This window comes from Loxodonta africana, unplaced genomic scaffold (assembly GCF_030014295.1).
Source record: "Loxodonta africana isolate mLoxAfr1 unplaced genomic scaffold, mLoxAfr1.hap2 scaffold_428, whole genome shotgun sequence".
NCBI lineage: Eukaryota > Metazoa > Chordata > Mammalia > Proboscidea > Elephantidae > Loxodonta > Loxodonta africana.
This window is the reverse complement of record NW_026975142.1, coordinates 50,323-161,521: the sequence shown is the minus strand read 5'-3', so window position 1 is coordinate 161,521 and position 111,199 is coordinate 50,323. Positions and strand designations below refer to the sequence as shown.

Below are 111,199 nucleotides of genomic sequence, written 5' to 3'. Positions count from 1 at the left end.
AAGAAACTAACAAAAGAAGCCCTTGACTAGTCAAAAGGCTTTCTACGAATTGACTAGGCATCCAAAGGACTATCTTCTAAACCCCTCAACTTAGGGAAAAGAAATAAGAGGCATCCTAGAGAAAAGCTTTCTTTGATTAGTTAAGTTAGCATTGTGACAAAGCTTTTAGTTGATACTTGGCATCATAATTTGTTTCCTTTATTTTAGGACAAAATTCCAGATGAATAGCCCTAGTTACAGAATGGGCAACTATAGTAGATGCTTTAGGAAACAGAGAGGTCACATAGACCTTTGGAATCTTATTTCTCAGAAATTCAGAAAAGCATAATTAAGTATGGAAACCCATGTTGTTGTTTTTTTTTGCATGTCATTGAGTCAGTTCCAACTCCTAGCAGTGGTGTATGGCAGAGTAGAACTGTTCCATGAGGCTTCTTCAACAGTAATCTTTACAGAAGGAGATTTCCAGGTCTTTTCTCTCAGGGGGTGGCTGGTGGATTTGAACTGCAGACCTTTCAGTTAGCAGTCAAGTGCTTAACCATTGAGCCACCAGGGCTTCTTATGTAGAAACTCATAGACCCACTAAAAACAAGAAAGAATATAATTACATAGTATATTTTAGAATGAATCCACTTGTTGACAAATGTTAAAACATTGATATATTAATCTAATCTGATATTCCAAGGGGAAAACTCCTTAATTTACTACATTAAATTTGTTTATATGAGCAGCCAAGCTCTGTTCATTGGGCGTGATCTTTATTGCATGATTGTTCATGCCATTATGCACTATAAATCTTGTGTGTGAGGAGATATGAGAGCTAGGAAACTGGTATAGCAGGGCAGCTGTAGTCATAAATTGCATATAGACACTTACAGTGGTTGTTACAAATCTGAACGAGAAGCCCGTGAACTTACATTAAACAAAGTTACAGGTGAAATATATGCAAGATTCACTGTATGAAGTTTCTGAAGTCCTAAAAGACGGTGGTGTTGGCTTTCTGTGCCTTCCTACAGAAAGTCTTCTATCACTATTATATCTTTATTTAATTGCTTAACCTGCTACTATATTTTAAGAAACAAGAATTGCTAAATCAAATATAATTTCTAGAATACTTAAATTTAAATTCTTTGGTTCTTAATTGCACATAGGGTCAAACGGCCAGTTCAGGAACAGTACCCATGCCCCTAAGTTGGCTTTCTTGCTTGTTTTTTTTCCCTCTCTTAAGTATCCTACTGGAGTTATTGATTTAGTATATCAGTTCTAGACTACAAGTCATGGCATTTTACAACACAGCATAAGTAGAGAGAGGGCATTTGACCAAATGGACCAAATGCATTTGCCAGTCCAAAAAAAAAAAAAAGTCACTGTATATGCATAGAATAATTATATAATATCAGAAACTTATAGTTCACATATATGTAATTCCCATCCTGATTACCATTCACAAAATAGAACCAGCCTGTGACCTCTAGGCATTGGCTACTTTTTCCTGTTTCAGTGAAAGTGTCACATTTATACACCAAGAAAGCAGAAATGTAAGATTCTGTATTCCTCAGAATTATATTCCAGGTTAGTGTTATGGTTAGAAATTATTTAACAGAAATATAAAGGGGAGATTTTAAATTCATAGCCAGTATATAAAAAAGTTAAGTGCACCTCTGTTTCTCCACACACTCAATCGACAATCTATTCCACAAGATAGTTCCTACCTGCCTTTCAAAGCCAAATTCAAAACCTAACACTGATATTCAACAACAACAAATGTATTTTTGAAGCAAACTAATAATAACATCTGAAGAGTTAGGGGAACCTTAGGGCAATAGTATCATACTAAAGGTAGAAAAAAAATAAAATTTGGATAAAACTGTCCATCAGAAGTTCTTCAAAAACAGAATCACGTCATCAAATCTACAGCCTTCCTTGGAATCCCAGTGGAGTTTGACTGTAATTTTTCTGATAATTTTACTTGCGTCATGCTCTCAGGATAAACCTTTTGGGACTGAAACACTGACAAAACCATGCAGTCTGTTGCCACCCAGACCCATTCTAAGGAGAAATAGAAGCGTTCTCTACCCAGGTAGGTTAAAAGGCTATATTTCAAAATGGCAGACTTTGAGTCATTGGTGGGTTGAAAAAGAAAAAAAAAAAAAAAAAGCTATATAAAAATGAAGTAGTGCAATATCATAGAGTGAAATTAAAACGTTAGAGTATATTTTCTTAAGTAAAGATAAGCAATGATATTTCCTCTAATTTCAGTTTTGTGTATATTTATGTGTTATGGTATAGAAATAGTTCTTATTAGATTGAAGGAAATAAAAATCCCAGTTTATAATCTATGAGGAGGTTTGGAAAAATTAGGCTCTTGATTGACCAGATTACTATCTAGGTCAAAACTCTCCATTCTACCTTTACAATTGCTAGAGATTTTACCCAGTACTAGTTTTTTAGTAGAGGGTGTATTATTACACTGTGGTCACAAATATATTACTAGTGATATTTCTCAAACAAAGGATATGTTTTAAGAATAAGGGGAATAAATATTAAAGCATTATTACAAAAATTCATCTTTAATTCCCCATTAACTACCATCTGAAGAGAATACATTAAGAAATGAATTTAAAAAAGCATGGCTCTGAACCATAAAATGTCCGCAGTCTACTAGCAGAAGAGGTATGGAAACGTATATCGCTATAAATGTGAGAAGAAGTATAGACTAAGTATGTCTAAAGTGGTTCTAGAACACAAACATGAAAGATGTCTCTACATGGGAAAAAACAAACAGTTCTTTATAGAAGAGGTGATTTTTCAATAGGGTAAATTGGAGTTTTCTCTTCAATTGTCCAATTTTGTTGAGGAGAACACAACTAGGACTGACATAGGCAAAAACTGATAAACATCAAAGGAAGTATTGCAATTAATGGATGGAGTCCAATCATATTGACTGAACCAGTAGATGTCCATTGAGGTTTGGAGAGACTGGACTGGAATTGAGATTATAAAATATATTCAGGGACTAGATTGTGAAAAGTCACATATGCTTTTAAATGTAATTCATACTTTCAATATACCATAAAGTAGTTTGTGTGTACAAAATTTTAAAGACATTTGTGTTTTAGAAGTGGAGAAAAATAATTAAAAGGAAGAGACAAGAAAAATAGATAAAGTTGGACAAACTTTCTTCCATTCCAGTCTGGTCTATTGTTTGTTCTTTCACTGCTCTATCTTCAGCTTCTGAGTAGTGCTTGGAAATTACTAGGTCTCGAAATACACTATTAACTGAATAAACTACAAGAACAGCCTAAGGAGGTAGCAGTTAAGTATACCAAGAGAAATTGTAAGGGTAGAACATGCACAGTCCTGGTCATAAATCAGAGTGGGTGATGATCCTAGAAGCTATTTATAGGTAAGTGTCTTATGCATTTATGCTAGTAAAAATGGTGATGTCTTATGGCGGTCTAGGCTGGAGTTTTTAAACTGTTCTGTAACTATGAGTAGATCATAAATTCAATGTATATGATCCTGACCAGCATTATTTGGATTAAATAGGATAAAACAGATTACAGTAGAACACTACAGAACATGCAAGATGAGTACATGCCAGGTATTGACAGTATTGTTTTAGATATGTTTATTAGTTTCATATCATAACAAGTAGTATTTTTTTTTTTCCTGTGGTTTTTGGCCAAATAATTTTGAGTCTGAAAGCAAGTAGTCTAAAGAAGAGTGTTGGTCTGAGTAGCCCTATAAACAATTTTTTTTTTAATCTTCATTTTTCTATTTCCTTATTCTTCTCTTTTTCCTGAAAGTTGATTTTCATTTGTTTCACATGCAAATTAGGTGGTTGCGAGTCATGGGCTTCTCTGTCCTTATTTTCCTCAATTTGCATGTTGTTATCGTTACACATTGGATACCCATCTGTATCAGGGTTTCAGGAGGGAATATAACAATGTATTTAGGATACAATTAAGGTGAATTAGTATTATTTGAAAGTTATAATTTACCACATAGTAGTTGAATGAAAAAAAAAAAAAATCCCTGGCAGGTAATTTCCTTGTTAAATTGAACAAGAATTGTAAGTACATAAGAGCTAATAGTAAATACTGACTAAAACCAAAAACCAAACCCTTTGCTATCAAGTCAATTCTGACTCATAACGACACTACAGGACAGAGTTGAACTGCCCCATAGGGCTTCTAAGGCCGTAATCTTTATATAAGCAGACCGCCACATCTTTCTCCCACAGAGTAGCTGCAGGGTTCGAACTGCTGACCTTTTGGTTAGCAGCTAAGTGCTTAACTATTGTGCGACCAAACCAAAAACTCGTCGCCATCGAGTCACCACTCATAGCGACCCTATAGACAGAGTAGAACTGCTCCATAGGGTTTCCAAGGAGCGGCTTGTGGATTCGGACTTCCCACCTTTTGGTTAGGAACCAAGTTCTTAACCACTGTTCCACCAGGGTTCCACTGTGTCTCCAGGGCTCCTTAAAATCTGAATAAATGTGAGGAAATACATAATCTTATTTCATTTGCAGAATAGGTATCGTTAGTGTAATTTCCAAATTATATAAAGAAATTTATTGAAGTTTTACTAACCAATATTTGTTCTCATTTTTCATGTGTAATGTTGAGAGAGATGTAGAGAGAAAGAAGACAAAAACAGAACCAGAGAAGGAGGAAGGAGAGGTAAAGATACAGCATTTGACATTTGTGTGTTAATAGCAAAAACTTTAGTTCTATATTAGTTACACTTTCCTAAAATAAATTTTACCTGGATAATCAATAATTAAATTATAAAAATCAATTAAAAAGAATTAGAAAACAAAGAAAGAGATCCAATTTAAAATACAGTAAGAAAATGAAAATCAGTACACCAAATATAATTCAAATATATGTTTCTTTAGTAAATGGAAAAAAGTTAAAAGTGACAGGTTGATTCAAAGCTCTGAGAAAGCAGATACAAATTTTATGTTAAATTGTAATATACTTAAAAATTATTTTAGGATTTATTTTCCGCATCGTATCAAGCAAAACCTGGAAATAATCTGTGTGTCCAACAACAAAATAAATAGGGTATACTGAGAGCATAATGGTGGTATATTTGGACCCTTAGTCAGAAAGACATATATTTGAAACCCGCCTGTATTTTAGACCAGACTCCTAATATGATATTCCGTACATAAGCAGCAAACTCTGTAAAAAATATTAAGGTACAAAAACACCATTTATAGAAATGGTAAAATAGATTTTTTTTTTCTCTTATTCCTCATCTAGATGCCCTGAAGAAACACATGGCTCAGATAAATTGCACCCAGGTGACAGAGTTTATTCTTGTGGGCCTCACAGATCACCAGGAGTTGAAGATGCCCCTCTTTATGGTATTCTTATCCATCTACCTTTTCACAGTAGTAGGCAACCTGGGATTGATCCTAGTCATTAGAGCAGATGCAAGACTCAACACACCAATGTACTTCTTTCTTAGCCATCTGGCTTTTGTCGATTTCTGTTACTCTTCTGTCATCACACCCAAAATGCTTGCAAATTTCTTGTACCAACAAAATGTCATCTCCTTCAATGCATGTGCTGCTCAATTAGGCTGCTTCCTTACACTCATGGTATCAGAATGCTTGCTACTGGCCTCCATGGCCTATGATCGATACGTGGCTATTTGTAACCCTCTCCTGTATATGATCACAATGTCCCCAGGAACCTGCCTTCAGCTTGTAGCTGTCCCCTATAGCTATAGCTTCCTGTTGGCCCTGTGTCATACCATCCTCACCTTTCGTCTCTCCTATTGCCATTCCAATATCATCAATCATTTCTACTGTGATGACATGCCTCTCCTCAGGCTGACTTGCTCAGACACTCACACCAAACAACTATGGATTTTGGTCTGTGCTGGTATCACATTAATTTTCTCTGTATTGATCATTTGTGTCTCCTACATGTTCATCATTTCTGCCATCCTGAAGATGCACTCAGCTGAGGGCAGGCACAAAGCCTTCTCCACATGCAGTTCCCACATGTTGGCAGTAACCATATTCTATGGGACTCTGATCTTTATGTACCTACAACCAAGCTCAAAACATTCTCTTGATACAGACAAGATGGCCTCTGTCTTCTATACAGTAATCATTCCAATGTTGAACCCCTTGATCTATAGCCTCCGAAACAAGGGTGTGAAAGATGCCCTAAAGAATGTCATCATTAATAGAAACCAGGCACTTGTATTCACGAGATTAAGAAAATAACTTAATAAAAGTGGGCTTTCCTTCATTACTTGCTTTTTTTTTTTTTTCCACCATTAAGAAAACTAGTAGATTGCTTTGGTCTTGTTGATCAATAAAGATCTGTTCACTGCATAATGATATCATTCTCTACTTTCCTTGTGAGTTTGACTTAGAGTTATATTTCCTATGTAGAAGGTATAAGAATTAACATCAAATCTATCATTTCTCAAAAGTAAAAATATGTAAAAAAAATAATTTACTGGTCTTCTCTGATGGCCACACAAGGAGGTGCTGGCCCAGATAAACATGCAGACAACTTCAACATCCAGTTCAGGATTCTAAGAGTGCTGCAATAATATATTCAACATTAAAATCCAAGACACAAGTATAAACCAATGATTTCAATTCAGAGTGACATTTCCCCCAGGGAATATTTGGCAATGTCTTGAAACAAGCTTGATTGTACAATAGTTTGATGCTATTGTTATCTAGAGGGTTGAGGCATGGGATGTTACTACATATCCTACAATGTACAGGAAAGCCCTCACACAAATAATGACCTAGTCCAAAACGACAATAGAGCAAAGGTTGGGAACTTCTGCCCTAAATAATTATTTCCTTAACAATTGCTGTTGGGGGGAGAGTTCTATATATTTTTTTAGGGTGAACCCAGTGATAGTGTCATTCAAGCAAGTCTTCTATATCCTCACTGATTTTGTTTACTAGTTCTATCTCTTATTAAGAGTGCTATATTAAAATACCCAGTTAACAATGTTGAATTACATCTTTCACTGTTCTTATATGTCACTTTTTATTTCATATATTTCGAGATGTTTTTGTCAGTTGTGCATGAATTCATAATCACTATATCTTACTTGGAAACCCTGATTTATATTTTGTCCTTAACATGTTGTCCATCCTCAGTTAAATACTTGTCTTCCTAAATTATTGGAAAAACAAGAACAAACACCACAGTTGGAAGCAGAAGAATTGCCGTCCTGATTGCTCTCCCCTCCCCCCCGCAAAGCTTTTTGCAGTATAGAGGATTATTTCCAGTTTCCTCTGAGACATTACTATTTCTTATTAAGGATTGAAGCCTTGTTCTTCCTGTATACACTTGCTATGGCCAAAGGTAAGAAAACACCCGGGAGGGGTGCTCTTCCAATGAGTTCATCAAGGAACTTAAATAATAACAGACAGTAACAACCTAAATGAGGAAACCAATGCTTCATGACCCTTTCAAAGGGTAAGCCAAAGATGGAGTGTTATGCCTTACAATATCAGGAATAGATCCTTGGGGATATGGATATTCAGTCCTTTGAAAAGTAAGGGGTAAATATTTTTCGGAAGGTAATTCTTCTTATCATTCTTTCAAAGACACATTCAAACCCCATCATTAAACAACAACAGCAACAATAATATGATAAATTAAAACAATAAAGAAATAATTAGCATTTCAAAAATGAGGGATCATTAAGGCAATAATGTCATACTAAAGGCAGAGCTACAGATCTATGCTTCTTCAAAACCAGAGGAAGACATGAATTAATCTCCAACCTACCTTGGGCTCCCAGTGGAGTGTGGGATGTAATTTTTCTGATGATCTTACTTGCATCATGTTCTTAAAACCCTTTGGGACAAAGCTGCTGACAAAACTGAGGTGTGTTGCCATGCAAACTCACTCGGAGAAGAAATAGGAGCACCCTCCAGCTAGGCATGTCAGAAGACTATGCCAAAATTGGGGTGAAGATAAGCATTTGTAATAATGAGGTAAGATACAATCAGTGTTTTTAATAAGGTAAAAACATAAAACGTCAGTGTACCCTACTAATAATTCTGGGTATGTATATGATGGTGTCACTCTGAATATGTATATGTGTTTTATGTCATCTTATAAGATACATTTCTTACAGTGGGTCGTGGCCAAGAAATTCTGAAAACCACTAATCTAGAGAAGGTTGCTGTTTTGAGGGGTCCTACCGAGAAGTGCTTAATTTTCTCTCTCTCTTTTTTTTCTTCTTATTCTCTTTTTTCCTTAAAAGGACATTCATTTCTTCAAATGCAAATTAAAGCGCATGAGAGTTAAGATTTCCTAGATCTATATTTTCCTCCATGCCAAATGTAGCAATCATTAGACATTAAAAATCCATCAGTGTATCGGAATTCCAGGATGAAGTTTAACACATGTATTTAGGATAAATTTAAAGTGAGTAGCAAGCTTTGAAAGTAACTGCTTACCACAAAGTAGCTTCTCAAGAAACATGTTAAATTCAAGCAAAGCAAATAATCCATAACCTGAGACCTTTCTGAGATTACTTGAGCCAGAGTTGTAATATGCAAAAGCCATAAAAAAAACCCAGTGCTGTCGAGTCGATTCTGACTCATAGTGACCTATAGGACAGAGTAGAACTGCCCGATAGAGTTTCCAAGGAGCGCCTGGTGGATTCCAACTGCCAACCTCAAAAGCCATTAGTTAATTTTAAAAAGAAAGTCAGAAAATATGAGTTCACATTTTATTTTTATAAAATGTATTCCAAGTTTAATTTCCAGAATGTACAAAATAATATATATGTTTTTCTCAAAATTGTTTTTCATTTTTCGTATGTAAAATAAAAGATAGAGAGAGAAGTATGACATTTTGTGTTTCAGCAGCAAAAATCTCTATTTTTGTATGTTATCTTGTCCTAAACCAACCTTTATATTGACATTCATATTTCAATTATGAACAACAGTTTAAAAGAGTAGGTAAAATATATGAAGATACACCACTTAAAATAATACAGTAGGAAAACAAAAAATAATTTAAAATAATTCAAATTTCTATGCTTTTAAACAAATAATGAAAAAGTTGCTGGAGCCATACAAATTGATATAAATCTGTCAGAAAGCACATACCACTTTTATTTTAGTTAAGCAAAATATTTGAAAAACCTGCTTGTATTTATTTCATTTGATCATGTCAATCCATGCTTTAGATACAAAGATGGCTGAGAAGCACTGTATCAAGAATCACTTGGAAACACTTGAACCATACTACTACAATAGAATTAATTGGATATATTGCGAATGTATCAGTGAACACGAACTTCTGGGTCAGAAAACACATGGGTTTGAATTCCAGGTGTACTACATACTAGCTGTCTGACGTTGTTTTAGGTACTTAAACTGTCTGAGGCTTCTTATCTTATCTGTAAAATGGACATAATGAGACTATATTTATCATAAGGGGAAAAATGAAGAAAATAAACACCTATGAGCATGATACTGTGTAGTATTTGCATTATTAGGATAACTATGAAGATCGTGTGGCAAGCTATGGTGAGTTTTCTGTGGTAAATGAGGGAACTAGAATAGAAGAACAGGATTCTATCACTGTCTGTATTGTGTGTGGAGTTTGTATTTGCACAGGGCTGAAGACAGGTCTGTCAGGGCAAGGCCACCACAGAGACTGATCATCCTTTATGTTATTAATATTAACATTTCTACAACAAAAACAGTAGTTTAAATTTTAGAAAAATTAAGTTTCAATTTTAAATAATATAACGTACAAGATCATTGAATAGAGACGGAGCCAGTATGGACTGACTCCTCTTCCATAGTTTTGTGTATTTTTTTAATTGTTGTAAAAATACAAATAACACACGTTTGCCACTTCAACATTTTTCGTGTGTGCAATCCAGCGGTGCCAAGTACATTAATCACATTGTGCAGCCCTCATCAACATCTGTTAGCAGAGATCCCATCGTCATAAACCGAAACTCAATGCTTCCCAAATAATGATTTCCCCTCTGCCCGTCCCTTCAGTCCTTGGTAACCACAATTAAGCTCTGTTCTCCACACATTTACCTATCCTGGGTATTTCATATAAGTGGGATCATGCTGAACTTGTCCTTTTGTGATTGTCTCACTTCACTCGGCATAGCGTTTTCAAGGTTGATCCATGTTTTAGCATGCATCAGGGCTTCATTTTCCTTTATGGCTGAGTAGTGTTCTGTCGGATGTATATGACACATTTTGTTTACATTCATGAGCCAAGTTCATGTTACAGAGTTTTTAACTTTGCATATACAATGAATTTGTGTGGAGAGAAATATACCTTTCCTACGAATATCTCTTTTTACTTTCTGTGTCATCCCAGACTATTGCTAATATTTTTAATATTGCCACTTTCATATTGACAATAAAAACTCCATTCAAGATATTACATGAAAAGATCATTTATACAAATGGCAACTTGGACTAATCTCTCCTCTCTTCTTCCTCATCCAGATGCCCTGAAGAGACACATGGCTCAGATAAATTGCACCCAGGTGACAGAGTTTATTCTTGCAGGCCTCACAGATCACCAGGAGTTGAAGATGCTCCTCTTTGTGGTATTTTTATCCATCTACCTTTTCACAGTAGTAGGCAACCTGGGTTTAATTCTTGTCATTAGAACAGATGCAAGATTCAACACACCAACGTACTTCTTTCTTAGCCACCTGGCTTTTGTTGATTTCTGTTACTCTTCTGTCATCACACCCAAAATGCTTGCAAATTTCTTGTACCAACAAAATGTCATCTCCTTCAATGCATGTGCTGCTCAATTAGGTTGCTTTCTGGCTTTCATGACAGCTGAGTGCTTGCTACTGGCCTCCATGGCCTATGATCGATACGTGGCCATTTGTAGCCCACTACTGTATATGGTTGTAATGTCCCCAAGAATCTGCCTTCAGCTTGTAGCTGCCCCCTATAGCTATAGCTTCTTGGTTGCACTGTTTCATACCATCCTCACCTTCCGTCTCTCCTATTGCCATTCTAACATTATCAATCATTTCTATTGTGATGACATGCCTCTCCTCAGGCTGACTTGCTCAGACACTCACTCCAAACAGCTGTGGATCTTTGCCTGTGCGGGTATCATGTTCATTTCCTCTCTTCTGACTGTCTTTGTCTCCTACATGTACATCATTACTGCCATTCTGAAGATGCGTTCCTCCGAAGGAAGGCACAAGGCCTTCTCTACATGTGGCTCCCATATGCTGGCCGTCACTATTTTCTACGGAACCCTGATCTTTATGTATTTACAGCCCAGCTCAAACCATTCTCTTGACATAGACAAGATGGCCTCCGTCTTCTACACAGTGATCATTCCCATGTTGAACCCCTTGATCTATAGCCTCCGGAACAAAGAGGTGAAGGATGCTCTGAAGAAAGTTGTCATCAATAAAAACCAGGCCTTTCTGTTCATGAAATTAAAAAAGTGACTTGAATAAATAAAAATAGACTTTTCTTCATGACCTGATTTTTTTTTTCTTTCCTATTAGAAAACTAGTAGAATGCTTGTTTTTTAGTAAGTGATCAATACATATTAATTACCTCCACATGAAATTATTTTCTAGAGACTTCCACTTAGAATGAGATTTTAAATGTACAAGTAACCATAAGAATTTACAGCCATTCTTCCATTCCTCAAATGGAAAATATATTGAAAGGTAATTAATTATCTGGTTCACAAGAATTAACAATTTTATCATTTCTGAAATGCACAATGTATAAAAAATCATCAATTATCCAGGTGCACAACTAAGCACAGACAGAGCATGGATAATAGTTCAGGTCCCTTAAAGCCCAGTTAAGGATTGTAAGGCTGATCTGAAAATATACTCCAAGTGAGAAGCAAAGACATAGAGCCCAAGTAATGTTTTCCTGTTTTACAAAGTTCTTGGAAAACATACAACCATATCATACTGGCTCATATTTATACTTTTAACAAATTGCCTTTATTAAAGAGTTATTATTCAGTTAACCGTACTACATTTTGATTCTATCTCTGACACAGATTTAACTTCTACTGATGTAGAAGTCTTGTTTGGTCTCTACCAACTAACTTCTTAAGTGAACTACTTTTCTTATGCCTATGGTATCTCATTATATATATATATTTCCAAATTATCTAAAAACAAAATATAAATCAGGGAAAGGAACCCAGGGGCACAATAAATTCCAAGTAAATACACACAGTAATTAAAACGTCATAGGCCATTTTCTCAATGGCAAGGATTGTATGCAGTTATTTTGGACAAAGCTTGGTTAAGTCAATCACTATTTATTAAAGGATAGTATATGATACAATGAACCCAGTAGGCAATGTAGGCTAGTGAGAAGGGCATATATATATCTTGTTGCCACAAGAATATAGTTTAATTCCAGACTTTTCAGTTTACTACGAGTGTGCTCTCACTGAATACCAATTTATGAGTTAAATGGGCTAACATTACTAGGTTTAAAGTCTTATTTGAGGACTGAAAAAACATAAAAATATGTAACTGTTCATGGTAAATCCCTCCCCAAAAATCCAAAACCATTGCCCTAGAGTCGATTCAGACTCATGGTGACCCTAAAGGACAGAGAAGAACTGCCCCATAGGGTTTCCAAGGAGTTTTCCAAGTAGCAGCTGGTGGATTTGAATGGCTGGCCTTTCAGTTAGCAGCCAAGCTCTTTAACCGTTGCTCCAACAGGTCCATATACATATATAAACACAGGTATGTATATGTATATGCATACATATGTATATGAATGTGTGTGTGTGCCCTGAGAGAGAGAATGGAATGATAATTTTATGATTTTTAATTAGACAGAAAGAGGTTTTGAGTTTGTGACTCGTGCATGTCTTTATATAATTTGTTTTCCTTCCCTGTTATATCTAGTGGCCATTGGAGGCGATTATGTACAAATAAAAATATTTTTAAAAATCCTCTCTTGTGTTATTCTTCAGGTGTCTTATGCACAGTGTCCATTTTTTATGATTATACTAATACCTTTTGTGGTATTTTAGGGGTATGGGGCTTGTATGATCCAAAATTCTCAAAAATGTTAATTCCTGTTGGTTCAGGTACAATATTATATACTTATAATGATTCTGTGACTTCTTTCATTGCATTGGCTAACACACTGAGAGAAATGTTTAGTCAGAGTCGTGATTGCCTTGACTCTGAGTTGAGTCGAGATGTCTTTATTTTGCCATGACTTATTTTACCGTAACATATTGCCCTGAAGTATGTCAATTCTTTTCCCTCTAATCCTATATGTCAATTCTTTTTTCATTGCAGTACTTATCCCGATAACCCTTTTTAATTCAGCTATCACCTGTCTCCTTTAACAATAGACTACTAAGCATCTGGAATTTCTACCTGGAGCAAATCCCTTCAGGCCAAAAGCAGGTAGAACTGAAAGCTGAGAATAACCCTAGGATCAGTAAGGAAAATCTCTCCAGTTCGGTCATCACAACATAAGGCTGAGTCAGCTCCATAATCCAAGAAGCTAAGATTACTTAATAAGGATGTGCTGGAGAAAATGTTATACTTTAACGCATTCCATGGCCAAAGGCAATCATTCAGCGGTGACTGAGCTCACCCTCTTGGGACTCCCAGGCCATCCAGAGCTTTGGGCCTTTCTTTTCTGGATCTTTCCAGTGATCTACTTAATCAGTATCATGGGTATTCTTGGGGTCGTTACGCTAATTCAGATCATTCCTAAGCTTCACACACCTATGGGTTCATTCCTCAGCCATCTAGCTTTTGTTGATATTTGCTATATCGCCTCTGTTACCCCAAACACTCTGGTGAAATTCTTCTAAGAAATTAAAAGAATATCCTTAGCTGCTTGTGCCACTCAGTTGTGTTGTTTTATCATGTTTGGATTTGTGAGATGTATATGCTCTCAGTCATGGCAAGTGAATGGTATATAGCTGTTGTAGGGTAAAAACATCATGAAGTTTAGTAAAGCAAAAATAAAGTTTTATTCAGCATATATTCAAAAAGACAAAGTGGGAAGGAGACAAGAATGCTGCCAAAGCCATGTCTGCCTGAGTCCAAAGACTATTACAGAATAAGCAAAAGTGAGAAAATGGACGAGCATGCTGCTAGAGCCATGCCTGCCAGAGTCCGTAGAACCTTACAGAATTATCAGTATATATTAACATCACAAATAGGCAAAGCCATTGAAAACTTCACCTTTTCACAGGTTGGTTAGAAACCACTATACCTCTGTGAGTCTACATTTTGAATTGTCTTTCTTAATAAGCATTGGTACAGTTTTCACTAAAGACAGGAAGATCCTCAAATGGTCCAGCAAATCTTATTATTCACTAAATGCTAATAAAAAAGATAAGAGTGAAAAGTGTGTGAGTCTTTTGACAGTTTTATGATTTGTTTATATGAACATCTTCCCTAAAAGATGTTTTCCAAGATTGTCCTAGCTATTGTCTTTATACCTCAGGGCCCATGTGTCCTTGTGAGGCCAGCTTCAGGTAGGTCACATTCTAGGAAAGGAATAATGGCTCCAATATTACCTCCTAAATCATAAAACCAAATAACCAAACCCAGTGCCTTCGAGTCGATTCCAACTCATAGTGACCTTACAGGACAGAGTAGAACTGCCCCAAAGGGTTTCCATGGAGCGCCTGGAGGATTTGAACTGCTGACCCTTTGGTTAGCAGCCATAGCACTTAACCACTACGCCACCAGGGTCTCCAAAAACAATCCCACTGCCACCGAGTTGATTGCAGCTCATAGCGATCCTATAGGCCAGAGTAAAACTTCCCCATAGGGTCCTAAATCATAGCTATTTGCAACCCTTTATACCATTGTCAAGAATAAAAGCATCTGTATCCCAATGGTGGTTAGTACATATTTGTATGGCTTTTCTGTGGGACTCCTACAGGCAATTCTTTCATTCCATTTGTCTCTTTGTGAGTCAAATATAATAAATCACTTTTATTTTGATGACATTCTCCTGATTGTTCTGGACTGTCACTTAACTCGTCATAAATTTCTCAAAGAAATGCTATTGTTCACACTTGCTGGTTTCCATACTCTTTTCTCTCCCGTCATTGTCCTCAGCTCCTATAGATTCATTCTATTTGTGATTCTGAGGATTAATTCCGCTGAAGGCAAATGAAAAACATTTTCTGCTTGCGTCTCCCACTTGACTTCCACCACCATATTTTACTGGACAATTGTCTTCATATGCATTGCTGTTGTCATTATGTGCTGTAGAGTCGATTCCAACTTATAGTGACTCTATAGGACTGAGTAGAACTGCCCCACATGGTTTCCCAGGAGTGGCTGATGGATTTGAACTGCTGACCTTTTGGTTAGCAGCCAAGCTCTTAACCACTATGCCACCAGGTCTCCACCTCTTTCTCTGCGTACTGACAAAATAGCTTCTGTTTCTATATTGGGTAATTTCCATGCTAAATCCTTTAATCTACAGCTTAAGAAAACAGGAAGTCAAAAATGCTCTGAACAGAATTATGGAAAAGCTGTGTTCTGTGATAAAATCAATAACCTATGGGCTAACTGGAAGCTCTGGTGGTGTAGTGGATAAGTACTATGGGTGCTAACCAAAAGGTTGGCAGTTCAAGTCTAACCGAAAGCCCTCTGAGTGAGGAAGCAAAAACAAATTTTCCACACTAAAAAAATGGCTGTAGTAGAATCAATTTTGTATCATAATGATGCATTAGGATACCATTAATAACTTTTTTTAATTTTATAATATTAAAAACATTAATGTGGACACAGAGAATACTTTAATTTTCTGATTTTATTTTCTGTGATTGTGAAAAGTATTACTACTAATGATACTGAAAAACATGAGAATGAAATAAATTCAGCTGCAAAGAGTAGGTTAAATTTTGTTTCATAGACCATTCAAAATCCATAATTTTCTAATTTTTATGGAGGACTATTGACATGAGTACTTTTACTTCCTTGACCTTACACTGGTAGAAGGAATGTTCATCTTGATTACTAAAGCAGCTGTAGCTTTAAGTCTTGGAAGGTATTTACAGAATATCCACCATCTTCCCATCAGATGAACCTGAATATAATTGTAGGTGCTGAGGAGCCAAGAGGGACAGTGGCATCAACCCTGGTGGACAACCAAACTCAAACAAACTAAATAGGCGACTCAAATTTTGACAAATGATACAAATATGTCCTTTGGATTAGAATAAGGTCTGTATGTTATATAACAACACCATTATCATAAAAACAAAACTAAACCTGTTGCCATCAAGTCACGCCCAACTCATAGAGACCCTACAGGACAGAAGAGAACTGCCCCACAGGATTTCCCAGGAGTGACTGGTTGATTCAAACTGCTGACCTTTTGGTTAGCAGCCGAGCTCTTAACCACTGTGTCACCAGGGATTTAATAATACCAAATCAATGTTAATTTGCTGAATTTGATAAAACGTCTCTGCTCAGCTGCTAACCAAAAAGTTGGTGGTTCAAACCCACCTAGCAACTCCCCGGGAGAAAGATCTGGCAATCTGTTTCCATAAAGATTGCAGGCAAGGTATTGAAATACATCTGTGGTTCTTAATTCATTTCTTCAATTAAATATCAGTCACGAGAGAATGAATCTGGCTCTTTCAGATTCAATTTAGTTGGTTCACATTTGGAAGTCAAGTACTTTACAGGCATATGAGAGAAAATGAGCCTCTGTATCTGTTGTAGTCATTTTTCACCAAGGCTAAGGTCAGCAGGGAACTCTGGTGGCATAGTGGTTAAGAGCTCAGCTGCTGACCAAAAAGTCAGCAGTTCACATTCACCAACTGCTCTTTGGAAACCCTATTGGGTAGTTCTACTCTGTTCTACAGGATCACTATGAGTCGGAATCCACTTGAAGGTACCAAAAGACAAGGTGAGCTCTGCCCTTATCAGAGATGCTTTGAATCACAGCACTACCAGTTTCTAAAGAGCACCTGGTAGATTTGAACTGCCAACCTTTTGGTTAGCAGCTGTAGCTCTTAACCACTATGCCACCAGGGTTTCCTTAAAGTCTATACATGCTTCATAATCTTCTGTTTGCATAAGTTTAGATGTCGAAAAATTCAGGCATATGTGAAAAAGGAAAGGGGAATAGCATATAGCTGAAAACCTCTTTGAGCTTAAAATTAAAACACTAAGAGATACCATTTCTCTCTTATGCAGATTTTAAAACATAAAACTTTGAGTTGTCTGATGGAAAATAGGCACCCATATACACTGTTGATATAAATGTAAAATAATGTCAAGCCTACAGAGTTCTTCAAGAGATTGAAAAGGAAAATTAAGATTCTTTTAAATTAATCATTGCTATGGAGTAGAAATTTCAATCATGACAACACTGTGAGACATTAATTTCAGAGGAAAGCTTCAATATTATTTCATTACAGCTTTTTTTAAAAAACTGAATTTCATTTCTAGAGCCAGTATGTTTCTAGCCCAACATTCTCACTTTAAGTATTGGGAAATTCATTTTTATCAAATGGTTTCCACAAACTGCTGCAAAAATAAAAGACCTGAAACCAAACATTTATTTTACATAAATTCATAATTATAATATGACATAAATATGGAAGCACAAAAACAAAAGCAATTATCAATGGAAATACAGCAATTTTGCAAATTGCATCCCCAGAAGTATCATTAAAAACGTTCTTCTACTCGTGATTCTTTCATTGACTAATAGCCATAAAAGTGATCTACCATTTCAAATGCTTTTCCCTCATCTATGGGTATAAGGCAAGAGCAATGAATTTGGTCCCTAGACACTAAAAGTTAAATAATTACCTGTTCTTGAATATATCATTATATTGTTTTTCAAGTTTTTTTTTTTTCCAGATGTTCCAGAGGGACTGAGAAATACATACAAAATGGTATTGGTTTCACAAAGATTGCTTTCAGATGTGTTGGGATATTTCGGGGTTTGCTGTTGAACTAAAGACAGCATATTGAATATTGAAAGACTTTGGGTCGCTGAAAAGAATACGCTCAAGGTACCTTGGTGAGAAAGTCTTCAGAGATACACAAATATAACTTTTATGCACTCAGCATTTAATATGTAAGTATTGATCACCCCTTTTGTACTGGATATACCAGAGGTAGGTGATAAAACTGAATATAAGATAGAAACACTACTGCTTAAAAAAAAGATGTTCAAGTTTAAGATGTGTTAGTGACCTATTTACAGTTGGTTGCAAATATACTACCGCAAGTGTTATGATAAGGGGATTAAACCCAGTGCCATCGAGTCGATTCTGACTCATAGCGACCCCATAGGACAGAGTAGAACTGCCCCATAGAGTTTCCAAGGAGTGCTGGCAGATTTGAACTGCCAACCCTTTGGTTAGCAGCCGTAGCACTTAGCCAGTGGATGCAAAAAAGCACATATGAGAAACATCTCATTTTTATCTAGAAGGTCATAAAAAACCTAAAAGAGAAAGTGATTCAACAGAGTATAGAAAAATAAGTAGAGGAAAGTGAGGCAAAGGAAGTGATGATAGAGGAAAACTATTCTGGGGAGAGGGTGAAGTATACATAAAATTCTGGTTTACATCAGAATGACTGTCCTGGATTGAATTGTGTCCAAAAATACCTGTCAACTTGGCTAGGTCATGATTCCCTTATATGATTGTATGCTTGTCTACCATTTTATCTTCTGGTGTGATTTCCCACTATATTGTAAATCCTATCACTATGATGTAATGAGATGGATTATCGGCAGTTATATTGATGAGGTCTACAAGACTAGGTAGTGCCTTAAGCCAATGTCTTTTGAGACATAAAAGAGAGAAGCAAGCAGAGACACTTGGGAACATCATACCACAAAGCAAGCAGTGCTGGGAGCAGAGCAAATCCTTTGAACCTGAGGTTCCTGCACTGAGATGCTCCCAGATCAAGGGAAGACTGATGACAAGCCCTTCCTCCAGAGCTGACAGAGAAAGAAAGCTTTCCCCTGGAGCTGACACCCTGAATTTGGACTTGTCACCTACTAGACAGTAGTGAATAAATTTCTCTTTGTTGAAGCCATCCACTTGTGGGATTTCTGTCAAAGCATCACTAGATGACTAAAGATAATGACCATGGTAGTTCAGAACATCTGGAACATGAAGGCTATATAAAGAATTTTGCAAGAGATGAGGTACAGGAAGCAGATTTCTAAGAGGTGTATGCCAGTCACATTAAAGAACTTGTTTATCCTAAGGGCACAGATAAGGCATTGAAGGACTTTGTCAGGAGAATAACAGAATGGAGTTTGCGTCTATAAAATTAAGATACGCTATAGTGTTTTTTTTTTTATATAGTGTTTTTTTTATAGTGTAGGGAATAGAGAAAAGTAGGAAAGACTGAAAGCAAGAATACAAGTTAGGTGTCAGTCCCAATAAACCGGAAAAAAATGTCCTTGTGCTTGGATCAAGCAAATGATATAAGTGACTAGATTTGAATATTACATAAAATATAAAATTGTAAGGAACTGGGGATAAATTGGGTATGGCACAAAAAACAGGAATACATCAAAAGATAACTAGACTCTGATTTGAAAAACAAAATGGATAATGGTATCATTCACTGAAATAAAAAAATCCACGCTCCAGGTCTTGAATATTAGGGCTAATGTACAGAGATGTAAAGTCCTTTGTTTATGTGACACTTTTAATGAACATCTAGAACATCTAAGTGGTAATTTTCAGGAAGGGGGCCCTGGTGGCAAAATGGTTAAGGGATTGGTTGCTAACCAAAGTTTGGTGGTTTGAACCCACATAGTCACCCCATAAGAGAAAGACCTGGTGATCTACTTCCTTAAAGATTACAGCCTAGAAAACCCCTTGAGGCAGTTCTACTCTGTCACATGGGGTTGCTATGAGTCAAAATCAACTTGTTGTCACCTAAAAACAATTTTCAGGAGGAATTTTTATGTATGAGGCTGGAGAAGAGAAAACAAATTTTTCAGTAGTAATAGAAATTATGCCCCTGTGTGGCACAATCAATTTACAATCAGTTACTAACCTCAACTTTAGAGGTTCAAACCCAACCAATTGTGCCATGGAGGAAAGGTATGGTGATCAGCTTCTATAAAGATGAGAGCTAAGAAAAGCCTATGGAGCAGTTCTACTCTGTAACACATGGGGTAGCCATGAATAAAAATCAACTCAAAGGAAAACAGGTTTGGTTTGGTTTAACAGATGCATGATAGATAGATAGGCAGACAGAGAGACAGAGAGATAAATAAACAGGCATACATCTTCAGCATATAGGTGCCTATTGAGGACAGTGGGTTGAATAAAATCAAGAAAGTATGAAAAGGTAAGGGCAGAGGAGATTTGGATAAAAACTGAAAAGCTTATCCTCAAAAGCACAGGCAATAGAAATACAACTTCTAAGTTACAGAAACAAGGAAATGGTAAATAAACTCAGAGACTGCTTTGCTCTGAAAACAAAAGATATACTCAACAGAGGCTAATAATGCTACCGAGCTGCCAAAGCGAGGGGGGAAAAAAAAACCTTCATTGAATTTGGGAATAGGGAAGTTGATAGTGAACTTGTTGAGAAAATTTCAGTGGAATGATGGAAAAGGAAGGTGAATTACACTGGATTGAGTTATAAGTGTAATTCACATGCTCCAAGACTTTTAATTGAGAAGTGGTAAACGGGCGACAAAAGATAAAAGAGTAACTTAGATAAAGGTTCTGGGTAGATGGTAGTCAAAGGGTAAGGGGAGAGGGTGTTTTTGTTTTTCTTTTATCTGTCTTACAGATCTGGAGCCCTGGTGTCACAGTGGTTAAGAGCTCGGCTTCAAACCAAAAGAACAGTGGTTCGAATTCACCAACTGCTCCTTGGAAACCCTATGGAGCAGTTCTAATCTGTTCTATAGGGCCACTGTGAATTGGAATTGACTCAGCCCCAAAGGTTTGCGAAGTAACTGAGACAATGTGGTAACAAAGAAAAGCCAAGTGAACTTATCCTCTGCTCTCAATGGGAGTGATTTCAATTCTGCAAGTTTTCAAAATTCAGAACCCAGTTTAGGTTTGTGGACATGGTCTGTGGAATTTAGTTTTTTAAACTCTTTCCAAATGCTGTACACTTTGGATCATATACATGCTTAAAGATACCAAAACCAAACCCACTGCAGTCGAGTCAATTCCAATGCATTGCAACCCTATAGGAGAGAGTAGAACTGCCCCATAGAGTTTCCAAGTAGTGCCCGAAAGACTCAAACTGACTACCTTTTGGTTGGCAGCTGGAGCTTTTAACCAGCACATCACCAGTGTTTCCTGCTTAAATTTACAGGGTAAAATAATTTGTCTTCATGGTCTAAAGCTGTTTATAATCTGGAAAATAGTTTACTACTGTGTATTTTGTAAAAGAGAAAAATACAGAAAATTAACAATCCTATTTTTCCTTAATATTAGTATCATAAGTTTATTAAAGGAAAAAGAAATGGAAGTAAGCAAAAAAAAAAAAAGTTTAAAAATTATACCAAACTGGATACCTAAAGATAAATAGTTTTAATATTTTGGTTTTGACTTGTCAAATTACATTTTCCACACTCATTCCTGATAATTCATAATTTATTTATTAATTGATGTATTCAATCCATAACTTTATGAAATCAACTCAAAATATAAGAAATCATTTTGATATGTTCTGATAACCACTAACATTTTTAATGCTGCAACTTTTATTTTCCCTATATTTAAAGAAAATACAACATAGATTTTGCTATTTTATTGATCGTAAATTTTAATTGAAATTATCTTTCCTATTTTGCAATTTCCCAGTGGATTGGAATTTCTGCCTGGACCAATCTATTCACACTGACAGCAGGAGTAATAGCCAAATATAACAGAATTCTCCTTCAACCGAATTTAACGTAATGTCCTGGTGAGCCATGACCATCTTCCCATATGTAGATTGATCACTTCCTACAGAACCAAGTTTATTCAGACCCTGTGCTCTGAGGGGTTTCCTTTAGAAGAAATTGTATATCTATTTCATGGCCAAAGGCAATTATTCAGCAGTAACTGAGTTCATCCTCTTGGGACTCACAGACAATCCAGAGCTTCAAGTCATTCTCTTTAGTGTCTTCCTAGGGATTTACTTAGTTACTGCTGTGGGTAATCTTGGTTTGATTGTGATAATTCAAATCAGTCCTCAGCTTCAGACACCCATGTATTTTTTTCTCTGTCATCTGGCTTTTGTTGATTTTTATGGTACCTCCTCTATCACCCCAAACACCCTGGTGAACTTTGTGCGTGAAATTAAAAGTATGTCATTTTATGCATGTGCAACTCAGGTGTGTTGTTTTATCACGTTCTCAGTTTGGGAATTATTACTGCTGTCTATCATGGCATATGATCGGTATGTGGCCATCTGCAACCCTTTACTCTATGTAGTTCTCATGCCAAGGAAACTCTGCATTCAAATGGCCACTAGCACATATATTTATGGATTCACTGTGGGAGTTGTACAGGCAGTGGCTACATTCCACATGTCTTTCTGTGACTCTAATGTGATCAACCAGTTCTACTGTGATGATGTTCCATTGATTGCTCTAGCTTGTTCTGATACACGTGTCAAAGAGCTGATGCTGTTAATTATTGCTGGATTCAATGTGTTTTGCTCCCTTATCATTGTTCTCATCTCGTATGTCTTCATTCTCTTTGCCATCCTGAGGATCCACTCTGCTGAAGGAAGACAGAAAGCCTTCTCTACCTGTGCTTCTCATCTATTTTCTATTACTATGTACTATGGAACCTTAATGTTCATGTACCTACAGCCCAAGTCAAGCCATTCACTGGATAAAGACAAATTTGCCTCAGTGTTCTATGTAGTGGTGATTCCCATGTTAAACCCACTGATCTATAGTTTGAGGAATCAGGAGGTAAAAAATGCCCTGAAGAGAATTATTGAAAAAATGTATTTTAATGATCAATAGTGAGATAAAAGTTGTCACTAAAAAAAAAAAAAAAATGGCAGATACAGAATTAGGAGATTCTTGAGTCAAGGCTTGCACAATGGTATAGCGCTAATAAGTACAGGGACCCTTGTCCTCTGGGACTCAGCTTCCTAAAGTCTAGTTCCTTGCAAATAAGTATTTTTCTCGTCCTTTATTTTACCTTTTTTGGTTTACACATAGTAGGCATTTCATAAATGTTTGTTTAGTTGTTGGAGTCTAAAATGGAGAAAAAAATGTCAGCGCTCTTTGACCATCAGATGTTTCAACAATACAGATAAGCATTGAGTGTCTTGAAATAATGAATTTATCTTATTTCACTACGATTAGCCAACCACTTTACATTAAGATCAATTTATGTGTGGTCATCTTAAACTTTTATTACTGTAAAATGTATTTCTTTTGAAGCAATATTGTGTGGATTACTATAACAATGAATGTGGCAGTCTTTAGGCCAATGGAAGGTTTTATTCTCTCGAACACTGTAGTTAGGGAAGGCAAATCCATATACAAATATGTATTGATTTGGTACACTGGTGGCTTCCTAGTGATTTACAGACAGTGGAAATTAGCCCTGGAGAATTGGTTAAAGTACTAGGAGTAACAGAACATGGCATTCTAGGAAAAAGAAGAGAAGGTGATTTCAATCTAAAAGGTAGATCCTCTAATCTTCCTCGCTGTTGCAAAACTCTCTACTGTAGCTACTCTTTAGTAGTTAAAAATTTAAATCAGCTTGCCTTGTGCCCATTTCTCTTTCCCAAATTCCATCTCTTGCAGTCTTGTTACTCCAAGAACCCTAACCAACTGTCCAGGCCTATTTACCATTGTTTTGAGTCAGTGTGTATCCATGCCTCAGGCCACAAGTTCTCCAGCTGAAGTGGGCAGTTAAATGCTCAACCACTGGGACTTTACATCTAAGTGGAGATGGGATGAGACATCAGTTTATGTCTAACTAGTTCTTACATAATGTAACAACCAACTGTGGATTAGATCCAAATATTAACCCCATCAGTTGGTTGTAGGGAATCTCTAACCCATGCAACCATGGAGTAGATCGACAGAAAGAACTTTATACAACAAACAACACTTGAGAGATAGATGATATAAAAATATCTTTCTAAAACAATTAATGAGCAGATTCTCAGGTCCATAGAGCTGTGTATATGCTGACAAGCACCTTTCAGTCTTCCTTGGAATTCTCACATCTCTGTGGAAAATTACAATTAGTGCAACCATTACACACTAATTAGAAATAAAAGACTTCTGTAGAATTTCTGTGCAAGGTATTCTTGTTGTGGCTGTTAAACCCATGATATCAAAAAAGAAAAACCAAACCTGTTGCCATTGAGTCAATTCCAACTCATAGTGACCCTTGCAGGACAGAGCAGAGCTGTCCCACAGGGTTTCCAAGGCTGTCATCCTTGAAGAAGCAAAGTGCCACACCTTTCTCCCATGGAGAGGATGGTGGGTTTGAATCAAAGACCTTAAGGTAGCAGCAGCGCACTAAGCAGCTGTGTCACACAGAATGATATTATTAAGAAACAGAAGAATAATGTTTCTTGGACAAAATATTCACATTAAATAAGATTGATTGATTGTGTGTGTGTTTGTATAAAAATAACGGGCTGATTATGATTTTTCAATCAATTCATCTTCCTGTTTATTCTACACAGACAGGTATGTGTGAAATGGGAATGAACAGACTTCACTAGAGGGTTTGATGTGTATATTTTTAAATGTTTTCCAGCACAGTGCTAGACATAAAATGAGTTATTTCTCAGTTATTATCCTTTGTGAAAGAATTTTCAGGCATAATTCTCTGTGACTGAACTATATACACCAGTAGGCCAATAAGAAATTCATGCCAATTGATAATTGTCAACATAATTGAGTTTCTCACCTAGAGTTGAATCTTTGGTACAATTCAAATCATTACTTAGCAGTAGATTAATCTCCTTTGATCTAATGAATATTATGGCCACTTATTGAAATTCAAAAGTTTAAGAAGACCAATATTAAAGCATAAAAATATAAATCAAGTATAATTAAACATCTTCCATGTTGTTTTCCAAAACATTAGAATGATCTTTGTTAAGTAATTATTCTTCATTAGCAAGGTGATCTATTTCAAGTTGTTGTTCCTTGTCTGTGAGGCAAAATGGATCCCAAAAGACCAGCCATAACATAATTTGTTATGCTCGTGATTCATCATTACACTGTTTCATAAATTTTAAAGAATGATGTAATACAAGGAAAAGGCTCTAGAGGGACTACAAATGATCAAAATGTACTGACAATACTTAAGTAATCACAAGTGTTGTTGGCATCCCCAGAGCTGGCTTCAAGATTGATTGAATTCTTTTTGGTTTTGTCATAGATTACTCAAAGACGGCCATGAAGTAGAGAAAAATATTCAAGGTAATTAAGGTAATAAAAAAGGGTTTGGAGTAACCCAAACTTTGGATTTGTTTGTTCTGTTGCTCTACAGATACATTTGGAGTATCTACCAGTTGCTAAGTCCTGCTGGGAACTGGAGATAAAACTGAGTGAAATACAGAACTGTTTTGGCTTGCCAAGAATATGAAATTTTAAATAGGTTCCAGACAAATTAACAGGTGGGTGACTAGTTCAGAGCAGCACTTGAGAGATAATAAAAAGGTTACAGAAGAAAGTGAAATTTCATCTGGAATTGGAAGGAGAAGTTGAAAGAAAATAGCCAGCCAGAGAGGTGAAGGTAAAGAAAGGAGTATTCCGGCAAAACTATGTACAAAATGTGTGGTCACATCTGAGAAACTGAGGCAACATGGCTGAGGCATGGAGATTACATGAGGGATGCCACAAGAGATAAGACTAGTCTGCAAAGCAAGGGTTTGTTTATCAAAGGTTGATTTAGCCACCTTAACGGCTTTGAACTTTATCTAAGGTCAGCTGGAGAACAAGCTAAGATTTGCAAGTTAGGAAGAACTCTTGGGCTACTATATGCACAGAGAGGGTTGGAAACTAGACGCCTGGATAAGTTAGAGAGTAATATTTAGGCTTTTCCTGCAGGAAAGGTATGATAGAAGTCTAAATAAAGAAAAGAATATATAATATAGAGAATACGAGAGAGATTGGATTTGAAAAAAATGGATTAAACAGAAGTGTTCAATAATTATTTGTTGGGTGGGAAAGAGTTATATGGAATGCTTTCTTGGTTTCTCACAGATTGAATGGCTGGAAGATACACCATTAATGGAGTTAGAAAATATATGCTCTAAAGCATATAGTGGGGTGGGGTGATTTTTGAATCTCTGGTTTTACTTTTGAACATGTTTAATTTAGGCACCTCAGATATATCTAAACAGCATTATCTGGAAAGCTGTTGGATACATGTACCTGGAGCTTAGAGAAAAATATGTCCTAGATATTTAGATTTGTGCATCATCAGTACATAAATGACAATTATCTTCATATCGTTAAATGAGATCTCTCAACAAGAATGCTCAAAAAGGAAATGAGTTGGCCTAAGGTAAAATTGTAAGAGGGTCATTTAAAGGATAGACAAAGGATACATAGTCATCGGGGGAGAGTAAAAATGGACAAAAAGATGGAAAAATCCAGAGATTCTGGTGACTTAGAAGTCAAAAAAGAATGTTTTTCAGGATAAAAGGAAATGCCAATGGTGTTCAATGCTACAGAGAAGTCAAATATGAAGGTTTCGCTGGATTGGGAATGAGGAGAGTGTTGGTGTACTTGATGAAAGTAGTTTCAATGCAATGCTGAGAAAAGACATGACAATAATACAATAGGTCGAGATACGAATGTGAGAAAGGATGTAAGCGTTGGTGACTTTTCTATGGTGTTTGGTAATGAAGGAATAGAGAGAGTCGAAGACTTGGAGGGGTTTCTTAGGTAAAGGGAGAAGAATAGTGATAAAGGATCCCCGGTGGGGTTTTAACTATATACTTCATTTATAGTTCAATGTGAATGACTGAATAAATTAACAGAAGGAGAAGATATGGAATGCAAAGAAATATGTGATCAAAATATAAGTTTAGGTATTAGAAATAGTGGTGTGCCTGACCCCAAACCATGGTATTTTCAGTTGCCTCATATGCACGTGAAAGTTGGGCAATAACTGAGGAAGACAGAAGAAGAATTGATGCTTTTCAATTATGGTGTTGGCTAAGAATATTGAATATGTCATGGACTGCCAGAAGCATGAACACACCTGTTTTGAATGAAGTACAGCCAGGATGCTCCTTAGAAGCAAGGTTAGAGAGACTTTGTCTTATACATTTTCAACATGTTATTATGAAGGACCTGTCACTCAAGAAAGGCATCATGTTTGGTAAAGTAGAGGGTCAGTGAAAAAGAGGAAGACTCTCAACAGGATGAACTGACACAGTGGCTGCAACACTGGGTCCAAATACAGCAATGATTGTGAAGATGGCACAGGGTCAGGCAGTGTTTCTTTCGGTTGTTTTTAGAGTCACTGTGACTGACTGGACAGAATCTAACAACAACATTAGAAATAGAACTAACCCCTCTAAAAAAAAAAAAAAGAAAAGTGCAGAAAGGATAGATTGGAAGCAGGTAGGTTTGTGCAACTCTTCAAAAGAAATTGAAATTAGTTTTATTTTATTAGTTTAAATTCCTTTCTTTGTTGTCATGGATTGAATTGTGTCCCCCCAAAATATGTGTCATATAGGTTAGGGCACGATTCTCACTATTGTGTGGTAATCTTTTATTTTGTGGTTTTCCTATGTGTTATAAATCATAATCTCTGCCTGTGGTTAAAGAAGATTATGGTGGGGAAACACACCCTTGCTCAGGTCACGATGTAAAGGGAGTTTCCCTGGGGTGGGCCTGCACCACCTTTTATCTTACAAGAGATAAAAGGCAATGGAAATAAGCAGGGGAACGACTTCCTACCATCAAGAAAGCAGTGCCTGGAGCAGAGCGCATCATTTGGACCTAGGGTCCCTGCTCAGAGAAGCTCCTACCTAGTCTTGGGGAAGGTTGATAAGAAGGCTGATAGAGAGAGAGAAAGCCTTCCCCTGGAGCTGAAGCCCTAATTTGGACTTTTAGCCTACTTTATTGTGAGGAAATAAACTTTTCTTTGTTACATCCATCCATTTGTGGTATTTCTGTTACTGCAGCACTAGAGGACTAAGACTTCTGTTAGAATTGTTGGTATGTACTGAGAGTAAGGGGGGTGGTATAGAAAAGTATGAAGAAATTCAAAGGGTATGAGATAATAGGTACGTGTAGACTAATACACAGAAAGTCAATTTAAGAAAAAATCCAATCTCCTGGACAAAAGTAAGTGGCTGTTTTCAATATGATAAGTTTGTAATTGCTTACTTTTGCCTGGTTGCTGTTCTTGTCACCTCAGACACAATTGTGAAGAGAACATTTCAAAATACCCAGATTTTGATGTATCTGGAGAGAAATAAGACCAGGATGTTTGGGATGTTGACAAGAATAATTGTAGTAATAATCATGAAGTCTAAGGTGGGCAGGGGAAGAATTAAATAAAGGAGGTAACAAAATAAAAGAAAAATAATTAGTGGAAAATAGTGATGTCAGTGGCATCTTGGTATGAGAAGTTGTTTTGTCATTTCTGAGATGTTAAAGGGAAGGGCAAATGTTTGTGATCTTAAGGTAATGTTTTAATTTTGGATTTGTAGCAGTCAATCAATTTCCAGATAAAACAAGATCCAAGATGGAGCCATGAAAGTTGGAAGTTCAAGCGTATTGGTGTTGGAGCCATTGACATCAAGATTTTGAGAACTGTAGAAGCATTGTATTAAATGTGTGGTCTGTGCAGGCACTGATGTCAGCTTTATGGAAAAGAGACAGAATGATCTTGGTGCCAAAATCTTCAATAAATAAGGAGTGACCTGGGCATAAGTAAGTGACAACAATGAAGACAGGTATAAACTTCAAAGCATCAGAAGAGTTTACTCAATGCAAGATGATGAATCATATCTTATCTCAAGCAAATGTGAAATCTGTGGAGAGTTACAAATTGAGCAGCCTGCAGAGAGGTGGCCTGAAGAGAAGCAGGTCTTCAAGTGGGAGCCAAGTTTTAGTTTAAGCAAGGGTGGGTAAAATGATTAAAGATGTTGGAGAGAACAAAATAAAAATGATATTAAATTTATGGTCCAGAGATCAAGAGTATTCAAAATTTTCATATTGACTCTTTGGGAATCAATTTTTGGATTTTATTTCCCTTTAATTACATTTTTTCAATTTATTACACTTTTATTTAAGGTATTCTCATAACTTTAAAACATATTTTGACATCTGTGTTCAAAAAACTCTATTTCCTTCTATTAAAATTAGATTACTTTAACAATTCTTCACATAATTTAATATTTTGAAATTTCTGCCTAGAATACATGCCTTTATTCTGAATGCAGAACTAGCCTGAAGTTTCTCCTGGTGGGTCAGAGCCATCTTCTAACATCTGTTTGATGATTGCCTGCAGACCCAAATTATTTGCAACTGTGATCTGGAGGGATTTATTGTGATTTTTCCATGGCCAAAGGCAACCATTCAGAGGTGACTCAATTCATCCTCTTGGGACTCACAGATAACCCAGACCTTCAGGCCATTCTCTTTAGTGTCTTCCTAGTGATCTACTTAATTAGTGTCCTGGGTAATCTTGGTTTGATTGTGCTAATCCAAATCAGTCCTCAGCTTCACACACCCATGTATTTTTTTCTCATACACCTAGCTTTTGTTGATTTTTCTTTTACTTCATCTGTCACCCCAAACATCTTAGTGAACTTTTTGTGTGAAGTTAAAAGTATAACATTTTATGCATGTGCCACTCAGGTGTGTTGCTTTATCACGTTTGTAGTTTGTGAAGTCTACTTGCTCTCAATCATGGCATATGATTGGTATGTTGCCACCTGCAACCCTTTACTCTATGTCGTTCTCATGCCTAGGAAACTTTGTATTCAGCTGGTTCCTAGCACATATGTTTATGGTTTTACTGTGGGTCTTGTACAGACAGTGATGACATTCTGTTTGTCTTTTTGTGACTCCAATATGGTCAACCACTTCTACTGTGACGATGTCCCTTTGGTTGCTTTGGCCTGCTCTGACACTCAAGTCAAAGAGCTGATGTTATTAATCCTTGCTGGGTTCAATACACTTTTCTCTCTACTGATTGTGTTAATTTCCTATGGCTTCATTGTCTTAGCCATCCTTAGGATCCACTCTGTTGAAGGAAGACAGAAAGCCTTTTCCACCTGTGTGTCCCACCTGACCTCCATGACAATATTTTATGGTACCCTTATTTTTATGTACCTCCAGCCCAAGTCAAGCCATTCTCTGAACACGGATAAATTTGCTTCCATGTTTTATGTAGTGGTGATTCCCATGCTAAACCCACTGATCTATAGCTTGAGAAACCAGGAGGTAAAAAATGAGCTGAAGAGAAATATGGAAAAGTTGTGTTTGGCTATCAGATAAATGAAGAACCACAGGGCAGGGCTCAGGAAACTTTGAGTTATGGCTTTTCTAGTGTCACAGTGTTGGTAAATGACAAAGCCAAACCCATCACTTCAAATGTTCAGACTCACATTTCTGAGGTATACCTCTGAAGACTCTAGGGGAGTGAGACCCACTGTTTATTCCCAGTGACTTTTCACATGAAATACATTTTATAAATTTTATTTGGATTGTTGAAAGAAGAGAGAAAGAGAGGGAGGGAAGGGGGCAAAGAGAGAGAAATCCGTCTTGGCCGTGAAATCCTTCATCAATAGAGAATTGGGAAATATTTATTTTACCTGAAATCCATGTGAAATTGAGAAATTCAAGTTACAGTAAAGTAGGTGAATATCTGGTATCTTATATTGAAAATCTGCTGCGTAGATCATCTAGAAAACATGCCAAAGTTTAATAGCAGGAATTTCGAGTTTGAGCGCTCCGCATAGTTTTCCTAACCCTGCACTGTCTGGGCACCCGGCTGGGAAGGGCAGCACCAGCAGAGCTAACCTGTCATTGAGCATTTCGTTGCATTGACCCTGTACCCGTCTAGATCGCTGAGCAACTTCAAACCGCTGTAACTCAGCCGCCTGTTATATGTGAGTGTGTGGTTAGGCTTATTGTACACAAGCGTGTGGTTAGAACTTGGATTCTTCATTCAAACATTTTGGCTAACAATTTTCGCTTTACCAATTAATGTGATGAGAGAGTTAGTTCACATTTCTGTGTCTCAACTGCCTCATCTGCAAAAGGTAGTAAGAGCTCCTTTCTCTTAGGCTGATTGTGAGTAGAACTGCACCACAGAGTTTCGAAGAAGCCCTTCCAGGATTCGAATTGCTGGCCTTTTGGTTAGCAGCTGAGCTCTTAACTACTGTGCCACTAGTTCTCTGATTGTGAGAAGTAGATCAGGCTATAAATTTGAAGGACATTGCACAGTTCCTAACACATAGAAGCAATTCATAAATGTTGAGTATTTCATTTAATTATTAACATTATAATTGCATAGATGTTTCCTTTGATTTGGTCTTAGAAAATGCAGTAGACATTTTGAAAATGGTTGTCCACATGATAAATTTCATTTTGTTGTTGTTGTTGTTGTTAGGTGCTGTCAAATCGATTTCGACTCACAGCAATCCCATGCACAACAGAAGGAAACACTGCACCGGTTTTGCTCCATCCTCACAATTGTTTCTATATTTGAGTCCATTGCTGCAGCCACTGTGTCAATCCATCTCCTCAGGATCTTCCTCTTTTTCATTGACCCTCTAATTTACCATGCATGATTTCCTTCTGGAGAGACTGATCCCCTCCTGGTAACATGTCCAAAGTATGTGAGACGTTATCTTGCCATTCTTGCTTCTAAGGAGCATTCTGTCTGTACTTCTTCCAAGACAGATTTGTTTGCTCTTTGGAAGTCCGTGGTATGTTACATATCCTTCGCCAGCACTAACGTTCAAAGGCATCAGTTTTTCTTTGGTCTTCCTTCCTCGTGCATATGAGGCAATCGAAAACGCCATGGCTTGGGTCAGATGCACCTTAGTCCTCATGGCTACGTCTTTGCTTTTCAACACTTCAAAGAGGTCTTTTGCAGTTGATTTTCCCAATGTTGAGCGTCTTTTGATTTCTTGATTGCTGCTTCCTTGGGTGTTGATTGTAGATACAAGTTAAATGAAATATTTGACACGGTCAATCTTTTCTACATTTTTCATGATGTTGCTTATTGGTCCAGTTGTGAGGATTTATGTTTTCTTTATGTTGAGGTGTAATCCATATTGAAGGCTGTGGTCTTTGATCTTCAACGGTAAGTGCTTCAAGTCCTCTTCCCTTTCAGCAAGCAAGGTTGTGTCATCTGCATAGAGCAGGTCGTTAATGAGTCTTCCTCCAGTCCTGATGCTGTGTTCTTCTTCATATAGTCCAGCTTCTTGGATTATTTGCTCAGCATACAGATTGAACAGGTATGGTGAAAGGATACAACCCTGATGCATACCTTTCCTGACTTTAAACCACTCAGTATCCCCTTGTTCTGTTTGAATGAATGTCTCTTAATTTCATATAGATTCCTCACTCCACATTAAGTGTTCCAGAATTCTCGTTCTTTTGAAATATTATCCATAATTTGTTATGATCCATACAATTGAATGCTTCATCATAGTCAATAAAACACAGGTAAAATCTTTCTGGTATTCTCTGCTTTACTAACATACACATTTACTAACATACACGTAGCTGATATCTAGATGAATCAGGTATTACTAATCCAGTTTTCTCAAACCACAAAGTTCAATTTTTAGATATTTTCTATACTTCCAAGTAAGTTGTACAATGTTGGATATATATTTTAAATTGAACAATGATTCACAAAAAGTCACTCAGAAAATATATGTGAATTAAAAATTTTACGTAAGTTCAAAAATACTCAGAAAGATAGATAAGCCTGAGTCTGGCACAGAATCTGGACCCTCCCCAGGTGTTGGTCATATACTCAGAAAAATAAAGTAAAGGGGAAGGTTATCACGCATACGGGGCCAGCTCTTCTGCCTTCATCATCCTGTCATCTGCTAGCGAAATTAACTTCAAGTATGTCTGGGAACCTCCCGATTGCCCCCATAGCAAGATTCTTAGCTCTTCCTATAAAATATAACTGAAATTCCACTTTGAAACTTTCATGTCACTGGGCCCCATCTACTCAATTGTCTTGGTTTAGAACATGAGAAAAGGACACTGAAAAACTCTGATGCACAATTTTCTTATCTGTATGTATGGCCTGTAGGAGAAATGATCTGTAATGGATCTGAAGCTGTGTGATTACTAAGCTAGTAAAATGCCAACATCCTATGCTTGGCTACAGACCAAATTATGTTCCAAGAGGAAGGCATGAAAAAAAGTAAATATGTAGTATATAAATATAAACTAGTAGTTTGAAACCACCCACCAGCTCCGCAGGAGAAAGACCTGGAAATCTGCTCCCTTAAAGATTACAGTCAAGAAAACCCTGTGTTTTTGTTGTTGTTGCTCCATGCCATTGAGTCAGTTCAGACTCATAGTGACCCTACGTACAACAGAATGAAGCACTGCCTGGTCCTGCACCATCCTCACAATACTTCCTATCCTTTAGCCCATTGTTGTAGCCACTGTGTCAATCCATCTTATCAAGGGTCTTCCTCTTTTTTGCTGACCCTCTACTTTACTAAGCATGATGTCCTTCTCCAAGGACTGATTTCTCCTGATAACATGTCCAAAGTATGTGAGACATAGTCTCACCATCCTTGCTTCTAAGGAACATTCTGGTTGCACTTCTTCCCAGACAGATTTGTTCATTCTCTTGGCAATCCATGGTATTTTTAATATTCTTTGCTAAAACCACAATTCAGTTTGTCAATTCTTCTTCGGTCTTCTTGATTTATTGTCCAGCTTTTGCATGCATATGAGGTGATTGAAAACACCATGGCTTGGGTTAGGTGCACTTTAGTCCTCAAGGGGACATCTTTGCTTTTTAACATCTTGAAGAGGTCTTTTGCTGCAGATTTGCTCAGTGCAACGTGTTGTTTGATTTCTTGACTGCTGCTTCCATGGGTGTTGATAGTGAATCCGAGTAAAATGATACCCTTAACCATTTCAAGCTTTTCTCTGTTTATCATGATTTTGCTAACTGGTTCAACTGTGGGGATTTTGTTTTCTTTACATTGATGTGTAATCCATACTGAAGGTTGTGGACTTTGATATTCTTTAGTAAGTACTTTCAAGTCCTCTTCACCTTCAGCAAGCAAGGTTGTGTCATGTGCATATGGCAGATTGTTAAAATCTTCCTCTGATCCTGATCCCAGGTTTTTCTTCATATAGTCCAGCTTCTTGGTTTATTTACTCAGCATGTAAATTGAATAACATGGTGAAAGAGTACAACTCTGAGGCATACCTTTCCTGATTTTAAACCATGAAGTATCCCCTTCTTCTGTTCAAAGGATTGCCTCATGATCTATGTATACATTCCTTATGAGCACAGTTAAGTGTTCTGGAATTCCCATTCTTCACAATGTTATCTGTGATTTGTTATATTCCACATAGTCAAATCTCTGCATAGTAAATAAAATTCAGGTAAACATCTTTCTCAAATTCTCTGCTTTCAGCCAGAATCCATCTGACATCAGCAATGATATCCCTGGTTCCACGTCCTGTTCTGAATCTGGTTTAAATTTCTTGCAGCTCCCTGTATATGTGCTGCTGCAGTCACTTTTGAATGGTCTTCAGCAAAATTTTAGTTGTGTGTGATATTAATGATATTCTATGGTTTTCACATCCGGTAGGATCACCCTTTCTTGGGAATATGCATAAATATGGATCTCTTAGAGTAGGTTTGCTACGTAGCTGTCTTCCAAATTTCTTGGCATAGGCGAGTGAGCACTTCCAGGGCTGCATCCATTTCTTGAAACATCTCATTTGGTATTCCATCAACTCCTGGAGCCTTCTTTTTTTGCCAATGCCTTCAGTGCAGTGTGGACTTCTTCCTTCAGCACTATTGTTTCCTGATCACATGCTACCACCTGAAATGGTTGAATGTCGACCAATTCTTTTTGGTATACTGACTCTGTATATTCCTTCCTTCCTCTTTTGAAGATTTCTGCTTCTTTTAATATTTTCCTCATAGAATCCTTAAACATTGCAACTTGAAGCTTGAATTTTTTCTTCAGTTCTTTCAGCTTAAGAAATGCTGAGTAGGTTCTTCCTTTTTGATTTTCTACCTCCAGGTCTTTGCACATATCATTGTAATACTTTGTCTTCTCAAGGTGCCCTTTGAAATTTTCTGTTCAGCTCTTTTACTTCATCATTTCTTCATATGACCCACAGAGTTGCTGTGAGTTGGAATGGACTTGAAGTTATCTAACAACAACAACAACAATTCATTGTCTATACCTCAATATTACCTTGAGGGGATTAAAAATATATAAAAGGATTATGGGCTTCTTTAAACTAATTCTTAAATAATAAATAGATTTCAGGGCATATGAAGGACTTAGAATTTAGTCTACAAAAAAGGTGTAAATTAAACTCCATGAGGATAATTACTTTCTAAATGTATTCCAGAATAATTATGATAAAAAATAATCCTGTCATCATATTAAGCTATATTTTCAAGGAATTTTAACTTCATTCATTTTTAAATTGTATGTTTTTTGATAAAAGGATTAAAGACCACTTAATTTATTTACTCTGTAAATCTCATTTTTCACATACTGAACTTACATGCTTGGCTATGACTTATCACCTGTGTAATTTGGATAAGTCATTTACATTCTTTATGTTTCACTTTTCACATTTTTAAAACTGTAAATAATAATCACATGCACTTCTTGGTACTAATAAGAGGATTAAACGAATGGATAAATGCTACACACGTAGAATAGAGGCAACTAATGGCAAACAATAAATGCTAGCCATTCTATTGCTATTATCATTATTATAATAAATACTATAGAGATTTTAGAACTCTGTGATGCTCTTTTGTTCAAATATAGTGTTTAAAAATCTTATATTCTACAGAGGGGTCTCTGTTCTGTTTATAACAAGGCAGTCTTTACTCAACCAGCTGAAAATTGTTGAAAAGTAGCTGAGGCTGAGAAAATCTAATACAAAGTCTAAAAGCTTTAATACCAGTATTCAAAAACAATCACTTTGTTTTTTATTCAAATTATACTACTAATCCATTGTGGACACAAAATAATAATAATAATACCCTTGTTTACAAGAAAAGTCATTGTGATATGGTTAATGTCTCAGGCAGTATTGATAATAAACTATTTATTAAGCCTCCCTTGGTTTTCAGCCATTGTGCAACAGTATTTACATAGATTTCTATCTAAATTTTCATACTGAGACAGGAGTTGGAATCTACTCCAGACTCAACAGCAAAAAATGCAGCCTCACCAACCTCTTAAGTTTGTTTGACTGGAATAATTCGGGCTACTTGATTAAGTGCCTGGCCAAACAATTAATCCTTAGCAGAACCCAGTAAGTTGAGTTCTAATATTTCTAAAATTGGATACAAATGGACGCACAGTTTAAGTCAGTTGTCCAAGAATACACAGCTAATAAGGAAAGGAAATTGTATTCAAACTCAGGCAGTCTTATTCCTGAGCCCTAAGAGTTAACAAAAATTTGCTCCTGCCTTTGCTTGGAAAACACAAGTGGTTTTTTGTGTGCATGTCTGTGTTTGTTTTTGAGCAAATTTTCGTAGTCTCTAAAGACATTGGTGGCCTGAACAGGAATCTAAAGTGTACAGACTTTCCAAGTGTGCCCCTGATACTTACAGAAAATGACAATATCTATTGAAATAACAGCCACTTTTTCAGTCAGTTGGGAAAGAATTATAAGAAATATAAGCAAGATATTTAGTTGCATGTTTTTAGTTAACAAAGCACTTATATTATTATTTTCATAACTGCAACATCTTTACAGTTTCACAATCTTTATCCAAGGCTTTCTTGGAGGCTTTTTTTCCCTCCTTGTTCCTTAGACTATAGAAGAGAGGGATCAACATGGGGATCACTACAGTGTAAAAGATAGGAGCCATTTTGTCTGTGTCCAGTGAGTGGATTGCTGTAGGCTCTAGATACATGAAGATTAGTGTGCCATAGAAAATAGTGACAGCCACCATATGAGAGCCACAGGTGGAGATGGTCTTGAGTCACCCCTGGGTAGAGGAAGTCTTTAAAATGGCAACAATGATAAAGATGTAGGAGACGAGTACAATTGAAGAGGAACAGATCATATCAAAGCCAGCAAAAGAAAAGATCAGCATTCCCTTTGTGTGTGTCTGAACAGGACAGATCTAAGAGGTGAAGGTCATTGTAATAAAAATGGATAATTACATTGGGTCCACAGTAAGATAGACAGAAAGTGATACTATATATATACATATATATATGGAACAGCCACTAATTGAATGCAGACTCTTTTTAAAGTTAATAGTGAGTAACGCAAGGGACTACCGATGGCTATATAACGACCATACATCATGGAGGCTAAAAGGACACACTCAGTGATCATGAAGGTAAGAGAGTGGCCCAGTTGTGTTGCACAAGCATGAAAAGGAATAGTCTTGCATTCCACAACAAAATTTACCATCATCTTCAGGGTAAAGGCAGATGAGTAACAAAAGTCTGCAAAGGCCAGGTGGCTGAGGAAATAGTACACACTTTTAAAATAATCTCTTAATCTGAATCCAGTTTAGGTCTGTGGAAATGTTCTTTGGAATTTATTTATTTAGACTGTCTCCAAATGTTGTACACTGTACATCATTTAGGTGCTTAATGATAGAGGGTGAAAAAATGTGTCTTAATCATGTAAAGCTGTTTATAATATGGAAAATAATCCTATTTTTTCCTTAATATTAGTACTATAAGTCTACTGAAAAAAAAATATAGAGGAAGAAGAAAAAAAAAGAAAGAAGTGGAAATGAAAGACAACAACAACAAAAAAGTGTTTAAAAATAGTACCAATCTGGATACCTAAAGATAAATAGTATTAATATTTTGGTTTTCATTTGTCATACTCAAATTTGCTAATTCATAATTTACTTATTAATTGATGTATTCAATCCATTATTTTTATGAGATGAGTTTATACCATAAAAAACCATTTTAATATGTTGTGAAAACCACTCACAGCCTTAATGCTACAATGTTTATTTTCCATATTTTTAAAGACAATACAACATAGATTTTGCTATTTCACTGATTGTTAATTTTAATTGAAACATCTTTCTTCTTTTACAATTCTGCATTGGATAGGAATTTCTGCCGGAAACAAATCTCTTCACCCTGACAGCAGAAGACATATTCAGACATAACAGGGTTCTCCTTCAACTGAATTTAATAGAACGCCCCAGTGAACTAGGGCCGTCTTCTCATATATAAACTGCTCACTTCATACACAATCAAGATTATTCAGACCTTGTCCTCTGGAGAGGTTTCCCTTAGAAGAACTGTATATCTATTTCATGGCCAAAGGCATTATTCAGCAGTAACTGAGTTCATCCTCTTGGGACTCACAGACAATCCAGAGCTTCAAGCCATGCTCTTTGGAGTCTTCCTAGTGATTTTCTTAGTTACTGCTGTGGGTAATCTTGGTTTGATTGTGCTAATTCAAATCAGTCCTCAGCTTCACACACACACGTGTTTTTTCCTCTGTCATCTGGCTTTTGTTGATTTTTATGGTACCTCCTCTATTACCCTCCGACATGTCTGTCAGTTCATCGTACTGTGGAGGCTTCTGTGTTGCTGTGTTGCTGGAAGCTATGCCACTGGTATTCAGATACCAGCAGGGTCACCCATGCAGGACAGGTTTCAGCTGACCTTTTAGACTAAGACAGAATAGGAAGGAGGACCCGGCAGTCTACTTCTAAAAAGCATTAGCCAGTGAAAACCTTATGAATAGCAGCAGAACATTGTCTGATATAGTACTGGAAGATGAGCCCCCCACGTTGGAAGGCACTCAAAAGATGACTGGGGAAGAGCTGCCTCCTCAAAGTGAGTGGACCTTAATGACATGGACGGAGTAAAGCTTTCGGGACCTTAATTTGCTGATGTGACATGACTCCAAATGAGAAGAAACAGCTGCAAATATCCATTAATAATCGGAACCTGGAATGTATGAAGTATGAATCTAGAAAAATTGGAAATCGTCAAAAATGAAATGGAATGCATAAACATCGATATCCTAGGCATTAGTGAGCTGAAATGGACCGGTATTGGCCATTTTGAATCAGACAATCATATAATCTACTATGCTAGGAATGACAACTCGAAAAGGAATGGTGTTGCATTCATTGTCAAAAAGAATGTTTCAAGATCTATCCTGAAGTGTAACGCTGTCACTGATATGATAACATCCATACGCCTACAAGGAAGATGAGTTAATACGACTATTATTCAAATTTATGCACCAACCACTAGGGCCAAAGATGAAGAAATAGAATATTTTTATCAGCTGCTGCAGTCTGAAATTGATCCAACATGCAATCAAGATGCATTAAAAATCACTGGCGATTGCAATGCAAAAGTTGGAAAAGAAGAAGGATCAGTAGTTGGAAAATATGGCCTTGGTGATAGAAACAATGCCAGAGAACGAATGCTGGAATTTTGAAAGACCAACAACTTCTTCATTGCAAATACCTTCTTTCACCAACATAAACGGCGACTGTACACAAGGACCTCTCCAGATGGAACACACAGAAATCAAGTTGACTACATCTGTGGAAAGAGACAATGGAAAAGCTCAATATCATCAGTCAGAACAAGGCCAGGGGCCGACTATGGAGCAGACCATTAATTGCTCATATGCAAGTTCAAGCTGAAACTGAAGAAAATCAGAGCAAGTCCACAAGAGCCAAAATATGACCTTGAGCATATCCCACCTGAATTCAGAGACCATCTGAAGAATAGATTTGATGCATTGAACACTAGTGACCGAAGACCAGATGAGTTGTGGAATGACATAAGGACATCATCCATGAAGAAAGCAAGAGGTCACAGAAAAGACAGAAAAGACCAAGGTGGATGTCAGAGGAGACTCTGAAACTTGCTCTTGAGCATCAAGTAGCTAAAGCAAAAGGAAGAATTGATGAAGTAAAAGAACTGAACAGAAGATTTCAAAGGGCCTCTCGAGAAGACGAAGTAAAGTATTATAATGACATGTTCCTTGCTGGAGATGGAAAATGAAAAGGGAAGAACATGCTCAGCATTTCTCAAGCTGAAAGAACTGAAGAAAAAATTCAAGTCTCACGTTACAATAGTGAAGGCTTCCATGGGGAAAATATTAAATGATGCAGAACGCATCAAAAGAAGATGGAACGAATACACAGAGTCATTATACCAAAAAGAATTAGTCGATATTCAACCATTTCAAGAGGTGGCATATGATCAGGAACCGATGGTACTGAAGGAAGAAGTCCAAGCTGCTCTGAAGGCATTGGCGAAAAACAAGGCTCCAGGAATTGATGGAATATCAACTGAGATGTTTCAACAAACAGATGCAGCGCTGGAGGTGCTCACTCGTCTATGCCAAGAAATATGGAAGACAGCTTTCTAGCCAACTGATTGGAAAAGATCCATATTTATGCCTGCTCCCAAGAAAGGTCTGATCCAACTGAATCTGGAAATAATAGAACAATATCATTAATATCACACCAAGCAAAATTCTGCTGAAGATGATTCAAAAACAGTTGCAGCAGTATATCGACAAGGAACTGCCAGAAATTCAGGCCGGTTTCAGAAGAGGACGTGGAACCAGGGATATCATTGCTGATGTCAGATGGATCCTGGCTGAAAGCAGAGAATACCAGAAGGATGTTTACCTGTGTTTTATTGATTATGCAAAGGCATTTGACTGTGTAGATCATAACAAACTATGGATAACACTGCGAAGAATGGGAACTCCAGAACACTTAATTGTGCTCATGAGGAACCTTTACATAGATCAAGAGGCAGTTGTTTGGGCAGAACCAGGGGATACTGATTGGTTTAAAGTCAGGAAAGGTGTGTGTCAGGGTTGTATTCTTTCACCAAACCTATTTAATCTGTATGCTGAACAAATAATATGAGAAGCTGGACTATACAAAGAAGAACGGGACATCAGAATTGGAAGATGACTCATTAACAACCTGCGTTCTGCAGATGACACAACCCTGCTTGCTGAAAGTGAAGAGGACTTGAAGCACATACTAATGAAGATGAAAGACCACAGCCTTCAGTATGGATTACACCTGGACATAAAGAAAACAGAAATCCTCACAACTGGTCCAATGAGCAACATCATGATAAACGGAGAAACGATTGAAGTTGTCAAGGATTTCATTTTACTTGGATCAAGAATCAACAGCCATGGAAGCAGCAGTCAAGAAATCAAAAGATGCATTGCATTGGGCAAATCTGCTGCAAAGGACCTCTTCAAAGCGTTGAAGAGGAAAGATGTCACCCTGAAGACTAAGGTGCACCTGACCCAAGCCATGGTATTTTCAATTGCATCATACGCATGTGAAAGCTGAATAATGAATAAGGAAGACTGAAGAAGAGTTGACGCCTTTGAATTGCGGTGTTGGCGAAGAATATTGAATATACCATGGACTACCAAAAGAACAAACAAATCTGTCTTAGAAGAAGTACAGCCAGAATGCTCCTTAGAGGCAAGGATGGCGAGACTGCATCTTACATACTTTAAACATGTTGTCAGCAGGGATGAGTCCCTGGAGAAGGACATCATGCTTGGCAGAGTACAGGATCAGCAGAAAAGAGGAAGACCCTCAACGAGGTGGATTGACACACTGGCTGTAACAATGAGCTCAAGCATAACAATGATTGTAAGGATGGTGCAGGACTGGGCAATGTTTCACTCTGCTGTGCATAGGGTCACTATGAGTCGGAACCAACTCGACGGCACCTTATCAACAACAACAATCTCTATTACCCAAACACCCTGGTGAACATTTTGTGTGATATTAAATGTATGTCACTTTTTGTATATGTAATGTAGGTGTGTTGTTTTATCATATTTTCAGTTTGGGAATTATTACTGCTCTCTGTCATGGTTAATGACTGGCATGTGGCCGTCTGCAACCCTTTACTCTGTGTACTTCTCATGCCTAGGAAAATCTTCATTCAAATGGTCACTAGCACATATATTTTTGGATTGACAGTGGGAATTGTACAGGCAGTGCCTACATTCCACATGTCTTTCTGTGACTCTAATGTGGTCAACCAGTTCTACCGGGATGATGTTCTCTTGATTGCTCTACCTTGTTCTGATACACATGCCAAAGAGCTAATGCTGTTAATTATTGCTGGAGTCAATGTGTTTCTCTCACTTATAGTTGTTCTCATCTCCTATGTCTTCATTCTCTTTGCCATCCTGAGGATCCACTCTGCTGAAAGAAGACAGAAAGCCTTCTCTACCTGGGCTTCTCATCTATGTTCTCTTACTATTTACAAAGGGACCTTGATGTTCATGTACCTACAGCCCAAGTCAAGCTACTCAATGGATAAAGACAAATTTTCCTCAGTGTTCTAGGCAGTGGTGATACCCGTGCTAAACCCATTGATCTATAGTTCAAGGAATCAGGAGGTAAAAAAGGCCCTGAAAAGAATTATTGAAAAAAAATATATTCTAACGATCAATGGTGAGATTCATTTTCATGAAAAAAATGCCAGAAACAGAGTTTGGAGTTTTTTGAGTCAAGTTTGTACAATGGTACAGTGCTAATAAGTGTAGGAATCCTTGCCCTCTGGGGCTCAGTTTATGGAAAATAGTTATTTGCTTGTCCTTTGTTTTATCCTTTTTGGTGGTGTTTCATAAATTTTTGTTTCATTGTTAAATTTTAAAATAAAGAAAAGAATTAACAGCCCTTTTTGACCATTAAATATCTCATCAATAGAGATAGAGCATACAGTTTCTTGAAATGATGAATTCTAAGTGGAGATGGGGTGAGACACCAGTATATTTCTAACTAGTACATAATATAACAACGACCTATGGACTAGGCCCAAATATTAACCCTGCCTTTTTGTCATTGTAGGGAATCCCTAACCCAGGCAACCATGGCATAGATCAATAGAAAGAGCTATGTACAATGAACAACACTTAAGAGATAGGTAATATAAACATCTAGACTACCTTTCCATATAACGTGTTCATACAATCCTGGAAATAGACTTTGTGGTTTCGACAGAGGGAAAGCAGTTTAAAATATCTCCGTAAACCAATGCGTGAACGTGTTCTCAGGCCCAAGTGTCTTTCAAGCTACCTTGCAATTCTCTCACATCTCAGTAGAAAAACTAAAATTAAGTTAATAATTACAGATTAATTAGAAATAAAACAATGCAAAAATATATAGTGACTTCTGTAAAATTTCTGTTCAAGATACTTTTATTGTGGTTGTTAAATTCACAAAACTAAAACACAAAAACCAACCCTGTTACCGTCAAGTCAATTCTGACCTCATACTGATCCTCGTAGGACAGAGCAGAGCTGCCCCATAGGGTTTCCAAGGCTGTAATCTTTACAGAAGCAGACAGTGACATCTTTCTCACACGGAGGAGCTGGTGGGTTTGAAGAGTGGACCTTGAGATTAGCAGTAGGGCACTTAAACCCTGGGCCACCCAAAATGGTATTATTAAGAACTAGAAAAATAATGTTAATTGGACAAAATATTCACAATAATTAAGGTTGATCTTGTGTGTGTGTTTGTATAAAAAGAAGGGGTTGATTGTGATTTTTCTATCTATTCATCTTTCTGTTTATTATTCTACACACATACATGGATGAAATGGTAATGAATAGAGTTCATTGCAGGGTTTGATCTATGTACCTTTAAATGCTTTCCAGCACAGTGCAGGATAAAATAAGTTCTTTTTCAGTTATTATCCCTTGTGAACAGAACTTTCAAGCATAATTCTCTGAGATCAAACTAAGTACACCAGTAGCAAATAAGAAATCCATGCTAGTTGTTAATTGCAACAGATTGAATTTCTCATCTAGAGTTGGATATTTGGTACAATCCAAATTATTAGTTAGTGGTGGGTTAATATACTTTGATCTAATGCATATCATGACCACTTGTTGAAATTTATAAATTTAGTAAGACCGATATTAAAGTATAAAAAAGTAAACCAAGTACAATTAAATGTTTTCCATGTTGTTTTCTAAAACGTTAGAATGATCTTTGTTAAGCAATTATTCTTTATTATACTTTGGCTCAGCAAAGTTATCTGTCATTTCAAATAATTGTTCCTTGCTTGTGAGGCAAATTGAATCCCAAAAGATCAACTATAACATAATTTGCTATGCTCATGAGACATCATTACATTGTTTCTCATAAATTTTAAAGAATGATGTAATACAAGGAAAAGCCTCTAGAGGGACTACAAACCATACAAAATGCACTGACAGTACTTAAGTACTGGTAAGTATTGTTGGCATTCCCAGAATTGGCTTCAAGACTAATTGAATTCTTTTTGGTTTTGTCATAGATTACTCAAAAACAGCAATGCAGTACTGAAAAATATTCAAGGCATTTGAGGTAGTAAAAAAGGGTTTGGAGTAACACAAACTTTGGATTCATATGTTCAATTATTTTACAAGTGTTTTTGGAGTATCTACTAATTGCTGTTGGGTATTGGAGGTAAAACTGGGGAAAATATAGAACCATTTTGGCTTACCAAAAATTTCAAATTTAGAGTAGGTTACAGACAAATTAACAGGTAGGTGAATAGTTCAGAGTAGCACATGAGAGATAATAAAAGCCCTACAGAAAGAAGTGAGATTTCACCTGGGATTGGAAGGAGAAGATGAAAGAAAGTAGCCAACCAGAGGGGTGAAGGTAAAGAAAGGAGTATTCTGACGAAACTATGCACAAACTATGTTGTCACACCTGAGAAACTGAAGCAACATGGCTGAGGCATGGAGATTACATGAGGGATGTCAGAAGAGATGAGACTAGTCTACAAAGCAGGAGTTTGTTTTCAAGGGTCGATTTAGTCACTTTAAGGACTTTGAACTTTATCCTAAGTTCAGTTGAAGAAAAAGTTAAGACTTGCCAGTTAGGAAGAGCTCTTGGGCTGCCATATGCACAAAGAGGGTTATAAAACTAGAGCCTAGGATAAAAGAGAGCAATATTTAGGCTTTTCCTCCAGGAAAGGTGTGATAGAAGTCTAGATAAAGAAAAGAATTCATGATATAGAGAACATTAGAAGAGGACGTATTTGAAAAAAATGGATTAAAAAATTAGAAGTGTTCAATAATTAATTATTTGTTGGTAAAAGAAGGAAGGTACATGAAATGTTTTCTTGGTTTCTCACCTGGATAAATGTCTGGAAGATGGTACCATTCACTGAGATAGAAAATACACGCTTTAAGGCATATGAATGGGGTGGGGTGGTTTTGAAACTCTGATTTTTCTTTCGAACATGTTAAATTTAGGTACCTCTGAAATATTTAAATTAATGTTATCTGGAAATCTGTTGGATATATGTACCTGGAACTTAGAGAAAAACCTATCTTAGATATTTAAGTTGATGCATCATCAGTACATAAATGACAATTGTCCTCATATCATTAAATGAGAGCTCTCAACAAGAATGTTCAAAAAGGAAATGAGTTGGCTAAGCGTTGAAGTCTAAAGTAAGATAGTCATTTAAAATATAGACAAAGAAAACATAGCTATCAAGGGAGAGTAAAAGTGGACAGAAGGATGGAAAAACCCAGAAATTCTGGCTACTTGAAAGCCAAAAAACAATGTTTTTTAGGATAAAAGTAAATGGTGTCCAATGCTACAGAGAAGTCAAGGGTGAAGTCTTCACTGGATTTGGGAAAAAGGAGAGTGTTGCTGTACTTCAAGAATGTAATTTCAATGCAATGCTGAGAAAAAAACATAACAATAGTACAATAGGTCAAGACATGAATGTGAAAGAGGGGGTAAGTGTTGGCAACTTTTCTCGGGTGTTTGGTAATGAAGGGTGGAAGACAAGAGCAGAGGTAGAGGGTTATCTTAGGTAAAGGGGCAGGAGTAGAAATGAAAGAACACTGGTGAGGTCTGACCATATACTTTGTTTATAGAACAATGCAAATGGTTGAATAAATTAGCAGAGGAGAAGATACGGAATGCAAAACAGCATGTGATCAAAATATAAGTTTAGGCATTAGAAATAGAGGTGTGCTTGATCCAAGCCATAGTCTGTTTGATGGCCTCATATATATGTGAAAGCTGGGCAATTAAAAAAGTACTACTGAAGAAGGATTGATGCATTTGAATTATGGTGTTGGTGAAAAATATTGAATATACCATGGACTGCCAGAAGAATGAACACATCTGTCTTGGAAAAAATACAGTCAGAATGCTTCCCAGAAGTGAGGATGGTGAGATTTTGTCTTATGAACTTTTCACATGTTATTAGGAGGAACCAGACCCTGGAGAAGGACATCATCTTTGGTAAACCAGAGAGTCAGTGAAAAAAGAGGAAGACCACCAAAAAGACGGATTGACACAGTGCCTGAGACAATGGGCTGAAACGTAGTAATGATTGTGAGGATGGCTCAGGACCAGTGTTTCATTTTGTTGTAAATAGGGTTGCTCTGAGTTGGAACCTACTCAATGCCACCTAACAACAGCATTAGAAAAAAAATATCCTCCAAAAAAAAAAAAATGGAAGCTGGTAGTTTTGCACAACTCTTCAAAAGAAGTTGAATTTTTTGTTTTGTTTTGTTTTGTTTTGTTATTTAAAATCTTATGATGGAATTATTGGTAGAGAATAAAGGGGTGGTATTTTTTTTTTTTATTGAAGAGTGTGAAGAAATTCAAAGGGCCTGAAATAATAGTTACATATAGACTGAGAGAAAGTTGATTCAGGAAAAAGCCAATCTTCTGGGGAAAAGTAAGTGACTACTTTTGAATATAAGTTTCTAATTGTTCACTTTTGCCTGCTTGATGTTCTTGGGAGTTCAGGTACAATTGTGAAGGAAGAATATTTAAAAATACCTAGATGTTAGTTGATCTGGAAAGAAATAAGACCAGGATGTTTAGGATGTTGACAAGAATAATTGTAGTAATAAATCATGGAATCTAAGCTATGTAGGGGAAGAACTAAAAAAAGGAGGTGACAAAATGGAAGAGAAATAATTAGTGGGAAATAGCGATATGAGTGGAAACCTGGTATGCAAAGTTGTATTGTCTGACTAAGATGTTAAAGGGAAGGGTTGTGATCTAAAGAAAATGTTCTAATTTTGAATATTTAGCATTTAATCAATTTCCAGATAAATAAGACCCAAGATGAAGCCATAAGAGCAGGAAGTTCAAGGCTGTTGCTGTTGGGGTCACTGATACCAAGATTTCAAGGATTCAAGGAACAATGCATTAAATGTGTGGTTTTTGTGGGCACTGATGCCAAATTTATGGAAAAGTAACAGAATGGTCTTGGTGCCAAAATCTTCAATAAATAAGGAGTGACATACGAATATCTAAGTGGCAACAATGAAGATGGTTTTAAGCTTCAAAGCATTAGAAGAGTTTACTCAAATGGATGATATAATAATAAGTAAAAAAACAATGCTCTGCGTACGAATAAGGCCTTGTCTTAGCTCCCAAATTTGAAATATGTGTAGAGTTACAAATTGAGCCACCTAGAAGAAGTAGGTCTTCAAGGGGAGCCAAGATTTAGTTTAACCAAACAAAAAAAAACATTGCCTTCAAGTCCATTCCAACAAATAGTGAACCTATAGGACAGAATTGTCCCATAGAGTTTCCGAGGAGTGGCTAGTTGATTTGAACTACTGACTATTTGGTTAGCAGCCTACTCTTTAACTACTGTGGCACCAGGGCCCCATTAGTTTAAGCAAGGGAGAATAAAATGAAGATGTTGGAGAGTTTGGCAATATCAGAGCAAGAGCTGCCCATATTTCAAAACAACACAACTATGTAAGTACTAGAGAGAATAAGAGCCAAGACGGGCAGGGATCAAAGTTAAATTTAGTGAGGCAATGGGAGAACGCTTTTCAAAATATTGCAAAACAAATAAACTCCTTGATAAATAACTGTGATGGGATTGCACACAGAGTAAGTCTCAATGTAAATAATATTAACACTACTAAGAGCTAAATTTTATTTAGCACATAGTATGAGATAATGGACAATGAATAAGGAAACCGAAGAAGAGTTGATGCCTTTGAACTGTGATGTTGGCGAAGAAGATTGAATATACCACGGACTGCCAAAAGAATGAACAAATTTGTCTTGGAAGAAGCCCAACTAGAATGCTCCTTAGAGGCAAGGATGGCGAGACTGCGTCTTACATACTTTGGACATGTTGTCAGGAGGGATCAGTTCCTGGAGAAGGACATCATGCTTGGCAGGGTACAGGGTCAGCAGAAAAGAGGAAGACCCTCAACAAAATGGATTGACACAGCGGCTGCAACAATGAGCTCAAGCATAACAACGATTGTAAGGATGGCTCAGGACAGGGCAGTGTTTCGTTCTGTTGTACATAGGGTCACTATGAATCGGAACCAACTCGACAGCACCTAACAACACAACATGAGATAGGCACTGCTCTAAGCGTTTGACATGGACGTGGGTTGCCTTTCCAATGCTGTTTTGTTTCTGGTAAGTGGGGGAAATCATTCCTCTGAAAAGAGATCATTGAATAAACTATGAATTGAGGTTAGGGATTCAAGGCTGAGACTAGTTAGTGTGTTACTCTTCTTCATCCCATGCTGATCAAGAAATGTAAAGGAAACCTAAACTCTCTGCCTCCGTTTGTATATCTCAAAATAAAGGTGACACCTATATTATCAACCTATAAGCTTGATAAAATCTGAGACAAAATAGTTAGAAAGGCAAATCACTTTGTGGTAATGTAAAGTTCATTAAAAGGGCCCTCCTTTTGTTTAGCTAGAAACCAGCTTGCATTTCTACAAATTCGTTTTAGGATGTTTTCCTGCTTTGCATTTGGAACTTGGAAGATACGTGATAAATGTGCTTTGTGAATCATTTAATGCATCTTTAACTTGTTCTGCAATTTTCAAATAGAAAGAGTGTGTTTATACTTCCACGGTATTTTTCTCCTTTAATTCACAAAAACTACACAACAATTGAAGAAAAAAAACAGGAATTACAGGTAAGAGAAAAAGATTTAAACGATCCTGAGTTTATGGTAGAGAGCTCAACAGTATTCAAAATTTTAACTCTGAACTTTTATATTAACTATTCTGGGATGAATTTTTGGAATTTATTTCATTTTTATTATGATTTTTTAAAGGATTTAGTATACTTTTTTTTTGTTTTTTAAAGGATGTAGTATACTGGGGCAGTACTACTCTGCCCTATAGGGTAGCTGTGAGTCGGAATCGACTCGAAGGCACTGGGTTTTAGTATACTTTTATTTAAAGTATTAAAATAACTTTAAAAACATTTTGGCATCTGTGTTCAAAAATCTGCCAATCTTTATTTCCTCTTGCTAAAAGTAGATATGCCATAGATTTTTCAGTTATATAAAATTTTAAATAAAATGCCATCTTTCTACTTTTACTATTCCCTACATAATCTCATGTTTTGGAATTTCTGCCTAGATCAGATGCCTTCATTCCAAATGCAGAGCTAGCACGAAGATTGTCCTGGGGGGTCAGAATCATCTTCTAACATCTGCTTGATGATTACCAGCAGACTGAAGATTACTTGGAACTGTGATCTGGAGGAGTTTATTGCAATCTTTTCACGGCCAAAGGCAGCCATTCAGCTGTGACTGAGTTCGTCCTCTTGGGACTCACAGATAACCCAGACCTTCAAGCCATTCTCTTTAGTGTCTTCCTAGTGATCTACTTAGTGTCCTGGGTAATCTTGGTTTGATTGTGCTAATCCAAATCAGTCCTCAGCTTCACACACCCATGTATTTTTTTCTCAACCATCTGGCTTTTGTTGATTTTTCTTTTACTTCATCTGTCACCCCAAACAGCTTAGTGAACTTCCGGTGTGAAGTTAAAAGTATAACATTTTATGCGTGTGTCACCCAGGTATGTTGCTTTATCACATTTGTAGTTTGTGAATTGTACTTGCTTTCCATCATGGCATATGATCGGTATGTTGCCATCTGCAACCCTTTACTCTATGTCGTTCTCATGCCTAGAAAACTCTGTATTCAACTGGTTGCTAGCACATATGTGTATGCTTTTACTGTGGGTCTTGTACAGACAGTGATGACATTCCATTTGTCTTTTTGTGACTCCAATATGGTCAACCACTTCTACTGTGACGATGTTCCTTTGGTTGCTTTGGTCTGCTCTGACACCCAAGTCAAAGAGCTGATGTTATTAATCATTGCTGAGTTCAATACACTTTTCTCTCTACTGATTGTGTTAATTTCCTATGACTTCATTGTCTTAACCATCCTTAGGATCAATTCTGCTGAGGGAAGAAAGAAAGCCTTTTCCACCTGTGTGTCCCACCTGACCTCCATCACAATATTTTATGGGACCCTTATTTTTATGTACCTCCAGCCCAAGTCAACCCATTCCCTGATCAGAGATAAATTTGCTTCAGTGTTTTATGTGGTGGTGACTCCCATGCTAAACCCACTGATCTACAGTTTGAGAAACCAGGAGGTAAAAAATGTACTGAAGAGAATTATGGAAAAGTTGTGTTTGGCTATCAGATAAATGAAGAGCCATAGGGCAGGGATCACAAAACTTAGAGTTATATCTTGTCTAGAGTCACAGTCCTGGTAAATGACAAAGCCAAATCCCTTATTTCAAGTGTTCGAGCACACTATTCTGAGGTATAGTTCTGTAGACTCAAGGTGAGTTTCATCCACTGTTTATTTCCAATAATCTCTACATGAAAATCATTTTGTAAATTTTATTTGGGTTGTTGAAAGAAGAGTGTGGGAAGGAGAGAGGGAGGGAGGCGAAGAGAAAAATAGAGAGAAATCCTTTTTGGATATGTTATCCTTCAGCAGTAGAGTTTTAGGAAATACTTATTTTACCTGAAATCCATATGATATTGAGAATAGATCAACATCTGATATCTTACTTTGAAAATCTGCTGCCGGGATAATCTGGAAACCATGTCAAAGTTTAATAGCAGGTGTTTTGGGTTGGAACACTCTGAATAATTTTCCTAGTAGTCCACTTTCTCTGCACCCAGCTGGGAAAGATAACTCAAGCAGAGTTACCCTGACATTGAGCATTTAGTGGCATTGATTCTGTATCAATTTAGATCATTTGGGCTACTTCATACCATTATGATTCACTGCCCATATATATGAATGTGTGGGTAGGCCTATTCTACATAAATGTGTGGTTAGAACTTGGATTCTTCATTCAAACAGTTTGGCTAACCATTTTAGCTTTTCCAATTAATGTGATAAGAGAACTAGCTCACATTTCTGTATCTCAACTGCCTCATCTGCAATAGGCAAGAAGAGTTCCTTTCTCTTAGACTGATTGTGAGTAGAACTGCACCATAGAGTTTCCAAGACGCAGCTGGTGGATTTGACCTGTGGACCTTCTGGTTATCAGCGGAGCTCTTAAGCACTGCACCACCAGGGCTCTGATTGTGAGAATTAGATCAGGTTATGAATATGAAGAGTATTGCCCAGTTCCTAGCACATAACAAGCAATTTATAAATGTTGCCTATTACATTTAATTATTAATATTATAACTACACTAATGGTTCCTTTGATTCAGTCTTAGAAAATAGAGGAGCATTTTTGGAAATAGTTGCCAACATGATATACTTTATTTTAAAATCAACAAAATGAAGCTATAAAAGCTAAAAAGTTATATTCTTGTGATCTTTTAAAACAATACAATGCTTTTAAATTTCTTTTGTGTGTGTTGATGAGCACATTTTTAATCGATTTTTTAAGAGGGAGCAATTCTCTCATACCAGCACTTCGATGATACTGATAATATGCATTGCTTTCTTGATAAAATGAATCAATTCATTCTTGTTATATTTAGTAAAGATTAGGTTAATAAATTATTAATTTATTTAGTTACAAACTTTTAAAATAAAATTGGAGTTAACATCAATTGTGTCTTTTTGGTGTGTCGGGTGGTTAGTGCAGTGTTTTTAAATAAACTGTTTCAGTTAATTTTCATAATACCCAGCTGAGATAGATATAATTCTCCATTCTATCAAGAGAATAGTCAAAGTAGGTTATGTTATTTACTAGCACATGCATAGCTGATATCTGAAAGAATAAAGGTTTGAATCTAGTTTTGTAAAACCATAAAGCTCATTTTGTAATTATTTCTTATACTTCCAAGGACAATTGTACAATGATATGGTATTTTAAAAAATTGGAACTAATTGAATGCAGACTCTTTAACATCAGTATTGAATAATTCAGGAGACTACAGATGGCTACATAGCAACGATAGACCATAGAGACTGTCTTTGTTATCTAGTGCTGCTATAACAGACATGCCACAAATGGATGGCTTCAATGAACAGAAGTTTATTCTCTCATAATCTAATAGGCTAGAAGTCCAAATTCAGGTCATCAGCTCTAGGAGAAGGCTTTCTCTGTCTGTCAATTCTCCAGGATGTCCTTGCCATCAGGCTTCCCCTCATCTAGGAGCTTCTCCTACACAGGGACCCTGGGTTCAAAGGACATGCTACGCTCTAGGTGCTGCTTTCTTGGAGGTGTGAGACCCCCCATCTCCCTGCTCCATACTGTTTTTTATATCTCAAAAGAGATTGGCTTAAGACACAATTTAATCTTATAGATCTCATCAACACACCTACCAATAACCCATCTCCTTAACATCATAGTGATCAGGTTTACAACACATAGGACAATCACATCAGATGGCAAAATGGTAGACAATAACACAATACCAGGAATCACGGCCCCACCAAATTAACACACATAATTCTGGGGAACACAATTCAATCCATGACAGAGGCCAAAAGGAAACACTCAATGATCATGAAGGTAAGAAAGCAGCCCAGTTGTGTTGCACAAGCATGGAAAGAAATAGTGTTGCATTCCCCAACAAAGTTCACCATCATCTTTGGGATAATGGCAGAGGGGTAAAAAAGATCCATGAAGGCCAGGTGGCTAAGGAAATAGTACATAAATGTGTGGAGTCGAGTGTCAATCCTGATTAATATAATCAATCCAATGTTCCCCAGAACTGTGACCAGATAGATGAATAAAAATACCACAAATCATGGAGTCTGGAGCTCTGGCCTGTCTGTAATGCCTTTGAGAATGAATTCAGCGACTTAAGTGATATTAACAGCAGCCACTTATATTCGGTGAATGTTGTTGCATTTGGAGAATAAAAATGGCAACTCTCGTGGCCTCTGTCAGTGTAGAGGAAAGATGATCATTGATGTCTTGTCAGCCTTGAATTACATCATCAGATGGGTAAAAAGTGCACCTTAGCTTTTATCTGCCATTCAGAATAATCTTCTTAAAAGTTATTTTTCTTTCTAATTTTAGAAAGTAAGAAATCATCTTGGCTGAAACAAAATATTATCTAATTTAAACCCGTTGCAGCAACCACCACTAATATTTCACTGTTCTTGCTGCCGTTATCTTTTCTATGCACATATAAGCACAATGGGAGTCCCTGGGTGATGCAGATGGTTAATGTACTAAGCTGGTAAGCATAAGGTTGGAGGTTTGAGTCCACCCAGAGGTGTCTCAGAAGAAAGGCAGAATGACCTACTGTTCAAAAATCAGCCACTGAAGACCCTCTGGAGATCTACTCTGACACACACAGGGTCACCATGATTTAGAATTTACTCAATGGCAACTGACGTTTTTACTTGCATATGGTATTTAAAAATACTCAATTTTTTATCACAAAGTCTTTTCTTTCAGTTCCAACCATGAAGTTATGATTTGAACCCTAATTGAAGATAATTATAAGATTACCATATAAGGTAATAATAAAGTAGGCCATCTTCACTGAAAGATGATCTCAGGGGAAGAGGTTTATTTATAATTTTTTTTCTTTTTTGCTTAAAATAGAAACACAAGTTTTTTTTCTTTTATTGCTTTTATAAAACCTCAGGATTTATTGTTGTCCCAAGTTGCTTGTCAAACCAAAATCAGAGGAAACTGTATGGGGACATAAATGTATCAATGAGAACCTGAACTATGGTAGATATTTACTACTAAGTCCTGGTGGTGCAGCGATTAAGAGATCAGCTACTAACTAAGAAGGCAGTTCAAAATCCACCAGCCACTCTTTGGAGACCATATGGGGCAGTTCTACTCTGTTCTATATGTTCACTATGAGCTGGAATCAACTCAATGGCAACAGGTTTGGTCTGGGGGTACAAGCAATTTGCAATCAGTTACTACCTTAAACTTTGGAGGTTCAAATCCACCCAAGAGTACAATGGAAGAAAGGCCTGCTCATAAGCTTCTATAAATATTACGGCCAAGAAAACCTTATGAGGCAGTTTTACTCTGTAACATATGAGGTTGTCATGAGTCAGAATCCATCTGAGGGAAACAGGTTTGGTTTGGTTTAATAGACAGAGAGAGATAGATAGAGAGACAGACAGACATAATCAGCAATGCCTATTGAGGACATTGGATCGGACAAAATCAAGAGAGTATAAAAAGGTAAGGGCATAATAACCTTCATGAACCCCAAAAAACAGATCATCTAAAGCACAGATAATAGAAACAGAACTTCCAAGTTAGAGATTCAATGAAATAGTAAATAAACTCAGAGACTGCTTTGTTCTAGAAACCAAAAGTATATTCAACAGAGTCTAATGCTATAGAGCTGCCAAAGGCAAAAACCAAACAGATAAACAAAAAACCGTCATTAGATTTGGGAATAGGGAGATTCATAGAGAACTTGGTGAAAAAATATCAGTGGAATGATGGAAAACGAAGGTAAATTACTCTAGGTTGAGCTATAAGAGTAACTGAGAAAGTGGAGATAGATGCTCCAAGATATTTAATTGCGAAGTGGTAAAAGAGAGACAAAAGATAAAAGAGTAACTTACATAAAGGTTCTGAGTAGATGGAAGTCAAAGGTTAAGGGAGGGGGGTTATATTTTATTTTATTTTATCTGTCTTACAGATCTGTAAGGTTGATGTTGAAATAACTTGAGAAAATGTGGTGATAAAGGCAAGTCAAGTTAACTTATCCTTTGCTCTGGATGGGAAAAATTTCAATTATGCCAGCTTTCAAAATTCAGAACCCAGTTTACATTTGTGGAAATATTCTGTGGAAGTTAGTTTTTTAAAACTCTTTCCAAAATCTTTATATCATTTAGATGCTTAAAGGTAGAGGGTAAAGCAATGTGTCTTAGTCATCTAAAGCTGTTTATTACCTGGAAAACGGTTTACTAATGTACACGTTGTAAAAGACACAAAGACAGAAAATTAGCAATCTTAGTTTTTCCTTAATATTAGTATTTAAGTCTATTGAAGAAACAAAGAAAAGAATTAGTAGCAAAAAAAAAAAAAAAAAAAGAATGTTTAAAGTTATACCAAACTTGATACCTAAAGATAAATAATATTAATATTTTGGTTTTGAAATTGTCATATTACATATTCCACACTTAATTCTGGTAATTCATAATTTACTTGTGAATTGATATATTCAATCCATAATATTTTGAGATAAACTTACAGTACAAGAAATCATTTTAACATGTTGTAAAAACCACTCACATTCTTAATGCTGCAATGTTTTTTTCCTATTTTAAAGAAAATACAACAGAGATTTTGCAATTTTATTGATTGCAAGTTTTAATCTAAACACTCTTTCTTCTTTTGCAATTCCCCAGTGGATTGGAATTTCTGCCTAAAAAAAATCTCTTCATACTGACAGCCGAAGAAATATCCAAACATAACAGATTTCTCCTTCACCTGAATTTAACATAACATCCTGGGGATCCAGGATCATCTTCTGATATTGATCACCATCTTCTCTAAATTGATCATTTCCTACAGAATCAATATTATTAAGACCATGTGGTCTGGAGAGGTTTCTTGTAGAAGAATTGTATATCTATTTCATGGGCAAAGGAATTATTCAACATGACTGTGTTCATCCTCTTGGGACTCACAGATAACCCAGAGCTCCAAACTACTCTCTTTGGTGCCTTCATAGTGATCTACTTAGTTACTGTCATGGGTAATCTTGGTTTGATTGTATAAGCTCAAATCAGTCCTCAGCTTCACACACCCATGTACTTTTTCCTCTGTCGTCTGACTTTTATTGATTTTTATGGTACCTCCTCTATTACCTCAAAAACCCTGGTGAACTTTTAGCATGAAATTAAGAGTATGTCATTTTTTGCATGTGTTACTCAGATGTGTTGTTTTATCATTTTTTTAGTTTTGGGATTATTACTGCTTTCTCTTACGGCCTATGACTGGAATGTGGCCATTTGCAACTCTTTACTCTATGTAGCTTTCATGCCTAGGAAACTCTGCATTCAGAAGATCACTCAAAAAAAACCTGTTGCCATCATGTTGATTCTGACTCATATCGACACTATAGGGCAGAGTAGAACTGCCCCATAGGGTTTCCAAGGAGTGGCTGGTAGATTCAAACTGCCCACACTTTGTTTAGCAGCAGAACTCTCAGCCTCTGGGATACCAGAGATCCAAACGGTCATTAGCACATATATGGATTCACCCTGGGAGCTGCCCAGGCTGTGTGACTACATTCCACATGTCGTTCTGCGACCCTAATGTGGTCAACCAGTTCTACTGTCGTGATGTTCCCTTGGTTGCTCTAACTTGTTCAGACACATTGTCAAAGAGCTGATGCTGTTAATTATTGCTGGATTCAATGTGTTTTGCTCTCTTATCATTGTTCTCATCTCCTTTGTCTTCATTCTCTTTGCCATCCCGAGGATCCACTCAGCTTAAGGAAAACAGAAAGCCTTTTCTACCTGTGCTTCTCATCTATTTTCTATTACTGTACACTATATACTATGTGATCTTTTTTTTTTTTTTTTAATGTGATCTTAGTGTTTATGTACCTACAGCCGAAATCAAACCATTCACTGGATAAAGACAAATTTGCCTCAATGTTATATGCAGTGGTGATCCCCATGCTAAACCCATTGAACTACAGTTTGAGGAAACAGGAGGTTAAAAATGACCTGAAAAGAATTATTGAAAAAAAAAAAATGTTCTAGTGATCAATAGTGAGATATGTTGTCCTAAAAAAATGCCAGACACAGAGTTAGGAGATTTGGGAGTCAAGGCTTGTACAATGGTACAGTGTTGATAGGTGTAGGAATCTTTGTCCTTTGGGGTCAGTTTCCTAACATCTAAAAAAAGCTCCTTAAAAACAGGTATTTCATTGTCTTTTATTTTATCCTTTTTGTTTTACACATAGTAGGCATTTCATAAGTGTTTGTTTAGTTATTGAATTCTAAAATAGAGAAAAGAATTATCAGTCCTCTTTGACCATCAGATGTTTCAATAATACAAGTGAAGCATACAGTCTCTTTAAATAATGAATTTATCTTATTTCACTATGATTGGCCACCCACTTCATGTTAAGATCAATATGTGTGTAGTCATGTTAAACTTTTGTTGTTGTAAAATACATTTTTTTCTGAAGCAATGTTGTGTGGATTACCATACCAATGAATGTGGCAGTCTTTAAGCCATTAGAAGATTTCATTCCCTCGTACACTGCACTTACGGAAGGCAAATTCATATACAAAATATGTATTGATTCAGTGCAATAGAGTCTTTCTAGTGACTTACAGACCATTGTAAATAGCCCTGGAAAGTTGGTTAAAGTACTAGGGATAGTAACAGAACATGGCATTCTGGGAAAGAAAAGGGAAGGTGATTTCCATTTATAAGGCAGATGCTCTAATCCTCCTGGCTATTGCAAACATACTCTGCTGTAGCTACTTACTAGTAGTTAAAAACTAAAATCAACATGTTTTGTGCCTGTTTCTCCTTCCTAAAATTCCATTTTTTGTAGACTTGTTACTCCAGATACCCTAACCAACTGTCCAGGTCTGTTTACCACTGCCTATGAGTCAGTGTGTATACAAATCTAAGGCCACAAGCTCACCAGATAAAGTGGACAGTTAAGTGTTCTACCCGCTGGGACTATTATATCTAAGTGGAAATAGGATGAGGAAATGTTGCTGGGTGGAAACCCCAGGATCTGTTCAGGGTGACTTGTCATAGCCAATAAACAAGAAGCTCAGGTGGGAGAAGAAAGTCACCTCTATTTTGTTGTACAAGGAAAGGAGCGATTGGGGGTGCTGCCTCCAAGACTGCTGGCAGACAGCTTGGGGAGGTGGGCTTTTACAGAAAGCAGACAAGGAAATGCAAATTCATCATGAGCATTCAGGATTGACCTTCACTCAAGTGCTCAGGGCTTGGGGATGGCTATGCATTTTCTCTAAACAAGGATTTGATTCTCTGGCAGGATATTTATGTGTATTTTGCACTTAATGAGCTAATAGGTTACCTGAAGTGTTGACATGGCATAGAAAATCTGCTAAGACCAGTTGAGGCCCACCATGACTTCAAGGACAAATTCTGGCCCATTTTATACTATCTCGTCAAGGACAGTTTCAGAAAAATGTGCAGGCTATTCTGCTTAGTGTAGGAGGAAAGCCAGAGCAGGTGTCTCTTAGAAGTGCTGAGCCCTGAGGCTACCTTTGTCTCCTTGAAGTGTTGAGCTCTGAGGCTGCCTGTCTCATTTCCTCTTTTTATTTGAACCGTGACCACTACTGGTCAGGGTTCATTCTAGACCACTGTGCAGCTGCATATTTTGCCTGGTGGGAAGACTCTGGTGAGGTGACAAGCTGGATGTAAAGTTCTGGGATTTTGTGGAGGTTAACTCTTCATTGTACCATCATTATTAAAGAAGTTTTGGGTCAGAAGGTATTAAAACATGTGGGAAAAAACTTGGATGCAACAGCATAGTAAAATCCATAAATCCAAAAACTCCAACCCCCCTGCCGTTGAGTCGATTTAGATTCATAGCGACCCTATAGGACAGAGCGTTCCCAAAGAGCACCTGGTGGATTCTTCAAAAAGCCGACCTTTTGGTTAGCAGCCATAGTTCTTAACCACTGTATCACCAGGGTTTCCGAAATGCATAAGCAGATAAAAAGAAATGAAAACACTTCTTGTATCCAGGAGGTACTGGGTAACCAGGAAGTGAGCCAGCTAAGAAGGGCAGTGGTCCCTAACACTCTGGAGCCAGATAACTTGCTCCCAAACATGTCTGACAATTTGTTCTACAATTCCTGAGTTATTCATCCACATGCAGCAAGAGGTATTGGCTATAGCCCAGACCCCTCCTTGATTAGCTAAGAAGAAGTTCATCACAACGTGGTTATCTAAAACCACTCTAGCTAAAGCATCTAAGGATGTTTGTTGGGTCCTAACAGCTTGAGTTGTTGAATAGGCAATGACTTGTGAGGAGTGGGACAGTTTGTGGAGGAGTAGTTCGTGGGAGGCTATGTCTATACAAGGGATAAAGAAACTAGCTCTAAATAACCCCCATTGGACAATGTCCTGTAGGCTGCGTTTAGTTCGGTGAGCTGTGGACACAGAACAGTTAGTTACATTAAACACTTGAAATGGGGTAGTGAGCCCAAAGAGCACTGCCCAGTCATTTTGGTGTTGAGGTGTCAAATAACCCATCTGTACAGGGGTCAGCTGGGCCAGACAAAGACATATCCTGAGTGGAGGGCACATGCTGCTAAGCAAGATGTGTTATTTAAGAAACTGGTGATATTTAAATATCAGGGGTCCTGGTGACAAGACCTATTACCAAAAGAGAAAATGTGGGGAGTTTTGGTCTTCTTGGCAAAGGCAGAAGGTTAGTGAAAAACATGAAAAGTAACATTGGTATCACAGGTAGGTCTATCGGGATGGTCTACTAGCACACAACTTTCTTTCCAAATGGAAATAACTTGGTTACAAGATGGGGAAAACACTTCACTGGTTGATTCTCTTGGCTTTAAGGATACCGTCGATGCTCCCATTAGGCATTGGGAGTAAAAACTGTAATTGACATGGACAGTTTTACTGGGGGTTAGATTGAAGCATGTATCTGGAGCATGAGACAGGTGAATACTTTTATGGCCATGGACTCAGGGTTTCCTGGTGTCCAAAGGGAAATGCCTGTTAGGCTTTGGACAAATTGGGTCAGTAATAAACTGTCAGGATCTTCTGAACTCCAAATTGGGAGAGGGTGACAGACCCAGCAGTTTTTTAAATGTCCTCCTGTAGCAACGGCTTGACTAAGTTTGATGATAGCCTTGTCTTTCTAGTCTTCTTGGACTGTGGTTTCAAGGCTGTGTGTAAGTTCCAATTAGTGGCCAGGGAAGTTGCCACTGATTGCACCACCAAGGCACAAAATGGGGCCCATTGTCACTGCCAATAGAGATGGGAAGCCAAAATCAAGGGATAATTTCGTTTAGGAGGTGTTTCACAACCTCAGTGGCCTGCAAGGAAAAGCTTCAACCCAGTTAGTAAAGGTGTCGATAAAAACTAGTAGATATTTGTAATTCCTGGGAGCTTGAGACAGTCAGTGAAATTCACTTGTCAGTAGTCTGCAGACATTGTCTCAGTTTGCTGGACCCCTGGGGATGATTCAGCAGTGTTCTTTGGATTATTTTTCACACAGGTGGGGCAGCTCTTTATCATTGCTGAAATAGTGGACCTTTGGTCCAATTAATTGTCTCTTAACTCAATCATATAGTCCATCTTGTCCATAATGGGTGGATAGGTGGCCTCTCTGTAGAATAGAGTGTATGAGTTTTTATGGAATGAAAATCTACCCATGAAGGGTGTACAGCCATCCATCCTTGTTTAAAGTGCCCTCCCCCCCCCATCTTGGCAATGTTTTTATCTTGTTAGGGACAGTCCAGGGGGAGGTCAGGTGGTAATAACTCTAAACGGGGAATTAGCAGGGCTACTACAACAGGTTTCTGTTGGATCGTAGCTTTATTTTCTCTCGCATCTGCTTTGTAATTACCTTTGGCCACCACGATGTCCACTTTCTAATGCTTTTTGTAGTGTACTACTGTTCCTTGGGTGGGTAGGAGAACAGCTCATAAACGCTGTAAGATCTCTTGAGAATATTTAATGTCCTTACCTCCTGCTTTCCGGAGGCTTTCCTTCCAGATTGCCACTGTGCATGCAATACCCCAGGCATGTACTTGGAATCAGTACAAATAGTTGTTCTCTTACCTTTGGCGATTTTAAGGGCCTGCAACATGGCAATGAGCTTGGACTTCTGGCAAAGATACCTGGGGGAGGTGCTCTAGAACCTTTTCTAAAGTGACCACCACATATCCAGCTTCTCTTTATCCTTGTTCAATGTAACTGCTTCCATCAGTGAACAGCTCAAGGTCTGCGACTGGCGACAAGTAGATCATCCACATATTGAGGAAGACACCATTGGTTAGGGTCAGTTGTCACAATTCTCGGACTAAAGCTGATCTAAAAAGAGTGTGACTGTTTTTAAAGAGCTGTGGGAGGACTTACCAGCCAATGCAACTTCTGTGTTTGTCCTGTTCCTGGGTCCTCCCACTCAAAGGTGAAGGTTTCTTGAATTTTTCCTCCATTTAGATGCAAAAGAAGGCATCTTTCAGGCTTAGAACAGTGAACCTAGAAAAGGTGGGCAATAAGGTCAACAGCAGGATATATGGTTTGGGGACTACAGGGTGGACCATAACAGTTACCTTGTTGACAGCTCAAAGGTCCTGAAAGAACGGGTAGTCTCCATTTTTCTTCTTCATTGGCCGCACGGGGGGTGTTGAACATGGTCTGAGCAGTCCATGTTTCTGGTATCTGGTGATGATTTTGCCCGGTACCTGTCAGGCTTCAGCTCTGATGGGATACTGGTTAAGCCTTGGGAGAACTATACCAGGTAACAATTCAGTGACAATGGGAGGGACATTTTTGCTCTCTCCTGTACTCTGTTGGCCCACACCTATGACACTACTGCATCTCTGATAACTGGATCAACTAAATTTGGTATGTTCTTCTTTCCTGTAATTAGTTGGTGGCCCAATAGTGTGGGCCATTTGTAACTGCCACCTGTTTTTTGTAAAGGAAGGAGTATATTAAAGATTTTCCTTGTATAGAAAAAGTTAGAGGTTGTAGGAAGGTAGGGCGTTCTTTTCTTGATACTCCCACAATGGACAGCGTCTGTCTCATTGGGGTAGTTTCTTTTATCATTAATTTTTTTTGAGGAGAGGAGTCAGAAGTGAATGGACTGCTCCAGTATCTACCAGAAACTTTACAGGTTCTCTCTTCCACCTTCATTATAACCAGAAGATCAGGTGAAGGACTTGCCTCAGTTTGACTCATCTTCTAGTGGCATGATTGGGCACTGCGTCACCTCTCTGTTTTTTAGTTCCTTTGGTTGGCATTTTGTACACTCTTATTCAATGTCTTTTCTCTTTACATCAGCTGCACCTGTTTCTTTTCAAAGGAATGTGGGGCCTTCTCATGTCCTGAGGCCTTCATCTCCCTCTTCTTATTTATTTCTTTAGGGGATGGCCTCCAGCCTGCAAGCCAGCAGCTAGGAAGGTTGCTTGGTGTTTTAGATTGTGACTTTCTTGCTTGCTCCTTATCTCAGTTAGAGTAAACTTGGCAGGCCAGTCCCACTAGCTGAGAGATTTTTAACCCTATACCTCCTTGTACTTTCTGAAGCTTTCCTTTAATATTGGGGGCACTTTGCCTAAAAGATTATATTAACCATGAGAGTATTTTCAGGGCTTTTGGAATTCAGAGCAGTGAACTCATGAGCATGGTTCTAAGATACCATGACTCCCTCAAGAACTGGTGTCGACCGGGGCATTTTCATTTTCCCTAACAGACAAATGAGGGTGCCCAAAGTCGTTCCGTTCTGTGTGTGAGGGCAGCGAGCCCACTGGCAGGACAGAAGGACCAGGGAGGGGTGGATATGAAAGTTGAGGGGGCTTAACAGTGGGGGCTATACCGGTTGGTACGCATGCTGAAGCAGTGGGAGCTGTAAGATCCTCTTGGGAGTCAAGAGAGAGGACTGGCAATTGTGATTTAACAGTCTCTTTCTGAACTAAGATTTTATGTTTTTCTGTAACTCTTTGTTCTAGTACAGAGTCATGAAAACTTTTACCTAATACTTTTTATCTCATTTACCCTTGCAAGGATAGAAAAGATCAAGATGGAGGACAGTATCGTTAAGAGACCAATTTGCTGGCTACTTTTACTCATCTGCCAATTCATACTGAGGCTATGTGGCATTACAAAAGAAAATCATCTTTTTCTTTTTCATTGGGTCTAACCTGAAATAGCCCCAGTTTTTAAAGATGCATCTTATTTGGCTGCATTTCAGGATCTCATGAACGTTCCTCATTTCCCAGACTCACACACACTTATACTTTCACACAACCTAATTCAGTGCACCAACAGGCACCCAAAGTCTTCTACACTCTCAACCATCAATATTCCTGCTTCCTGGGACTCTTGTAAGAACTTATGTTGGAATTACCCTGTTACTTACCAAACCTAGAGCCTTTTACCCCCTCAATGGTAAATACTCCCTCTTCTTTGGACTCTTCTAAGGTCTTATCTGGGTGCTTACCAAATAATCTCAGATACCTAGAGCTTTTTATGCCATCAATGGTCAATATTCTTGCTTCTTCAGCCTCTTTTAAGGCTTTTACCTAGGTACTTACCAAATAACCGCAGGCACATTTCATGTCGCTCACATAGACACCATTGGGTCTGAGGCAGATAGGCCCTTAGGACTTCTTTGAGGTCTCCTGGAGAACTCTCCAGGTGGGCCAGATATCAGGCGGGGTCCCTGGCACAACCCATCTCAGGAACCGAGCAATGACTCCTGACTGGCTGGCCAGAAATGCTGCCTGGTGGAAACCAAACTCAGGTTCTGCTCAGTGTAACTTGTTACAGCCAGTAAACAAAAGGCTGAGGTCGGAAAAGAAAGGCACCTTTATTTCATTGCACAAGGAAAGGAGCAATCAGGGCTGCTGCCTCCAAGACTGCTTGCAGGAAGCTTGAGGAGGGGAACTTTTACAGAAAGCAGACAAGGAAATGCAAGTTCTTCATGAATATTCAGGATTGAACCTAACTCATACACTCAGGGCTTGGATGACTATGCATTTTCTCTAGACAAGGGTTCCATTCTCTGGTGGGGTATTTAGGTAAATATTTTATACTTAATGAGCTAATAGGTCACTTGAAGTGTAGAGATGGCATAAAAAACCTGCTAAGACTGGTTGAGACCCACTATGGGTGCTTTGTGGTTATATTGTCAAGGACAATTTCTGGTCCATTCTATAGCTATCTTGTCAAGGACAGTTTCAGAAAAATGTGCACCCTATTCTGCTTGGTGTAGGTGGATATATCAGAAGTGTCTCTTAGAAAGGCTGAGCCCTGAGGCTACCTTTGTCTCTTTGAAGTGCTGAACTTTGCGGCTTCATGTCTCAACACCAGTTTATTTCTAACTAATCCTTACATAATGTAACAACCATTTGTAAATTAGGCCCAAATATTAACCCCAGCTGTTGGTTGTAGGGAATCCCTAGCCCATGCAACCATGGCATGGATTGACAGAAAGAACTTCCTGCAACAAACACCTAGGAGATAGGTGATATAAACATCTGGACTACCTGTCCATATAATGTGTTCCTATAATCCTGCACATAGAATTTGTGGTTTTGAAAGAGGGGAAGAAGTTTAAAATACCTTCCTTAAACGATCAGTGGACAGATTCTCAGGCCCATAAAACTGTGTATATGCTGGCAAGTGTCTTTCAAGCTTCCTGGAAACACTCTCATGTCTCTATGGAAAAAATACCATTAGCATAATCATTATAGATTAATTAGAAATAAAAAATGCAAAAAGATATACTGACTTCTATAAGGCTTCTTATACTGGCTTCTTATAGAAGTCAGCATAAGATTTCTGTTCAAGATATTTTTGTTGTGGTTGTTAAATCCATGATGCCAAACAAGAAAAACCAAACCTGATGCCATTGAGTCAATTCCAACTCATAGTGACCCATATAGGACAGAACAGAACTCTTCCTTAGGGTTCCCAAGACTGTAATCTTTACAGAAGTAGACTGCCACATCTTTCTCCCATGGAGTGGCTGGCGGGTTTGAACGGGGGACTTCAGGTTAGCAGCCAAGAACTTAACCACTGCACCACTCAGAACTGTATTATTAAGAACCAGAAGAATGATGTTTTTGGACATATTGTTCATATTAAATAAGATTGTGTGTGTGTATGTATAAAAAGAAGGGTTGATTATGATTTTTCTATCTGTTCATCTTTCTACTTATTACTCTATACACACTTATGTGCGAAATAGGAATGAACAGAGTTCATCGGAGGGTTTGATTTTTATACCTTTAAATTCTTTCTAGCACAGTGCAGGAAATAAAATGAGTTCTTTTTAAGTTATTATCCTTTGTGACCAGAACTTTCAAGCGTGATTCTCTGAGATGCAACTAAATACAGCAGTAGACCGAAAAGAAATTCATGCCAACTTTTAATTGCAACAGATTCAGTTTCTCATCTAGTATTGGATCTTTGGCACAATCCAAATCATTACTTAGTGATGGGTCAATATATTTTGATCTAATGGTAAACCAAGTACAATTAAAGATTTTCCATGTGGTTTTCCAAAACATTAGAATGATCTTTGTTAAATAATTCTTCCTTATTAGATGTGGGCTCAGCAAGGTGATCTGCCATTTCAAGCGATTGTTCCTTGCTTGTGAGGCAAATTGCATCCCAAAAGATCAATCATAACATAACTTGTTATGCTTCTGAGACATCATTACACAGTTTTTCATAAATTTTAAAGAATGATGTAATACAAGGAAAGGCTCTAGAGGGACTAACAAACCATACAAAATGTACTAATAGTACTTAAGTAATGGTAAGTATTGTTGGCATTCCCAGAATTGGCTTCAAGGTTGATTGAATTATTTTTGGATTTGTTGTAGATTACTCAAAGACAGCTAAAGAGTAGGAAAAAAATATTAAAGATAATTAAGATAGTAAAAAAGGGTTTGGAGTAACACAAAATTTGAATTTGTTTGTTCAATTATTCCACAAGTACATGTGGAGTGTCTATTAATTGCTGAGTCATACTATGTATTGGAGATAAAACTAGGGAAAACACAGAAGCATCTTGGCTTACCAAGAATTTGAAATTTAGAGTAGGTTGTAGACAAATACCAGGTGGATGAATAGTTCAGAGTAACACTTGATATTGAAAGGTCTACAGAAGGAAGTGAAATTTCACCTGGGATTGGAAGGAAAAGCTGAAAGAAAGTAGCCAACCAGAGTGGTGAGGTAAAGAAAGGAGTATTCTGACAAAACTATGTACAAAATGTGTGGTCACATCTGAGAAACTGAAGCCACATGTCTGAGGCATGGAGATCACATGAGGGATGCCACAAGAGATAAGACTAGTCTGCAAAGCAAGGGTTTGTTTATCAGGGGTTGATTTAGCCATCTCAAGGACTTTGAACTTTATCCTAAGGTCAGCTGGAGAACAAGCTAAGACTTGCAAGTTAGGAAGAACTCTCAGGCTTCCATAAGCACAGAGAAGTTTCTAAAAAAAAAAAAAAAAAAAAAAACTAGAGACCAGGATAAAATTTAGAGAGTAGTGTTTAGGCTTTTCCTCCAGGAAAGGTGTGATAGAAGCCTAAAAAAAAAAAAATATATATGTAATGTAGAGGACATTAGAAGAGGATGCATTTGAGAAAAATGGATTAAACACTTAGAAGTTTTCAATAATGAATTATTTGTTAGAGGGGGAAAGAAGGTATATGAAATGTTTTCTTGGTTTCTCACCTGGATGATAGCTGGGAGATAGAGCATTCACTGAGAAAACATGTGCTCTAAGGCCTATGAGTGCGGTGAGGTGGTTTTGAATGTCTGATTTTTCTTTTGAATATGTTAGATTTAGGTATCTCTGAAATATCTAACTAATGTTACCTGGAAAGCTGTTGGATGTATGTACCTGGAGCTTAGAGGAAAATCTAGCCTAAATATTTAGATTAGTGCATCATTGTTATATAAATGACAATTGTTTTCCTATTGTTAAATGAGAGCTCTCAACAAGAATGCTCAAAAAGGAAATGAGTTGGCTTAGGGTAGAATTCTAAAGCAAAAAGGTCATTTAAAGTATGGATAAAGAAAGCATACCTATCAAGCAAGAGTAAAAGTGGACAAAAAAATGGAAAAATCCAGATATTCTGGTGACTTGGAAGCCAAAAAAGAATGGTTTTCAGCATAAAAGGAAACGTCTGCTGTGTCCAGTGCTACAGAGAAGTCAAATATGAAGCTTTCATTGGATTTGGGAATAAGGAGAGTGTTGGTGTACTTGATGAAAGCAATTTCAATGCAATGCTAAGAAAAGACGTAACAATAATATAATAGGTCAACATATGAATGTGAAAGAGAGGATATTAGTGACTTTTCTAGAATATTTGGTAATAAAGGGATGAAGAGAAGAGGAGAGGGGGAGGAATAGCTTAAGTAAAGGGAGAGGAATAGAAATGAAAGAACACTGGTGAGGTTTGACCATATACTTTGCTTATAGATTATTGTGAAAGGTTGATTAAATTAGAATAGGGAGAAGATATCGAATGCAAAAGAGTATGTGATCAAAATATAAGTCTAGGTAGTAGATATAAAGTTGGGCCTGACCCCAAGCTGTGGTATTTTCAATTGCCTCCTATGTATGAGAAAGTAGGACAGTAAATAAAGAATACTAAAGAAGAATTGTTGCATTTGAATTATAGTGGAGATGAAATGACACAGCAGTTGTAACGATGGGTTCAAACATAGTAATGATGGTGAGGATGGTGCAGAGCCAGGCAGTGTTTCGTAGTGTTGTAAACAGGGTCGCTATGAGTCATAACTGACTTCATGACACTTCACAGCATTAGAAATAGAACATCCACCCACCACAAAAAAAAAAAAAAAATTTGGAAAGGATAAATGTGGAAGCAGGTAGGTTTGTGGAAATTTTCAAATGAAGTTGAAATATTTTGTTGTCATTGTTACTTTAAATTTCTCTCTTATGTTGGAATTTTGGCATCTTTTTTTTTTTTTTACTGGGAGTAAGGTGGGTGGTATAGAAATGTATGAAGAAATTCAGAGTCTGAAATAATAGCTACATACACACTAAGAGATGGTTGATTCAAGAAAAAGCCAACCTTCTGGACACAAGTAAGTGGCTACTTTTGAGTACAATAACCTTGTAATTGTTCAGTTTTGCCTGCTTGATTTCTTGGTAGTTCAGGTACAATTGTGAAGAGCAGAACATTCCAAAATGCTCAGATTTTGATGTATCTGGAGAAAAATAAGACAAGGATGTTTAGGATGTTGACAAGAATAATTGTAGTAATAAAACATGGAATCTAAGCTATGTAGCGGAAGAATTAAAGGAGGTGGCAAAATAAAAGAGAAATAATCAATGGGAAATAGTGATATGAGTGAAGCCTTAGTATGAAAAGTTGTATTGTCATAACTGAGATGTTATAAGGAAGGGCAAATGGTTGTGATCTTAAGATAATGTTTTAATTTTGGAAACTTAGCATTTAACCAATTTCCAGATAAAACAAGATCCAAGATGGAGCCATGAGAGTGGGAAGTTCAAGGGTATTGGTTTTGGGGTCACTGTTTTGATCTCAAGATTTCAAGAATTCAAGAAGCAATGCATTAAAGGTGTGGTCTGTGTGGGCACTGATGCCAACTTTATGGAAAAGGGACAGAATGATCCTGGTGTTAAAATCTTCAACACATACGAAGGAGTGGCCTAGGCATATATAAGTGACAACAATGATGATGGGTATTAGCTTCAAAGCATCAGGAGTGTTTACTCAAATGAAAGGTGTAATAATAAATAAAAAACAAAGCTCTGAGCATAAATCATGCCTTACCTTACCTCCCAAATTAGAAATATGTGGAGAGTTACAAATTAAGCAGCCTGCAGAGAGGTGGCCTGGAGAGATGTAGGTGTTCAAGGCGAAACCAAGTTTTAGTTTAAGCAAGGGAGGATAAAATGTTTGAAGATGTTGGAGAGTTTGGTCATATCAAAGCGAGATCTAAAATATCACAGAGATGTTAGTACTAGAGAGAATAAGATCCATGTGGGACAGGGATTCAAGATCAGAACTTAGTGAGGCAACAGGAGAACATTTTTCAAAACATTGCAAAACAAACTCATACATCCATTACTATGATGGAATTACACACGTTTCTGCAGAGTAAGGCTCAACATAAACAATATTAATACTACTAAGAGATAAATTTTAATTAGCATATAGTATGAGATAGGCACTATTTTAAGCATTTGACATGGACATGGGACGCCTTTCAAAAGCTGCTTTGTTTCTAGTCAATGGGGCAATTCTTTCCGCTCTGAAAATTAACCATTTGAATAAACTGTGAGTTAAGGTTAGGGATTCAAGGCTGGGACTAGTTAGTGAGTTATTCTTTTTCATCTCATGCTGATCAAAGACCACAAATAAAAACTAAATTATCTGCCTGAGTTCATGTATCTTCAAAATAAGGAAGAAAGCTATATTATCAATCTATAACCTTCATATAAATATAATCTGAGACAAAAGAGTTAGAAAGGCAAATCACTGTGCTCAGGTAAAGTTCATTAAAATTGACCACATTTTAATTATCTAGAAGCCAACTTGCATTTCTACAGACTCAGCTTAGGATGTTTTTCATTTCCTGTTTTGCATTTGGACACTGCATCATACACCATAAATGAGCTTTCTGAATTATTTAATGCGTGTTTAACTTTGTTATACAATTTTCAAGTAGGAAGAGGCTATTCATATTTCTATGCCATTTTTCTCCTTTAATTCAAAAATACTGCACAATAATTGAATAAAAAATGAAGAATTACAGGTAAGAGAAAAAAAGAAATTATTGTGAATTTATGGTCCAGAGATCAACAGCAGTCAAAATTTTAAATCTTTAAAAAAAAATTTAAATCTTAAAAAAAAAATTAAATATTAACCATTTTGGAATGAATTTTTGAATTAATTTCCTTTTAACTAAAATTTATTTTCATTTATTACACTTTTATTAAAGATATTTCAATAACTTAAAAAAAATATTCTGACATCATGCTCAAAAAAACTCTTTCTTTCTTCCTATTAAAAATAGATTAAAAAATGGTTCAATTATATTATTATATTATAATTTACATTTAAAATTTTAAATAAAACACTACCTTTCTACTTATACAATTTAAAATAATTTCAAGTTTTGGAATTTCTGCCTAGATCAGATGCTTTCATTCCGAATGCAGAACTAGCCTGAAGATTCTCCTGGGGGGTCAGAATCATCTTCTAAAGTCTGCTTGATGATTACCAACAGACTCAAGATTGCTTGGAACTGTGATCTGGAGGGGTTTATTGTAATCTTTTCATGGCCAAAGGCAACCATTCGGCTGTGACTGAGTTCATCCTCTTGGGACTCACAGATAACCCAGACCTTCAAGCCATTCTCTTTAGTGTCTTCCTAGTGATCTACTTAATTAGCGTCCTGGGTAATCTTGGTTTGATTGTGCTAATCCAAATCAGTCCTCAGCTTCACACACCCATGTATTTTTTCTCAACCATCTGGCTTTTGTTGATTTTTCTTTTACTTCATCTGCCACCCCAAACACCTTAGTGAACTTTTTGTATGAAGTTAAAGGTATAACATTTTAAGCATGTGCCACACAGGTATGTTGTTTTATCACATTTGTAGTTTGTGAACTCTACTTGCTTTCCATCATGGCATATGATCGGTACATTGCCATCTGCAACCCTTTACTCTATGTCGTTCTCATGCCTAGGAAACTCTGTATTCAACCGGTTGCTAGCACATATGTGTATGCTTTTACTGTGGGTCTTGTACAGACAGTGATGACATTCCGTTTGTCTTTTTGTGACTCCAATATGGTCAACCACTTCTACTGTGACGATGTCCCTTTGGTTGCTTTGGCCTGCTCTGACACTCAAGTCAAAGAGCTGATGTTGTTAATCGTTGCTGGGTTCAATACACTTTTCTCTCTACTGATTGTGTTAATTTCCTATGGCTTCATTGTTTTAGCCATCCTTAGGATCCACTCTGTTGAAGGAAGACAGAAAGCCTTTTCCACCTGTGTGTCCCACCTGACCTCCATCACAATATTTTATGGGACCCTTATTTTTATGTACCTCCAGCCCAAGGCAACCCATTCCCTGATCAGAGATAAATTTGCTTCAGTGTTTTATGTAGTGGTGATTCCCATGCTAAACCCACTGATCTATAGCTTGAGAAACCAGGAGGTAAAAAATGCACTGAAGGGAATTACGGAAAAGTTGTGTTTGGCTATCAGATAAATGAAGAACCACAGGGCAGGGATCATGAAACTTAAAGTTATGTCTTGTCTAGTGTCACAGTGTTGAGAAATGACAAAGCCAAATATATTACTTCAAGTGTTCATGTTCACTTTTCTGAGGTATAGTTCTGTAGACTCAAGGTGAGTCTCATCCACTGTTTATTCCCAGTATTTTCCCCAGGAAATATATTTTGTAAATTTTACTTGGTTGTTGAAAGAGGAGAGAGAGAGGGAAGGAGAAAGACACAGAGAAGAAGGGAGAGAGTTAGAGAAAGAAAGAGAAATCCTTTTTGGCCATGATATCCTTCCTCAATAGAGTGTTGGGAAATACTTATTTTATATGAAATCCATGTAATATTGAGATCAACGTCTGGTATCTTATATTTCAAACCTTTTTGCATAGATAATCTGGAAAACCAGCCAAAGTTTAATGGCAGGATTTTTGGGTTGGAACAATCTGGATAACCAGCCAAAGTTTAATAGCAGGATTTTTGGGTTGGAACACTCTGGATAATTTTCCTAACAGTCCACTTTCTCTGCATCCAGCTGGGAAGGACAGTGCTAGTAGAGGTACCATGGCACCAAACATTTAGTGGTATACTGATTCTATATCAGTTTAGATTGCTGAGCCAGTTTACACTACTATAATTCACTGCCTGTTATATATGAATATGTGGTCAGGTCTATTCTATATAAGTGTGTGGTTAGAACTTGGACTCTTCATTCAAATAGTTTGACTAACAATTTTAACTTTTCCAATTAATGCGATAGAGAATTAGTTCACATTTCTGTATCTCAACTGCCTCATGTGCAATAGGTGGTAAGAGCTCCTTTTTAGACTGACTCTGAGTAGCACTGTACCATAGAGTTTCCAAGAAGCAGCTAGGTAGATTTGAACTGTGGACCTTTTGGTTAGCAGCCAAGCTCTTAATCACTGCACCACCAAGGCTCTGATTGTGAGAATTAGATCAGGTTATAAATGTGAAGAACATTGAGCATTTCCAAACACATAAAAAATAATTCATAAATTTTGGCTATTACATTTAATTATTAATATTATGATTGCACTAATGTTTCCTTTGATTTTGTCTTAGAAAATGGAGTAGCCTTTTTGGAAATACTTGTCAACATAATATACTTTATTTTAAAATCTACAAAACAAAAGTGTAAAAGCTAAAAAGTTATTTTCTTGTGATCTTTTAAAGCAATGCAATTCTTTTAAATTTCTTTTTATGTGTGTTGATTAACATATTTTGAATTGACTTTTTATTGAGGGGGCAGTTCTCTCATACCTGCTACACAATGTTACTGATAATATATATCATTTTCTTGAAAAAAAAATCATTTCACTTTTGTTATATTTAGTAAAGCATAGAATAATAAATTATTAATTTACTCAGTTACATATTTTTAAAATCAAATTAGAGCTAACACAATTCAGTGTTTTTGTTGTGTCAGGTGCTTAGTGCAATGCTTTAAGTCGACTTTCTCAGTTCATTTTCATAATACCCAACAAAGAGATATAGTTCTTTATTCTACCAAAAGAATTGTCAAAGTAGCGTTTGTAATTTACTTACACACACATAGCTAACATCTGGAAGAACAAAGATATGAATCTAGTTTTATCAAACCAGAAAGCTCAATTTTTAATAACTTTCCATATTTCCAAGTACAGTTGTACAATGTTGGGACTTTTTTTTTTAATTAGAACTAATTAAATGTAGACTTTTTTTTTTTTACATCAGCATTGAATAATGCAGGGGACTTCAGATGACTAGCTATCATGCACCATGGAGGCTAAAAAGTAACACTAGGTGACCATGAAGGCAAGAAAGTAGCCCAGAAGTGTTACAAAAGCATGAAAAGGAACAGTGTTGCCTTTCACAACAAAGTTCGCCATCATCTTTGCGGTAATGGCAGAGGAGTAGCAGAGGCCTACTATGGCCTGGTGACTGAGAAAATAGTTCATAGGTATGTGGAGTAGAGTGTCCGTCCTGATTAAGATAATCAATCCAATGTTCCCCAGGACTGTGACCAGATAAAAAAATAACTAAAAATACCACAATGCCTTTGAGAATGAATTCAGTGATTTAAGTGATATTAACAGTAGCCACTTATGCCAGTGGACGTTGCAGATTTGAAGAATAAAAATGACAACTCTCGTGGTCCCTGCCAGTGTTGAGGGAAGATGATCACTGATGGCTTATCAGCCTTGAATTATGTCATCCAATGGGCAAAAAGTGCACCTTAGCCTTTACCTTCTATTCTTGCCCATGGAACATTGTGTTTTTTTAATTTCATAATAGCCTTCTTAAAAGTTATTTTTTGAAGAGGCAGGGCCAAGATGGCAGAATAGCCAGATACTTCCAGTGATCCCTCTTACAACAACAACAGCAAAAAAAGAGTGAAAGGATTATGACAAGCTAGGAGCCCTGAACATCAAAGGCAAAGTTAGAAAACAGACTGAGCTGAAGGGGGAGGGAGAGACGGTTCAGAAGTGGAGAGGAGTTACTGGACCTGAATCTCCAGGAAACCTCAGGCACTATGCCCAGGAACGGCTGGGGAGGCTGATGGTAGTGTTCGGCCGCAGTTTCCTCAGGGAGAAAGAGCCAGATGCACAGCCTACTCACAACTCCAGAACCACTGAGAAGAACAGCGCTCTCAGCAAAAGCTAAGTACTTGTGTGTATTTTATCATGTACCTGCCCCCAAGCCTCAATCAGTGGCTGTTAAGTTTCCTGAGCCTGATATAGGTGCTGTTGAGCTCCCTGAGCCATCCTCCCAGCCATGGAGAAGGAATAAATTCACAATTAGGGGAAAAGATAATACGCCAGCTCCACTAACCTGGGGAGCTCAGGACAGAAGAGGCTCCTGTCCGGGCATAAAGAGTCTGTGGGCTTTGAATACCTTTCCCCCACGCGTGGACATGTGTGGGCTGATTTCAGGAGAATAGCCCTTTTTAGCAGACTCCACCCGTTTTAGCTGTGTGTGAAGAGTTGGGTGTTAGATGTTCGACACCACTTTGCCTGTTAAACAGGGTCCTCACCTACTCACATTAGGGGCCTAAGGGCTGGTGGCTCCACTCAGGTTACCCAGCCACCCATGACAGAGGTCCAAGGATAACTGGTACCTCCCAGTTCTTACAAACAAAAGCATTGGGTGCCCATGGCCCATCTGCAAAACCCACCCACCTGTATGCACTAGGGAACAGGGATGCACTTTCCTCACAGATACTCGGGGGATGGTTCTCAGCCCCCTGCCTTGTTCAGAGCACGACCTCCTGCTGCAACCAGATACTGGTACCTACACCGATCACCCCTGCCCTCTAAGACTGTGGGACAGAGGTGTACCACACACTTGATGACCAACTACCTGGACAAATGAGCTGAATCCATACAAGAAAAGTGAATGGACTCCTAGACTGATACACCTGATAACAACTCTAGTCATCTGGTGACAGGACTTCAGAGCTTCAAAGGAGAAAATAGTCAAGCTAGCTTACTCAAGCAAACCACTTTGGCATATCAAAACAAAACAAAACAAAAAGCTAGGATGTTGTTGTTGTTGTTAGGTGCCATCGAGTCAGTTCTGACTCATAGTGACACTATGCACAACAGAATGAAACGCTGCCCTGTCCTGAGAAATCCTTACAATCGTTGTTATGCTTGAGCTCATTCTTGCGGCCATTGTGTCAATCTACCTTATTGACGGTCTTCCTCTCTTCCGCTGACCCTGTACTCTGCCAAGCATGATGACTTTCTCCAGGGACGGATCCCTCCTGACAACATGTCGAAAGTATGTAAGACACAGCTTCGCCATCCTTGCCTGTAAGGAGCATTCTGGTTGTAGTCTTTCTAATACAGATTTGTTCCTTCTTTTTGCAGTCCATGGTATATTCAATATTCTTCACCAACACCACAATTCAAAAGCGTCAACTCTTCTTCAGTCTTCCTATTCCTTGTTCGTTGTCCAGCTTTCACATGCCTATGATGTGATTGAAAATACCACGGCTTGAATCAGGCACACCTTAGTCTTCAGGGAGACATCTTTGCTCTTCAACACTTTGAAGAGGTCCTTTGCAGCAGATTTACCCAATGCAATGCATCTTTTGATTTCTTGACTGCTGCTTCCATGGCTCTTGATTGTGGATCCAAGTAAAATGAAATCCTTCACAACTTCAATCTTCTCCATTTATCATGATGTTGCTTATTGGTCCAGTCGTGAGGGTTTTTGTTGTCTTTATGTGGAGGTGCAATCCATACTGAAGACTGTGGTCTTTGATCTTCATTAGTAAGTGTTTCAAGTCCTCTTCACTTTCAGCAAGCAAGGCTGTGTCATCTGCATAAAGAAGGTTGTTAATGAGTCTTCCTCCAATCCTGATGCCCTGTTCTTCTTCTCATATGGTAAAAGAATACAACCCCTATGCACACCTTTCCTGACTTTAAAACAATCAGTATCCCCTTGTTCTGTCCAAACAACTGCCTCTTGATCTACGTAAAGGTTCCTCATGAGCACAATTAAGTGTTCTGGAATTCTCATTCTTTGCAATGTTATCCATAGTTTGTTAGGATCCACACAGTCGAATGCCTTTGCATAGTCCATAAAACACAGGTAAACATCCTTCTGGTATTCTCTGCTTTCAGCCAGGATCCATCTGATATCAGCAGTGATATCCCTGGTTCCATGTCCTCTTCTGAAACCAGCCTGAATTTCTGGCAGTTCCCTGTCGATATACTGGGGCAGCCATTTCTGAATGATCTTCAGCAGAATTTTGCTTGCATGTGATATTAATGATATTTTTCTATAATTTCCACATTCGGTTGGATCACCTTTCTTGGGAATAGGCATAAATATGGATCTCTTCCACTCAGTTGGCCAGGAAGCTGTCTTCCACATTTCTTGGCATAGACAAGTGACCACCTCCAGTGCTGCATTTGTTTGTTGAAACATCTCAGTTGATATTCCATCAATTCCTGGAGCCTTGTTTTTCACCAGTGCCTTCAGAGCAGTTTGGACTTTTTCCTTCAGTACCATCGGTTCCTGATCATATGCCACCTCTTGAAATGGTTGAACATTGACTAAATCTTTTTAGTATAATGACCCTGTGTATTCCTTCCATCTTCCTTTGATGTTTCCTGCATCATTTAGTGTTTTCCCCATGGAATCCTTCACTACTGCAACTCAAGGCTTGAATTTTTTCTTCAGTTCTTTTATCTTGAAAAATGCCGAGCGTGTTCTTCCCTTTTGGATTTCCATCTCCAGCTCTTTGCACATGTCATTATAATACTTTGTCTTCTGGTGAGGCCCTTTGAAATCTTCTGTTCAGTTCTTTCACTTCACCAATTCTTCCTTTTGTTTTATCTGCTCAACACTCAAGAGCACGTTTCAGAGTCTCCTCTGACATCCATCTTGGTCTTTCTTTCTTCCTGTCTTTTCAATGACTTCTTGCTTTCTTCATGGGTGATGTTCTTGATGTCATTCCACAACTCGTCTGGTCTTTGGTCACTAGTGTTCAATGCATCAAATCTATTCTTCAGATGGTCTCTAAATTCAGGTGGGATGTATTCAAGGTCATATTTTGGCTCTCGTGGACTTGCTCTGATTTTCTTCAGTTTCAGCTTGAACTTGCATATGAGCAATTGATGGTCTGTTCCACAGTTGGCCCCTGGCCTTGTTCTGACTGATGATATTGAGCTTTTCCATCGTCTCTTTCCACAGATGTAGTCAATTTGATTTCTGTGTACTCCGTCTGGTGAGGCCCATGTGTATAGTCACCGTTTATGTTGGTGAAAGAAGGTATTTGCAATGAAGAAGTCATTGCTAGTGCACAAAAACTCAACTACAGAAAGACAAATAACCCAATTAAAAAATGGGGAAAGGATATGAACATGTCCTTCGCTTAAGACATTCAGATAGCTAACAGATAGATACTTGAGGAAATGCTCATGATCATTTGCCATCAGAGAAATGCAAATCAAAAGTATAGTGAGATTCCATCTCACTCCAACAAGGGTGGCATTAATCCAAAAAACACAAAATAATAAATGTTGGAGAGGTTGTGGAGAGACTGGAATACTTATACACTGCTGGTGGGAATGTAAAATGGTACTACCACTTTGGAAATCAATTTGGCACTAAAAAGCTAGAAATAGAACTGCCATACAATTCAGCAATCCCACTCCTTGGAATACATCTTAGAAAAATAAGAGCCTTTACATGAACAGATATATGCACACCCATGTTCACTGAAGCAGTTTACAACAGCAAAAAGATGGAAGCAACCAAGGTGCCCATCAACCAATGCCTGGATAAATACATTATGGTATATTCATACAATGGAATATTATGCATTGATAAAGAACAATGATGAATCCGTGAAACATTTTATAACATGGAGGAATCTGGAAGGCATTATGCTGAGTGAAATTAGTTAGTTTCAAAAGGACTAATATTGTATAAGACCACTATTACAAGAACTCAAGAAATGGTTTAAAAAGAGAAGAAAATAGTATTTGATGGTTGAGATGGGGGAAGGAGAGGGCTTTTCACTAGATAGTAGATAAAAACTATTGTAGGTGAAAGGAAAGACAACACACAATACAGGAGAGGTCAGCACAACTGGACTAAACCAAAAGCAAAGCAGTTTCTTGAATAAACTGAACCCTTTGAAGGCCAGCATAACAGGGGAGGGGGTTTGGGGACCATGGTTTCAGGGTACATCTAAGTCAATTGACATAATAAAATCTATTTAGAAAACATTCTGTATCCCACTTTGGAGAGTGGTATCTGAGATCTTAAATGCCACCAAGCAGCCATCTAAGTTGCATCAATTGGTCTCAACCCACGTGAAGCAAAGAAGAATGAAGAACACCAAAGACACAAGGTAATTATGAGGCCAAGAGATAGAAAGGGCCACATAAACCAGAGACTGCCTTAGCCTGAGGCCAGAAGAGCTAGATGGTGCCCAGCTACAACCAGTGACTGCCCTGACAGGGAACACAATAGAGAACCCCTGAGGGAGCAGGACAGCAGTGGGCTGCAGACACCAAATTCTCATAAAAAGACCAGACTTAATGGCCTGACTGAGACTAGAAGACCCCAGAGGTCATGGTCCCCAGATCTTCTGTTAGCCTAAGACAGCAACCATTCCCAAAGCCAAGTCTTCAGACAGGAATTCTACTGGACTGTGGGATAGAAAATGATACTGGTGAAGAACGAGCTTCTTGGATCAAGTAGACATATGAGACTATGTTGGCATCTCCAGTCTGGAGGGGAGATGAGAGGCCAGAGGGTGTCAGAAGCTGGCTGAATGGACATGAAAAGAGAGAGTGGAGGGAAGGAGTGTGCTATCTCATTAGGGGGAGTGCAATTAGGAGTATATAGCAAGGTGTATGTAAATTTTTGTATGAGAGACTGTCTTGATTTGTAAACGTCCACTTAAAGCAAAATAAAAAAATTTTTAGTTATTTTTCTTTCTAATTTTAGAAAATAAGGGATGATCTTGATTAAAACAAATTATGTATTACCTAATTTAAACCACTTGAGTCAACCACAGCTGGTATGTCAGTATTTTTGCCACCATTATCTTTTCTAGGCTCATAAAAATTTAATGGGAGTTCCTTGGTGGTGCCAATGGTTAATGTACTTGGCTGATAATCGTAAGATTGAAGGTTCGAACCCATCAAGACATGCCTCAGAAGAAAAGTCAAATGAGCCATTGCTCAACCTGCTATTGAAGACCCTATGGAGATATACTCTGACACGCTCATGGTCACGGTGTTTCAGAATCTACTGAATGTTGACTGGCTTTTTTAATGCAAATATGATATTTAAATACATTCAATTTTTTATCACAAAGTCTTTTCTTTCAATTCCAATAATGAAGTTATGATTTGAACCCTAGTTGAGGATAATTATAAGGCTACCATAAAAAAAAAAAAAAACCCACTGCTGTCGAGTCGATTCCAACTCATAGAGACCCTACAGGACAGGGTAGAAGTGCCCCATAGAGTTTCCAAGGAGCTCCTGGTGGATCGAACTTTTAGGCTACCACGTAATATAATAATTAACTAGACAATCTTCATTGAAAGATGGTGGCAGGGAAGAGGTATATTTATAATTTATCTCTTTTTTTGTTTGTTTTTGCTTAAAAGAGAATACATAAGTTTTTCTTTTGTTGCTCTTATAAAACTTCAAGATTTATTGTGGTTCCTGTCAAACCAATATCGGAGGAAACCATATGGGGGGATAAAGGTATCAATGAGAATTTTAACTATGGTAGATATTTACTACTAAGTCCTGGTGGCGTGGTGGTTAAGAAATCAGCTGTTAACCAAAAAAGTCAACAGTTCAAATTCACCAGTTGCTCACTGAAAACCCTATGGAGCAGTTCTATGCTGTCCTATATGGTCACTATGAGTCAGAAATGACACAATGGCAACAGATTTGTTTTGGTGGCACAAGCAGTTTGCAATCATTTACTAGCCTAAACTTTGGAGGTTCGAATCCACCCAAGAGTACAATGGAAGAAAGTCCTGGGCATCAGCTTCTATAAAGATTACAGTCAAGAAAAATGCATGGAGCAGTTTTACTCTGTGACATATGGAGTTGTCACGAGCTGGAATCGATTTCAGGGAAACAGGTTTGGTTTGATTTAATAGAGAGAAATGGAGAGAAAGACAGAGGGTTAGACAGACAGACAGACAAAATCAGCATATAGATGCCTACTGAGGACATTGGAATGAATAAAATCAAGAAAGTATAAAACAGTAAGGGCAGAAGAGCTTTGGGGGGAACCAAAAAAACAGATCATCTAAAGCACAGATAATAGAAAAGGAACTTCTAAGTTAGAGAATCAAAGAAATAGTAAACAAAATCAGCTACCACTTTGCTGTAGAAACCAAACGTATATTCAACAGAGTCTAATGCTACAGAGCTGCCAAAGGGAAAAAAACAAACAGATAAACTAAAAGCCTTCATTGGACTTGGGAACAGGAAGGTTGATAGTGAACTTGGTGAAGGAATTTCAGTGGAATGATGGAAAAGGAAGGTAAATTACACTAGGTTGAGTTCTAAGTATAACTGAGAAAGTGGAGGTAGATATTACAAGATATTTAGTTGAAAAGTGGTAAAGGGGAGACAAAAAATGAAAAAGTTACTGTGATAAAGGTTCTGAGTAGATGGCAGTCAAAGGTTAAGGGAGTAGGGATTATATTTGATTATATTTTCCCTGTCTTACAGATCTATGGAAACCCTGGTGATGTAATGGTTAAGTGCTACAGCTGCTAACCAGAAGGTCCGCAGTTTAAATCCACGAGGCACTCCTTGGAAACTCTATGGAGCAGTTCTACTCTGTCCTATAGGGTCACTATGAGTCGAATCCACTCAACAGCAATGGGTTTTTATGGATCTATAAGGTTGAAGTAACCTGAGACAATGTGATAAAAAAGAAAAGTCAAGTTAACTTATATTCTGCTCTGAATGGGAGTGATTTCAATTCTGTCTGCTTTCAAAATTCAGAACCCAGTTTAAAGAAAAGGAAAAACATCCTCTGCCATTGAGTCAATTCTGACTCACAGCAACCCTGTAGGACAGAATAGATTGCCCCATAGGGTTTCCAAGGAACACCCGGTGGATTCGAACTGCCGACAGTTTGATTAGCAGCTGCAGCACTTAACCACTACACCACCAGTGTTTCCTTAGGTTTGTGGAAATGTTCTGTGGAATTTAGCTTTTTTAAAACACTGCCCAAATGCTTTACACTTTATATCATATAGATGCTTAAAGATAGAGGGTAAAAATAATGTGCCTTCGACATCTGAAACTGTTTATAATCTGGAAAATTATTTATTAATGTTTATGTTGTAAAAGAGCTAAAGACAGAAAATTAACAATCATTTTTTCCTAATATTAGTCTTATAAGTCTATTGAACAAAAAAAAGGGAAAAAATTGAAGTAAGCAAAAAAAAATTTCTTTTTGAATGTTTAAAAGCTATACCTAAAAAATAGTATTTTGCTTTTGAATTCTCATACTACATTTTCCACACTTAATTCTGGTAATTCATAATTTACTTGCAAATTAGTGTATTCAATCCATAAAATTTGGAGATAAACTTACAGCACAAAAAATCATTTTAATATGTTTTGAACACCATTCACATTCTTAATGCTTCAATGTTTTTTTTTTTTTACTATTTTTTGAAGAAAATACAATATAAATTTTGCTATATTATTGATTGTAAATGTTAATTGAAACAGTCTATATCTTCTTTTACAACTCCCCAGTGGACTGGAATTTCTGCCTGAACCAAATCCCTTCACACTGACAGCAGAAGTAATGTTTAAACATAACAGGATTCTCCTTCACCAGAATTTAATATAACATCCTGGAGAGCCAGGGCCACCTTCCCCTACCCGAATTGATCATTTTCTATAGAATCAAAATTATTCAGACCATATGGCCTGGTGGGTTTTCCTGTAAAGTATCTATTTCATGGCCAAAGACAATTACTCAGCAGTGACTGACTTCATCTTTCTGGAACTTACAGGCAATCCAGAGAGTCAGTTCATCCACTTGGATGCCTTCCTAGTGATCTCCTTAGTTTTTAGTCATGCATAATCTTGGTTTGACTGTACTAGTTCCAATTAGCCCTCAGCTTCACACACCCATGTATTTTTTCCCCTGTCATCTGGCTTTTGTTGATTTTTATGGCACCTCCTCTATTACCCCAAACATTCTGGTGAACTTTTTCGGTGAATTTAAAAGTACCTTTTTAAATGTGCAACTCAGGTGTGTTGTTTTATCACATTTTCAGTTTGGGAATTATTACCACTGTCATGGTATATGATCAGTATATGGCCATCTGTAACACTTTATTCTATGTAGTTCTCATGCCTGCGAAAGTCTGCATTCGAATGGTCACTCCAAAAAAAAAAAAAAAAAACCATTGCCATCGAGTTGATTCCAATCCCTAGCAACCCTATAGGATAGATTAGAACTGGCCCGTAGGGTTTCCAAGCAGCAGCTGGTGGATTAGAATTGCTGACCTTTTGGTTAGCACTGGAGCTCTTTACCTCTGCACCGCCAGGAATCCAAATGTTCACTGGCACATATATTTATGGATTTATAGTGGGAGTTATACAGGTGGTGGTTACGTTCCATATGTCTTTCTGTGACTTTAATGTAGTCAACCAGTTCCACTGTGATGATGTTCCCTTGATTGCTTTAGCTTATTCTGATTCACATGCCAAAGAGCTAATGCTGTTAATTATTGATGGATTCAATGTGTTTTACTCTCTTATTATTGTTCTCATCACCTTTGTCTTTATTCTCTTTGCCATCCTGAGGATCCACTCAGCTGAAGGAAGACAGAAAGCCTTTTCCAACTGTGTTCCTCATCTATGTTCTATTACTATGTACAATGGGACCTTAATGTTTATGTACCTACAGCCCAAGTCAAGCCGTTCACTGGATAAAGACAAATGTGCCTCAGTGTTCTATGGGGTGATGATCCCCACTTTAAGCCTGTTAATCTACAGTTTGAGGAATCAGGAGGTAAAAAAGGCCTTAAATAGAATTATTGAAAAAATGTATTCTAATAATCAGTAGTGAGATTCATTGTCACTAAAAAAAAATGCAAGATACAGAGTTAGGAGATTTTTGAGTCAAGGCTTGTACAATGTGGGAACACTTGTCCACTGGAGCTCAGTTTCCTAATATCTAGTTCCTTGAAAGCAGTTACTTTTCTTGCACTTTGTTTTATCCTTTCGGGTTTACAGATAGTAGGCATTTCACAAATGTCTGTCTAGTTGTTGAATACTAAAATAGAAAAAAGGTGTCAACCCTCTTTGACCATCAGATGTTTCAACAATAGAGATGAAAAATACAGTATCTTAAAATAATGAATTTTCTTACTTCACTGTGATTGACCATCCACTTCATGTTTAACATCAATTTATGTGTGGTCGTGTTAAACTTTTAATGTTGTAAAATGTATTTCTTCTGAAGCAATATTGTGTAGATTACCTTACCAATGAATATGGCTGTTTTTAAGTGATTGGAGCCCTGGTTGCCAAGTGGTTAAGTGCTACATCTATTAACCTAAAGGTCAACAATACAAATCCAAAGTTAACCAAAAGGTCAGCTGCTCCAAGGAAACTTACGAGGCAGTTCTACTCTTTTCATAGGGGTCTCTTTGAGTCAGAATTGACTCCACGGCAATGGGTTTAAGCCATTGGAAGATTCTACTCCCTGGGACACTGCAGTTAGGGAAGGCAGATTTGTATACAAAATATGTATTGATTCTGTACACCAGTGGATTCCTAGTGATTCATAAATAGTGAGAAATACCCCTGGAGAGTTGGATAAAACACTGGGAGTAACAGAACATGACATTCTGTGAAAGAGAAGAGAAGGTGATTTCCATCCATAAAGCAGATCCTCTAATCCTGCTCAAGGTTGCAAATCCCCCCTGCTACACGTACTCTTTAGTAGTTAAAAATTTATATCGACATGGTTTGTGCCAAGTTCTCTTCCTCAAAGTTCCATGTTTTGCAGACTTGTTACTCCAAGTACCCTAACCAACTGTCCAGGCCTGTTTACCACTGTTTTATGAATCAGTAAGTCTCCATGCCTTAGGCCATAAGTTCTCCAGCTCAAGTGGGCAGCTAAATGTTTTACCCACTGGGACTATCACATCTAAGTGGATATGGGATGAGACACCAGCTTATTTCTAACTAGTTCTTACATAATGTAACAACCATCTGTGGACTACGCCCAAATACTAACCTCATCAGTTGGTTGTAGGGAATCCCTAACCCATGCCTGGATTGACAGAAAGAACTTTGCACAACACACAACACTTGAGAGATAGGTGATATAAACATCTGGACTGCCTGTCCATATAATCCTGGAAATAGACTTAGTAGTTTTGATAGATGGAAAGAAATTTAAAATATCTTCCGAAAACAATCAACAGATTCTCAGACCCAAATGTCTTTAAAGCTTCCTTGAAATTCTCTCACATTTCTGTGGAAAAACTACAATTAGTGTAATCATTACAGGTTAATTAGAAATTTAAAATTTCTGTTCAAGATAACTTTGTTCTAGTTGATAAATTCATGATACCGAGAAAGAAAAACCAAAACCAAACCTGTTCCCATCAGTTCCAACTTATAGCAACCCTTATAAGACAGAGTGGAATTGTCCCACAGAGTTTTCCAAGGCTATAACTTTTACAGAAGCAGACTGCCACATCTTTCTCCCATGTAGCAGCTGCTGGGTTTGAGCAGTGGATCTTAAGTTTAGCAGCCGAGCACTTAACCACAGTGCCACCCAGAATACTATTATTAAGAACCAGGAGAATAATGTTTCTTGCACAAAATACTCACAGTAAATAAGTTTCATTGTGTGTGTGTGCAAAAAAAAAAAAACTGTATAAAAAGAAGGGGTTGATTATGATTTTTCTATCTTCTATTCATTTTTCTATTTATTATTCTATATATACATATATGCGTGAAGTGGAATGAATGGAGTTCATTAGTGGGTTTGATTTGTATACCATTAAATGTTTTCCAGCACAGTGCAGGAAAAAAAAGAGTTCTTTTGAAGTTATTACTGTTTGTGACCAGAACTTTCAAGAGTGATTCTCTGAAATTGAGCTAAATACACCAGTAGGCCAATAAGAAATTCATGCTAACTGTTAATTGCAACAGGTTCAGTTTCTCATCCAGTGTTGGATCTTTGGTACAATCCAAATCATTACTTAGGAGTGGGTTAATATACTTTGATCTAATGCATAACATGACCATTTATTGAATTCATAAATTTAAAAAGACCAATATTAAAGTCTAAAAAGGTAAACCAAGTACAATTAAACATTTTTCATGTTGTTTTCCAAAACATTAAAGTGATCTTTGTTAATTAATTATTCATTATTAGACTTGGGCTCAGCAAGATGATCTGCCATTTCAAGTAGGTGTTCCTTGACTGTGGGGCAAATTGGATTCCAACAGATCTATCATAAGGTAATTTGTTATGCTCTTGAGACATCATTACATTGTTTTTCATAAAGTTTAAAGAATGATGTAATACAATGAAAAGGCCCTAGAGGGACTAACAAACCGTACAAAATGTACTAACAGTGCTTAAGTAACAGTAAGTATTGTTGGCATTCCCGGAATTGGCTTCAACTTTGACTGAATTATTTTTGGATTTGTTGTAGATTACTCAAAGACAGCAAAACAGTAGGAAAAAAATATTAAAGGTAATTAAGATAGTAAAAAAGGGTTTGGAGTAACACAAAATTTGAATTTGTTTGTTCAATTATTCTATAAGTACATTTGCAGTATCTACTAATTGCTGAGTCATACTGCGTATTGGAGATAAAACTGAGGAAAATCTAGAAGCATCTTGGCTTACCAAGAATTTGAAATTTATTGTAGGTTACAGACAAATTAACTGGTGGTCAATTGTTCAGACGAACACTTGAGAGATAATAAAAGGCTTATAGAAAGAAGTGAAATTTCACATGGGATTGGAAGGAGAAGTTGAAAGAAAGTAGCCAACCAGAGGAATGAAGGTAAAGAATGGAGTATTCTGACAAAACTAAGTACAAAATATGTGGTCATATCTGAGAAACTAAAGCCACATGGCTGAGGCATGGAGATTACATGAGAGATGTTACAAGAAATGAGATTAGTCTGCAAAGCAGGGGCTTGTTTTTCAAGGGTTGCTTTAGCCACCTTAAGGACTTTGAACTTTATCCTAAGGTCAGTTGCAGAACAAACTAAGATTTGAAATTTGGGAAGAACTTTCAGGCTGCCGTATGTACAGAGGATTCTAAAACTAGACACTAGTGTAAAAGTTACGGAGTAATATTTAGGCCTTTCCTCCAGGAAAGACATGATAGAAGTCTAAATAAAGAAAAGAATACATGATACAGAGGACATTAGAGAAAAATCTGGCCTAAATATTTAGATTTGTGCATCATCAGTACATAAATGACAATCATCTTTGTATCATTAAAGGAGAGCTCTGAACAAGAATGCTCAAAAGGAAACGGGTAGGCTTAGGGTAGAACTCTAAAGCAAGAGAGTCATTTAAAATATGGACAAAGAAAGCGTAGCCATCAAAGAGAGTAAAAGTGGACAAAAGAGTGGAAAAACCCAGAGATTCTGGTGACGTGAAAGCCAAAAGGATAAAAGGAAATGTCGGTGGTGTCCAATGCTACAGAGAAGTCAATATGAAGTCTTCATTGAATTTGGAAATAAGGAGAGTGTTGGTGTACTTGATGAAAGCAATTTCAAAGCAACACTGAGAAAAAACATGACAATAATACAGTAGGTCAAGATATGAATGTGAAAGACAGGGTAAATGTTGGTGACTTTTCTAGGGTGTTTGGCAAAGAAGAAGTGAAGGCAAGAGCAAGGTAGAGGGGTAACTTAGGTAAGGGAGAGGAACAGAAATGAAAGAACGCTGGTGAGGTTTGACCGTATACTTTATTTATAGATCAATGTGAAAGGTTGAATAAATTTGCAAATGGAGAAGATATGGAATGCAAAAGAGTATGTGATCAAAATATAAGTTTTGGTATTAGAAACAGAGGTGGGTCTGACCCCAAGCAATGGTATTTTCAGTTGCCTTATATGTATGTGAAAGTTGGACAATAAATAAGAAAGACTGAAGGAGAATTTATGCATTTGAATTATGGCAGAGATAGATTGACACAGTGGCTGCAACAATGGGCTCAAACATAGCAATTATTGTGAGGATGGTGCAAGACCAAGCAGTCTTTGTTCTGTTGTAAATAGGGCCACAATGAGCAGGACCTGACTTAATGGCTCCTAACAACAACATTAGCAATAGAACATTCCCTCCCCTAAAAAAAAAAAAAAAAAAAAGGAAATGAAAAATGGGGAAGCAGGTAGGTTTGTGGAAATTTTCAAAAGAAGTTGATTTTTTTTGTTGTTGTTGTTCTGTTGTTGTTACTTTAAATTTCTCTCTTATGTTGGAATTTTGGCATCTACTGGGAGTAAGGGGCATGGCATAGAAGTGTATGAAGAAATTCAAAGAGTCTAAAATAATAGCTACTTACAAAGTAAGAGATAGTTGATTTAGGGAAAAACCAATCTTTTGGACACAAGTAAGTAGCTACTTTTGAGTGTGATAAGCTTGTAACTGTTCCCTTTTGTCTGACTGGTTTCTTGGTACTTCAGGCACAATTGTGAAGAGAACATTTCAAAACATTTAGATTTTGGAGTATCTTGAGAAAAATAAGACAAGGATATTTAGGATGTTGATAAGAATAATTGTAGTAATAAATCATGGAATCTAAGCTATGTAGGGGAAGAATTAAATATAGGAGGTGACAAAATAAAAGACAAATAACTAGTGGGAAATAGCGATATGAGTGCAGCTTTGGTATGAAAAGTTGTATTGTCATACTGAGATGTTTATAGGGAAGAGTAAATGCTTGTGATCTTAAGATAATGTCTTAATTTTGGATATTTAGCATTTAATCAATTTCCAGCTAAGACAAGATCCAAGATGGAGCCATGAGAGTGGGAAGTTCAAGGGTATTGGTTTTCGGGTCACTGATATCAAGATTTCAAGAATTCAAGAAGCAATGCATTAAAAGTGTGGTCTGTGTGGGCACTGATGCCAACTTTATGGAAAAGGGACAGAATGATCCTGGTGTTAAAATCTTCAGTACATAAGGAGTGACCTGGGAATATATAAGTGATAACAATGATGATGGGTATTAGCCTCAAAATTCAGGAGAGTTTACTCAAATGCAAGATGTAACAATAAATAAAAAACACAAAGCTCTGAGTATGAATACGCCTTATCTCACCTCCAAATTAGAAATATGTGGATGGTTACAAATTGAGCAGCCTGTGGACAGGTGGCCTGGAGAGAAGTAGGTCTTCAAGGGGGAGCCAACTTTTAGTTTAAGCAACCCCCAACTCACCCACTGCCGTCGAGTCGATTCTGACCCATAGCGACCCTACAGGATAGAGTAGAACTGCCCCATAGATTTTCCAAGGAGCGCCTGGTGGATTCAAACTGCCGACCTCTTGGATTGCAGCTGTAGCACAAGCAAGGGAGGATAAAATGATTGAAGATGTTGGAGAATTTGGTCACATCAAAGCAAGATCTACACATATTTGAAAACATCACAGAGATGTTAGTATTAGAGAGAATAAGAACCAGGAGGGGCAGTGATTCAAGATCAAAAGTTAGCAAGGCAAAGGGAGAACAGTTATCAAAATATTGCAAAACAAACTCATACATCCATAACTATGATGAGATTGCACACGTTTCTGCAGAGTAAACCTCAATGTAAATAATATTAATACTCTTAAGAGCTAAATTTTATTTAGCACATAGTATGAGATAGGCACTGTTCTAAGCATTTGACATGGATGTGGGATGCCTTTCAAAGCTGCTTTGTTTCTGGTCAAAGGGGCAATTCTTTCCTCTCTGAAAGGAAATCATTTGAATAAACTATGAGTTGAGGTTAGGGATTCAAGGCTGGGACTAGTTAGTGAGTTATTCTTTTTCATGTCCTGCTGGTCAAGAGCCATAAATAAAACCTAAACTATCTGCCTGAGTTTGTATATCTCAAGATAAAGATAGCTATATTATCAATCTATAATCTTGATATAAATAAATATAGGGTCGCTATGAGTTGGAATGGACTCAGTGGCAATGAGTTCAGTTCAGTTGAAATATAATCGGAGGCAAAAGTTAGAAAGGCAAATCACTTTGTGCTCATGTAAAGTTCATTAAAAGTGATTGCATTTTAATTAGCTAGAAGGCGACTTGCATTTCTACAAACTCGTTTTAGGATGTTTTTCTTTCCTTGTTTTGCATTTGGACATTGGAAGATCCACCATAAATGAGCTTTCTGAATCATTTAATGCCTGTCTAACTTGGTTATATGGTTATACAATTTTCAAATTGAAAGATGCTATCCATATTTCTATGCCATTTTTCTCCTTTAATCCAAAAAGAGAAAAAATACACAACTGAACAAAAAACTAAGAATTACAGGGAAGAGGAAAAAAAAAGTATCCTGAATTTATGGTCCAGAGAACAACAGTAGTCAAAATTTTAAATCTGACCTTTTATATGAACTATTTTGGGATGATTTTTTAAATTAATTTCCTTTTAACTGAAATTTATTTTTATTTATTATACTTTTATTAAAGGTATTTCAATAACTTAAAAAAAAATTCTGACATCTGTGTTCAAAAAACTCTCCTCCTATTAAAAACAGATAAAAAATAGATTTTTCAGTTATATAAAATTTTAAATAAAATACTACTTTTCTACTTTTATAATTTACAATAATTTCATGTTTTGGAATTCCTGCCTAGAACAGATGCTTTATTTTGAATGCAGAACTAGCGTGAAGATTCTGCTGGGGGGTCAGAACCAACTTCTAACATCTGCTTGATCTTTGCCAACAGACTCAAGATTACTCGTAACCCTGTTCTGTAGGGATTTATTGTGATATTTCCATGGCCAAAGGCAACCATTCAGCTGTGACTGAGTTCCTCCTCTTGGGACTCACAGATAACCCAGACCTTCAAGCCATTCTCTTTAGTGTCTTCCTAGTGATCTACTTAATTAGTGTCCTGGGTAATCTTGGTTTGATTGTGCTAATCCAAATCAGTCCTCAGCTTCACACACGCATGTATTTTTTTCTCAAACACCTGGCTTTTATTGATTTTTCTTTTACTTCATCTGTCACCCCAAACACCTTAGTGAACTTTTTGTGTGAAGTTAAAAGTATAACATTTTATGCGTGTGCCACCCAGGTGTGTTGCTTTATCACATTTGTAGTTTGCGAATTCTACTTGCTTTCCATCATGGCATATGATCGGTATATTGCCATCTGCAACCCTTTACTCTATGTCATTCTCATCCCTAGAAAACTCTGTTTTCAACTGGTTGTTATTACATATGTGTATGCTTTTACTGTGGCTCTTGTACAGACAGTGGAGACGTTCCATTTATCTTTTTGTGACTGTAATGTGGTCAACCACTTCTACTGTGACGATGTTCCTTTGGTTGCTTTGGCCTGCTCTGACACCCAAGTCAAAGAGCTGATGTTGTTAATTGTTGCTGGGTTCAATACACTTTTCTCTCTACTGATTGTGTTAATTTCCTATGGCTTCATTATCTCAGCCATCCTTAGGATCCACTCTGCTGAAGGAAGACAGAAAGCCTTTTCCACCTGCGTGTCTCACCTGACCTCCATCACAATATTTTATGGGACCATCATTTTTATGTACCTACGACCCAAGTCAAGCCATTCTCTGATCTCAGATAAATTTGCTTCGGTGTTTTATGTGGTGGTGATTCCCATGCTAAACCTACTGATCTATAGCTTGAGAAACCAGGAGGTAAAAAATGCACTGAAGGGAATTAAGGAAAAGTTGTGTTTGGCTATCAGATAAATGAAGAATCATAGGGCAGGGATCAGGAAACTTAGAGTTATGTCTTGTCTAGTGTCACAGTGCTGGCAAATGACAAATGACAAAACCCCCTTACTTCGAGTGTTCAAACACAGTTTTTAAGGAATAGCTCTGTAGACTCATGGTGAGTCTCACCCACTGTTTATTCCCAATGATTTGCACACGAAATGAGATTTATAAATTTTATTAGAGTTTTTGAAAGGAGAGGAAAGGAGAGGGAGAGAGAGAGGAAAAGAGGAGAGAGTGAAATCCTTTTCGACCATGATATTCTTCATCAATAAAGTATTGAGAAATACTTATTTTATCTGAAATTGAGAAACTTGAATATTGAGAAACTTGAATTAGAGTAAAATAGATCAACATCTGCTATTTTAATTTGCAAACCTACTGCATAGATTATCTGGAAAACATGCCAACATTTAAAAGCAGGAATTTTGGGTTCGAATACTCTGGGTAATTTTCCCAACACTCTCCTTTCTCTGCATCCCACTGGGAACAGTAACACTAGGAGAGTTACCATGACACTGAACATTTAGTGAGTGGCACCAATTCAGTATCAGTTTAGCTCATTGGAGCCACTTCCTGTCATTATAATTCACTGCCTGTTATATGTGCACATGTGGTTAGGCCTAGTCTATCTAAGAGTGTGGTTAGCACTTGGATTCTTCATTCAAACAGTTTGGCTAAGAATTTTAGCGTTTCCAGTTAATGTGATGAATGAATTAGTTCACATTTGTGTATCTCAACTGCCTCATCTGCAGAAGGCAGTAATAGTTCCTTTCTCTTAGACTGATTGTGAAGATTAGACCAGGCTATAAATATGAAAGACATTGCACAGTTCATAAATGTTGGCTACTACATTTAATCCTTAACATTATAATTGCATTAATGAGTCTTTTGATTTGGTCTTAGAAAATGGAGTAGCCTTTTTGGAAATAGTTGCCAACTTGAAGTACTTCATTTTCAAATCCACAAAATGAAACTATGAAAACCAAAAAGTTATTTTCTTTTGATCTTTTAAAGCAATTCAGCACTTTTAAATTTATGTTTATGTGAGTTAATGAACATCTTTTGAACTGATTTTTTATAGGGGGGGCAGTTCCCTCATACCTACTACTCAATATTATTGATAATATTCATCATTTTCTAAAAAAAAAATCGATTCATTCTTGTTATATTTAGTAAAGGTTAGATTAATAAATTATTAATTTACTCAGTTATGAGTATTTAAAATAAAATTAGAGCAAACATCAGTTGGATTTTTTGTTGTGTCAGGTGTTTAGCGCAGTGCTTTAAACCAATGGTCTCAATTTTCATAATACCCGGCTGAGATAAAATTCTCCATTCTATCAAGAGAATATGGTAGTTTATGCAATATACTAACATGCACGTAGCTAATATCTGGAAGAACCAAGGTTTGAATCTAGTTTTGTCAAATCAGAAAGCTCAATTTTTAATTACTTTTCTATACTTCCAAGTACTGTTGTACACTGTTGGAATATTTTTTAAAAAGTGAATGTCGATTCACAAAATCACTCAGAAAGTATATTTCAGTAAAAATTTTTTGTAAGCTCAAAAAGATATGTGAGCCTGAGTCTGGCACAGAACCTGGACCTTCCCCCCATATTACTCATATAAATTGAAAAATAAAGTGAAGGAAAAGGTCACCATACATAGTGGCAGAGACCTTCTGTCTTCTTTATCACCCTTTTGTCTATCAGTGACGTTAACTTCAAATGTGTCTGGTAATCTCCCACTTGCCCCCATAGCCAGATTCGGTATATATTATGAAAACTGAATTCCACTTTGACACTTTGATGTCACTGGGTCCCATTTGCTCAACTGTCTTGGTTTAGAATATAAGGAAGAGACACTGAACAACTCTGAGGCATGGTTTTCTTATCTATAAGTTGGGTCTTTAGGAGAAATGATGTCTAATGGATCTCAAGCTGTGTGATTGCCAATCTAGTAAAATGTCAACTTCCTATGCTTAGTAACAGACCAAATAAAGTGCCAAGAGGAAGGCATCCAAATATGGGTATCTCTAAACTAATTCTTAAATAAGAAATACATTTGAGAAAATATGAAGGAATTACAAACTAGTCTACAAAAAAAGTGTAAATGAAGCTCCATGAGAATAGTTAAATTCTAAAAGTATTCCCAAAAACTTATGTTAAAATAATTTTATAATTATATTAGAGCATATTTTTAAGGAATTTTACCTTCATGCATTTTTGGATTATTTATTTTTTGATTAAAGATTAAAAGCCCAACCAAACCCACTGCCATTGAGTCAATTCTAACTCATAGTGACCCTAGCGGACAGAGTAGAACTGCCCCATAGAGTTTCCAAGGAGCGCCTGGCGGATTTGAACTGCTGACCTCTTGGTTAGCAGCCCTAGCACTTAACCACTACGCCACCAGGGTTCCCAAAGGATTAAAGACCACTTAATTTATCTATTCTGTAAATTCTCATTTTTCACATATTGAGCTTGAATATGTAACTATTTCTTATTAGCTGTGTAACATTGGATAACTTATTTACCTTCTCTGTATTTCTCTTTTCATGCTTATAAAATTGTAAATAATAATTGTATGTACTTCTTAGTATTAATAAGAGGACTAAATGAATTGATAAATGCTACTCACTTAGAAAAAAGTCAAGTAATGCTAGCAATTTTATTGTTATTATTACGAATAGTGTAGAAATTTTAGACCTTGCTGATGCTCTTTTATGCAAATGTGAGGTTTAAAAATCTTATGTTGTATGGAGAGGACTCTGTTCTGTTTAAAACAAGGCAGTTCTCATGCAACCTGCTGAAAAGTGTTGAAAAGTAGCTAAGGCTAAGAAAGTCTTATACAAAGTCTAAAATTTTAATATCAATATCCAAAAACAATCAATTTGATTTTTATTGAAATTATACTGCTAGTCCATTGTAGATACAAAATAGTAATAATTCCTTTGTTTACAAGAAAATGTCATTGTGATATGGCTAATGTAGTAGGCAATATTTGTAATAAAGCTATTTACTTAAGCTTCTCTTAGTTATCAGCCATTTTGCCAAGGTATTTGCAGAGATTTCTATCTGAAATTTCATGTGTAGACATGAGTTGGAATTGACTCCAGATGATATCTCACCAACCTTTTAGGTTTGTTTGATTGGAATTAGTAGGGCTATTGATTAAGTGCCTGGCAAGTAGTAGAATCCCACCAGGTTGTATTCCTCTTAGTTAAAGACTGATAAGCCTTTGAGAGCTCAATGAGCTCATCTTTAACTACATATAACAAACACATATATCTAACAGTCACAAAAAGAACACTTACATAGAACTTTTTACTGTAGATTTTGTTCAAAGAAATTCATAGATTAACCTGTCTAATCCTCAAAGACATCATACATGAAGAAAGCAAGAGGTCGTTAAAAGGACAAGAAAAAAAAGACCAAAATGGATGTAAGAAGAGACTCTGAAACTTTCTCTTGAATGTCAAGCAGCTAAAGCAAAAGGAAGAAATGATGAAGTAAAAGAACTGAAGAGAAGATTTCAAAGGGCAGCTTGAGAAGAAAGAGTGTTATAATGACATGTGCAAAGGCCTGGAGATAGAAAACCAAAAGGGAAGAACACTCTCAGCGTTTCTCAAGCTGAAAGAACTGAGGAAAAATTCAACCCTCAAATTGCGATAGTGAAGGATTATATGGGGAAAATATTAAAACACGCAGGAAGCATCAAAAGAAGGTGGAAGGAATACAGAGTCCTTATACCAAAAAGAATTGATCAGCAATCAAACATTTCAAGAGGTAGCATATGGTCAGGAACCGATGGTACTGAAGAAGGCCAAGCTGCACTGAAGGCATTGGCAAAAAACAAATCTCCAGGGAATTGGCAGAATATCAACTAAGATGTTTCAACAAATGGATACAGTGACGGAAGTGCTCACTCGTCTATGCCAAGAATCGTGGAAGACAGGTACCTGGCTAACCAACTGGAAAAGGTCCATATTTATGCCTATTCCCCAGAAATGTGATCCAACTGAAAGTGGAAATTATTGAACAGTAACATTAATATTACATGTAAGCAAAATTTTGCTAAAGATCATTCAAATGGGGGTGCAGCAGTAGATCGACAGGGAACTGACAGAAATTCAAGCTGGATTCAGAAGAAGACATGGAACCAGGGATATCATTGTTGATATCACATGGATCCTGGCTGAAAGGAGAGAATAGCAGAAAGATATATACTTTTGTTTTATTGACCATTGAAAGGCATTTGATTGTGTGGATCATAACAAATTATGGATAACATCGCAAAGAATGGGAATTCCAGAACACTTAAGTGTGATCATGAGGAACCTGTACACAGATCGAGAGGCAGTTGTTCTGCTAGAACAAGGGGATATTGCATGGTTTAATGTCAGGAAAAGTGTGGTTCAGGGTTATATCCTTTCCCCATACCTATTCAATCTGTATGCTGAGCAAATAATCTGAGAAGCTGGAATATGTGAAGAAGAATGGGGCATCAGGATTGGAGGAAGACTCTTTAACAACCTGCATTATGCAAATGACACAACCTTGCTTGCTGAAAGTGAAGAGGACTTGAAGTACTTACTGATGAAGATCAAAGACTACAGTCTTCCGTATGGATTACACCTCAACATAAAGAAAATAAAAATCCTCACTACTGGACCAATAAGCAACATCATGCTAAACAGAGAAAAGATTGAAGCTGTCAAGGATTTCATTTTACTTGGATCCATAATCAATACGCATGGAAGTAGCAGTCAAGAAATCAAAAGACTCACTGCATTGGGCAAATCTGCCGCAAAGGACCTCTTTAAAGTGTTGAAGAGCAAAGATGTCACCCTGAAGACTAAGGTGCACCTGACCCAAGCCATGGTAATTTTGATTGTATCATATACGTGCAGAAGCTGGGCAATGAGTAAGGAAGACAGAAGAATAATTGACACCTTTGAATTGCAGGGTTGGCAAAGAATATTGAATGTACCAAGGACTACCAAAGAAACAAACAAATCTGTCTTGGAAGAAGTACGATCAGTATGCTCCTTAGAAGCAAGGATGGCGAGGCTCTGCCTTACATAATTTGGACATGTTGTCAGAAGTGTTCACTCCCTGGAGAAGGACTTTGTGCTTGGTAAAGAACGTGGTCAGCAGAAAAGAGGAAGACACTTAATGAGATGGATTGACACAGTGGCTGCAACAATGGGCTCAAGCATAACAATGATTGTGAGCGTGGTGCAGGACCGGGCAGTGTTTCTTTCTGAAGTACCTAGGGTCGCTATGAGTCAGAACCAACTCAACGGCACCATAAAACAACAACAACAACAATTCTCAAAAGAAACCAAGGAGTTGAGTTCTATTATTTTCCAGAAGTGGATACAGAGGAACACACAGTTTAAATCAGTTGTCCAAGAATACACAGCTAATAAAGGAAGGAAATGGCATTCAAACTTAGGCAGTCTTATTCCTGAGCTAAGAGTGCTAATAAAAACATGCTGCTGCCTTTGCTTGGGATACTCCTGTGTGTTTTTGTGTATGTGTCTGTGTTTGTATTTTAACACAATTTTAGTAGTCTGTAAAGCTGTTGATGGCCTGAAAGGAATCTAAAACATACTGACTTTTCAAGTGTGCCCCCAAAAGTTACAGAAAATGACAGTGTCTGTTGAAATAACAGTCACATTTTCATTAAGTTGGGAAAGAATTTTAAGAAATACAAGCAAGAGATTTCTTTGCGTGCTTTTAGTTAAAGCATTTTTATTATCATTTTCTTAATTGCAACATCTTTAAAGTTTCACAACCTTTATCCAAGGCTTTCTTCAAGGCTTCTTTTACCTCCTTGTTCCTTAGACTATAGATGAGAGGGTTCAACATGGGGATCATTACAGTGTAAAAAACAGAAGCCATTTTGTCTGTGTCCAGAGAGTGGTTTGATGTAGGCTGTAGGTACATAAAGATCAGTGTGCCATAGAAAATAGTGACAGCCACCATATGAGAGCCACAGGTGGAGATGACCTTGCATCGCCCCTGGGTGGAGTGAATCTTTAAGATGGCGGCAATGATGAAGACGTAGGAGATGAGTACAATTGAAGAGGAACAGATCATATCAAAGCCAGCAAAAGCGAAGATCAAAATTTCCTTCATATGTGTGTCTGAACAGGACAGAGCTAAGAGAGGAAGGTCATCACAATAGAAATGGTTAATTACATTGGGTCCGCAGTAAGTTAGACGGAAGGTAATAATGGTATGGAAGAGGGCAACCAGAAAGCTATATATATATGGAATAGCCACTAATTGAAGGCAGACTCTTTTTGACATCAGTATTGAATAATGCAGGGGACTACAGATGGCTACGTAGCGATCATATGCCATAGAGGCTAAAAGGAAACACTCAGTAATCATGAAGGTAAGAAAGCAGCCCAGCTGTGTTGCACAAGCATGGAAAGGAATAGTGTTGCGTTCCGCAACAAAGTTCACCATCATCTTTGGGGTAATGGCAGAGGAGTAACAAAGGTCTACAAAGGCAAGGTGGCTGAGGAAATAGTACATAGGTGTGTGGAGTCGAGTGTCAATCCTGATTAAGATAATCAGTCCAAAGTTCCCCAGAACTGTGACCAGATAGATGACTAAAAATACCACAAAACATGGGGCCTGGAGCTCTGGCCGGTCTGTAATGCCTTTGAGAATGAACTCAGTGACATAAGTGATGTTAACAGAAGCCATTTATTCCAGTGGATGTTGCCGGAGTTGAAGATTAAAAATTGCAACTCTCATGGTTCTTGCCAATGTTTAGGGAAGATGATCATTGATGTCTTGTCAGCCTTGAATTACATCATCAGAAGGGCAAAAATGCAGCTTAGCTTTTGCCTGACATTCTCGCCCCAGGATAGGGTTTCTTTTACTTTCAGACTAATCTTCTTAAAAGTTATTTTTCTTTCTAATTTTAGAAAATAAGGAGTGATCTTGGTTAAGACAAGTTAAATATTGTCTAAATTAAACCACTTGAGACAACCACAGCTGATATTTCAGTGTTTTTGCTGTCATTATCTTTTCTATGCTATATAAGTATGACAGGAGTCCCTGGGTTGTGCAAATGGTGAACGTGTTCAGCTGATAAGCAAAACATTGAAGGTTTAAATCCATTCAGAAGTGCCTCAGAAGAAAGGCCAGGTGATTTACTGCTGAAAAATCAACCATGGAAATCTGCTGTGACACACAGGGTCACCATGGTTCGGAATCTTCTTGATGGCAATTGGCTTTTTTACTCCCATATGGTACTTGAACATGTTCACAGTTTTATCACAAAGTTTTTACTTAAATTTTAACCGTAAAGTTATGATTTGAACCCTAATTGAGGGTAATTATAAGACTACGATATAAAATAACACAGTTACGTAGACCACCTTCACTGAAAGATGGTGGCAGGGGAAGAGGTTTATTTATAATTTATCATTCATATATATATTTTCTGCTAAAAATTGAAACTCATTTTTCTTCTATTGCACTTATAAAACCTCAAGATTTATAGTGGTTCCAAGGTGCCTTTCAAATCAAAATCAGAGAAAACTATATGGGGAGATTAATGTATCAATGAGAATATTAACTACGGTAGATATTTACTGCTAAGTAAGCTGAATATTTAAGTACCCCATCATTGGTAAAGAAAAAGAGGTACAGTGGAGTTGTATAAGAATAAAAAAAATTAATTCCTAAGATCAATAAAGTGAAAAATGACGTAGAAACAAAATTCCCTGTAAGATTCTGCTAAATTTTGTCTGTAAATTTTGAAAACCCTATGGAGCAGTTCTACTCTGTGTATATAATTTTACATTAATGGGTTCGCCATGAGTCAGAATCAACTCAAAGGCAACTAACGACAGCATATATTTCTAGATTATATTATCAATTCCTATAATTATTTAAAAGTATTTTTTCTATGACCTTCAATTAGTTTCTCCACCAAACAAGTCTCACCATCTATTGAATCATTTCCCCATCTCTCAATTTTGAGGAGAAATGCTTAAAATTATTTATACGTTTTACCCTCAGGGTGCCCCAGTAGCCATTGTTTTCTTTGCTTGATAGTAAGTTGCTCAAAATAGTGATTCTCAAACTTGGCTGCTCATTGTAATCATCTAGGGAATTTTTAACATCTCAGTGCCTAGGCACCTCATACCAATTCAGTCGGAAACTGAGGGAGTGGTATCCAGGCATCAGTGTTTTTAAAGCCCTCCAGATGATTACAGTGCACTAGGCTTAAGCTCAAGTAGCCTAAATAATGAATTCATTTAAAATGGCGATGGCAACCTGAGCTCAGCTACATCCTCAAAATCATTGATTTCTTTTTTTGGTTTTATTTGAGTTACCTGTAGCTAAATTGGAAAACCTGGTGGCATAGTGGTTAAGTGCTACTGCTGCTAACCAAAAGGCCACCACTTCGAATCCACCAGGTGCTCCTTGGGAACTCTATGGGGCAGTTCTACTCTGTGCTATAGGGTCCCCATGAGTCAGAATCGACTGGACGGCAACAGGTTTGTTTTTTGCTTTTTTGGTATGGCTAAATTAGTTTGAATACGTGACTCCACTTAGCTAATGGAATTCAAATTGGAGTATGCTTATTCCTGCTTACATGAAAAGACTCACCAAGGGCTATGTGGACAAGGATAATTTTAAGGAAATCAGTTTCTCAGTTGTCCATGTCCATACCTGTTCCTTTCTGAAACTGGTTTGACTAAGGCACCTGTTATCTTAGCTCTTCTTGGCCCCCCTGCTCACAATCTGCCCTTTATTTTGTGAAGGAAAAGCATACATCTCCCCACTTGGGAATCTTACTATGAATCCTTGCCCCAGAGATAAAAATATCTGTGGAGCTAAACAATTTGAATTTTTTTTTTATTGTGCTTTAAGTGAAAGTTTACAGTTTGTTAGTTTCTAATGCAAAAATTTATACACACATTGTTATGTGACCCTAATAGCTATGCCTAGAATATGTCAGCACACTCCTCCTTCCCACCCCCGATTTCCTGTGTCCTTTCAACCAGCTCCTGTCCCTTTCTGCCTTCTTGTTCATTTTGAGTAATTTGATGATTCCTTTCAAGATATTGTAACTACAACCCTCAACTCATTAAAAGTGAAATTTAAAGCCTAAACTTATTATTTATCAAAAGAGGAAATATATATATATACATATATATAGAGATATATATATAGATATATATAGATATCTATACCTACCTGGTGGGTTAGTGGTTAAGCAGTACTGCAGCTACTGCTGCTAACCAAAAGGTTGGCAGTTTGAATCCACCAGGTGCTCCTTGGAAACTCTATAGGGCAGTTCTACTCTGTCTTTTAGGGCCGCTATGAGCCAGAATTGACTTGATGGCAATGGGTTTGGTTTGGTCATATATATATATATATGTTTATAAATCATTCCTCTACTAAGAGTGATTGTAATTCTGTATATTTGATTTATAGATAGTAAGGTAAGATAGGAAACCCTGGTGGCTTAGTGGTTAACTGCTATGGCTGCTAACCAAAAGGACGGCAGTTCAAATCTGCCAGATGCTTCTTGGAAATTCTATGGGGCAGTTCTACTCTGTCCTCTAGGGTCACTATGAGTTGGAATCAACTCGATGGCAGTGGGTAAAATAACCAATGAAACACACTAAATAATAAAAGTATATTACATTAGGATAGCTTTTTTGGGGGAAAATGTGGTGGAAATGCGAATACAAGGGAAACAAAGAAATATTTTATATTATCTAACTCTTGAAAAAGGAGTCCCTGCGTGGCGGAAACAGTTAAGCACTCAACTACCAGCCAAAATGTGGGCGGTTCAAATCAACTTAGAGGTGTCTTAGAAGACAGGTTTGTTGATTTGTTTTCAAAAGGTCACAGTCTTGAAAACTCTGCAGAGCAGTGGTAGTTTGCATATATGGGGTTGCTGGGAGTCGGAATGGAGTTGGAGGCAACTAACAGCAACTCTTGAAAAGGAGTTTTTTTTTTTAAATAATAGCAGTATCAGTTACTATATCTATATTCTTATTGGTGCATTTAATATTTAGAGTAAAAAATTTTAAAATGCCAACCTTTATAAACAGAAAAATTATATTTTTTATGCCTATTTAAACTACTAAAGAACATTTTTAGATGTTTGCTGAAATATGTAGAAAAAAATATTTTTTTTCAAATTTTTTGAGTGGACACCAAAAATTATCATCTATTCATATTTTTATTCCTTGTTGGTAGTTGATTAATTCTTTAAGAACAAGCAGTTTAACTTATTTAGTTTTCTCCTAGCCTTTGCAGATTCTAGTTTGTCCATCTAGATTTTTAATATATCACTGCTGAAAAAATTAAATTTTTCTTTATGCTAATTATAAAAAGCTTTTGAGGACATATCTCTGAAATTTCTGTAGACACTTTGACACCTAAGATAATGGCAAAGCTTCACACAGAAAGTACTCGATAATATGGGAGAAGGATATGATCACTGGGTAACCTCCTCTGTCCTAACCGCTGCTCTGTTGGTAAAGATATTTCCCCATTCTTTTACTGCCTGGTGTTATCCAGGCCCTGTCCTATGCTTTATAATGGTCTGCAGGTCTTTTCCAAGCCAGAGCACTCTTCCATTTCTGGCCTGTGCTTTGGTTTCTTTGCCAGATCTTACCAGCCAGGCTGCAGAGCCATACTGTTTAACACCAGTATGCTCCAGGTAATAAATTAACGAGCCGTCGGATATTTCCTCCATACGTCCCAACACGCATACACACATTAAGCCATGACATGGAGTTAAGCCTGTGGTTTGAGACCTATTGCCTTGGAGCCCTTCTTGAGGTCAAACATCTTCTCTGAGAAGCCATATCAAGGAAATGAAATATTAAGGGGTTTCTAATTTATTTCAGGATTCAAAAGTTACGGTGAGCATCCATTCTTTATTTTAGAGGGAAAAATTTACCTTTATGTTCAGCATTTTCCAAGAAGCCAAGGATTGATTTTTAAAAACACTGTTACCAGAGCTTGAGTGGAGAGCCATTCATGATGACCTGCCTTCACTGGAGAATTTAGACAGGAAACCTCACCTGCCTCCAAATCTGTCCTCCATGAGCCATGTAGTATTAATTTTTTTGTTTGTTTACTGTGTGTGTGTGTGTGTACTACTAAAGAAGGGAGTGCAAAGTCTAGGAGGTTGTTTGTCTAACTCAATTTGGAGTCAATTAAGGATTTTGTTTCTGTGTGTGTGTGTGATTGATGAAATAGAATTTTAACTGTAAATATATGTTGCCCTAAAAATAGAGTAGAAAATTCTAGAAAGCAGAGAGTATGAAGGGAAGAAGTGTAGTTAAAATGTTAGATGTATTATTTCTGAATGTAGCCTGTTCGACTTAATACCATAGCTCACCAAGTAGAAAGATTTGTAATGGGGAGATGGTGCTTGGGTGTAGGGTTGGCAATTGGCTCTATATCAGATTCCATCTGACTCACCTGCTTAGCAGGGATCCTGGCTCCCAATAAGCTCATTCTGAATTTGTTTGGGAAATTTATTGGTTCCTGGGTCCCTTTGGATCTAAACTTGAAACTCTAGAGATATCTGAATGCTGTAATATTTCCTTCCATGTTTCTCTCAAAGTGAGATGAACTAGATAAATTATATTGAGGATTTGAGAATATTACTACTAACTACCTGTATTCCTGAAGGGATCATACTTCTAATATACTGATCAGAAATTCCCATGAAGGCAGAGTTAGGCTATACTACTGGAAACAACGTAAAAAGATTATAAATAAAACTTGGTTCATTAGTTAAGGGCACAATGAAGCTTTGTGAAAAATAAGACCAGCACTTGAATCCTGAATAACTTATTTATGAGATCTTGGATAAGGTCTATATTCTTTTTAAGCCTCAAATTCCTCATTTGTAAACTATAAGTAGTAATGTGACCTTCTTTATAGTGCTTTTATGATATTGGATAAGTTAATGTATGTAAAGGGCTCGGTAAATTCTGGAAAGTAGTAAGTGCTCACAAAAGATTTTTAAAACAATAAGAGAGAATCAGATCCATAAATAACATCAAGATACCCCAATAATCTAAGTGAAAAATAAAACTGCTTCTACCACAGCTTCAGTCTCTTTCTGGTTGTCATCGTGTCATCTTTAATGGAAAATAATCTTTCCACGTTCCTCAGAACTCACTTCTCCGTATAAATCTATATATAACTCATCATTCCGAGGTCTAGGTCTAGTTTCCAGAGGTTCTTACTGTTCATTGCAGCTTTGCCATTGAACCTATTATCTTTTTTCTCATTAAATTGCCTTTCCACATCTTCTATGAAAACCCTGGTGGCGTAGTGGTTAAGTGCTACAGCTGCCAACCAAAAGATCGACAGTTCGAATGTACCAGGAGCTCCTTGGAAACTCTATGGGGCAGTTCTACTCTGTCCTATAGGATCGCTATGAGTCGGAATCAACTCCATGACAATGGTTTAGCATCTTCGATATGCATTATTTAACAGAAAGGAATAATACTTTTATTTTCTTACTTGCCTTTGCTTGAGAATATTAGAAGACGTTAATTTCAGAGTATATGAAGATCAACCCTTACTGGCTCATTTTGTGATTATTTTTCTAATTCAAAATTGAAAGAAAGGAAACCTGTTATTATTGACGGTGAAATTCAGTTTCTTTTCAAATAGAAAATGATTAGATAAGTATATATGCACACATACATTTATGAAACGTGTGCTTCACAAATGTATATGTGGATATATACCTATCAAATCATTTTCTAATTTGAGAAGAAACTTAATTTTATACCTACTAAATTTTATGCCTACTGGAAGCCCTGGTGATGTAGTGGTTAAGTGCTACGGCTGCTAACCAAAAGGTCAGCAGTTAGGGTCCGCCAGGGACCCCTTGGAAACTCTATGGGGCAGTTCTACTTTGTCCTATAGGGTCGCTATGAGTTGGAATTGACTTGACAGCAGCGGGTTTTGGATATATATATATATATATATACATAAAATATGTGTGTATGTATGTTGTGAGTTGTTTTTCTTATATAGTAGCCAAAACAACATTTTTGAAAACTTGTCTACTATTTCCAAATTCTCATAATCTTTTGCTCTTTCTGTTCCAACTTTCCCTCCACCACTAAAAGTAGCATTTTTAAGTTATTGACTATCATGCTATTGATAAAGACAATGGATATTTAAAAATTTTTAGTTGGTTTTCCTTTGGAATTTTGAAACTCTTGTACATTGCCTCATTCTTTGTCTTTTTTGGCACTACACTTTATTTTTCTTCTAACTCTCTTAATTACAGTTTTAGCATTTTCTTTTTAGCTGTTAGTTCTGCTAGTACATGACTCTCTTCTAGATCTTTTTTGTTGTTGTTTTTTGCCCACATTCTCAATTTTTAAAAATATTTTGTTGTATTTTTGATGTAAGTTTACATAGCAGGATAGGTTCCCGTTTGACAATTTCCACACAAATTGTTCAGTGACATTAGTTACATTTTTCACAATGTGCCAACATTCTCTGTTTTCTGTTTGTTTCATTTCCAGTACTCTAGTTTCCCTCCCACTTTATCTTCCTTCTAATCTTTGCTATTAAGTAAATGTTGACCTTTTGGTCTCATACAGACGGTTTTTTTAGTAGAGCACTGTTCTTAGAGGCAATATCCTTTGTTTTGTGTGCCACTCTACTATTTCCGTAAGAGGTAATCTCAGGGGATAATTTTGGTTCAATGTTTAAACAGTGTCTTGGGGAGATAGTTGTAACCAGTCCTTTGGTCTCAACTGGTCCAGATAGTAGGGCTTTTTTAATAAATCAAGTTTTGTTGTACATTTTTCTCCCATTCTATTTGGGACCATCTATTATGACCTGGTCAGAATGGTCAGTGGTGTAGTGAGACACCATCTAGTACTTCTGGTCCCAGGATAGATGAGGTCATGGCTCATACACATTATCAACCTGATAGACTTGTTCCTTCTCTGATGTTTTGGTTACTTTCTTTTGCTTCTGATGAATATAAACCAATAGTTGTATCTTAAATGGCCACCCACATGCTTTAAAGACACAAGATGCTAATGACTTCAGTAGGGTACAGAACATGAACTTTGTGAACTATATATGCCAATTAACTGAGTTGTCCCATAAGACTGTGATCTTAAGCTTTCAAACCTAACAAACCCATCTTGGAAGCTGTTTGGTTATGTCTGAGGAGTATCTGCAGTAGTGTCTTCAATGAATATGTGTGACTGCATACATGTATCTTTATTTACACATGTCTAGAGATCACTTGTTTAATTTTCAATGAGTCTCATATTTATTTCTCCATTTTAGACATGTTCTTTCAGCTCCAGAACCTTATAGCCAAGTACCTAATACCGATGTTTCATTGTTGTTTTTGTCAGGTGCCTTCATGTTGCTTACAACTCATGCTGACCCTACATACAATGGAACAAAACACTGCCAGGTCCAGTACCATCCTTACACTCATTGCTATGTTTGGGCCCATTGTTGCAGACACTGTGACAATCCATCTCAACGAGAGTCTTCCTCTACTTTAGTTAGCAATATGTAATTTTCCAGGAGCTGCTCCCTCCTGATAACATGTCCAAAGTATGTGAGACGAAGTCTTGCCATTCTTGTTTCTAAGGAGCATTTTGGTTGTACATCTTCTAAGACAGATTTGTTGGTTCTTCTGGCAGTCCATAGTGTATTCAATATTCTTTACCAACATCATAATTCAAGATCATCAATTCTTCTCCTTTTTCATTCTCCAGCTATTGCAAGATACAAGGCAATTGAAAACACAGTGGTTTGCGTCAAGCACACCTTAGTCCTCAAAGTGACATCTTTGCTTTTTAACACTTTATAGAAGTCTTTTGAAGCAAATTTTCCCAATGTAATAATATATTGATTTCTTGGCTGCTGCTTCCATGGGCATTGATTGTGGATCCAAGTAAAATGAAATTCTTGACAACTTCAATATTTTCCCTTTTTATCATGATGTTGCTTTTTGGTCCACTGTGAGGATTTTTGTATTCTTTATGTTGAGGTGTAATTCATACTGAAGGCTGTGGTCTTTGATCTTCATTAGTAAGTGCTTCAAGTCCTCTTCACTTTCAGCAAGCAAGGTTGTGTTATCTGCATATCACAGGTTGTTAATTAGTCCTCCTCCAATCCTCATGCCATAGTCCTGTTCATATAGTCCAACTTCTTGTATTATTTGTTCAGCATACAAAATGGAAAGTATGGTGAAAGGATAAAACCTTGACACACACCTTTCCTAATTTTAAACCAGGCAATATTCCCTTATTTTCTTCAAACTACTGCCTCTTGGTCAATATACAGATTCCTCCTGACCACAATTAAGTGTTCTGGAATTCCCATTCTTCACAATGTAGTCCATAATTTGTTATGATCCACACAGTCAAATGGCTTAGCATAGTTAATAAAACACACATAAACATATTTCTCCTTTCTCTGATTTTGGCCAAGAGCCATCTGACATCAGCAATGATATACCTTGTTCCACATCCTCTTCTGAATCTGGCTTGAATTTCTGGCAGTTCCCTGTAGATGTACTGCTGCAACTAGTTTTTAATCTTTTCCCACAGATGTTGTCCATGAAGTTAGGGAATCTAGAGCAAACTCTACCATGAATTTAGAGAAAGTTGACTTTTGAATTTCTACTTAAGAGATGAGAGGGGGCCAGACATTATACAGAGAGGTGAGGCTGTAGAAAAGTATTTCAATGACACAGGGTGCGCAAAAACTAGAAGTGCAGCTACAGTCACTGAAGGAGAGATAGATTTGTGGGAGACAGAGAAGGAAAAAGCAGGTGAAGGAATTAGAAAGACATTACAAAGAAGTGATTCATGTGCCTTATAAATCAAACTAATGAGTTTTGAATACATCTGTAATACAGGAAAAATTGAAATATACACAAGAATGATATAATCAGAAGTAGCCTTTTCAAAGGTTCCTTCATCAAAATAGTGATTTAACATGATGGAATGCCATGCAGTGAATACAAAAGAGTCTGATATGAGGGAAAGTTAGTAGAAAATTAATGGAATTCAAAATTAAAAAAAAAAAACACGTTACAATGTATACATACCAGAGAAAAATGAGGAAATTTAGAGATTTATGTTTATAGTTTTGTATCACTTTGGTTGTGCTATTGATGTGGTGTGGAATTCATAGAAGAGTGGAATTCTTTTGGGGGGAGAATAAGCATTGCTTGGGTTGAAATATATTAAAAGGTTTAATGATATTTGTATGTATGTATGCATCTATACATCCACACATATATTTATCTAATGCATTATTTGTACCATTACTGCAAATAATATCAGCATCCTAGATTTTCATTATCATTATTATAAAGAACACTACCATAGTGTATTCTTGAGCACTTTAGATCAATTTAAAAAAAAAAAAAACTATAAAGAAAAAGTATACACCAGGGCTTCCACTCTGGAGTTACATTTTCAGTCTGATTTCTAGTTAACACATTTATCATCTGTGACTTGAGACAAATTATTTACATTATTTTTCTCCATTTTCTTTTTTGAAATATGGAACCATTTTACCTATATCATAGCATTTTGTCAGAATTAATGATATAACGTATGTAAACTTTTTTAGCACTTTGCCTGAGATTTAATAAGGACACAATGGATGTTAGTCACTGTTACTATTATTGCTAATATTATCATTCTACCCATAATCATTATAACATCATTAGTCTGCAGTTTGCAAAGTAAATTCATATCCTTTATCTGTTTACTCTTAAAAATAGCCCTGGGCTGTAAGTAATATTCTTATTTGTTAATTGAGGCTCAGAGTTTAGGATCTTCCCAAGAGTACATGGCCACATAGTAGTAGAGCCTGGGCATAAACCTAGGTCCTGCTTCAAATCCACTTGTCTTCCCACTTCACCATTGTGTCCCCAAAGGAAGGTGCCTTACCGCAGAGGAAACACTAACCCTGAGGAATCAGATAATTACCTCACCACACATCAAACGAAAATGAAAATTCATTAATCTTAATGAAAAAGTTGAAACTTTGTGTTTGTTGAGATTAGTTTCCATTAATATGTCCCCATGAAGAAGTTCAGAATCTAATCATTTTAATAAGGCCCCTGGAAACTGATTAGTAAGGAAGCCCTTTATAGCAATTACTGTAGGGAATTCTGTTTGCAGCGAAGAGTTTTGTAACAAGATCCAGAGAGACACTTTCATCATCAACACTTCAGCAAACTCTGACTGCAGCTTCTCTTCACTCAATGACCAGCAATTATTTAATTAAAAGGAACAGATGAGCAACGGTAGCTCCAGAAAAATAGCATTTAAAATTTTTTTTTCCCCCATATACACTTAACGTTTGCAACCTAACTAGAAATAGACTCTTTAACCTAACTCATTTTGTATTACATAATGTGGGTAGGCAATGGGCATTTGGGAACTTCCAAATTATGTGGTGAGATATTGCATATTATTCTGTGCCAAATAATTTAGAAATGTAATCACTGATTAAAGTTCTTCAAATTTTGTGGCAAACTAGCATTTCTATCACAATTAAATGTTTTTGACCTATACTATGACTAGAAAACTATCCTAGAATGCACTAAGGCTGACTTAAAGGATGTTCAGTAATTCCCTGAACAAAGAAATTCAAAATAATCAGCAGTTAAATTAAAGGTTTACTCTCACACAGACAGAATGTAAATATTAAATGTGAAATATGAATGCTAGTAATGCAAGATGACATATTTCATGTCTACAATATTTGGATGGGAGTGATGGTCTGAGCACTGCAATAATTGGCGAAGTCTTACCCACAGCCTGTCAAATAAATGGTTAAGAGATTGACATATTCTCTGTCTCTTACCTGAAAAATTTTTGTGACTTTGGGCACCTATTCCTTCCTTTACTGAAACTTATTTTCCACATGTGCAAATAGAAAATGGAAAAACAAATTATAGATTTAATATTAAAACTTGCAATCACGGGTTGTTTTCATTGTCAAATGACAATAAAAACACTTAGTATAGTGTCAGTCTTATTATACATATATACATACACACACACATACACACACTGGTTCCCTCTAGCAAATATAGTTTTATTTTCAATAGTGCACATGTATTTTCAGACAAAAGGATAATCACTGTTGGGAAAAAAGACATTTCCCATATTTTCTGGATGATATAATGGTTAACCTAAAAGATCCAAGATGAGCGAATATAAAAATTATTACACTTAATAAAATTGTATTAACATGGCCAGTTATAAAATACATATGTCAAAAATACAGTGGTCTAACCATACATCACTATCAGGCACAATAATACTATTGGCCATAATAAAGTACACAAGAGTTGAGAATTTTTATAGAACATAGGACAGATATGAAGACACTTAGAAAGTTTACTGAGGGGCATTTAAAAATACATAAATGATGAAAAAGAATAACATATTTCACAGAGGAATGTACCCAATATTTTAAAGATGTTAATTCTACCCCAAAGTTAATTTATAAATATGATACAATGATAAAAGTATAATAAATTAACAATGAGGGTTTTCTTTTGGAAAATAATGGAAAGATTCTAAAATAGTATATATATATAATTTATATTTTACATATTTCATAATTATTTTTCATTATATGATAATTATGGTACATCTTAAAATTAATTTGAGAAAATAATAGACAATTCTTAGCATAATTTTAATTTTTTATTGTGGTAAGTATGTATATTACAAAACATTTGATATTTCAACTTTTTTACGTGTACAGTTCAGTGACATTAATTACATTCGTCATGTCGCACAACCATCATCACTATCCATTTCCAAATTTTTCTGTCACCCTTAACAGAGAGTTAAATGTTACCTTAAGAAATACAATGTACAATATTAAGCTATTTTCATGTTTAAAATAACCTTAACAATGTTATTAAAGCTGAAAAAAAAGAAAAAGCTCCATTAATTAAATGTGATAGAAATCAGGGAAAAAAAAAAAAAAAAACTCAGGTTAGTAGGAGTATTTGAAATCATTTCATTATTGCCTTGTTAACACATACTTGTATTCATATATCAACAAAAGGACACTAGGCTCCATTTTAAGCCATCTTTTCGTGTTATAGGTTTCACAGAATCACAAAATTTTTCTTCATGTCTGATCACAGTTTGAGAAGATCTATTTACCTCACCATGTATTAGTGTCTCCCATCTCCACAAGAATGTATGCCGTCAGAACAGGGACCCTATCTGAATTTGTGCACTATTGGGTCCCAGGCACATATCATAGTGTTTGGCATATAGTAAGAGCTCAATATTTTGAATAAATGAGAAATAAATGCATTAATCATTGAACAAGGTTCTGGCAATCAATCAATCATACAGGGAAAAATTAAGGTAACCTTGTAGAATCCTTAATTTATTCCATACCCTAAAATATAGATTGATTAAAGAGTTAAATATAAAATTAAATAAGTAAACAAATAAATAAATAAAACATTCTAGATGAATATTTGCATAATGTTCTGGGTGGATAAAGTCAGAAGAAAGTCTTTCTTAGAAGCAAGAATGAATACGTTAATAGATGTATTTACATTCATTTAAAAAAACACACTTCTAATTTTTCAAAACATAATAAAATTTTGAGTATATTAAAATGTCAAGATGATTTGCAATATATGACAGCATATTGACATCTTTTAAAATAAAATAGCTGTATAAATCAATAAATAAAACTGAAACAAATGAATGAAAAGACACCAAAAAGCATGAACAATTTAAAAGAAATGTGAATGAGCAATAAATATACAAAAATATCAACTATATTCATGATCACAGAAATATACATAAAAGAGAAAATACGCCATTTTTAAATAATCAGCTGAAAAAATAAAAATTATATATAGATATATTTCTCTTTTTTAGTAGAGAAAAAAATGGATACTTTTACAGCATTGGTAGGTGTCAAATTCCCAAAAACTCTGTGAGAGATTAACTTTTTGTTCAACAGTTATTTATTGAGCCTTTAGTTTGTGTCCTGCACTATAGACAAAGCAGTAAAAAAGAGACCAAAATCCTTGCCCACATAATAAAGCTAACTAAGTGAAAATATTATGTAGTCATAAACAATTTGAAGGAAAAAGTAAATTAGTTAAGGGAGATAGCATTTGTAGTAATTAATGCATATATAGCAGTTATAACATTCTGGCACTATTCTAGCTCTTTACCCTAACTCATTTAATCCTAAAACAGCACTCGAGGCAGTTACTATTACTATTTCTATTTTAAAGCTGGTGAAAACA

The 111,199-nt window shown here is 36.9% G+C and overlaps 6 protein-coding genes and 4 pseudogenes across 6 annotated transcripts; 8 read left to right on the top strand and 2 right to left on the bottom strand.

The window, feature by feature from the left end:
- Window positions 1-4,586: 4,586 nt before the first annotated feature.
- On the top strand, window positions 4,587-6,250 carry LOC135229620 (olfactory receptor 8U1-like). Its single transcript, XM_064279067.1, has one exon. It carries the CDS (start codon window positions 5,291-5,293, stop codon window positions 6,248-6,250), a length of 960 nt encoding a protein of 319 aa, XP_064135137.1. The 5' UTR covers window positions 4,587-5,290.
- A 3,968-nt stretch (window positions 6,251-10,218) lies between these two features.
- On the top strand, window positions 10,219-11,565 carry LOC135229618 (olfactory receptor 8U9-like). Its single transcript, XM_064279065.1, has one exon. It carries the CDS (start codon window positions 10,435-10,437, stop codon window positions 11,473-11,475), a length of 1,041 nt encoding a protein of 346 aa, XP_064135135.1. The 5' UTR covers window positions 10,219-10,434; the 3' UTR covers window positions 11,476-11,565.
- A 10,367-nt stretch (window positions 11,566-21,932) lies between these two features.
- LOC135229616 (olfactory receptor 5AL1-like) lies at window positions 21,933-23,118 on the top strand. Its single transcript, XM_064279064.1, has one exon. It carries the CDS (start codon window positions 22,034-22,036, stop codon window positions 22,973-22,975), a length of 942 nt encoding a protein of 313 aa, XP_064135134.1. The 5' UTR covers window positions 21,933-22,033; the 3' UTR covers window positions 22,976-23,118.
- Window positions 23,119-29,492: 6,374 nt separating this feature from the next.
- On the top strand, window positions 29,493-30,460 carry LOC135229613 (olfactory receptor 5AL1-like). Its single transcript, XM_064279062.1, has one exon. It carries the CDS (start codon window positions 29,519-29,521, stop codon window positions 30,458-30,460), a length of 942 nt encoding a protein of 313 aa, XP_064135132.1. The 5' UTR covers window positions 29,493-29,518.
- A 6,442-nt stretch (window positions 30,461-36,902) lies between these two features.
- On the bottom strand, window positions 36,903-63,690 carry LOC135229615 (olfactory receptor 8U3-like; annotated as a pseudogene).
- On the top strand, window positions 42,050-51,573 carry LOC135229612 (olfactory receptor 5AL1-like; annotated as a pseudogene).
- A 6,709-nt stretch (window positions 63,691-70,399) lies between the features above and the next one.
- LOC100666802 (olfactory receptor 5AL1-like) lies at window positions 70,400-71,367 on the top strand (annotated as a pseudogene).
- A 10,608-nt stretch (window positions 71,368-81,975) lies between these two features.
- LOC100663951 (olfactory receptor 5AL1-like) lies at window positions 81,976-82,988 on the top strand (annotated as a pseudogene).
- Window positions 82,989-89,890: 6,902 nt separating this feature from the next.
- Window positions 89,891-91,056, top strand: LOC135229611 (olfactory receptor 5AL1-like). Its single transcript, XM_064279060.1, has one exon. It carries the CDS (start codon window positions 89,891-89,893, stop codon window positions 90,830-90,832), a length of 942 nt encoding a protein of 313 aa, XP_064135130.1. The 3' UTR covers window positions 90,833-91,056.
- A 5,457-nt stretch (window positions 91,057-96,513) lies between these two features.
- LOC135229614 (olfactory receptor 8U3) lies at window positions 96,514-97,604 on the bottom strand. Its single transcript, XM_064279063.1, has one exon. The coding sequence runs from the start codon at window positions 97,582-97,584 to the stop codon at window positions 96,625-96,627; it is 960 nt and encodes a 319-aa protein (XP_064135133.1). The 5' UTR covers window positions 97,585-97,604; the 3' UTR covers window positions 96,514-96,624.
- Window positions 97,605-111,199: the final 13,595 nt, after the last annotated feature.

Excerpts from the sequence above, each read along its gene's own strand:
- LOC135229620 (XM_064279067.1), top strand. The coding sequence starts at position 5,291 with ATGGCTCAGATAAATTGCACCCAGGTGACAGAGTTTATTCTTGTGGGC.
- LOC135229618 (XM_064279065.1), top strand. The coding sequence starts at position 10,435 with ATGAAAAGATCATTTATACAAATGGCAACTTGGACTAATCTCTCCTCT.
- LOC135229616 (XM_064279064.1), top strand. The coding sequence starts at position 22,034 with ATGGCCAAAGGCAATTATTCAGCAGTAACTGAGTTCATCCTCTTGGGA.
- LOC135229613 (XM_064279062.1), top strand. The coding sequence starts at position 29,519 with ATGGCCAAAGGCAACCATTCAGAGGTGACTCAATTCATCCTCTTGGGA.
- LOC135229611 (XM_064279060.1), top strand. The coding sequence starts at position 89,891 with ATGGCCAAAGGCAACCATTCAGCTGTGACTGAGTTCCTCCTCTTGGGA.
- LOC135229614 (XM_064279063.1), bottom strand. The coding sequence starts at position 97,584 with ATGGCTTCTGTTAACATCACTTATGTCACTGAGTTCATTCTCAAAGGC.